The following is a 111,345-nucleotide window of genomic DNA, read 5'->3' as shown; positions in this document are numbered from 1 at the left end:
CATTGTCAGAGTTGAGAGAATGAATGATGGAAAACTATGGCTGTCCAGAGTTAGACCCCATGGATGAGGGCCTGTGTTGGCAATGGGGAAAGAACGGGGAGCAGAGTCCTTTGCTGGGGTCTCCCTCAGGGGTGCTAGGAGGAGACTCCCGGACTGGGGGCTTTGTGCGTGAGCAAATGTGGTTCACCAGCCTGTGGGCTCCTGTGGGGGAAGGGGCTGGGAAAGGGTCCCAGGAACACCAGCTGGGGGACAGAGGGAACTCGACCATTGAAATGGCTCCCCCCTCCCATCTCTCCTCCCTGCAGCTGCTGGCTGAGGAGATTGGTAGGCTCGAGCTTGATTATGTCCTGGGGAGGGTGCAGTCACCCAGGTGGCCCACGTGGGTGGGTACATATTTTCCTCTGTGGGGCAAGGCTGTGAATAGAACCTCCACTGTGAGTGGCATAGTGAGCTCCAAGGAGTTGGCTGGAGGCTGGTCTCTCTCTGCCCTTCTCCCTCTCTCTCTGTGTCTATTTGTCTGTCTCTCTTTGTTACACTCTCTCTCTTTTGCCACATCATGACATTAATTAAGCTGTTGTTTAATAGTTTTAATATTTCACAAAAACAAATTCAAACACCAAAAATGCTTGGAGGGCGTAGTCTCAGACCAAAAGACAGCCTTTCGCATAAAATAAATTTGGCCTCATAAGATTCCCTACCTTCTCTGACTTCACTGCACACTGACGGAAACGTTGCACAGGTCCCTGGATCAATGTCTGGGAACCTCTGTTCCCGTCTTACCCTCCCATGCCCCGCCTTGTTTTATAGAAGAGGAAACAGAGGGTCCGAGTCAGTGGCATCACTGGGGCTGGTGTCACTCAGTGCGGTAACTCATGGCTTCATCCCTCACGGACTTCCTCTCGTACCAGACCATACAGAATCCTTGGTAATGTTTTTTGTACTAACGTTACTCATAAATTGTAATTCCTGTAAATCATTCCTTCTTTTCATTTAATTACTGCTTCATTCTTGAAAAATTTATTAATATAGGTTCACAGATATGACAGATTATAGCTAAAACACCAGAAAATTTGACAAAATCAGGGACTATAAAAATACCGGCAGCAATCAGAACAACAGCACGTGCTTGTGGCATGTGCAGGCGAGACAACATGATCAAAGCATCCTTGTAATTGGCTAATAATGACCACTCTGACCTGAGAGCATCAGAAGGTTCAAAAAGTAAATTAATCAAGAGTTTTAGCCTTGTAGGTACAGTATGTTGATACATGTCAACTGGGCTTACAAAAATGTTTTTGTTGTTGTAACTAACTACAGTGATATTTTTATAAAAAATGAATTTCTGCTGAAACACTGCACTAAATTTTTATAGACAGTCCTTTTGGTGTCATCCCCTCTGACCCTGTCACTAGGTGCAGTCCACACCCCCTTCCTCCCCTAGTGACGCCACTGGTCTGAGTGATTAAAAGCCACGCCTCTTTTCAATGCTCTGACTGTAGCAAGTGGACAGACAAAATAAACTCTGGCCGCTTTTAGCCGGATTCATGCAAAACTTGCCAGGCAAAGAGGAGACAAGCTGGAGTCTCAAAAGAAGCTAGAAATATCAGAGAAGATTAAAATTGGGCCATTAGTCTAAAAATAGGCAGCATTTCAGGGCTAATTTCACAGAAGGCATCACCCTGCTGTCTCACTCTGTCGTGTCTAAAACCCTTTGGCTCAGATTGTCTAAGTGCATGGCCACTGCTAGTCTGTTAGTGTGTAGGTCATTTGGTTTTCAGGCCAATGCTCATTCAAACACCAACAGAGAGTGCCAATGCCTGGGGCAGCATGGAGGCAACTCGGGATCCTCCAGCTTAGGCCCCCAGAGGGACCACTCAGTGGGCTGCAGGGGCTTCTGGTCAAGACCAGGGGCACAGCTAGGCCATCCTGTCCCAAACAGTCTCTGGGCAGCCCATTGCCCTGCAGGACTGAGCCTGAAGCAAAGCTTTGCTTGTCACTTCCTGTGGTTGCAAGTTCCAGGGCTCCAAATCCAAACTTCACTGCCAGGGAAGAGCAAATACACCACACCTTTCTGGAACACTCCAATGACCGACCTCTCTCAGGAAAGTTTGAGGAGGAGGTGAGCTGAGGATGTCCACCTAAGCTCGTGGTCCACATGTGATCACCTAGAAGGCTCCCCATGCCTGCATACACCTGTGTACATCTTCAAAGCCAGGTGTCATGGCAAAGGGTGTGCCATCACTCCATTCTGACCCAATCTCTGCTCAAGCGGCAGGCACCTTCTCCTCGGCCCTCCAGTCTCCCACCCGCAGGGCGTGGCCTAGCACCAGGCCTGTCTCAGGGTAGACGCTGCACCTTTTCCCCTGCATCCCAGGGCCCAGGTGCTGGAGCCCGTGGGATTTCCACTGCACCACCAAGTGGGCCCAGGAAGCTAAAGATGGCTAGTTTTGGTGGACACAGGCAGGCCCATGGCCATGACCCCACAGGAGCAGACACAGTTACCCAGTGACCCCCAAAGTGGCTTCCAGCCCAGCCCGGCCCCTGACAAGGTCCCACCCATCAGGGTCCTTCTGGCATGAGACAAATCAAAAACATCCTTGGAGCAGCCAGGTGAATGGCAGAGACTTGCACCCAGGTGTGAGAGAGCAGGTACATCTCTATTCTCCACCAGATTCACCTGGAGCTCTGGATACACCAGGCAGGGCCTAACATATCACACTGTGGAGCGAGGAGCCTCAGAGGGCATCTTACCCCAAATCCTGGTTTTGCCATGAGGAGATGGAGGCCCAAGGAGGACAAGCAGCAACCCCACAGCCCCACGCTGAACGGAACTAGATCCAGAGCCAGCCGAGCAGCCACCCGAGGCCATGCAGCCAGTGCCACGGGGCCAAGGGCCTGAGTTCACGCTAGGTAAGGGAGGTCTGTGGACAGAGGCAGCCTGGTAATGGCCTTCAGAGAGCTGTCTGCTCCATTATCTGCCTACGACTGATTAAATAAGGCTCTTGTTAAAAACACTCATTAGATTGTTAACCTCTCCAAGCCATTTTTCTTACAACTCTTTAGCATGGCTTAGAGTCAGTTGAATATGCCAGGTTTGGCAGGCAAAGGCAGAGCTCACATGGACCCAGATGGCAAGAGAGGGTCAAGGTTAGCACACCCCAGGGTGTGAGGGGGCAGTGTGTTGAGGCCTCAGGAGGGGCCACTTCCAGGTGTGCAGCTGAGAACCAGGCTCCAGGCCCGAGAGTCAGCACCCTCTGCTCCAGCTCACCCCTCCACCCCACTCTCCTCTCCTCCTGTGTGTGTGTAACATGGAATTCACCATTTTAACAGTGTTCTGTGTTGATCCATAGGGTTTTCACTGGCTAATTTTCAGAAGTAGAATCACCAGGCATTTCTACCTGGTCTGTCTTAGTTTGAAAGCTCTGCTGAAGCCTGTCCACCAGGGGTGTCCCTCAGTGAGACGGACTGACACAATGGCCTCAACGACGGACTCACACATACCAAGGATCATGAAGCTGATACAGGACTGGGCAACTTTTCAATCTGTTGTGCATGGGGTTGCCACGAGTTAGAGATGACTCGACAGCAGTTAACAACAACAGCATAGTTATTTACGTGTAGATTTTGTCTCCTGTATCAGAGGGAAGACTCCTGTGGACAAAACCGGCACTGTATTTGTCATTACCAAGCCATAGGCCTGGTACTTCATTACAGTTGGAGAATGAATGAGATGTTCACAGGGCACTTGGGAAAAGAAGTTGGTCAAGTACTCTGAGCTCTGTATGCAGAAGACATGAAACGAGGAGTATTCTACCCAGTCTTTCAAAACACAGTGTTCTCGAGAGACCTCGCTGTTCCAGCTATGATTTTTTTTAAGCCACGGTGTTTAAGCATCACAAGTGAAGTGCTTTTTTTCCCCTCCCTGGAATCTGCTATGAAAAGCAAGCTAAATGGGCATTTGGGAGGAGATGACATTCATTATTTCATAAAGCTGCACAAACATAAATCATTTCAGCCACAATAAGCAAGATGAAAGAGCTTATAAACTTTCGGTTCAGAGATAATTCATGCGAATGTGAAATGGAATGCTGTGCTCAGCAGAGGATCCAGCCCCGAGGAGTTGGATCCAGGGGAGGCAGCAGGAGTCACCTGCACACTCGCCATCGGCTGGGAGCACCTGTCCCCTGTCCGCGAGTGCTGTAGGGTGGGGATACCATCCCAGTGCACGCCTGGCACAGATAGTGCTGATAAATACTTCTGGACAAATGAATGAGTGAATGAATGAAGGAGTCCCACTTTGGGTCCTGCCTATGTCTGCTCCCCTTGGCATTGGGGTCGCCCAGATTGGCCCCAAATGGCACATTGGGATTTGGGAGGCTCCTCTTCCAGGCTCCCCATCTCCCACAGCCCCAATCCTTCTGCCTTGGGGGACAGCCCTGGCTTGGCCCCTGAGGCCATCTTCCCACCTGCTGCCCTTTCTCATCTGGGTGTGTGACCACTGGGTGTAGCCATCACCTCTGAGCAGGCGCGCGTCTGAATTCCCAGCATCTTCTGCTGCCAATCTTAACACTTCCCTTCTCTCTCCATCTTAATCCAGGGGCTTCCTCTGTCCCTCGATCCTGTCTCCCACCTCTGACCCCTCTCTGCCTCCCCTACAGCTGTTTGGCATTGCCTAAACTAGTTGCAGAAGGGCACTGGTGGTGCAGTGCTTAAGTGGTTGGCTACTAACCAAAAGGTCGGCAGATCTAACCCACCAGTTGCTCCACGGGAGAAAGATGTGGCAGCCTGCTCCCATAGAGATTTGAAAACTCTATGGGGCAGGTCTACTCTGTCCTATAGGGTCACCATGGGTCAAAATCGACACAACATCAGTGGATTTGGTTTTTGGTTGGAAATCAGTGACCATTGAATTGACTCTGACTCATGGCTCCCCAAATGTGTCAGAGTAGAACTGTGCTCCATAGGGTTTTCAAAGGCTGATTTTTCAGAAAGAGATTGCCAGGCCTTTCTTCTGAGGTGCCTCTGTGTGGGTTTGAAACTCCAACCTGAGTGTGCTAAGAGGCCACATTTTCTTAGCTTCATCAAGACTGGCCACAGACCCCTGGTGGAGGCCTCAGGGGCCACATTATTCACACCCAAAGACATCTACGCCCCTGAAACCTGTGAAGGTGACCTTATTTGGGAAAAGGGTCTCTGGATATAGGATTAAGTGAAGGATTCAGATGGGGAGATGATCCTGGTGGATTGCCAGGGTGGGCCCTAAATGCCATCACGTGCGTCCTTATGAGAGGGAGGCAGAGGAAGATTTGACACAACGGAGAAGGCATGTGAAGACAGAGCAGACATTGGAATGATGCAGCCACAATCCAAGGGATGCCTGGAGCCACAGAAGCTGGAAGAGATGAGGAAGTATCCTTCACTGGAGCCGCCGGAGGGAGTGCAGCGCTTCTGACACCTTGATTTCAGAATTCTGGGCTCCAGAACTGCAAGAGGATAACCCTCTGTTGTTTGAGCCACCCAGTCTGTGGTCTCGTTACAGCAGCCATGAGAAGCTTACCACTCACACATTCTCCCCTAGAGATAACCCCCAGCCCCAGCAGTAGGACAGACCAGCAGCTCAGGGGGCTTGGTCTGAACGCCGATGTGATTCTAACGCTTTACCCTGGAGCCGGAAGTGCTCTGCTGTGACCGCGGCTGTGGTTGAGCAACCACCCCAGCCCCTCTCCACCTCCATCTCAGGGGCCAGCTCTAGGGTCACTGTACATTCCCCTTCAGGGCCAGGTGGGGGTAAGGGCAGGTGGTAGGGCTCATCCTTGCTTAAGAGAACGAGGAGCCCTGATGATATTCCAGAATTACAGGAATCACCCCCAGGTGCTTGGTTGCCATGGAGACAGAGCAGTGCAGAGAAGCCTCTGGAGCACCCAGGGGCCCGGGAAGACCTTGCTGTAAGTGCCCCATGCTCCACAGGAGTCAGGACAACCTAGGGGGCAGGGGAGAAACAGCAGCAGTCACTGAGTGACCTTGGGTAAGTCCCTTCCCTTCCTTGGGCCCCAGTTCCGCTGGCTATAAATTCAGGATCTGTTCTGTCTTGGTGGTTCCCAACCTATGAGAGTAGGCTCTGGGAGTCTGGATGTCCAGCCTCAGTCCACACCTGCCTGACAGTCATGAGCTGTCTACTTCTGTGCCCTGTTGTCCATCTGTCTGTCTGCACTGCAGTAGAGTTGCAAGACGTAGACACATGTTAAGCGTTCCAGGTATCAGAGCAGGTCTTAGTCATTACAAGTTGTTATGGATTGAATTGTGTCCCCAGAAATACATGTTGAAGTCCTAACACCTGTGCCTGTGAATGTGACCCTGTTTGGAAATAGGGTTTTCTTTTGTTATGTTAATAAGGTCACACCAGAGTAGGGTGGGTCCTAAACCTAATCCCTTCTGAGTGACCTTATAAAAAGCAGAGTAGACACAGACATGGCGCCTGTACATAGATCAAGAGGCAGTTGTTCAAACAGAACAAGGGGATACTGCATGGTTTAAAGTCAGGAAAGCTGTGCGTCAGGGTTGTATCCTTCCACCAGACCTATTCAATCTGTATGCTGAACAAATAATCCGACAAGCTGGACTATATGAAGAAGAATGGGGTATCAGAATTAGAGGAAGACTCACAACCTTGCTTGTTAAAAGTGAAGAGGACTTGAAGCACTTACTGATGAAGATCAAAGACCATGGCCTTTAGTATGAATTACATCTCAACGTAAAGAAAACGAAAACTGGACCAATAAGCAACATCATGTTAAATGGAGAAAAGATTGAAGTTGTCAAAGATTTCATTTTACTTGGATCCACAATCAACACCCATGGAAGCAGCAGTCAAGAAATCAAAAGACTCATTGCATTGGGCAAATCTGCCGCAAAAGACCTCTTTAAAGTGTTGAAAAGCAAAGATGTCACCTTGAAGACTAAGGTCTGCCTGGCCCAAGCCTTGGTGTTTTCAATTGCCTCCTATGCATGTGAAAGCTGGAAAATGAATAAAGAAGACGGAAGAAGAACTGATGCCTTTGAATTGTGATGTTGGTGAAGAAGATTGGCTACACCATGGACTACCAAAAAATAAATCTGTCTTGAAAGAAGTATAACGGGAATGCTCCTTAGAAGCAAGGATGGTGAGACTCCGTCTCACATACTTTGGATGTGTTGTCAGGAGGGATCAGTCCCTGGAAAAGGACATCATGCTTGGTAAAGCAGAGGGTCAGTGAAAAAGAGAAAGACCCTCAAGGAGATGGATTGACACAGTGGCTGCAACAATGGGCTTAAACATAACAATGATTGTGAGGATGGCGCAGGACCAGGCAGTGTTTTGTTCTGTTGTGCATAGGGTCACTATGAGTCGGAACTGACTTGATGGCACCAAACAACAGACACACACATACATACAGGGGGAAGATGGACACCAAGGAACACCCAGGGTACTGACAAGGAAGGACCCTCCCCACGAGCCAACACCCTGGATTCTGACTCCTGGCCTCCAAGTTGTCAGGACAACAACTTCCTGTTCTACAAAGCCCCACACATGTGGTGTTTCTTTTACCGCAGCACTAGGTGACTAAGACACGGCTGTTTCCACTCAACAAATACTCACTTCCCAAATGAACTCACCCCTAAGCTAACCCCTGCTCCCCACCCCTGCCCCGGCCTCTAGGGAACCCAGACTCAGGCAGTGCCATGTGCATCCCTTCAGACACTTTCACTTTCACCCCCCTGCTTCTGTGCAGAACTGCACCAGGCATGTCCCTGATGCAATGCCTTCCACTGCCGGCACGCATCCAATGTCCCCATGCGTTCCCTGGTGCTCCCAGCCAGTCTTCTGCCTGCAGGATCCCATTCACGCTCCCTGAGTCAACTCCTGACTCCCAGGGCAGGATGAGCCAGAGCACCGTCAGAGAACACATAACACACTGGCCAGGCTGTCACGGTTTTCAGATGTCCTTGAACTTCATGCATATTTAATCAGCCTCTTTTTCTGCCCTGGGCTGGGGGCCCTCCCTGCTCTGGTATATAGTTTGGCAAAAGCTAGCATGTCACCATCTTTGAGTGGTTCTCAAGACAGCCTGGGTGGCAGATTCTAGTTTTCCAAAATTCTGCTTTTAACTTGAGAGCTCAAATTTTAATTTTGGTATCAAATCCTGACTGTTGTTTTCCTCTGGCCCAGTTAGTGGTGACAGATACTAACAAAGACCAAGCATTCATCCCTGTAATGCCCACCAGGACTTTTTTCCCCTGAAAAAAATGCTTAAAATGATCATTAACAATGTCTGGGCGAAGGCCATGGTTTTACAACAATCGAGGCTGGGCGTCCTCGAAGCTCTTCTTCCTGTCTCTCACCTCCACCTCCTCTCCAGGGAGTAGGGAGAACCACCCAGGTGGAGTCCAGACTAGAAGTCCAACCCCTGAGGCCTGGGACATTCGAACGTCCTAGTTCATGGGAAGGAAGACCACAGAGAACCTGGATGCTGAGCCATTGGCACAGGGGCGTCTGTCCTCCCCTGGCCCTGCTGTCCACCGTGGACAGGGCAGATCCCGCAGTACCCCGCCTGTGCACAAATGCAGGCAGGGAGACCGGAAGGGTGGGTGCAGGAGGTGGTCACCCTCAGACCAGACTACAGTGTGGCTCCCACTGCTGGGGAGGGGTCCGGCAGCCTGGGGGTCCACGGCCTCACTCTCGCTGTTGGGTGCGTTCTCCAGCTAGTGGAGCCCACTCTTGGGCCCACTGCAGCTGGGGGTGAGCTGCCAGGAAAGGCCAGGCCACGAAGGAGTTGATTAGCACCAGGGAGCTGTAGGGCACCCACAGGACAGCAAAAAGCACCACCACTACCACCAGCGTCCGGGTGACCTGCAGAGAGGGCAGTGGGAGCCCCCAGAGCCCGGCTTGCGGGCAGCAGGTGGTGCAGCGAGTGCTGCAGGTAGGGGGAGCTATGCCCACCATGCTAGTGGTTGCTGAGTAAGAATATTCACAGAAGAATAGCTCCTACTACTGCATACTCACCTGTGCCTGGTCTTCATGTGCGCTAAGGCAGGTGCGACATGCCCGTTTGATAATGTAATGAAATATTTCTACAGCAGATGGTAGGCAGTCACTGCTCTGACCCCTCTAAGTGCACGTGGTCCCTTCAAAGCCTCTCAAATTCCTACCAAGCAAAGAATTGGTGCCTGGGGCCAAGGCCTCAGGACCCTGTTCCAGCACCCACCCAGGTTGGGTATAAAAGAAACCAAAACCATGGAGCTTTGCTGTGGGGTTGACACCAACTCATGGCAACCCCATGTGGTTCAAAGCAGAACTGTACTCCATAAGGCTTTCAATGGCTGGTTTTTCGGAAGTAGATTTCCAGGCCTTTCTTCCAAGGCACCCCCGGGTAGGTTTCTACGACCAACCTTAGAGTTAGTAGCCAAGTTGCTGTCGAGTCAATTCCAACTCTGGTGACCCCACGTGTGCAGAGTAGAGCTGCTCCATAGGGTTTTCAAGGCTGTGACCTTTTGCAAGCAGGTCATCAGGCCTTTCTTCCAAGGTACCTCTGGGTGGGCTCAAATCACCGGCCTTTCAGCTAGTAGTCAAACACTTAAACATTTGTGCCACCCAGGGACTCTGTCTGGCACATTCGTGTTACCCGTTGCCATTGAGTTGATTCCAACTCGTAGCAACCCCATAGGACAGAGTAGAACTGCCCCATAGGGTTTCCAAGGAATGGCTCGTGGATTCAAACTGCCCACCTTTTGGTTATCAGCCAAATTCTTAGTAAATGCTTAACAGACATTTGTTGACTTAATGAGTGAATGAATGAATGGATGAATATTGAACTTGCATCTTTTCTCTGTGTTCTCCATGTATGCCTTTGGGTCTCTCCTTGCCTCTTTGCATCCTGACACCTAACCCTAACCTGCCATCCCCCATCCTGCCCCAGAAGAGGCCTGGCTTACCCACTTCCTGGAAGACAGGAAGCCTTTGGGCCAGGGGCAACTGCTGGCCGCACCCTCACTCTGTGCCTGGGGCTCCCCCTCCTTGCTGCCCACCTCCTGCCTGGCCTTGCTGCCCCCAGGGTGGGGCAGATGGGACAGGGAGTTCTGGATCAAGAGTCTCCCAATGTGCCCATAGAGGACTGCAGCCACCAGCAGGGGCGTAACGAAGAAGACTGCAAAGTCCAGAAGTTAGATGGGCAGGTAGAGGCTACGTGACACCTTGCAGCCACATTCCGTGGCATGGCTCTCACCAATGTGGAGGTCCACCAGGAAGAGCCAGAGCAGGCAGTAGATGGCTGTGACCCCCCAGATGCCCACAATGATGCACTTGGCCCGGGCGACAGTGCACACAGCTTGTGCCCAAACTGGGTGGCAGCTGGCAATGTACCTACAGGCAGCAGAGACCTCTACGTTGCCCTGGGGCTGAGAGGTCATGCGACCCACCCGACTCATGTCTGATTGGATCATAGGTGGACACCTGACCAAGCCTGGCCAATCAGATACTCTCTCTGGGTACACTGGAATGGAGGATACAGTGGTTGGACCCTTGTTGTGTGGAGCAGAACTCAAAGGACATGAGGATTCAGGCAGCAAGGTGGCCTTTGTTTGTTTGTTTTTCAATAATTTATTTTACTTTTTTATTGTTGAAAGTATACACTGCAGAACATGCAATAATTCAACAGTTTCTATGTACAATTTAGGGACACTGATTACATTCTTCAAGTTGTGCAACCATTCTTACCCTCCTTTTCTGTGTTGTTCCTCTCCCATTAAGACGAACTCACTGTCCCCTAAGGTTCCTATCCAACCTTTCAAGTTGCCGTTGTCAGTTTGATTCCATACAGATAGTTCTTAAAAAGCACAATATTCAAGGCAGGCATGAGACAGCCCCATAGGCAGAGCTCAGCAAGTAAGGCTTGACAGAGGCTGGCAGGAGGGTCAGGGGAGGGCGAATAGGCACGGGCAGCCTCTAGATGACTTCTCATCCTTAAGCTCGGCCACCCCTCTGCCCAGAGTCCCAGGGCATCCCAGTGACCTTCCAGACCTTCATCCTTGGTGCAAGTCCTGGTGGGTTTTCTGCCATCTACCACCATAGTTCGCTGGCTAAGGCAGCTAATGGCCAGGGCTTCACACCAGTTCTAAACAGTTCAGCCATGGCCGACAGAAACAAAGGCAGGGTATGAGCTGCATAACCACCAAATCTCTTGTGCGTCACCTTTTGACTTGAATAGGAAACAGGCAGCAGTACCCCACTCAAAGATGGTAGCCAACTGTACTGCTTTTAATGTGTGTCGCTCTCCACAGGATTGTCAATAATCCAATCTCCACCCGCCCCCGTCCCCATCAGGTTCCTGAAAATTTCCTGATGGTGGAGATTGGATTATTAGCTCCTGAAAGTTTCCTTATGGGCCAGATTGCTCAAGGCCCCACAGCTAGTAAGTGACAGAGATGGGATCTAAACCCAGGTGGCAGCTTCAGGATCCACAGGCTTAACCACTGTGCTGTATTTCCTTGGATTAAAATCCAAGCTGGGAGAGATCCAAAAGAATACCAGCTTTCCAGATGGGGAAACTAAGGTCCAGAGGAATGCAGGAATTGGCTTGACATCCCCCAGCCCATTAGCGGCAGAGTTGAGAACCCCACTTCCTGATGCCTAACCCCCAGTGTGAGCACCCTGCGGCCCCACCCCAGTCCCATTCTGGTACCTGGAGAACACAACTTCCTGCCCCACTGAGCCTCAGTTTACCCAGGACCACTGCTGGGAAGTCCTCACTACCCTGCTTCACACTGTGGGGCACCTACCTCTCCTTGGTGAAGGCCAGGATGGAGCAGGAGGAGACGTTAATGTCCAGGTACTGCAGGTAGGCGATGCCCAGGCAGCTGGTGTGCCATAGACCCATCAGCTAACCAGGCTTCCAGAGATGTTGGGCAGCCCCGCAGCTACCAGGACCATGAGGTCGGCCAGGGCCAGGCTGACCAGGTAGCAGTTTGTGGGCATGTGCATGTCCATTGTGGTCAGCACCACCAGGACCACCATGGCATTGTCCACGATGCCCACCACACACACCAGGAGCACTAGGAAGACTGAGATAGCCTTGTACTCAATGATGCCCAAGGCAGTGCCACTGGGTGCCAGAGAGACATCGCTGAGATTGTCTGTTCTGCTGCTGTTTTCCATGGTCAGTGACCAGGAGCTGGGGAAGGGGTGAGACTAGGAAACTCAGGGAGACACCAGCATTAGTGGGCCTCAGGGACTGACACTGTGCCAGGCCCTGGGACTAACCTGTGGGCCCTCCTGCTGGCCAGGCGAGGGTGTAACAGGGAAGGGCCTTCGTGTTTATATCACTCGTCAGGAGCCTCGGTTTCCTCATCTGCAAATACCAAGAATAACCATCCCAAATACATACGACTGTGGGAATCTTACGAGATGAAGTTTGTGTCAAGCTCTTTGCCTAGCACATCATGAGCACTCCGCTGCTGTTACAAAGTCACACAGTGTCACTGATTAGGAGTCTCGGCTGTGCCCAAGGCTGGGATGGGGACAGGTTCTCTGAGAGAGGACCGAGGGGCCAGTAGGCGAAGTCCCAGCTGCTCTGAGTCCAGGTTCACCGCGGCAGCCCCACAGTCGGGCTTCAAGCAACGTCTGACGTGAAAGGTATTGTATCGAGAGCTTGCAAAGCTGCAGAGCCACATCTGCTCAAGGAGAGGAATAAAAGCTAAGACCTGGCCAGACAGGTGGGATTCACTCAGGGATGTTCACACACACACACACACAGATACCACACATATACCACACACACACACACCACGTCACACCAGACAGGTGGGGGTTCGGGGATGTTCACACACACGCACACACCGCACACTACATATCTCACACACCACACTGTACACCATACCATAGATACACCACACACTACATCACACACACACCCACATATACACGCACCTCTACTCCTTAACCCCATTAGTGACCCAAAGGGCCCATGTCAGCATCCCTGAGAGCCCAGCTCAGCCCTGATGGCAGATGTGGGCAGAACTCAGCCATTGCAGCACCCCCTCCACCTTCCTCACCAGCTTGGTGACCCCACGACAACCTGGAAGGGGGTGCAGGCCAGGCAGGGCCCCCCAGGGTGCTCAAGAGGGAGAGCCACTCCCCTGCACCCAGAGCTGGCCCATGGCCTCTCGTGCCCTGCTGGACTGCCGATAGCCCCACTGCCCCATGGCAGCCCACGCTGGGCAAGACCACAATGGGAGAATCAGAGAGGCTGGGAGAGGAAGAGGGCTGCCCAGGGGGCTGCCACATACCTGTATGCACACACAGCTCACACTGCACACACATATCCAGACATGCACACACTCTGAGTACATTGTGTTCACACATGCACGAATGCTTACAGCCACACACATTCACACATACACATACATACAGACACCACACGCGTAAACAGGGCCCACAACGCTCCCCCCACGCACACCAATACACTGAGACACAGACACACACCAACATAAATGCACACAAAGTACTCAAGACCCAGGAATCCACCCCCAGCACACCCAACACACACACGACTGCATAAACACACACAGAGACACGACAGACCCACTTATACACACACAACATACACACATCTCACAGACACGCACTTACCTCATCTCCCCACACTACAGTCAGTATCCCAACACACATGACTCCGTATATAGAGACACAACAGAGCTATATACACATACACGTATACCCTACACACACATCCTTGCAGAAATGCACACACACGCTACACCCACTAGGTAGCGACTCGGACACACACACACACGTGAACATACAACACACGCTCACACACCCAGCCCACAGTACACAGACGCCACCATCGACCCACATGCCCACATGCATAAGTACACAGAAGCATACACTCCACGCCAGCATATGCCCTCACCCCCCACCCCAGCCTGCTGCTCTCCTGAGAAGGACCCCCCTTTCCAGAAGCCGGATGAGCACATGGACCCCAGGGCTTCCCTCTCTCCCAGCCAGTGGGGGCTGCCACTGGGGCCAGACCGAGTTGTCACCTGCAGCCCCTCCAGGCATTCAGCCCCTCCAGATGTGCAGCCCCTCCCCAGATGTGCAGGCCCCAGCTGGAAATGCAGCTCCCATCCCCTGCAACCACTGCATCTCAGTGGCCTCCTCCTCCCGCCCCCATCTCTCGCCTGCATTCTTAGCTTTATCTGCAGAACATCCCGCCAGGTGGGTGGCCTGGACCCCTCCTCTCTCAGACCCCGAGAGAAACTTCCAAGCACAGGGAACTTACCCAGTGGAAATCCTTAAAGCTCTTTCCTCCTCCTCCCAGACAGAGGGAGGGGAAAATTTGCAGCACTTCAATCATTCCATGGCAGGAGGCTTTCTGTTCTCTGGGCTGGGATGCCACATGCACGTATGTGTGCATGCGCACTAGCACAGACATGCACAGCCCTGAGCCCCACCAACTACTTGACTCCCCATGCCCCGTCCCTCCCCTACGACAGCCCAGTCAGCCTGTGCCCCTCATCATTGAGGCAGTGTCCCTGCAGGGAGCCATATGAGAAGAAAGCAAGTCCTCCCTTGGGAACAGCAGCACCTTTGGCCCCCTGCCTACGCCTGGGGATGCGCAGCCCCCCAAGAATTGCTTAGGCTATGAAGGACCTTGGAAAGCAGCATTCAGAGGGCCTGCCAGCCTGGAGAGCACCTGGCAGAGGGGAAGACAGAGGCCCAGAAGGGGAGGGTGCAGGTAAGCTCGAGGTGACATCCAGGGACCCGTGAGCCACCAAGCTGCTAATAAACCCCATGTACTAGAGTACAACTGCCCCATAGAGTCTCTCAGGCTATAATCTTTACGGGAGCAGATTGCCAGGTTTTTCTCCCACAGAGCCACTGGGTGGGTTTGAACCACCAACCTTTCAGTTAGCAGCCAAGTGCTTAATGCTTTGTGTCACCAGGGCGCCTGGAGATAAGGGTTAGCATGGGATTTCCGGTGGCATAGCCCTTGAGTTTGCATTTTAATAGCCCACCTCTGGAAGTTCTGAGGAGCCCCAGTATCTTTCTGGCTTTTAACATTTTTATGGTGAAATATAACACACATAGTGGAAAATGCACAAAACATAAATGAACAGCTTAATGAAAAAAGTCTGCCCTTGGACACTCTGACGGTTAAGGTTGCGTGTCAATTTGGCTGGGCCACGATTCTCTGTGATTTGGCAGTTATGTAGTTTGGCAGCTATGTAATCATACGATCTCCTCCATAATTAGATCTGATATAATGTAATTGCCTCCATGATGAGATCTGCTATGAGCAACCAATCAGTAGAAAGGGAGTTTCCTTGGGGGTGTGGCCTGCATCCAATATATGTGGACTTTCTGGCAAAGCTCACTGGATTTTGCTCGCTCTGGATCCTGCACCTGACCTCCAGTTCTAGGGACTTAAGCCAGCAGCTTACCTGCCAATCTTGGGATTCATCACACTCCACAGCGTAGGAGCCAGCAGCTTGCTGTCTGGCCTGTTGATCTGGGTTCGCCAGCTCCTGCAGGTATATGGGTCAGGAGAAGCCACCAGCCTGACCCACAGACTTGAGACTTTCCAGCCTCTACAACCACATGAAAGATATAAATCTCTATATATACGTATATGTGTACACACCCACACGGTTCACTAGTTTTGAGCTTCTCTAGAGAACCCAGCCTAAGACAGGTACCCACCTCCCAGGGTGAGAAATGAAGGATTTCCCACAGCCCTCCTCCACCACAGTCAGCCACTGTCCCAACGAGCAGGACAGCACCCCACCTCCTTCCTTCCTTTCTTTCAACCTTCTGTCCTTTCTGCCATCCATCTGTCCTTCCTTCCATCCTTCCTCAGTGTTCTTAGAGCTTTACTCCCCCTATATCAGAGCTCAGCATTTCTCAAGCTGAAGGAAAAATTCAAGCCTCAAGTTGCAATACTGAATGATTCTACAGGGAAAATATTAAATGACGCACAAAGCATCAAAAGAAGATAGAAGGAATACATGGAGTCACTATACCCAAAAGAATTGGTCAACGTTCAACCATTTCAGGAGGTAACATAATGATCAAGAACTGATGGTACTGAAGGAAGAAGTCCAAGCTGCACTGAAGGTACTGGCAAAAAACAAGGCTTCGGGAATTCACAGAGAGTACCAATTGAGATGTTTCAACAAACGGATGCAGCACTGGAAGTGCTCATTCATCTATGCCAAGAAATTTGGAAGACAGCTACCTGGCCAACCGACTGGAAGAGATCCATATTTATGCCTATTCCTAAGAAAGGTGATCCAACCAAATGTGGAAGTTATCGAACAATATCATTAAAATCACACACAAGCAAAATTTTGCTGAAGATCATTCAAAAGTGTCTGCAGCAGTATTTCAACAAGAAACTGCCAGAAATTCAAGCCAGATTTAGAAGGGGACGTGGAACCAGGGATACCATTACTGATGTCAGATGGATCCTGGCTGAAAGCAGAGAATACCAGAAAGGTGTTTATCTGTGTTTTAATGACTATGCAAAGACATTCAACTGCGTGGATCATAACAAATTATGGGTAACATTGCAGAGAATGGGAATTCTGGAACACTTAATTGTGCTCATGAGGAACCTGTACATGGATCAAGAGGCAGTCCTTTGAACAGAACAAGGAGATACTGCATGGTTTAAAGTCAGGAAAGGTGTATGTCAGGGTTGTATCCATTCACCATACCTATTCAATCTGTATGCTGGGCAAATAATCCAACACGCTGGACTATATGAAGAAGAACGGGGCGTCAGGATTGGAGGAAGACTCATTAACCACCTGTGTTATGCAGATGACACAACCTTGCTTGCTAAAAGTAAAGAGGACTTGAAGCACTTACTGATGAAGATTAAAGACTACAGCCTTCAGTATGGACTACACCTCAACATAAAACAAAAATTCTCACAACTGGACCAATAAGCAACATCATGATAAACGGGGAAAAGATTGAAGTTGTCAAAGATTTCATTTTATTTGAATCCACAATCAACACCCATGGAAGCTGAAGTTGAGAAATCAAAAGACACATTGCATTGGGCAAATCGGCTGCAAGAGATCACTTTAAAGCGTTCAAAAGCAAAGATGTCACCCTGAGGACAAAGGTTTGCCTGACCCAAGCCATGGTGTTTTCAATCATCCCATATGCATGTGAAAAAAAAAATGCATGTGAAAGCTGGACAATAAATAAGGAAGACCAAAGAAGAATTAATGCCTTTGAGTTGTGGTGTTGATGAAGCATATTGAATATACCATAGACTGCCAAAAGAACAAACAAATCTGTCTTGGAAGAAGTACAACCAGAATGCTCCTTAGAAGCATGCATAGTGAGACTATGTCTCACATACTTTGGACATGTTATCAGGAGGGATCAGTCCCTGGAGAAGGACATCATGCTTGGCAGAGTACAGGGTCAGCGGAAAAGAGGAAGATCTTCAACGAGATGGACTGACACAGTGGCTGTAATGATGGGCTCAAGCATAACAACAATTGTGAGGATGGCGCAGGACTGGGCAGTTTTTTGTTCTGTTAGGCACAGGGTCGCTACGATTTGGAACCGACTCGATGGCACCTAACAACAACAACACTATCAGAGCTCAGTTTGCCTTCTTGTGAGCTTTATAGAAACACAATCACAGAGCATTGTTTGTCTTGCTTGTTTCACTCAACATAATTATGTGTGAGAGATTCATACATGCTATTTGTCATGGCCATTCACCCATTTTCAATGCTGTATAATGTTCCATTGTGTGACTGCATTCAATCATTTATCCACACGCCTGTTGGTGGACTTTTGGGCTGTTTCCGGTTTGGGGATATTATAAGAATGCTGCTATGAACATTCTGGCTGACTGGCATTTTCATCAGCTTGGTCCCCAAAAATGTGATTTCCAGGACCTGGCTTGTGTCAGGACTGCAGAGGTGGGTGGAGAAGGCAGAGAAAAAAGCCACATGCAGCAGCTGCAGTTCCTAGTGCCCCAGACACAGCACCCCAAGTCGCCCCTGGGCTGCCGGACACGCTCCCAGCTGTGACTCCACAAGCATTCTGGTTCAGAAGACTCGGCGTGCCTGGTGGACACAGGCTGTCTGGAGTGACTCTGACTCCATCTCTCCCATCTCCTCCTACCACCACCAGCCCACGTCACTCTCCTGCCTCCTTCACCGCTGCCATCCCTGCGGGTTCAGATGTCAACCTCCATGGACAGCACCCAGACTGCTGTCCTCCCTGCTGGTGCTGAAAACTGCCTGACTGCTCTTATCACGCACCCTTCTAGAAGAAGCTGCGGGGATGGGATGAACTTGGAAGAGACCTGGAACAGTGTGGCTTGGTTTGGAGCCGCAGGGCCCTCTACCCCAAGCCTTCATCACAAGGAAGTGAGCACTAAGGTCCATAGAGGGAAAGCAGCTTGCCCGAGACGTCCAGCTAGCAGCAGGGATGAATGAAGTCAGCAATGATAGCTAAGATTCACTGAGCACTTTCTACATCCTGAGTCCCTCGGTGGTGCAAACAGTTAATATGCTCAGCTGCTAACTGAAAAACTGGCAATTTGAGTCTACCCAGAGGCTCCCGGGAAGAAAGACCTGGTGAGCTACTTCTAAAAACTAAAAAAAAAAAAACTAGCCACTGACAATTCCAGTTTGACACAAATGGGGTCACCAGGAGTCAGGGTTGACTCAGTGGCAACCGGTAACTGGTTTCCTACATCCCAGGCACAGCACTGAAGGTTTTTGCATGGACACTCTCAGTCAGCCCACACATCACACTTAAGAGTTGGACAGGAGAAAACTCAGCCGTAAGCAGTAGCACCAGGATTAGAACCTATGCTTTTAGTCTCACTCCGGGGTCTTTCCTTTCCACCACTCCCCTTCCTCTGATCTTGGTGGGTCCTCCTTATTCTCCAGGACAGGGAGGAAACAGAGTAGCAGTAATAACCCTACCACCACCACCAATGCAGAGAGTGTTTTCATCACTGCGGGCAGAAGTTCTCACTCCCACTAGGTCAGTTGTGGACAGACCACAGCTTCACCCATTTTCTCGTGCTGCCACCCTCTCTGTGCCCTAGGAGTCCTGCAGCCAACAGTCCCCCCCTCCACCACCACCACCAGCAAAGAAACACTTGGCAGTATTTCCCAGGGGCCAGTGCAGTTACATAGCTTTTGTTCATAATCAAGAAAACTCGCTGACAACTTCATCTTCCATTCAAAGTGTTTAAAGACTTGATGCTCCGTCCCCACAGCGGACTATCTGGCTGTTAAAACTGATGCCATAGATAAGTATGTATTGGCATAAAAAGATGTTCATAGTAGATTAAGCGAGAAGGCAGGCTATAAGTAATAGGTGGGATATTCTCTCCTGTTTGTAGAACTTACACATATTTAATAGCAGCCATTTATCAAGAGCCTCTTACGCGCCGAGCACTGGGCAGAGCGGTGGGCATCTTGTATGGCATCACCATCCCCTCCATGCTGTCAGTGCCTTTGATATCACTGCCATTTTCCCAAGGAGAAAACAAGAGTCTCAGAGAGGCGAGGAGACTCGCCCAAGGCCACACAGCTCAGGCAGAGGTCGAACTCAAGCCCAAATCACTTCTCCAAAGCCAGCATTACCAACCACAGGGCTGGGTGACCTCTCCTGCTCCCCCCAACTCTGGGAAGGCCTAAAGGAGGGACCCAAGCCCAAGGTTCTCTGGGGGAGGGGGCTGATTTTCTTTATCTGCATTTATAAATTTGGATTTTGTAACTAGAAAAAATGATAAAGAGTCATTGTTCAAGGGCTTGCCTGCTTAATGATGTCCTCCCTGTGCTTAGCCTCAGTACCAGGTGAGGGGCTGGGCAGGAGGGGCTGCGCAGGAGGGGCTGGCTCTGCTGTGCTCATGGGAGGAGGGGTGGGCACAGTGTAAGAGCTTTCCTCATGGCCAGGACAGGGAGTGCTAGCTGGATCACACTTCTGACACCCGGGTCTTCATGGTCTGTCCGCGGCCAAAGCAGAGCCACACAGATGGGCAGGCCTTCCTCAAGGGGCACCCAGAGCTGTTCTGAAGAAGGGAGTATTCCAAGTGCAGCAAAAAAACTGGAAAAAAACGTGTGCACCATTAATTTTTCAATATCATTGTAAAGCGAGCTTCCGGTGAATGAAAGCGTGTGTTTGTGTGTGTGCATGTCCACACAGGTGTGCATGCCTTAATGTGTGTACATGTGTGCATGTGCATGCGTGCACCTGACTGCATATGTATGCATGCACGTGTGTACATGACAACATAGGTTGGCCTGTGGTCATGCCTGATGTCCCTCTTGGTTAATTCTGAACAAGCAGCAGGGACTGACACATTTGAGTGTCTAGGTCCCTGACGCCCACCCAGGCCTTCCGGAGTCATCTGTGTAATAACCGAGAAGGAGAAGCTGACAAAGCCCCCGGACGCTGGGACAATGTAGCTCACTCCACGTGCCCCTGCCCTGCCGCCCTCTGTGCATAGCGGCCCCGCCGGCCTGCCTGAGAACTGCCGTGGGCGGGGCTGGCGCGCCCTCTGGTGGCCTGTGAGAAAAGAGCAAACGCAGTCCTTGTCATCCCGTGGCATGCAGACCGGTGAGGACCACTGGGCTCTCTCCTGGTCATTTCGTCCATCATAAATGTCTTCCTAAAACGTAGCTTTCAAACTGAGTCTTTTGTATCAAACCAACCCCACACCACTCTGCTAAAGACAACTATAAAAACTGGGCAAATACATGCAAACGCCAAAACATTGGGGAGCACCCGCATGACAGGAATCGGGGCAGCACTGATTTGGAAATGGGGTCTTTGCAGATGGAACTGGTTAAGGTAATAATAGGTCATACTAGAGTAGGGTTCGCCCATAATCCAATATAAGTGGTGTCCTTATAAAAAGAGGAAAAGAGACACAGAGGGAAGAGAGACACATAGGGAAGAACACCATGTGAGGACAGAACAGAGATTGAAGTGACGGGGCCACAAGCCAAGGAATGCCTGGGGCCACCAGGAGCTGGAAGAGACAGGAAGGATCCTCCCCTAGAGCCTCCAGAGGGAGCGAGGCCCTGCCCACACCCTAAATTCTGACTTCTAACCTTTAGAACTATGAGAGAAGATTTTCTGTTGTTTTATGCCCCCCACTTTATAGTTCTTTGTAACAGCAGCCCGAGGAAACAACTACAGTTAATCAAAGTTACACATTTATTTTTAGTCAGCGTTGGAGCCAAGAGTCAAATCCTGGCCTCCGTGACTAAGAGCCTGGATCCTAAAGGAGGTGGTTGGTGACTGAAAGTGCCTAACTCTCAGCAGGCTCTCAGGAATGGTAGCTGCCATCAATTTCTTTTTCTTCCTTTTTAAAATATATTGTCTAAAAATCTAAGGCTTAAAACAGCAACAACAAAACACAACAGTTTGTCCAACTACTGGCACACACATCGTGGATGAATCTCAAAAACATTGTGCTGAGTGGCAGAAGCCAGATACACACTACATGCATTTATGTGACACTGGGAAAGACAACTCAAAACTGTCATGGCAGAATACAGGGTTGGGGAATGACAGCAAGGGGTACCAGTGGACTTTCTATGTAGAGGAAATGTCCTCTCTCGATTGCAGTGGTGACTGCACAGGTATAGACCTTTGCAAAAAACTCATCGATGTGTGTTTTACCAAAAGTGGAGTATACCTCAATGGGGCTGATTTTTTTAAAAAGTCCCTTTTCATGCTGTCTCATTAGGGGGAGATCAATTACGAGTATACAGCAAAGTGTACATAAGTTTTTGTATGAGAGTCTGACTTGATTTGTAAACATTCACTTAAAACACTATAAAAATAAAATCTTTTAAATGTCCCTTTTCACCCCCATTTCTCATTCCCAAGGGGCAACTGTTTCAACTCTTTGAGTTCTGTCCTCTGGCCTTTTCCTCATTTCTAATAAAATATTCATACGGTTATTTCTTGACATTTTGAGTTTTGAAAACGTGTATCGACCTTTTCCCCCGGAAAAGGAAGATTCTGCTGTCTCCCACACCACCCCTCCCACACCCATCCTCCAAATACTTTTAAGTTCAAGTAAATTTTTACTAAATATTTAAAAGCCTGCTTTCTAGATCCCATCATTCCTCCTTCCCCTCAAAATGCCCTCATCCATGTCATAGCATACATCAAGGCATCATTCCTTTTTACAGCCGAATAATATCCTATCGTGTGGATATATCACGTTGTGTGTATCCATCCATCTATTGATGGACGCCCAGGTTGTTTCCACTTTATGGCTACTGTGAATGGTGCTGCTACGAACATTCACGTACAAGTCTTTGCATGGACGTGTGTTTTCAATTCTCGCAGGTAGATACCTAGGAGTGGAATTGCTGCGTTGTCATACTGTAACTCTGTATTTAATGTCTTCATTTATTCCCTCACACATTCATTCAGGGAACATGAGGCAAACATCTATGAGTACACTTAACGTCACTATGGCCAGACATATACATGTGTGGAACGAATGGCGGTGGGCTCACAAGAACCCCAATGAAGAGTCCTTCCACTGGAGGAGGAAGATGGGGTGAGGAGAGGCCTGCTCTGCTCCACACCTCAAAACCCTTAGTCAACCCCAGGACTGGTTACATAGTTTACAGGATCTGGTGTAAAACTGAAATGGAGGGCACCTTGTTCACAAACTAAGAATGTTAAGATGGTGGCATCAGGCACTAAACCAAGCATAGCCCCTTCTAAGCACAGGGCCGTGGTTACCCCAGATTGTCGCTCCCAGAGCAAGCAGAGCAGATTTCCAACTTTGTCCAGTCTCTCTCCCTGATCACCCTCCCCATTCAACTCCAACTCTTCTGAAGACCCTTGTTGAGCCCTGCCAAAGCCATTCCCTTCTGTCTGGAATGCTCCCCCTTCCTACTCCAACCAGTCACCCTCTTCATCCTTCAAGAGGCAACTGAAATGTTCATTTTTTAAAAGACTTCACTGCCATGTTTGAGCACTACTAATTAAGGGTTTCCCAGGTGGAGCCACGGGTTTGCTCAGGAGGAGCCAGGGAAAGAGCTCTTTAAAGAAGCACTACCTCTGCCCCCTCCCTTTTCTGCCAGCCTCCTCTCAGGTCTCACTCTCCTGCTTCCATTTTGCCTTTTTTTTTTTTTTTAAACACCTGCATTGAGTCAACAGAAGACCTCAAATAATAGTTAAGAAGGCACCATTTTTTAAAAATTGTACTTTAAATGAAGGTTTACAGGACAAACTAGCTTCTCATTAAACACTTCGTACACATTGTTTTATGATACTGGTTAACAGCCCCACCACACATCAACACTCTCCCCTCTCAACCTTGGGTTCCCTATTACCAGCTTTCCTGTCTCCTCTGGCCTTCTAGTCCTTGCCCCTGGGCTAGTATGCCCCTTTAGTCTTGTTTTATCTTAGGGGTCTGTCTAATCTTCGCCTTAAGAGTGAACCTCAGGAGCAGCTTCATTACTGAGCTAAAACGGTGTCAGGGGGCCACACACTCAGGTTTCTCCAGTCTCTGTCAAGCCAGTAAGTCTGGTCTTTTTTGTGAGTTAGAATTTTGTTCTACATTTTTCTCCATCTCTGTCAAGGACCCTCTGTTGTGGTCCCTGTCAGAGCAGTCAGCGGCGGTAGCCCAGCACCATCTAGTTGTACCGGACTCCGTCTGGTGGAGGCCACGGTAGTTGCAGTCCCTTAGTCCTTTGGACTAATCTTTCTGAGAAGGCACCACTTTTGAAGAAGGTGTGAGTTGGGACTGGGGGGCTCATTCATCCTGCCTTCCCCTTATCCGCACTCATCCACAACCACATTCTTAATATCCCCAATTTACCGATAAGAAAACGGAGGCTAGATACGCTGAGTGACTGTCTCAAGGCCACACTGCAGTACATGGGGGAACTGCAACTCCGACATACACGCCCCCGAAGCTGCGCTGCCTGCCTGGCGCTCCCTCCCTGGGCTGGGGCATCGCGGCGGCGTCTGCAGGACGGTAACTGGATGCAGGATGGTGACCGGTGCGCAGGCACTGTCTGCTCAGTTCTCAATTAGCTTCTGGGCGGGCGGGGCTGCTCCAAGCCTCAGGTTACTCATCTTTGAAATGGACATCTTGCCCGCCTGGCTGTTCTGCAGATGGCAGTGATGATGGTCAACCCTGAGAGTCTGTGAAAAGTTCGTCATCAGTAAAAAATGCCCTGAGTCTCCATTCAACGTCTTCTGACCGGCAAAAGGTGAAATGTTAAAGCTGGTTATATTTGATAAGGCGAGAAAATATTTCATCCGAGGAAGATAGATTAACGTGTTTCCGCTTTGATATTTAGAATAAGATGTTTTCTTCCGAAGGCGTCAGTCAGCAAAACCGCGAGGCGGCGAACCGGGGATTGCCTGCTTCCCCCGGAGAGCCACGGCGCACTCGTCACGTGACAGGGCGCGTCACATGACCGCGCTCGCGGGAGCGTTAAACCCTATACGCAGGCGTTCTCAGGCGGCCCCGTCAAGAGCGCGGGCTCAGGGCCCCGCCCCGGGGGGCGGGGCGTCTTGACGGCGCCTGCGCCGCGACGGTGATCGGGTGGGCGCGGGCCGGGGGGCGGGGCCGCGCGGAGGCCGGAAGGAAGAGGGAGCAGGGAAGAACAAGCGAGGGAAGCCCGCCTGCCCCAGGACGACCGTCGCGGCCTGATGACGTCGTACAATGGCCGGCCCCCGCGGGTAGTGGAGCCCGTTTGTTCCGCCCGCGTCGCGCTTGAAGCCGGAGCGTCTGAGGAGCGGAAGGGCAGAGGGACGTCTACTCCGCGCCGTCCCAACTCCAGCGGAGCAGTGGCCCGCTCTCGGCGCTCGCGCTGAGGTGAGCGAGGCCCGACCGGGCGGCTAGGAGGCCGGGCTGGCGGCGCCGGCGGGGGGAGGAGGAGGCCGCCTCGGCGGCGGCGGCGGCAGGCAGGAGCGTGGCGGCGGTGGCGGGAGCCGAGGCCAGGGAACCCTTCGCCGCCGTCGCTTCCGTGGAGCGCCCCAGGCTGCGCGCTCCGGCCGTGGGGGCAGCTGACTGAAGCGTGGCTTCTGGGCCCCCGGGAAGGGGGATACTGAGACAGGCACGATTCCGCGTTCCGTCCGCGGCGAGTCCCGGCCCGCGGGAGCCCTGGAACCCCTCAGAGTCTGGACTCCTCGCGAGCTGCCCTCGCGCTCCGGGTGGAGTTTATTTTCCTGAAGCTGTCAGTTCTCATCCGGGCATTCGCGTGGCACATGTTTGCCGTCCACAAAGGGAGGGTGAGAGGCATGCGAATTTGTCCTCCGGACTAGGCCGGCCCCAAGTGTTGATGGCTCTTTGGGGGATCTTTGAGCTCTTTGGAGCCACCTGGAACTTGCTCCCTCGCCTCGAAAGTGTGCACAGGTTGGACGTATTTGCTGTGCCCCGAGATGCTCTCCAGCCTCTTAGAAATAGTAATGTACTTGTCTCTTTGATTTAGGACCCCAAAGGATTCTGGGCCCCTAGAATAAACTAACTGCAACTATGATGCTGGAAGAACCTAAGACTTTAAGACTTAACTAGTCTTGCTCCTGCGAAAACCTTAAGTTTTCCTGGTTACTTTGTGACAGCTGAGTTTGCTGGGCAGAATGGTTGATTATGTTAAGTGAACTTTTTTTTTAACAAACTCATTTGCAAGACTAAACCAGTCCTCAGCTCCACTTGAGGGAAATGGAAGAAGGGACTATGACATCTGAACTTCAGTTTGGGGTGTATCAATGGTTCCTCATTCCTCCTTTAGGACTCACCTCTGTCATACTGCCTGTGGAATGGTCCCTTCCTGAGGCAGTGGTCGGGATTCCCAGGTGAGCCTGGACTGAGGGAGATTCCAACTTCACGCCCTGGGAGGGGAGTCTCTGCCTGATTACATTACAGTCTGAGCGTTTGAGTAGAGTCCAACCAGGCCCCAAAAGCTGAAACTACTTTCCAGTGTTAGGGGAAATGCTCAGACAGCCGAAGAAAGCTTTGTGGAGTCATTCCAGAGAGCATACAGGTAAGTTCTGGCTGTGCTCGTGTTGGAAGGGGTTTTGACTTATCACAGCTACAAATGATATCAAGGTGTTTCCTTATTTTTTCTTCTGGTGGTCAAATTTAGTAAATTTGGGTGATGCTATCAATTGTCAACTATAGAGGAGTCAGTCTTTCGTTTTGGTGTTATAAGTCTGTAAAATTATGAACCTGAATTTTATCTAGACAAACCAGAACTTAAGTATCCAGGTAGACACTGAGTTGTTAAAAACAGTTGTCCCAAAAGGTTATGTTTCTGTTTCATTGATGTTTCTTTGCCAGTACGTCTTTAGCACTCCTGTTACGGTAATGAATATGTAAGCCATGTGAGAAAATCAGTCATATTTAATAGTCATACTACATGTTTGACCAAAACTTGTCTTACCTGGCTTGGTAACTCACCTCATTCTCCAGACCAGGCTCTGAATGACTTCTGACTATTTCTGAAACTAACCCACCTTGAGGAGGAAAATTTGCTGCTACCAGAGAGAGCCAGGAGAGCGATCTGCAGGTCTGAAGATCACTCTGAAAGAGAAGTTCCCGCGTGCTCTGTGCTTTAGCAGCGCCGTAGGAAGCAGTGTGTGGCCTTCCAGGGCGACTGCTTGGAAAGGAGACCACTCCCTTTCTGTGACTGATTTTTGGTGTATTCTTTTCAAAATTAGGCAACTCTTTAAATTTTTTTTTCCCTGATGCGCAACAGGTACTTTCTTAAGTAACGAGATTTTGTCATTTATGCATTTATTCACCAAACATTCATCCAGCGCTGCCTGCCGAATGGAGACACTATAGGGTGGCACATGTCACCTGCTCTCTGGGCAGGTTCACAATCTTGTGGATCAAAAGTCTGAAGGTTTAGCTGGTTCCCGGCTACAACCAATGACTGTCCTGACAGGGAACACAATGGAACCCCTGAGGGAGCAGGAGAGCAGTGGGATGCAGACGCCAAATTCTCATAAAAAGACCAGACTTAATGGTCTGACTGAGACTAGAAGGACCCCGGTGGTCATGGCCCCCAGACCTTTTGTTGGCCCAGGACAGGGAACCATTCCCAAAACCAACTCTTCGGACAGGGATTGGACTGGACAATGGGATGGAGAGGTTTGCTGATGAGGAGTGAGCTTCTTGGATCAGGTGAACACTTGAGACTGTGTTGGCATCACCTGTCTGGAGGGGAGATGAGAGGGTGGAGGGGGTTAGAAGCTGGCAGAATGGACATGAAAAGAGAGTGGAGGGAGGGAGCGGGCTCTCTCACTGGGAGGAGCAATTGGGAGTATGTAGCAAGGTGTATATAAGTTTTTGTGTGAGAGACTGACTTGATTTGTAAACTTTCACTTAAAGCACAATAAAGATTAAAAAAAAAAAGAAGAAGAAGGTTTAGCTCCAAACCATGCCGTGAGCCCACAATTCACGGTGGTTGTGTCAGAAGAGCAAACTAAGCAGAAATTGTGATTGTGGGAGTTAGGTAACACTTGTCCAAAGGACCCCATTTCATTGACTGCACCTAATAGGCCGCATATTTCACTTTCTTGCACCCCTACATATCGGTTAAGACTTGTTCGGATAACCCCATTTCATCAGGCACGCTTAATGGGCTCTGCATTTGTCTTCCTAGCACCCCAACATATCAGTTAAGACTTGTCCAGGGGGCCCCATCTCATAAGCCACATTAATAGGCAGTGTATTTCTCTTCCCAACACCCCAACCTAGAGTCTGCACTGAGCTATTTGCCAAATTAAATTAATCTCAAAACAGGACATTGACACCCAGAGAGACAGTTAACCTGCCCAGAGCAGGACTTGGAACTCAAGACATCTTCTCATTCCCAGGGACATTCCTTCTCATCTGTTCCACATGGGTAACCCAGGTTGCTTATGATAAACAGGTAGATTTGTTGGCATCTGAAAGGTGTTCAGCAGTATGTAGCCTCAAGTTTTGAAGTCCAGTTGGTTTCCTAGGGAAAGACAACACTCTTTTCTTTGGTAAACTTTTCAGGGTCTCCTAAGGGGTGACTATGTGCCAATGTGCAAAGGACAGCCCCTCTTTACACCTGTAGTAATTGTTGATACTGTTCCCTTTCAGTCTCAAAATATCCTGTTTACACAATAAATTACATGGTAGCTCTGCTACTAAGTGCCAGTGCCTTTGCTAGGCTCAGGGAACACGGAGGGGAGTCAGAGTCCTCCCACTCAGCCACTTCACGGAGGGGGATGTGGGGGCAAACAAGCAGTGGCATTACAGTGTGTTAAGTATGGATACTTAATGGAATAATAAACAATATACTTAGGGCAAGAGTTCTTAACCTGGGAACCAAGGGTAGACCTCAGGAGGTTTTCGAACTCCAAAAGTGTGAGGTAAAATGGTGTGTGTCCAGGTTTTTTAGGAAGACGAACCATACCCTTTACAGGATTGTCAGGGATCTGTGATCCCCAAAAGATTAAGTATCAAGACGTGAAGAACGAGGCTGCCCTCTGAGGGGTTCTTTCGAGACCCTTTTGCTCTGGTGCCGTGAGCACTGGAAAACGCTCTTGAGGGTTGGGGAAGCTAACCGCATCCTCGGCGTGGGTGTGTTGGAATCGTTTCCATGATCAGACTGTGCAGAGTGTGTGGCCCCGTCAGCCCTTCTCACAGTTAACTTTACATTCCACAGGGCACCCGCCTCGGCACTTCCTGTGGTTTTAGTGGACGTCTAAAGATGGGCTCTTTTGGGAGTCTCTTTTATTGAATTCATGTTTGATTTAGGGGCCCACGTTTCAGACTTCTGACGAGTTTAAAATAAAAAGCATATGACCATCCCTATTATTTGCCTGGTAGTCTGTCCAGAGCATGTGGTGGCTTTTCCATCTAGATGAAAGTGTGCATGTTTGGGTCCTGTAGAGCTGAGGTAGGAGTATAGATGGAGCAGCGCAAAACTTGGCAAGGAAAGAAAAACGGGCAAAATCTACTAGCTTAATAGAAGATGGCCCTCACTTATGCATAGGCTCTCTTCCCAAAAAGAACTTAGAAGGTGAGTTTGGAGCTTGGGTCACATCTTTTTCTGAAAACACTGGTTTAAAGTGGGGATTTGGCTACTTCGGCATACTTACTGTGGGCACCATGGCTGAGTCTTAGCTTTCGGAGCAGTGCTCTGTGCCATCCCAGCATGTCCACTCCCTTGCTTTGTGGCCTTGGTTTCCTGATCTATGAAATGAGAACAACATATGATGTGAGGATTACAAATGAGGTGAGGGGATAAGTCACGTGCCTGGCACAGAATAGTGTCTCGGCAAACCATGACAGCTGGTGGTTGTGTTACAGAAATGGTTTTAATAATAGGGTCTTGCATTACATAGGTTCTCGAGTATTCGTCGAATGAAACCGTGAATGAATTTCTCCTTAGTCCTCCCGGAGACTTGCACTGAATTCCACGGGAGTGTGGTTATTATAAGTTGGTTACCATTATTCACCTTTACATTTCTTCATTTAAATGAGAACATGGGGAGCACTGATATGCCAACTCCATTATCAGAGGCTCACCTCATCTCATCGTAACCACCTCATGAGATAGATAATGTCGTCCTCACATTTCAGATGAAGACACTGAGGTCTGTGAGGTTACATAACCTGTCCAAGATCCTAAAGCTAGGAAGCAGTAGACTAAGTTCTAGCTCACAAGCCCAAGCTGTCTGCCCTGTCCTATGGGTCCTATAAAGAAAGCAGCTTGTTTGCAGATAAACTTCCCACTGTCTGCTTCCCTGCTTCCTGCCTTAGTTCAGATATTTGAAGTTGAATACTCTTTTGTTTTTTATTAAGGTTTAGTTTCAAGTTTCCAAAATATAAAAAGGAATTTGGCCGGACCCAGTCATGACTCAGAAACCAAAGTACACCCCAGTTTGCCCTGGGCCCCAGAAAAGCCTGTCATGAGACTATGGAGTTTGTGCAGAGCCTGCTCTGATCAGAGGACAGTATGTTGCAGGCTTGACAGGTGCTTTCTGCAGAGTATCAAGGATGTGATTTACAACTAGCTAGGACACATTGAATTTGCATAGCATTTTATTGATTTGAGAGGTAACTTCGTTTCCCAGGTTGCCATTAGACTATAAAATGTGAGAATCAGAATTTGTTAGGTTTTGAGTAAGAGTATAAAAGGCTGTAACCAGTTAGCATTTGCTGCCTGCCTTCTGGGTACCTGCCTGGCCTGCCTCCTGGGACTGGACTGAGCTAGTCCTAGGGAGATGAAAAGGCCCTTGCCCTCTGATGGGGAAGAAATTATATATACAATGTAGCAAAAACTTTATGGCAAAGATGAGTATAGGATGTTGTGTGCAAAGTTTTATGTGTTACTCTTACTGATATTAATAAGTAAGGATGGGAGGAAAAAGATTGCCAGTTTTTCACTAGCCTCAGACTTAACCGTTGTAACCAACCCACACACACTTTCAGGCCTGAACAGTTAAAGGATGCAGGGGCTTGAGCAAGAGGACCCTGTCCTTAGCTTTTGTCATCCTTGCTCGCGTGCATTAGGCTTTTGGGAACAGTGTGTACGGTGAGGGGCCGGGCAGCGCCTGTGAAAGTCAGGGTGCGCTAGTAACTCCTTCCCCTGGGAGGGGCTGGATTGTGTCTTTAGAAGGCCGGAAAGGGAGTCATTTTCAAACCTAACCATTTTTAACTGACCGAGAATGGATTGGTTGGCTTGTAAATTTCTACTGTTGCTAATCATTTAGTTTTTTTTTTTTTTTTATTGTGCTTTAAGTGAAAGTTTACAAATCAAGTCAGTCTCTCACACAAAATCCCATATACACCTTGCTACACACTCCTGATTACTCTCGCCACTAATCATTTAGTTTTTATAAAGTGATTTGCTCAACTGTAATCTCCATTAACAGCAAAAAAAAAATTTTTTTTTAACGGTAGGTTCAGATGCCAATTCTGGGTACTTTGCATCTTTGAACATAGGTTCTCCTTTAAAAAGCATGACTTAAGATGTATATGTATAGATATGATTGGCTCTCTGTAGACCCATCCTAATCTGGGGTGAATAACCTTTTCCCAGTACTGCTGCGATGCCAGACAGCATGACTGGAAGGGCATTATTTTAAATAACAATCGCAAACAGTGCCTCACAGAATGAAGACCCAGGCGCACGTTGGCCCCTGCACTGTTCTGTGATCACACACTACCTCGGTAGCACGAGCTGCCTTGCTCTGTGGTGGGGGTTGTACATTCTCATCCCATCTTATCCATCTACGTTTAAAACATGGAGCGCGTACATGGGAAAGCCAAAGGATACTCACTTTGGGATTAAATCAAGATGAGTCAGAATAGAAACGGAGTCTTCTATAACAACACCCTTGGTCTAATTCATAAGCACACCACTTGAGCAATGTACAGCTTTTGGCCAGAGCTCCTTTGCACGTCAGATTGGACATTGGCCCTTGTGTTGAGGTGCATGGACACCCATAAGCACTGTTGGAGCCTCAGGTGCAGCTGTGCCATGGTGAGGCCTAGAAATCTTGTTCTTAGGGAGCACCTGGTGGTTTTGATGGAGGCAATCAAGCCAGGCTCTGAGACCTGCGTTCAGTACAGGGAAATGCCCCACAGCCCAGGTCTCGGCCTTAGACTCCTCAGGATGATTCTAGAAAAATGGTCCGATGCACACCTTCAGTTGTGGTACCCCATTGGATAATGCACATTTTCTTGAGTTTCAGAAATAATTTGCTCTAAGAATTCAAGCAGCTGTCCTTTGCTCACTTTTCTGTTGGCTGTTCAGGTTGCATTTGTGATGAGAAGGGGTCGCTGGGCCACGCTACTGCCAGGTGGCACTCATGCACACTTAGCTGAGTAGAGCTCAGTCTTTGGGTGCTAGTGTGGGTTTAACTGCCTGTCTTTCTCTCCAGTGGCACAGCCAGCAGCAGGTCTGCAGCACAGGGTCCGGAGCTGGGAGGTGCTGCACAGGGCCAAGCAGAGTGGAGGTCCTGATTCTCCCTGTCAGGTCAGGAGCATGCGCCAGGAGGGGGTGGGCTGGCCTTCTACTTTGCTGACTGCTGAGCTTCTCTGACCCCTCTCTTGTAGAGCCGTGGGTACCGATGGATGTGGCCGAGAGCCCTGAACGGGGTCCATGCTCTCCAGAAGATGAAGAGGAGCAGCAGCGGGGGCTCTCGGACGATGACATTTTGAAGGAGAGCGGATCAGAGCAGGATTTGGACGGAGCTGGGGGGAGGGCATCTGACTTGGAGGATGAGGACCACACAGCCCGGGGACTGAGCCAGGGGGAGGAAGACCACTCCGACGAGGAGGGCCCAGCAAGCGAGCCCCAGTCTCAGGATCCAGACTCTGAGGCCAACGAGTTGAGCAGGGGCCCCGCGAGCCCCCCGTGTGAGGAGGAGGGGGGTGTGGGGGAGGAGGACCGGACCAGTGACCTCAGGGACGAGGCATCCTCCGTCACTAGGGAGCTGGACGAGCATGAACTCGATTATGACGAGGAGGTCCCCGAGGAACCTGTCCCTGCTGCCCAGGACGATGAGGCCGAGAAGGCAGGGGCCGAGGGCGATGAGGAGAAGGGGGAAGGTGCCCCAGAGACAGAGGAGAAGGCAGGAGCTAAGAATGTCGAAGGGAAAGAGCCTATGGAGACCGTGAAGGAGAAAAAAAAAGAGGATGATGATGGGGAAATTGACGACGGGGAGATTGACGTAAGTACACCTGGGGTGAGGTGGGAGGGAATGGCTGCCTGGTGCGGCCACCCACTGCACACCAGAAAACAGCGGGCCCTCCTTGGGGCTAATTTTGTGATTCCCTCTTCAGTAGAAGCAAGGAGGTGGGATAAAGGAGGAAAATTATTGCTTCTGGGGGGGCGTCACCACAGTAATTAGAAAGCAAATGTTGAAAACCAAGAATGAAAAATGAGCTAGCTTCAGAAATGTTCTGTCTGCCACTTGGTAGCTGGAAAAGTGTCCAAGGGCCTGTTTCTCACTCCCTGTTACTGGTTGGGTTTGTTTTGATGCGGCCTTCACGTTGACTAGAAAATATCACTAGTGATACTACACACGGGTAACTCCTCTCATCCTCTGTGGGTCTCATTTTTGGAGTATTTACCCCTGTCCCCACCACATACTCGCTCCTGTGTCTTCTTCCTCGGAAGCCACCGTCAGCGTGCTGTGCTGTGCCCCGCTCCCCCTGGTTCTGAGTGCGAGCTCCCTCAGAAGCCACCGTCAGCGTGCTGTACTGTGCCCCGCTCCCCCTGGTTCTGAGTGTGAGCCGGAAGTATGCACATCGGGTTTGTCAGCAGCAGCCTGGGCTCGGACCTGCTTCTGGGCAGCCTTGGCCTAGCTCCCTTAGTGGGAATTCCTGGAAAGTAGTTTCTGGTTTTTAGTGGAAAGTACGCATTCCAGAAAACTTTTTCCCCTATTGCTTTCCAGCGCAGCTCTGTTATCAGAGGTGATCTACCTGGTATGTTTTTATGAGGAAGAAGCTTACAGTTTGGCTTACAAGTCAGAGAATGGACATGGGCCGAGGCCTTGGGGAGTCAGTTCCCAGCAGGACTCTCACTGGTGGCGAGCAGAGAGGCTGCCCAGCCCACGGGGCCCTTCCCGCATCATCTTGCATGTCCCCTTCCTTTGGCTTCCCGGCTCCTGTGAATTACCAGGTGTGACCAGGGAAAAGTCTAGAAAACTGTTTGCTTCATCATCCTTATAATTTAGTAGCACTTGCTCTTGTCAAGTGGCCTTGTCCTGCCTTTTTCGGTTTTGGGTCCAGTGAAGTGATGGGGCTGTCCCCACCGTCCCCAACTTCTCTGTCCCCTCAGTACTGTTTTCTTGATGGTGACATCAATTTGTATTATAGACCTTGAAATCATTTTGTCTAGACCACAAAATGTGTGATCCAGGCCTTGAATTACCTTTACATGTTTTTGGTGTGCTGCCAAAACATCCCTCAGACAGAGATGCCTTTCCAGAAGGGCCTTTTCCCTGCTTTGCACCCAACTAGGGCCAGCTTCTCACAGCGCTGGGCTGCCTTGTGGCGTGGAGCCAAGGGCTCCACTGATGGTCAAGCTTTGTGTGCATCTATTTAGAGGCTTCTCACCTGTCCAGGATGTCACACAGAGAACCAGATTCCCCTGGGCTTTTGTTTCTACCTGTACCATCTCTCAGGAGAGTAGACAGAACTTGCCAGAATTGGACTACCTGCTGTGTGGCGGTCCTTCCTTCTCCTTCGCCTCTGGTTAGTCTCTCACATGGCCATTCCCCCCCGCCCCGCCCCCACCCCGGGGCTTGGGGAGCGGTTTGATTGCTCCCTGATATACTTGGGTCTGCTCTGGGATTGGCCTTCACAGAAGACCGTCCGCCTCACTGGTTGCGCAGCATCTCCTTTGCCCCTGACTCGGTCCTGGTTTTTATGTCTCCCTTATCGTGTGGTTAAAAGAACCCAAGACAGTCCCTGGGTCCCCCAGCCTTTGATAGGCCTGCATGTCCTTTTGATCCTGCTGTTACTGGTGACATCTCCCATCTGTTGGGCAGACTTCCAGAGGCAGTGGCACAGTGGGCGCAGAGCTCTGTAAGTTGTCCTAGGCCCCCTTGGCCACCATTGGTAGCTCACTGCCCACCTCCTACAAAACAGTTTGAAGCATTTTCTTCGTATGTGGCATTTTTTAGTTGCTCATGTTGAATTTCACCTGTTCCTTTTGTGCCTGGATTCAGCCTAGGAGATCTCCCTCAGCCTGTCCTTAGGGTGCTGAGTTTTCTCTCTGAAAGGGCTGTGCTCTTGCCTAACTGACTGCTACTTGTGCACTCCCTCCATGTCACTTTTGAGGTGCAGGGCCACAGCAGCCCACCCTGACACTCAGGAGAGAAAAAGCGCAAGTGTTACAAACTTTAGGATCGTCACTCCTTTCACACCTGTCACCTGTGTGGGTCTTGAACCACAAGAGTCCATGTAGGTGTAAGATCCAGGAAACCTGAGAACTCATCTAGCGGCAGACCTGAGCTAAACTGACACAGGGTTGTCTGTGACCTTGTCTTTATCCTACTCAGTGTGAACAGGCACACATTCCCTTGCAGAAATAGTGCTGTCAGTTACAGGATGTCGTTTCTACTCCACTGTATTGCCTTTCTAAAATCAAAACGTTTCTAAATTCCAAAAACACATCTGGCTGCAAGGGCTTTGGAAAAGCGGCACCAGACCTCTATTTTTATCCCCATTTTACAGACGAGGGAGCTTGTGATTGTCCCAGATGGCAAGACCAGGGCTCCACCCAGGCTTCTCCCCAGCTTATTCTCTGTGTGCTGTGTCCATTTCCTTTGACATGGCAGTGGCACGTGGTGACTCAGTTTTCTTATCTGCGTTTGTTACTGAGGCTTCAGTTTTTGAAAGAATTTTTTTTTTTTTTTGCAGTTATATAAGTAATGCACATCCATTGTTTTTTAAAAAGGAAAATAAAAACCTGCACAGGAAAATACAAATTATCTATTACATTATTGCTCAGAATTAATTGTATTTTGCTGCATTATTTCTAAGGGCCTTTTCTGTTACAATAAGTTTTCGTTTTCAGACCACTTCCTGCTTTTGTGTTACGTGAGGCACTGTGCGTGAGTACTCTGCAGGCAGCATTTCAGTTAAGCTCCACAGCAGTCCTGCGTGGAAGGTGTGCTCCATTCTGCAGAGAAGAAACTAAGGTGCAGAGGTGGAGCAGGCCTCCACATCACCATGGCCAGGATGGAGCAGAGGTGGAGTGAGGATGGATGTCACAACGCAGCCCGGATGGACCAGAGCCACAATAGGAACCCAGCCTTGCTCCCCCCGTGCACACTCGTTTGTATGAAGGCTCTTAAAACTGAAATAGACCTGGGCGCCTCTGATCTGCGTGCATATTTACCCCAGGCAGCGCTAGCAAAGGTGTACCAACAGGGCATGGTTGCTGTAGCTCTACATCAAGCAATGTAGGGTCTGATGGTGCTTTGTTGCCCACTCTGGGCACTCCCCCATGCTAGGTGTTGCTTTTGTTCTCGCCCGTCCTGAGTGGCATCTGCATAGAGTTCCTCAGCTCTATCCTTCCTGTAGGCCCAGCAGTGTGCCTCTGACCTGCCCATTTGGCCTCTCCTGTGTTCTGACATCTGCTATTTCCAATCCGGGTCCAGTGGCCAGAAGGCCATCCGTGTGTGAGGAGCAGGGAGGCCCCAAAAAATTCCCATCATCACAAACTAGATGTGACAGTCCTCAATGACAGAGAATGTGTGCTTGGCTGTAGAAGTCCCTTCCTGGAGTTGTATTTGCATGAAACTCCCTATAAGATTTAAGAGATTATTTTAATCATCCATCGTTTAAAAGGCCATCATGCCAAACGAATGTAATTGAAAACTCGGGATACTGTGTTCTATCATTAGCATTATTATTTTAATTAAAAGGGAAGCCCTAAATTTAGTGCAGTGTGTTCCCTCTGTCTCCTGGATGGCAAGTGAACTGGATGACTGAGACCAGTAGGTAGCTGCTGTTTGTGTTCTTTGGGGTCACCGTTAATCTCGTGTGCTTCTCCAGGCATCGCTGTGGTCTGTTTAGTACTGATTTCTAGTAGCTACTTGGTGGCGTAGTGGTTAAGTGCTACGGCTGCTAACCAAAGGGTCAGCAGTTCGAATCCATCAGGCGCTTCTTGGAAACTCTATGGGGCAGTTCTTTTCCGTCCCGTAGGGTCACTATGAGTCGGAATCGACTCGACGGCACTGGGTTTGGTTTTTGGTTTTACACGGTATTGCCGTGTATGGTAATATGGCTGCTCACCAGTCTGTAGATGGGGAGCACCAACAATCACCTCTTTGCAGAAACACTTCTTTAAATCTGACCCAGTGCACTGAAGAGGAAGCCGGATTTCTGAAAACGACTTTCCATACTCCTGGCCTTGTGCATAAATTCTCAAGTGGAACAGGGAGACTTAAATAAGCTCAGACCTCTGAAGAGTTTATTTTGCTTTTTCTTATGGAAACGAAGAAAATTTGCTCTCAACTTAGATTTGAGCTTTTATAAACCACCACATTAAGGCTTTCATGAAGTGATTACTGCCGTGAGGATAGTAGGAAAAAGCGAGCACAGGTTCACGGCCAGGCCAGAGGAGGGCGGCGTTTCCTTACTCTCAGCACTCAGGCAGCACGTGTGCTTTGACATTCAGAGAGATGCGCCTTCTGGATAGACCTCTTAGGAGCCTGTTCCTTTCATTATAAACTGTTTCTTCTTAACCTAGTAATTTGAACGCGGAAGTCATGCAAATATTTAAGCTTTAAAATTTTAAGCCATCATAAATCCAGGGTTTGATTTCAGCATCTATTCATTCAACAAGCAATTGCTGACTGCCCCATGTGAGGCCAACACTGCTCTCCCTTGCGCTGAGTGAGGAGACACATTCCCTGTCTCGTGGAGCACACTGTCCAGTTGGGCCAACAGTGGCCATATGTCATCATTGCGAGGATGTCCATGTGCAGCCATGACACATGCTACAGAGGGGGAGGGCCGGTCAGGAAGGCTGCCTCAGGAATGGGTGGGGCTGTGGTCTAGAACGAGATGAGCGGAGTGATGGGGAAGAGGAGAGGGAAGGGAATGGCCAGGTGTGGGGTTCGAAAAGGTTACTTTGCTCTGTAGAGGGCAAATTGGAGCATTTAGGGGCAGTGTGAGGAGACCAGGCTTCACCACCAGGGAGGCTGGGTGGGCACTTGGACCAGGGTGGTCATGCTGGAGATGGAGAGAGGCCGGAAGGACACCTGGCTGGCAGATTATGCTGGGGCCATGTGGAAGGGCAGATGTTGGGGGAGAGGAGTGTGTCCACCCTGGACATGGGGAGCTCGGTGTGTCCTCAGAACATGCCAGAGATGTTGGGGGGCAGGGGGCGGTGGTACCGCTTGGCTGGAGGTGGTCCAAAGAGAGGTGTCCACTGCAGGGTCCACATGACATTGTCTGCTGCCGGTCGGGTCCTGAGGCCCTGGGTGAGCGTGGCTTGAGGAGCGCAGAGCAGTGTTTCTGGATCTTGGCCCGGAAATCACCCCTCACCTCTTAAATCAGAATCCCTGGGGGTGAGAACCAGGCTTATTCTAAAGTGTGCACAGCCGAGGCTGGGAACTCTGCGAGAGAAGAGGCCACCTGGAGCTGGCTGCAGGGAGTGGAATCCTTGGCCTTGGTGGCTAAACTTCCCTCCTCCTGCCTACCAGACTTTTAAATGAGAGGAAGTGATGCGTTTAATTTTAAGGGACTTAAAATCTTTTGCTCAGTGATTTTGTTTAAGTGTACAAAAATAGTTTTAAAATCCTGAGATATAAGCATTTCTTGCCAAAACTGGCTAATTAAGAGAAATACACTTAAGTCCAGCTTGTGAAGTGCCTCATGTCCTTCACAGACTGCTGTTCCTTAGTTTCCTCTGTTTAATGCCTCAGTCTGTGAGGAAGCTTTGGGATCACCCCCCCTTTTTTTTTTTTTTGGTTTTTACTACCCTTACACTTTTTTTTTTTAATAATTTTTATTGAGCTTTAAGTATTTTTTTTTTAAGTGAACGTTTACAAATCAAGTCAGTCACATATAAGTTTATATACACCTTACTCCATACTCCGACTCACTCTCCCCCTAATGAGTCAGCCCTTCCAGTCTCTCCTTTCGTGACAATTTTGCCAGTTTCTAACCCTCTACCCTCCCATCTCCCCTCCAGACAGGAGATGCCAACACAGTCTCAAGTGTCCACCTGATACAAGTAGCTCACTCTTCATCAGCCTCTCTCTCCTACCCATTGTCCAGTCCCTTCCATGTCTGATGAGTTGTCTTCAGGAATGGTTCCTGTCCTGGGCCAACAGAAGGTTTGGGGACCATGACTGCCGGGATTCCTCTAGTCTCAGTCAGACCATTAAGTCTGGTCTTTTTATGAGAATTTGGGGTCTGCATCCCACTGATCTCCTGCTCTCTCAGGGGTTCTCCGTTGCGCTCCCTGTCAGGGCAGTCATTGGTTGTGGCCGGGCACCATCTAGTTCTTCTGGTCCCAGGATGATGTAAGTCTCTGGTTCCTGTGGCCCTTTCTGTCTTTTGGGCTCATAGTTATCGTGTGACCTTGGTGTTCTTCATTCTCCTTTGATCCAGGTGAGTCGAGACCAATTGATGCGTCTTAGATGGCTGCTTGTTAGCATTTAAGACCCGAGACGCCACATTTCAGAGTGGGATGCAGAATGTTTTCATAATAGAATTATTTTGCCAATTGACTTAGGAGTCCCCTTAAGCCATAGTCCCCAAACCCCCGCCCTTACTCCGCTGACCTTTGAAACATTCAGTTTATCCCGGAAACTTCTTTGCTTTTGGTCCAGTCCAGTTGAGCTGACCCTCCGGGATCACCCCATTTTGTGGGTGAAGAATCTAAGGTTCGGGAAATGTATGTACATGGATAGGTGCTGAGACCTGATGTTGTGGGGCATCTCAGCCTTCACCGGGTTTGTCTGTCTTGCCTGTTTGGTCAGACCAGTACCGGTTGGTAGACCTCCCCCCGCCCCGCCCAGTGCTTCCTCTGGGTGGCGCTTCTTGTGGTCCAATGATCCCTCTCACAATCTCCTCATCTGTTTCAGGATGATGACCTGGAAGAAGGCGAGGTCAAGGACCCCAGTGACAGGAAGGTGAGGCCTCGTCCCACCTGCCGCTTCTTCATGAAAGGTAACTGTCTGGGGCGGGGCCCGCAGCAGCCCTGTGTCTGGGTTTCCCGGCCGTGTGGTGGTAGTCCAGCCTGCGAACACCTGGAGTAGGCCTACAGGGCGGCATGTGCTGATGGTGGTGATGGTATGGAGGCTGCACATTAGATCCTCTTACCAGTCCTATCATCACTTTAAAGAATAACCCAGAAAGGCACCAACTCTAGCCTGCCCACCTGCAGCAGACTCTGGTTTAAATATCGGGCATGTTTATAAGGCCAAATGCCATAGGCACCAGCTTTGACATTTTTCCATCTCTGTAAGGAAAATTACCACTTTTCTGCAAGATATGTCAGAATGCATCCTGCCTTTGGAGTGGATATCTAAATGGCCCAGGGGAGGCCTGTGCGAGCAGAAGGCTCTCCCTCTCCTGTAGCTTGAACACTGTGTGCTAAGCAGCTGCAACAGGTGGCAGTGTGATAAAACCTTATTCAGCGGTCAGGACTAACAACATTTTTAAATGTATCGTAACCCTGTAGCGTTAGGTACTATGGCTTCTGTTTTGTTATGTAAATCTCAGGCAATTGGAAATAGAAATGAGCATTTTCCCGTCTGTAAGGGTGTCTTAGAGGTGCAGAATTAGTTTCAGCATGTGTCTTGTAATTGGCATTTCCCTTGGTCAGGTAGGAAGATGTTTCCGCCTTCTCTGCATCTTACTGGCCCAGCCGGCACCACCCCTAATGCTCACACCTCCCTGTGTACTTCTCTTCCAGATGTTGTGCCACCATTATCCACTCTTCCACCACTATCAAATTCCATACCATTCAGAGGCCAGGTTAAAGGTACAAAAATATGCTCTGTTCACTCTTTAGCCCCTTAAATTCCCACTGCTCCAGAGGTTGACCTTCCTTCTCCGGATTCAGAGCCTAGCTGTGAAGCCGAAGGACAGGGTGCGCCCTGGGCCAGGGAGCTGTGTAGACCTCCATGCTTGGAGGGGGCACTGGAGCAGGCGAGGGCTGCCAAGTGAGGCTGCAGTGGGGGGGCATGCGGGGGGCACGGGCAGCCCAGGGAGGGCAGGTGGTGGGGCGCAGTGGGTTCCGCACCTGAAACAGCCCTGTCACTGGTACAGAGAGGTGACCCCTGCTGCCCCTCTGGGCGTGTCCTCGAGGGGAGGCTGTGTTCCTGGGGAGGGAGCGGCTGCCCTGCTTCCACGATGGTTGCCGTTTTTGCCAGGAGAAGGCAGCGGACACACAATAAATGTGCGCACGGTGGACCTCTGCTGTGCCACAGCCTATGCCCTGCGCCCTGCACCAGGAGGGACCACACCGTGCGGAGCTCGCAGTGGGCGTGGACACCCAGTGACATGGTCCTGTGCTGTAAAGAAAGCACGGTGACCGGCACGGCCACCGAGGAGCGCAGCTGAACATGTAACACGTTTTAGAGAGTAAATTGTTATCAGTCTTTAAAAGCTCTGGTATTTGAAGTGTCCGCATTCAGAAATGCTAAACTTAAGCAGGAGACATTTTTCCATAATGATGTGGGGATAAATGGCATCAGCCATCTTTCAAATTTCTAAAGTAATGAGGGGAAAAAAAATACATGCATATTTGTATGTGCCGCATCTCTGTCTTCCTGTCCTTGTTTGAGTTAGCACTGTCTGCAGGCGGCCCATGGGCTGCATCTGGTCTGTTGGTGGCAGTATGGCTCCAAGTGTAGCTGGGTCCCTCAGGACTGGCTGGCAGTTCCCACAGCAGGAGGCAGTGGTGTCCACCATCTGGGCCATGGAGCCCTGGTGCAGGTGTTCAGGAATGCCAATTGCCGAACTTGTTGCCAGGGTTTACGAACAGAAGCAAACAAACAGATGAAGTGAAACCATTACTGGAAACTGCAAATGCCCATCACTGGGCAAGGCCTTGGTGAACGAGCAATGAGAGGCGGCTCCACAGAATCAGAGTGGAGACTCAGCAGGCCTGTGGGTGCCAGTCCTCTAGGAAGTGGAACCTTCAGGGCTACACTGAGTGCTGAGCCGCGGTTTCCAACAGTCAGACCCTGTGTGGAAATGTCTACAGCAGAGAATCTGAAGGAAGCTAGTGGCGAGCTGGCTTTTTCACAGGTTAATCGGGCATTATCTGAGCTTTTGTCTCAGGAATACTGCTTTATGTATTTGGATGCATAAAGACAAAGAAGATTAGAGGTTGCCAGGGGCTGGGAGGAGAAGCAAGGGGCAATAATTGCTAATGGGTTTCTTTTTGGGATGATAAAGTTCTAGATAGTGGTGATGGTTGCACAGCTGTGGGAATATATTATAAACTATTGACTTTTGCACTTTAAATGGGTGGATTTTATGGTGTGTGAATTATGAAATTAATTCCGTTACGTTTTGTGATTTGTAGCTTAATCATATAATTGCCCAAATGAACTCATTAATATTTGCAGTCATTGACAGCAAAATATGTTAGGAGCATAACTGGGAAACATTTTAAAGCCCTGATACTTTGTTTATGGTGTATTTTTTCCTCACATATGTTTGTGTTGAACAATCAAGACACAAATTATTTCCACAAATGAATCGCGTTTTCCATAAACATGTGCTGCGGTAGGGTTCTGATCTACCCTAGTTGTGGTCCACACCAGGCTTGTGCATATGCCAGACCTCTTCCTTTCTGTTCCTTCATTCTTTCTTTTTAAAGCAGTTCTCAAAATGTGGTCTGTGGACCCCCGGGGATTCTTGATACCCTCCCAGGGTCCCTGAGGTGAAAATTATTTTCATAATGATCTTAAGACTGCTAGTGGTCATGTGTCCACCCCTGTGCGTTCATTTAGTAGGACCAGCTTCACGGAATGATGTCCTTGATAAAACAGTAAGAATTATGATTTTCTTAAATAATCTGTTTTTGTTGTTGAGAATATACAGAGTAGAACATCAGTTTAACAGCTTCTACATGTGTAATTCAGTGACATTGATGATGCTCTTCGAGTTGTGCGACCATTCTTACCCATGTTCTCTGAGTTGTTCCTCCCCCTGTTAACATTAACTCACTGCCCCCTAAGCTTCCTGTCTTTCAAGTTGTTTTCAGTTTGATCTCATATAGATAGATCTTAAAGGAGCACAGTGCTCAAGGCAGACATTCTTTACTAGTTAAGCTAATCTTTTATTTGGCTTTAAGAAGACTTCAGGGGATATTTTTGGTTTAAGGTTTGAAGAGTATCTCAGGGCGATAGTTTTTTCAGGGGTTCGTCAGCCTTCTTGGCTCCAGAAAATCTGGATTCCATGAGAACGTGAAATTCTCTTCTACATTTTCCCCCTTTTGGTCAGGAAGGAATTATGATTTAGTTAAATCTCAACATTTGAGTATAGGTTTAAAAAAAAAAACAACTATATTGATGTATTATTAGTGTGCCCTAAGACTTACCCATTGCAAGCATACAATTCAATGATTTTTAGTAAATTTACCAAGTTGTGCAACCATCACCACAGTTTAGTTTCAGATCCTCTCCATCGCCCCAATAAGATCCCTCCCGCAGTACACATCTTTTCAACATTCGATACGAGGAATGCTGTAGTGCAATGAAAGCCATTTGGAGGAGAAGCCTGTTGTGGTTATTTGATCAGTGAGCTGAGCTAGCTCCCCTTTCTGTGGAACACCATGCTTATTCAGGCTTGGGTACTTTGCAGATATTTTCTCAAGAGTAAGTGAAGCAGGCTTGCCCCTTCAAGGAAAATAACTGGCAATATTTGTGGCTCATGGTAAAATTCACACTCTCAAACTTACATCCACCACCATGAGCTTGACAGCTTCCTAATACTTAGTATTTTCCACTTGACTATTGCATGATGCTACAAGATCATCCCTGGATAAAAGAGCCACTGAACGTTCAGGGTAGACCAATGGATTTCAGTGCAATAGAGCTTTGAAAAGTTCAATGAAAGGATTACAGATTCCGTATTGCAGCTAACCTTGTAGAAGCCCTTATTTGTCGAGGCTGGTCCCAGAGTATCTGGAAATGCTGTTAACATACTCTCCCCTTTTCCACCCGCATGCTTGCGTGCGCCCAGGTTTCCTCACTGACTTCAGCAAAACCAGCCCTCACTACTGGTTGTTTCAGAGCAGATAGGCCATAACACCCTTCTCCCCAACTTTTTAAAAAGTTATTTTTTTGGCATACTTATGTTAACATATATTGGATTTATTATTGTTTTGAAATAATAAAATATCCTTTAAATTTCTCAGTTTTAATCCTAGTACAGTGAATATCAGTAGAGATAGCCCGTATAGACAAAGGCGCTTTGGGTCCTGGTCTAAAAAGTTAGAGAACCAGCAGTTTCAAGTACATGTTACTAACAAAGAAGCAGCCAAGAAATTATCTGAATTCCATCAGCTACCATGATGCATGTATTCTTTAAGGAAGTTAAAATGGAATATGAAATGTGACGGTGGTTTTCGTCTGCCATAGCTCTATGAGGTGGAAAAGGAAATTACTCGGGAGTGCTGTGTTGTTGTGTCATTAATGCCATAATGTGCTGCGTGGGGTTCATTGGGGTCTTGTGCCTATTAGAGTAATGTTTGTCCCTCAGATTTTATTATTAGATTTGTTATATATTCTGCCTACGTTTGCTCAAGTATTTTTTGTTTAATGATGAAGCACTTTAAAATTCTTCGACATTCCCTGTATTATCTCTTCTGAGTTATTTGGGTTAGCGGGAAAGGGGGTCAAAGGTTATTTAAATAAGACTAAGACTACTTTGTCAGAAGCATTCTTCATTTAAAATTTCAGTGTGAAGCAAGGGCTTTTTGCGGAAAGTAGAGAGATGCTTTGAAATGATTTCAGCTGTCCTGACAGGATGCCCTGCAGATACAGTGAGAGTACAGCTGCACATATACTGCCAGCACTCTACTGATAACCTAACACATGCACCAAATTGTTCAAATTCTGACAGTGTTTCTGGACTTAACACACACGTGTGTGAGCGTGCTCACAGCCTAATACACACACGCAGACCAAGTACAGCCCACAGCCCAGGGTGGTTTCTTTCCTGAGGTGCTCACACACTGGAGCAGAGTCAGCTCTGCTTGAGCTGGGTGGACGTGGAGCCGATGCCAGGGGTGCTGCCATGTAAAATCGAGCCTTCTGCTGCTGTGCCTCTAGTCTCCTTGGTTTCTGCTGAGGGGCCTCCTGAATCAGTTTCAGAAATGAGGTTTGAGTTTTGTTGCTGTTAAGCATACAGGTTCCTTTCTCCTAGATATATTATTTAGTGAGAAAAAAGCCAGGCTCAGCACGAGTGTATAATACACCCAGGGAAAAATGGGGGTGGCTATGTTGATTGGTTGATCTCCAGTGAATTGGTGGCTGCCTCTGGTGGCCGTCTCTGGAAATGGGAATAGGAGGAAGACTTTTCACTGTGTACCTTCTACTATAACACTTATGCAAGGTATAAAGAGTAATAAGGCAACTGCTGATGTGCCCCCCATCCAGGTGAGAAGTAGAAGGCATTTGAAGCCTTGTGTTCCCCCAGAAGTCACTCAGAAGTTTCAGAAGTGAAGAAACGTTGGCCCCACCCTGCCAGGACTGTCCATTTCTCCAGGTTCCCTTGTACAGCGTGGACCCCTCCCCGGCCACACACACATAGACAAAGACACAGAGCCCTGACATCATTGTAAGCCTGCTTCTTTACACAGAATTGAAATCCACATAACCTGTCTCTCAAAGTTTCACCTAGAAGCAAAGAATTTTGCTTTTTTTTCCCTTTTTTGAACCTAGAAGGTCTTAATTTTTGCTTTTGTTTCCCGAAGAATCTTCTGTTTCTCTTTTTTTTAACAATTTTTTATTTTTTTTTTAGATTGTGAAAGTAATATGTGCTGACAGAGAGTAAAGAAAATGCAATGTCAAAGTCTTTCTCCAGTCTTGACAGTTCGTTCCTACACAGATAAATATTCACTTTTAAAAACATAAGTGGGGTGGCAGTAATCCTGTTCTCTTTGTGTCCAACGTGTACCGGATGACTGTCCTTGCCAGGATATGGGAACCAACCACACTTTGTCCTGGACAAGCCTCCTTTCCCATGGTGGCCTGGACCTGAGGCATGTGCTCGGCAGAGAGCGGACTGCCCACCAGCCAGGACTCCAGGACGCACCAGCTCTTGCCCTCTGCCTTCTTCCTCCGAGGCTCCATCCGTGGTTGTTCCCCGCTGACCTTGTTCCCCCAACAGTGAGAATGATAACCAATTTCTTTTGACAGTGGGATCCTAGGTGATATTTTTATTTTGTTTTGAAATTTTTTTTAATACAGAAAAGACCAGAGAATAACAAGCACCCACATGTCCACCACCCAATGCATGACTGTTTTAAATGACTTTGAGGCTCTGGAGTTTTGAGCCTCTGTGAAGCAACACTCCCCAGCCTCATTTGACTTATATGTGATCTCTCAAACCCTCTTAGGCATTTTAGAAGTTACTTTGTCATTTTTACAATCCCAGAGAAGGAATTTTAAGCATACTTTATGTAGTGTTTAACTTAGACCAATGTGTTATATTGTATTAAAAGTTAATTTTAATATAAGTTTTAAAAAAGTACAACAAACCGATTGCCATCAAGTTGATTCCGACACATAGCAACCCTATAGGACAGAGTAGAACTGCATCATAGGGTTTCCAAGCTGCAGCTGGTGGATTCGAACTGCTGACCTTTTTGGTTAGCAGCTAAGTTCTTAACCACTATGCCACCAGGGCTTAAGTATACATAATATTTAAAGGTAAAATTTGGCTTTTTCCTAAATGGGAAATGAATATTTTTGTTTATTTTATTCCCTGGTGAATTCAAATTGCCAACCTTTTGGTTAGCTGTTGTAGTTCACTGTAGCTCTTAGCCACTGTACCAGCAGGGCTCCAGTATATTAAAATGTGGCATAAAATCTAACTACATGTTAACACATTGAAAATGTCTTTTTTTTTTTAAAAACTGCTTAGTCACTATATACTTTATTTTTCAACTGCGTGAGCATGTTACCCATTTCAGAAAAAGGTGGCATGCTCACTAGTTAAATTAAAAGCCTAATTCTTACATTCTGTGCTGAAAAGTCGTGTGGTTTCCTTTAATAATTCCGTTGTTCTGTTGCCAGGTGATGCTAGAAGACAGGTTTTGATTCTTATTTGCTATTTGTAAGCAAAGTTTAGAAGCCAAATATATTATCGTTGCTAACGTGTTTTTTCTTTAACATACATCTTTTAAGTACTAGAGATATCCTCAAGTGGTTTGTGAAAATTTGGAGAAATGGAGATGTACAAAGCTGGTAAAGATTACCCTGGGACAAATGTGCAGAATTCTGATATTTTTATGCCGCTGATTAATTTCTACTTTGGTGTTGGTGTTTTTTGAGCCAGAGTAAAAAGTATGCCGGTGTGTGCCTGTGAGACCCAGCATGGCAGCCAGCAGTGTCCCCTGAGCAGGGACCCCTAAGCAGGGGACTTGAGGGGACCACGTGCCCCCCAGCTTCCGACCCTGGCGCTGCTCAGAGCCGGGGGGCACTCAGACCTTCCTGTCCAGGAGGGAAAGTGCCTGTTTTCAGAGCTGGAGTGTGTTGGCACTTTGGAAAGAGGCTTTGAAATGGGCCATTTCACCTTTAAAATGTGAGCCCAGTCCCCTCCAGGAGCCCTGGAGAACTGACAGCCTTTTAGGACGTGCTGTTTTCTGGGAAGGTCCCTGACCAAGGATGTTACACAGGGCCTCCTTGCTGTGGGCTCCCCGTGCGCACGAGGCCCAGGTGCAGTGACCTAAGCCCAGGCCCTGCCTGCCCGGCAGTATGGCTTGGGCCCCCAGGCTCAGCTCCCCCACCTTACTGGGCTGTGAGGGCCCATTCAACAACATGTGGAAGCATCTAGCATGCAGCATGCACGTCAGAGGTCCTCAGTCACTGCTGGCTGCTGCTGTGACCCACGGCATGATAGCGCCCCCTGGTGCGTGCACTGGGTGCTGAGGACACTTTCTGACCAACTTCTGTCTCCACAGGGAACTGCACCTGGGGGATGAACTGTAGGTTCATCCACCCTGGCGTGAACGACAAGGGCAACTACTCCCTGATCACCAAAGCTGAGCCCTTCCCACCAAATGGCGCCCCGCCTCTCGGACCGCACCCACTGATGCCCGCCAACCCTTGGGTGCGTGAGCTTCTCCTCTCTGATTGTGGCCAAGTCAGGACTCCGGGCCGTTTGTGCATTTTAAGCTTATAACAAATTAATAGGCCTCGTGTAAAGGGTGTTGTGACTACGGAGTCATGAAGCTGCCCCTGTAGAAGCTTCTTTTGCTCTGAGGAGGTCACCCCAGACCTGGGGAGGCCATGTCCAGGGCTGCTGAGGCTCGGGTGAGAGCAGCAGTACTTGGCCGGCTGGTGTGTCTGCAGATGGTTTTGCTCCCGTGTTTCATTATTGATTCTAACGTTTTCTTTTTGTCTCATCGTTTCCCTTCTCGTTTTTTTAATAGGGTGGGCCAGTAGTCGATGAAATTTTGCCACCACCCCCTCCAGAGCCCCCTACAGAGAGTGCCTGGGAGCGAGGACTCCGGCACGCCAAGGAGGTAACACCTGAGAAGGAAAGACGGGGTGGTCCTTGCACAGAGCACACTGATCCATAGAGTGATGGGAGACTCAGCAGAGCCTCAGCACTGAGGCTGCATTGCTGTGGTCTCTTTCAAGACTTGTGAGAATGAGCTGTGAGGCCTGGCTTTCTCTTAGGCAAGCTAGGTCATACGCAGGCCCCTCCCTGCAGACCCAGTGCAGCTCCTGCCACATGGAGCACTGCCCAGAGAGAGCTTGGTGTAATAGTGGCACACAAAGGCAGCACGAGGCTGCCTCTGCTCTTCTCACCCATCATGGCCAATTGTACTTCTCTGCTTAGACCCCCATGTTCATGCCAGGCCCCCCCGCCCCACTCCCCTCCCTGCATGCTCACTCTGAGCCTGATACCCAGGCATGCAGCCCTGTAACAAGAGTCATATAAAGGATCTGTCCTTCTTGGCTCTCCAAGTCAGTGTCTCCCCAGCGAGATGACAGAAACAGCCCTTTTCTTCCTTATGCTCAGCCCACACTCAGCCACATTCTCCTCTCTTGGATTTTACAGGCTTCCTGTAGTGAACCGCCCTTACCCCTTGCTGCACCCTCTCATCATCCCAGGGCTTGGCACTGAGTGGTCCTAGTGGCTGGAGTCCAAGGCTGGCTATAGGAAGTGACAAGACCTAGACCCCTGAGTGCACAAAGCCCACGGCTCAAGTGGGAGTGCCTGAGGGGCAGGGCCAGATCTGGGCTGCAGGCATAGGACAGACACAGGACTGTGTTCCGGGCTCCTGCTGTCCCCCGGGCCTCCGAGTGTCTGTGTCGGCCTCCAACCTACCCCTCCTGAATGGTTGCCTACCCAGGCCAGGGGCTCTCAGGCCACATGAGGAGCTGCGCACCACTTTGTTGTCTTCATAGTGACTGTTGTGCTTGTCTCCATGTTGATTTCTCTCTCCTCACTGTGACAGGTTTTAAAAAAAGCCACCATTCGGAAAGAACAGGAGCCTGACTTTGAGGAGAAACGGTTTACGGTGACTATTGGCGAGGATGAACGGGAGTTTGATAAAGAAAACGAGGTTTTCCGAGACTGGAACTACCGGATCACGAGGGATGTCCGAGACACAGCGTAAGGCCCATTCTCTGCACCCCCTCCTTTAGAGAGGGGCTCAGAGCCTGCAGCGAGGCCATGTTCAGGACAGCGGCCTAGAGAGACAGCCCTGAATGACCCAGACATCCTCTGCGATGAGCCGTGCTCTGGTTTTGCTTCTGTACAGGGAATGTGTGACCCTGTGCAGGGGCACGTGGGCTGGAGAGACTCCCCTATCGGGGTTCCTCCAGGTCTTCAGGAGGCCTGTTTTGAGCCCCAGGTCTGGCCTGTCTCTCCCCTCACCTCTCTGCACGTTCCTCAGGACCAGAAAAGCCCATGAAACCTGTCACTGACATCCAGACGCATGGCAGAGAAGGCCCTTTTTATCACAGGTGCTGTCTATTGTTTCTCCTCCCCAGACATTTCATTACTGAACTTCTAAAAATAATCACAGAAGAAGTCCATGCTGGCTGAGATATACCCGTCAAACTTTAGGAGTTGTGTAACATAGAAAGTCAGCTCTCTTCTCCACCACTCGTGCCCTTGAGGCAACCAAGGCTTCTCAGAAATCACCTTTGCAGGTATAGAAATAGACGCTGTTTCTGCCTGGGGGACTCTCGGTGTGGCTGAGGCGATTCGGTGGCCCAGGCTGGTTTCCACAGGCTCTAGTTTTGTAACAGCCTCCACGTGTGTGTGCTGTTAGAGAGTCATCCCTGCTGTGGCTCAGAGCTTACATGACAGTAAAGGGCATGCTGATTGGGTCCACAGGGCTGTCTCGGACTCTAGGTGTCCATACCTGTCAGCAGGTAACAGCTTAGAGGTTAAAGCATAGAGACCTTAAAATGTAGTTCAAACCTACATTTTCTAATCAAATCCTGGTGTGTGGAGACGTCAGATCCCAGGAGGAGCATCTGGGTCAGAGCCAAGCCTGGATTCTTTGTTGGGTGGCATCGGGAGTGACACCTTTAGGCCTCAGAGGTTCCTTGTGTGAAATCGGAGTACAGACCTTGTCCTTCCTGGAGGGCTGCGTGGGCTTGCAGGAGCCTGTGTGTGCATAATTTGACAAGCCTGTGGTTATTTAGTGTGAAAGGAGGAGCTTAGAGCCTTGGTTTATTCTCTTTCCTGTTCCTCTCTCCCCCGGGGAGAGGGGAGGAGCAGAAGCCTTACTTGTGTGCCTGATTGGAGGCAGGAGAGGGGACCGCATGGTTTGAGGGGGCGCCCGCAGTGAGTGCGGTTTGGACATCTGCCTCTGTACAAGCACGTGTGCTGTTGGCTTGGCCCCAGTGACGTGGTGCTGGGTAAGAGGGTGCATTAGAGTACAGGGGGCTCCTGACTCTGTCCTCTGCCAGAGCAGGTGTCTGCTGCAGACACCAGCCCTCCAAAGATGAGGCCAGGCCTTCCCCTATATCCTGAAGCCAGGCTCGTTGGTGGTTTGGTTTGGTTTGTTTTGCTAACATCCGCTGGCATCTGCGTTAACTTGGAGGCTTTTGCAAAGTGTTTATGCCAGGCCCACCTAGGCTGGGTCAGAGCCTTGGGTTTGGGCCTGGCGCACTGTGCTGGAGCGAAGAAGCCCAGATGTGGTGCTGGAGGAAGCAGGCTTAGGAAAAGCTACCGTTCTGTCCCTGTGTGCCTCTCTGCATCGAACCTGCAGCCCAGAGGTCTTTTGAATCTGTTTAACCAGCTTCCCAGAAACCTGCAGGCCACATACTCTCTTCTCACAGAACACCACCCTCGTCCTGGGAAAGGCCGAGGTGTGTAGTGACGGGTGTAGGACAGTGTTTGTTTCTCTGAGGTCAAAGAAGGTCTCATTTCTCCTGTTCCTCCGTGCCATGCGGGGCTGCCCACAGACCTCCCCAACAACCGCTGACCATTGTAATTGAATAGTGTTTGGGGAGTGGGGAGGGTCAGATCACTTGAAAGATGGCTGGCTATTTGGAATGAAAAGAGCCACATCTCAGCAAAGCCAGCCAGGGTGGTCTCCTTGCCAGGGTACATCTGGACTTTTGAGGGGAAGCTTTTCAGAGAGCTGCCTGTCTGCAGGTCACACAGATGAGCAAAGGGACCTCCAGTGAGGGCGGCACCTGGCATAGGATTCCAACAGCTTCCCCAAAGCTAGGCCCCCTTCAGGCTGGGGGTGCAGGCATGGGTGCCCCACATCAGGGCATGCCCTTTCCTCCGCCCCTTCTGCAAGAGTTCCCAGCCAACTCCCACCATTGTCTGTCCTGTTTAGAGTTTATTCTTGTGTGAAGTAGGGTCTGATCTTACCATCCTCCTGGGGCTTGGTTCACTGTCCCATCACCGTTTATTAAAAAAAAACAAAAAAGCAAGCCCATCTCTGCCCCAGAGAGATCCCGCCTGCATCACCTATGCTGGGTCTGTTTCTGGACTTGGTGTTTCTTCCCTGGCCATTTGTTCCTTCTTCACCAGCTTGGCCCTACTAAGTGGAGAGGTTTTCTAGAACGCTGTTACATCAGGAGGGCTGGTCTTGTCTTTTTCCATTTTTACTTGCCTCTCTCACATACTTGTTTTTCTATGTGACCTTTGGTATTGCTGGGTCTGGCCCCATCAAGAAGCTACTAGAATAAGTTACTGGGCTTGTTATTGGGATTGCCTTGAATTTATCAGTCAGCTAGAGAGAACCGATGGCTTTGTGGTATTGAGGCTGCCCGCCCGAGGGTGAGACTATCTTCTCGTTTAGTTCTGTCTACCTCTGCATCTTTCAGAAGGGCTGTAAAGTTTTCCTCAGATAGCTTTTGCACATTTCTCATTGAAACTATTTTTTTATATATAAATTTTTTGTTTTTTTGTTTTTACCTCTGCATCTTTCAGAAGGGCTGTAAAGTTTTCCTCAGATAGCTTTTGCACATTTCTCTTTGAAACTTTTTTTGTGTGTATAAACTTCTGTATGAGAAATTAACTTGAGCTGTAAATTTTTACCTAAGGCACAATAAAAAAAGAATACGAAAAAAGAAGTATTTTTTCTTCCTTCTTCCAGTTGTAAATGAGGTTTTCTCTACCCTCTATCTCCTAACAGGTTATACGTGAAGATTGCTGGTTTCTATGTGTTACTTTTTTATCCCCTGCCTTACTGAATTGTTTTGGTTTGCGCTCGCTTCATTATGGACAGTCTCTGTGTTTCAGGGATAGCGTCACGTGATGTGCAGATCATGGGTGTGTCACCCCTTTTCCCAGTCCTTTCCCCTCTCCCTGCTCCCTCTATCTATGTCTCTGACCCTGGTGCGTGGTCAGGGCCAACCTGAGTGGAAACGCTACTCCTGCTTTCCTGTCTGCTGCCAGCTCTCGTCCTGACCTCATAAACCTATTTTTATCCTATAAAGAAAATGTCATCTTCTATCTCCTTGAGTATTTTCATCAGGAATGGGTGTTCAGTTTTTGTCAAAGACAGTTTCGTCATCTACTGGTTATAAGTCTATTATGTTCTCTCTGTTGGTCTACTGTTGGTTATAGTATGTGAATAGATTTCCTAGTGTTGACTTGATCTTGCATTCCTGGGACAGAGGAGCCCCATGAGCCATGGTGTGTCGTTGTCTTCGTGGGATGTGGAGTTCTGTTTACTAACCTTTTATGTAAAGTTTTTGCGTTAGTATTTCTAGGTGATGAGATTTGCTTTTTATTGCCTTTTTTTGCAGACTTGAGCCTTACGCAGACCCTTACTATGACTATGAAGTGGAGCGGTTCTGGCGTGGTGGCCAGTATGAGAACTTCAGGGTCCAGTATACGGAAACAGAACCGTATCATAACTACCGGGTGAGTATGGGAGAATACACGTGTCTGGGCTTCACAGGAAATCGTTCCTGAGAGTCACCCGCTCTGTTTTGTATACAACGTCTATGGGCTGAAATCCGTCAGCACCAGGCACTCATCTCAAACCTAAATTGTTTGTTTTTGGAGAGTTCATTCAGATTGACGGATTAAAGTTGTGGCGATTTGCACAGGACTTCCTGAGTTTACCTATGCTCTTGGTGTGGTATTTTAAAATTGGGCTTGCTCATTGGGTTATTGACACCACAGGTTTGCAGGTGGGTGTGTTTCACCCTCCTGAGCTTGCTGCTTTCGAGCTCATTAGTAATAAATTCGTGATTGTAGTGCCGATTCACCTTCACAGTGGTAACCTTGTTCAGGATGGTGCTGGGCCTCTCCTGGCCCGTACCTAGGTGTCTCTTGGAAGACGGCCTTCGTGGTGTCTCTCCTGCGTCAGTCTGAGCCTGAGAGTTTGCTTTGTTTATCAATATACGTGCTTCAAACTGGGAGTTCTAGACTTCAGAGCTTTTAGGGTGATGGGAAAAAGCCGCCTGCAGGGAAAGATGGGTTAGGAGCAGTCGTTACACGTGGACATGTGGGGCAGAGAAGGGTGGCTGCCCAGGGTCCCTCGGGTGAGCCTGTAGAGAGCAGAGGCCTGGGTGCAGAAAGACTCTGGCTGGTATCCCGTGTCCCTCTGAGCAGTCCCCTGGCTGGGGTGGCAGAGGGGCCTCCTGGGGCTGCTTCTCACCATGGTCCTCTGCTCGTCCCTAAGGTAGGTTGGGACGAAGGGCATGGACACGTGCCATACATGCCCAGAGGTGGGTGAAGCCCAAAGCTTTTCACATGTGCTGTGAGCATGTATAACTTGAGTAGTACAGCAGATGGAAAAATAGCAGAGTTATAGTCGAAGCAGGTGTTTGAGGATTGTATTAGGAAAAAACAAGAGCAACCTTTTGGGGGTACTCACCCCGTTCCAGACCTGAGGCAAAGTGCGCTGTGAGCATCATGCCGTTTTAGCCTGCCTGACCCTGCACACGGCCGTGCTCCTCCATGTTACCGGGGAGCCGCTGCCCAGAGCTCTGAGCACATGGCCAGACCGCACTGCTGGAGATCGGGCAGCGCCGGTCCAGCCGGCGGGTAGTCGGTAGTCGCGGCAGGGCTCCGGACCCAGCTCGGTCAGGGGCTGCCAGGCCGGGTGGAATTAGTGCTCAGAACAACTTCGGCTTAGGCGGAGTTTGACTCTAATGTGGTATCTACTCTCTTTCTCTACACTGGGTTTTAAGGAGAGACTTTGAGATAAAATCACCACTTGAGATTGTTACTTTGATCTCTTCCTTTTACTTGCTCTTCTTTTTACTCTGCATTTCACCATCAGATGTTTAAATGGTAGTTTGTGTGTTTGGCTTTTTAACCAAGGAAAGGGAAAGGGAGCGAGAGAGAGAGAACAGACAGCGAGAGCGAGACCGGGAACGGGAGCGAGACCGCGAGCGGGAGCGCCGGCAGAGAGAGCGGGAGCGGGAGCGTGAGCGGGAGCGCGACAAGGAGCGGCAGCAGCGGAGGAAAGAGGAGTGGGAGCGTGAGCGCGCCAAGCGGGATGAGAAGGACAGACAGCACAGAGACCGGGACAGAGAGAAAGAGCGGGAGAAGGAGAAAGAGAAGCCAAAGCCCCGGTCCCCGCAGCCACCAAGGTAGGCAGCCCACCCTGGGTGTCCGGATGCGTGAGGTGGGGGGCTGTAGGAGGAAGGATGGCTGCATGCTTGCAGCCAACACATCTTGGCCCCATCGGTCAGCAGTTCCCTGCTCTGCGTCCCACAGCTCAGGGCCCAGAGAGCAGGCCAGGTGAGCTGTTCCATGGCAGCTGCCCCATTTTACAGTCCCAGCAGCAGGACGAGGGCTCCGGTGCCTCCACGCCTTCGCCAACACTGGTGGTCATCCATCTTTTTTGTCACCGCCATCCTCTTGGGTTTCAAGTGGAATCTCGTTGCTGTTTTGGTTTGCATTTCTCTGATGACGGATGATATCGAGCATCATTGTGCGTGCTTGTTGGCCGTTTGTGTATCTTCTTTAGAGAAATGTGTTTTCAAGTCATTAGTCCATTTTCTAATGGACTGTCTTTTTGCTGTCGAATTGTGAGAGTTCTGTCTAAATAGAGATATCAGATAGCTGATGGCAAGTATGCTCTCACCTTCTGTAGATTGTCTTTTTGCTTTCTTAATAGTGTCTTTTGAAACACAGAAGTTTTTCATTTTGATCAAGTCAGTTTCTCATTGTTTTTCTTATATGGATTGTGCTTTTTGTGTCATCTGAGAATCCACTGTCTAGCCCAAGGTCACGAAGATCAATGCAGCAGATTGCAGTGAGGAGCCAACCTCGGAGTACTGGGCTTCACACCAGCAGGTTGTGAAGTTAGGGAAAGGGGTCGGTACAGATTCAGATGCTCTCTGGTCTGAGCTAGGCTCATGGGCCTTGGTTCAGGAGACGGTGGACTCGCTTAGTGTTCCCAAAATTGGGCCACTGTCCCCCTGATTTCTTGTTCTTCTGTTGGGCTAGTGTCCCGTTTCTTTTCCTCCTAAAACACCCCTTGTGCGGTGGCTGAATCACCTAGTGCTGTGAGTCTTTGGCTCCCTGGTCCTGATTGGCTTCTGCTGCCTGAACAGCCAGGGTTTCACCAGACCAGAATTTCCAACACTGTGCTCTGTTCCCTCTCCCTTTGAGCAGCCCGAGCCAGTGTGGCCACTTTTCAGGAGGCGGCTGGTTTCCCTTGCAGTGATACATACATCTGATCTCTTTTTAGGAATAAGTAGCCTGTGACAAGCTAGGAATTTTCGATCAGCTGGAGGGAAGGAACTTTTCTCACCTGAAATAGGAAATGACATTCTTAGGTCTGGAGAGCCACGTGGGAGAATTCTGTTTTCAGCCACTGAGGTGACTGAGGCGGGGTTCTGTGGGGCCGGGGCGGGGGCGTGGAGGTCTGCACAGGCGTTGTCTTCAGGGTCCTGTTGACATTTGTAGTAGGAGCAGGCAACAGTAAATGCTAACAATGCCCAGTTACTCTCCTGGTTGGTCTGCAGTCAAGCACTCAATGACTCTAACCCCAGGAGATGAAGACACAGGCCAGTGGTAGCAAGGACCAAGAGGTGGTTAGGCCTGGGCCACTGTGTGCTGTCCTCCCTGCAGCCTTAAGTGAGGAAACCAGCAGAATGCATGGCACCAGCCCAGACTACATCTCTGCCAGCTGCTGGGCTCTGTCTCTCTTGTCTGGGGACCCCTTTCTCTCTTCCCACCAGCCTGCCTGGAGTTATTCCTTACTGGCCTAGCCTGTCTGCTCTGAGTCAGGTCATTTCCAGTCCTACTGGAGAGAGTTGCCTTGGGAACTCCTGCCGGCTTCTCTCCAGACCTTCTGATTGATAGAGCCACTTTGGCCCGTTCTCTGTCAAAGCTTTCCTCTTGTGATTACAGCTTTTGAGACCTTTGCTCATTCCCACATCTGGGCTGTTTTTAGACTAGAACAAAACCTTTCAGCCAATTCTATAAAACGCATCTATGTGAATAGGGGAAGTCCCTCCTGAGACACCTACTTCTAATCTTTATAGCCATGCTAGTGGGCGAGGTTACCTTGGTGAGGCTGAGGCCAGATAATTACGATGTTCCTAGGGATAGGCAAATTCCATTTATTCTAGATATAAACAGTAATTGGAACCTTCCAGTTAGAGGTGCCTAAACTGCCATCTTTAAAGTGATTTCCTTAAACTTTGAGGTTTACCTTTGAGGCTTTTCCCACCCCTGCAGGGGTGGAAATCAGAGGTTATCCTGCATATGGGGCACCTCTTTGCCCTGGCAAGGTGGTGCTGGCCAGTAGTCCTTCACCTCCAGGCCTGTCTCCTGGTAATTAAGGCCCTTGTTGTTTTCCTGAGCCTTCCAGGTCATCCAAGTGTGGAAACGACTTCTCTGAAAGAGCCTTCGCTTGTCGCAGGGCCTCACCTGCCCACGTGGCATTTGTGAGCGCCTACAGGTCGGGTGCTCTTCAAGCTCCTACTTCACCCAGAGAGCTCCTGGCCAGGTCTCTGGCCCAGGCTGTTGGCCGCTTTGAAGCCCCCAGGGTTCAGGAACCCTGACGCTTAGTACAGAGCCTCACATATTGGGACATGGCTTTCAGGGCTCGCACATGTCTCTCTCATCCTTCAGAGTGGTCTTTGTCTTCCTCAGAAAGGTTCAGAACCACTGTCAGGCTAGCTTTCTGGGTCAGGGGTATTAATTTCTGGTTTAGTTTACTGCAGGCTTCACTGCTGCCCTTGGCATCTGTCTCTGGACTGAGACTTGCTCCTCGCAGGTCTGGGTGAACCCATGCGACCCTTTGCCCAGGTTACGAGAAGGGCTGATGGGCAGCTCCAGATGGGCAGCTCCAGCTTTGGCTGGTCATTTGGACTCCTGTCTTTTTTGCCCCAAAACATTGTTGCATTTCCTTTGGTTTGCTCTCTGCTTTTAGTACTTCAGCCCTCTCTGATTTCTTGAGAGAAGCAGTCTCCCATTTTAGCCCTGCCTGACGTTGGTGCTGGGCTGGGCAGTGGTTCATCGCAGCCTCGTCAGTGCCGTCCATTGACAAGCAGGTCATCTACCAGCAGAGGCGTCCATCTCATGGGGTCCAAACGTCAGGACTAACACCTCCGCTGCTGTCCCACTGTTGTGGGGCTGTCCCACTGTTGTGGGGCTGTCCCACTGTTGTGGGGCTGTCCCACTGTTGCGGGGCAGCATACTTTTTCTGATCTTAAGTTTTTGTCCTCGGGTATAAGATGTGTGATGAGTTGGGCCAGGGCCCTTTTTAGTTTGTGCTGACATCTACTTTGTCTCTTGGTGTATTTACACTGGTAAAGGCATATTCCAGGGCAGCTGTAAGCAGGTTGCAGATGTGCGTGACACGGGCCAGGCCGCCCTGTCCTGAACCCCAGCGCGCTGAGCAGGTTGGCCAGGCCTCCCACTCCATTCCCCACTGACATCACTCTTTCCATGGTCTCTGATGACATGAGGTTGCTCAAAGCTAGATTCCCCGGTGCTGAAAGGTCTGCTCTTAACACAGTTGCTGATCTTTTTGTTGTTGCAAAGGGAACTCTCCTGAGAGTCTAAATAAACCGTCTTCTACCTTTCTAATCTCTCATTCTCATCTGTTACTTAAGTGCTTGGCTCTAGAAAAGTCAAATGTGCCAGGTGCATTTTCGAGGAAAATGTATACTCTTTTTTTTTTTTAATTTCTTGACAGCTTACCCAGTGAATTGCTCCCAAAGTCACCTGTTTGACGAGATGAATAAACGGATAAGCAGTGGTCTCTCATGTATTAGAATCTAATTATAGATGTCTCGTGTCTATAAATCTTAGATAAATACAGTTGTGTACAAGTATAATCACGAGTTAGAAACAAGTATGTGGATCCTATTTGAATCATTACTCTGTCTAAAGTTGCAGCTCTTTATTTATTGTAGAGTATGGCCAGCCCACTGAGGGCGGGCAGGAGTGGAGAGGTGATACAAGAACCAAGGTGGTGTAAACAGGTTTGCAAAAGTCAGAAAGTCGGCCTTAGCGGCAAGCCCTCACCATCTAAAACAGTACAAATGATTTTTTTCTTATTCAACCAGAAATTAAAATGTAAGTACGTGGGAATGTGTGTATCATGATTGCTAGCAGTTCGGTTTTTCTCCAACTGACTTGCTGATGATTAAATTCAAACAGGTTTTCATAGTCTGTGGGTCAGAAGGTCGGGACTGTGATCCTCCAGGTGTCCTTGCTCTCTCCCTCCCACTGAGTAGCGAACGCCAGCCTTGCCTGCCTTCTCCCTCCGTTGGAAGGCCGGTGACTTGCAGCCCTGCCTAGTGCACCACACATGGGTCATTGGGCCCTTGATTGGCCTCTGGAGTGGTCTGGAATTCTCACTGAGTGTGTGGATGGGTGGGATTTTGACTCGGCTACATTTGGCATGTCTCATAGGCCCTCTGCAAGGTCCCATCTGGAACACAAAGTGGAGACATGGTAGTAGGAGTTACAAGTCATATCTTGTTCTGTGTCTTTGTCATTTGTGCCCAGGTCCCTAAGAGAGGGCCAAGCAGTGTAGCCAGGTAAGGCACTGTGTCCAGCAAAAAGTAGCGGTGGTCTTCCAGCCTCAGGAGCAGCAAGATCTCCACATGGTGGGCTTTACCGAGGGGGTCGAGGGGCTGGGGTTTATTCAGATGCTCCTGTGAAGAGCGCAACAGGGAAAGAGCCGGCACAGCTTGTCCCTCTGGCTTTTGAGCAGGAAAGGCTGCGATTAAAGCTGTGCTTTTCAGAGGTGACAGTGACCCTTATGGAGGCCAGGCAGGAGGGGCTGTCCCAGAAGCCCACAGAGGAGGTACAACGGTCCTGAGCTAGGACGGGACATGGGGTGACACTCGGGGACTGTGGGCCCTGGTTTTTCTTCATTTCTCAGGGAGGCACGCAGCATGCCTGGCCCTTTGTTTGTCTCCATGAGGTCTCACAGGATGGCAGATGGGAGAAAAACTGCTAGGAAGGTCCTCCTAAATCTTTCCAGAAACGGGTATAGGCAGCTTCAGTGAGGGGAAAAAAAATCAAATTCCCTTTTCCTATCTCCTTATAATCTATAATTTTTGGGGGGTGGGGGGAGCGTAATAGTTAAGAGCTTGGCTGCTAACCGAAAGGTCAGCAGTTTGAATTCACCAGGAGCTCCTTGGAAACTCTGGGCAGTTCTACTCAGTGCTATACGGTCACTATAATCAGAATCAACTCAGTGGCAATGGGTTTGGTTTTTTTGGTTTATATTTTTATTAGAGGTTTAACCCTTGGGATTTTAGAAGAGAACCTTAGTCTATCTTTATCCTTCTTTAATCATTGACCCCACTTGGCAGCTGTCCTGGTGGAGTTTCCAGCCATGCTTGGTGCTTGGCTGCTTTGCATGACTTGCGCCCATGCTCTTGTGTGTGGTGACATCACCGAGGTGTGTTAGGAGTGGATCCAGGGCCCTTTGTGTTTTGCTCTAACGTTTGCTTTGCTTCTAGATGTATTGACATCCGTAGTAAAGATGAACTTTACCCCTTGGAGAGTCTGTCTCCTGTGGCCTTGAACAAAAGACCTGGAAGATAAGCTCATGCAAGATGTACATAAGGAAAAGCCACTTCTAGTGTGAGATTAACTGGGGGCGGGGGGAGGGGGGCAAGGCTGTACTTCTTAGAAGAGTTTGCTTGAATCCTGCCAGCGTGGACCCCACCAGCTTTCTCTCCTCACACCGGTTTCTCCCGCCCAAGTCCTCAAAATGTTCCGTGGTGAGCATGCACACGTGTAGCAGAGTGGTGTGCCGCGGGGTGCACATGTGGGGGGCTGAGCTGTTTTTTGTTTTGGTTCAGTTGTTTCCTTTTCTCCCTGGTGTTTCCAGGTTTGGTTAGGATCTGTGTTGGGGATGGTTGTCATTCAGTCGTGAGTAGTTGTCTTCCAGAGGGGCTTCTGCTCCCGTTTCTTCTGGCTGTCTTAGAGGCCCCCATCAGTCAGAGGTTCCCACTGACGGGTCCCTCTTTTGAGAGCTCTCAGGATCGAACCCAGGAGCAAACCAGCCTGAGCTCAGTGCCCTGGATGCCGCCTCCATCATGAGTACAGGGGCGCGTTGGCCCACAGCCCACCCTCCAGGCCTTGTTCCTGCATTAACTGTGCCGTGTCTGATTTACTGATGTCCACACAAGTGTTTCCCTTGCTCCCCTGAGGGTGGTGGAGCTTGGAGGTGGGCTGTGGATGACGTCGCCTGCTACTGTAGTCACTGCTCACCCCTCAAGTTTGAAGGCCTCAGGGCTGTAAATAGCCGTCCTCACTCCCTGAGCTCCCTGGTCAGAGGAGAACGCCGCTGGGCACATGTTATTAATGAGTTCCTCAGAGTGGGTGGTAGTCAGCAGTACTGAAAGGTGTCCAGATGTATGAGACAAATCATATTGGAGGTGTTTCCTGAGATAAGTGTAAAACACTGTGATTTTAGAACATTTGGGAAGCTTTCTGGAGAATGAAGGGGAGGAAGGATTCCTGGAGACAACTGCTGGTGGAGCCCTGTGGTTTGCCCCCTCTGAGATGTCTCCATACTTGGTGGTGGTGGTGGTTAGATAGAGTTGTGATCATACCCAGTCTTGCCTCTCTGGCCCCCACTCATACTATATGAACATTTTTCCCAAATGGAACTTTTCAAATGAGCTCTTCATTGATTGCTCACTCAGTTAATCTTCCTAAAACCCCTGCCCTTAACTCGATGATCCAGGTCAGAGCCTACTTTTCCAGAGAGTCTCGGAGGGAAATGAAGAGGGGCTTGGCTCGGTCATATCTGACCATGTTGTCTACAGAAGTGACCTGTTACGTGGGGATCCCCAGATTACTTCACACCCGTGCCCTGTGTGATTTTTCTCTATTCAGTACCTCTAATAGAATTTATTTACTTAAATTTTTATAATAGTTTCACTTTTTAAACTTGGATATATTTTAAAAGGACATTTTCATCATTGCTATGGGCCAGGTCTGCACAGGGCGTGCTTGGGGGCGCAGGGGGAAGTATCCAGGACTGCCCACAGCACCAGCCACACCTGTTAGGCATCATTCTGCCCAGGTAAAGGAGCTAGTGAACAGAACCTCCCAGTGAGACAGCTGACTAAGACTGTGGAGGACCTGGGCTGGCCAGCCTTCCCAAGGCCAGAAACATTGGATTTTCCACACTGAGATCTGGGCACAAGCTAGAGCCCTTTTCCTCCTTCCCCATGACTTCAGTAAAAAAAAAAAAAAGGTGGGTAAATACTGGCGCGGCTCCATCCTCACTAGGCACTGCCGCTGACCACCCATGGACTTCCGTCCACGCCCCTCCCGTGTTAGAAGGCTTCAGGTTAACAGGGTTGGGTCATTCTGATGACTCATGAGAACCTGAGAACTAGGTATTGGGTTTCCTGCTGAGTTTCAGGAGAATAACACAGGAAGTATAAAGGTGAAAGCAAGTACGGAATGGCCTGGGATTGTCAAATAGTTTTCACTTCCTTCCTGGATTGCTTTTCCAGGAGGATGTGTTCATGTGGCTGTTGCTCTTGGGGACTTTGGCTGAGATAACAGGGACTTAAAGCCTTGATCCCAGTTTGTTAAAAATCTTGTCCTGTAATACAACGAGATGCTCCTTCGCAGAGAGCCATTTACAAAGCCGGATGGTGGTGGTGAACAGTCCTGTTCGCAGCAACACAGTAACTAAACATCTGAGAAAAAGCAGGGACTTTGATGAAGAAAACCGTGAACCTTTGCTGACGCCCATAAAGTAGACCTGAGATACTGCATTTATTAAAATGCTTAGTATTGAAAAGATACTTATTCTTTTCAAGGTTAATAAGTTCAACGAAAAGCCTGTAGGTACTTGTGTAAGTGCACATGGGCAAGATACCCCGTGGAACCTTGAAAACAGCGTATAGGTGGATTATATACATATGTGCCTGTGTGCAGATGCCAATTTAGGGTGAAAGTAGGCAGGTTTGTGGGCACCCATCCCAGCAGTCCCCAGAGGAAGGGAGGGTGTGCACACTGAGGGTGGCGTCCCAGTCACACGGGGGAGAAAAACTGCTGGGTGCTGGATAGCTGGTGGGGAGGAGTTTAGAGTCCCCTCCTATTCCATATGCTTAAGCTGACAGATTGCAGATAGACTGAAGAGTAGCATTTAAAAAAAAGGAAACTTTAAATCAGTCACATTTTTAGAAGAAAAATATGAGTATGACAGGAATGGAGAAGGACTTTCTAAGCTAAAAGCAAATGAAAGAAGCTTCACAAGGGGAGGAGAACCCATTGATTTGACTGTATAAAAACCTGAAACTCCTGAATGTCCAATACCATCTCAAAACAAAATGAAAAGTCAATAACCCAGGAAAAACACGGAACAGTAAAAGGCTTACAGTCCTTAATATACAAAGAGCTTATTAGAAAATGATCAGAGAACTAAAAAAAAATGCAAGTGGCTAATAATCACCGAAAAGCATAAGCGTTGCCAGTCATCAGAGAGGCAGTCAGAACAGACACGAGGCCTTTTTCTGTTTGGTTGGTGGTGGTTGGTGTCCTGTGATGGCTGGGTTCCTGTGTTGTCTGATGGTCTTCAGGGTTCGTCGATTGAGTACAGGAGCCCAGCAATGCTGAGAACGAGGTGAAATGGGCATCTGCTCACCCTGGTCAATATGACCAGCTTAACCTGCAGGGAAAATAGTTGACAACTTACCAAGAACCTGTAAGTTCATTTCCTCTGACCCACTAACTCCACTTCTTCGAAATTTGCCTTAAGAATATCAGACATCCATAAAGATGCCTGGAGCACTGGTGGCGCAGTGATTAAGAGCTACAGCTGCTAACCAAGACGTTGGCACTTGGAATCCACCAGCTGCTCCTTGGTAACCCTATGGGACCGTTTACCCTATCCTATAGGGTTGCTATGAGTCAAAATCAACTCAACAGCAACGGGTTTGGGTTTTTTTTGTTTGTTTGTTTGAAGATGTCTATATAGAAGTGTCAGTTTAAAAAGTTAAAAACTACAAAGAGTATAGAAACGTTCAGACATCCAGCATCTAGCAGCGAATTAGCACACAATCAGTAAAGGTCACAGTTCAACAAATGCTGACATGAAAGAGGTCAAGCAGCCCACCAAAGGGTGTGATCCCAGGTGTGTTTAAAATGTGTGCATGTACACGTGCGCGCAAGCTGTGTGTGCACGCACAGACGGACAGGCTCTCTGTGTGTGCCTGCCTCTGCGCATCATAGAGAATAGAACAAGGCCTGAGAGGCAATGCACAAAGGTGCTAAGCATTGGCCATCCCTGGAGAGTAGGATGTCAGTGGTCTTTGTTTCCTTATTTTTACTTTTCTGTGTTTCCCAAAACTCCTTAAGTAAACTTACATAATTTTTAACTACTAAAAATATATATTCCAGGATCCACAGATACCTTTCCGTTAGGCTTTCATATTTTCTGCTTGTCTCTTTTTGGTAATGATTGCAATTAAACTACTTTGTTGTTATCCAGGGCCCTGTGTCCATTCTGAGTAGGTAGGTTTGGGGGCTTGTGTCCGAGCCAGTGCATTACAGGGCCTCCTTCTGGTGTTCCTGAGCCTGCTTGGCTCCCGTCCTTGCCGCCGTGAACTCTGGGGGTGGGGGGAGGGGTTACCAGCTGACCCCCAGCCCTTTCTGCCCCCCCTTAGCCACCCCCACCCCTGAGTGGGGGTCCTGGTCAAGTTTCCTCTGCAGCCCACGGACCAGCCCGGCATCCAGATGGTGGGCTGGAAGTGGCACACGTGAGCCATGCGACAGGGCATCTGAGACTTTCTCTTGGTGACTCTCTCATCTCTCTCCTGGGGTGCAGTCAGGAGGTTTGTGGGGTACAGTTAAACATAAATCAGGGGAACAGAGAGTCTGTGGCCTGGGCATCTGCTGGCTCTTGTACAGGACCTTTACTTTCAGGTTTGCCCTAAGTACGAAGCCTGCCAGGACCTGGTGATGTAGTGACCCCGTGGTCACCGTCACATCTGCTCTGTCTTGTAGTCGGCAAGCCGAGCCACCAAAGAAGGAGGCCACGTCTGCAGGCCCACAGGTGAAGCGGGCGGATGAGTGGAAGGACCCTTGGCGCCGATCCAAGTCTCCCAAGAAGAAACTTGGGGTATCGGTCTCCCCTAGCCGGGCACGAAGGCGTCGAAAAACATCAGCCTCGTCAGCCTCTGCCTCCAACTCCTCCAGGTAAGGAGGCCCCACAGGGGCTGTGCCTGGTCGGCCTGCAGTCAGCCTCTGCTGTGAGAGGCTGATGGTGTGCGGCTGTGGCCTGAGAAAGGGGTCTGAGCTTACCCAGCAGAGGTTTACTGGGTAACTGTGGGGTGCTAGAGCGTCAAGGCCAAATAAGAGTGCTGCTGAGAACCAGGGCAAGGGGGTCACATACCCTAAAGCCAGTGATTAAATCTGGCCAGGATGTGGGGAGATCAGAGTGGGCTGTAGACACACGAGGGGTCCCACAGCCACCCAGAGGGAGCAAGAAGGGAGAGGGTACGTTAGAGACAGTGTCTTGACCAGATACCATGAGGCTGAAGACCAGAAGAACTGCATATATATCCTGTTGTTGAATTAGAAATGCACCTCTCTGGAAGTTCATTGGCACTTCTGAACCTGTGCGCCTGCACGTTGGGTCTGAAAAACAAGGCCATGTGTTGTGAACTGGGAGAGCCAGGTCTCACTGCCAAGGAGTTAGAGATGGGGAGGGTAGGGTGGGCCCTGCGGTGTCGGATTGAACTTGCAGTGTTGGTGTGAATTCAGGGTTTTCAATTTAGATGCGGGTGGGTAGACACAAAAATTCACGCCTGATCTCCTGACTCTGTCCGCTGAGAGGGCCTGGAGCAGTGGCTTGGCAGCTCCCAGGGCTCCAGGGTGAGGAACCAGAGCTCCCTGGAGAAGGGGCTGCTGCCAGAATATGGGCTTCAGGGTGAGCCTAGGACGGACCTCGGGGGTTCCCTGAAAGTCAGGAAGGTAAAGCGATGGGCATGTTGGAGGCGCGCTGGCGCCAGCTCAGGGGCTCCCTGCAGTAAGCGCTGCGGCACTTTCAGCGCAAGATAATTCATGATAAAATAGGATGTTATCCTGTAGAACAAAATAACTAATGATAAAACCAGGTGTTATCCTGTAGAATGAAACAAGTAATGAGAAAATCGGGTATTATCCCACAGAATAAAATAAACATCCAGAATCCATGGGGATATAAGTAAATCAGTGAATAAATGAATGGTTAGGAGGCTAGGCTCTTCTCCTCCCAGCAGAATTCTAGCTGGTAAACATCAAGGGGAGAGAGCCAGTAGCCCAGCATTAGGACCCATGGTGGTGCTGAGTCAGAGCAGTGGGTGCAGTGAGAAGCAGCGTGTAGCACAGCCTGCAGTGACCCCCACAAGGTGCTGACCAAGGCCACGCACTGAGGAAAACAGTGCAGGACTCAGGCTCTCCCTCAGGGTGCCAAGACCCTGAGTCCCAGGAAACGTAGAGAATGAGGCAGATGGGAGGAGCCTGAGGAGAAGGCTGTTGATGCAAGGTCTGAGAGCACCCCAGAGCAGCAGGCCTCGTGGAAACCTGTGGAGCAGTGGGTCTGCACACCGGTGAGCAGGCTGCACCGGCACTCATTTCCTGTGCTCGGCCATGATACGCTGTTAACAACAGGGAGCTGGGCTAAAGGTAAGGCCGAATTATTTCAAAATAAAACATAAAATATCAAAAATGGAAAAGACAAAACGTAGTCCCCATCCTTAAGGACCTCAGAATCTTCTGGATTTCCCCAAATGCCAAAAACACCCTGCAACCTGTGTGTTCTTGTTGGAGTGATGTAGAAAGGCCTGGCCTGTTGCTCCTGTTTCTGTGTCTGCAGCTGTCAGAGCAGTTGGAGCTGCTCTCCCACTGGTCAGGGCACAGTGGCACCACTGCAGCTTGCTTTGGAAATAATCGTCTGTATTTGGGGGCAGCAGGGGAATAGTGCCCAGTGGTGTGTCTGTGTGTGCCTGTGTGCGTGTGCGCGCACACTGTTTGAGTTGGGACTGAAGAGCAAGGTCTGACTAAATGCTCAGCAGTGGGGGCCTAACCTGCCCACCCTCCTTAAACACAGGTCGTCCTCACGGTCGTCATCCTACTCTGGCTCTGGCTCGTCTCGGTCCCGTTCCAGGTCTTCATCTTACAGCTCCTACTCCAGCCGGTCTTCCAGACACAGCTCCTTCTCAGGCAGCCAGTCCAGGTGCGTCCCCAGGGGGCGGGCATGCATGAGGTGGGGCCGGTGGACCTGTAGACGGCTTCCATTCCATAGACCTGACTAGTCAGGGGCCTCTTTTGTGCTGGACCTGACAGAAGCAATGAAGTTCGGTCCATCTGGACGCAGTGGTACCATCAGGTTTGCCTGCCTGTTCTGGGTGTGGTTTTCAGGACAGCGTCACCACATTAGGTGTCTAGTGCTGAACTCTGAAGGGCTTACCTCTCTCTCAGTCCCATCATCCCTACCAGGTGCAGGCACACCATAGGTACTGCACAGCACCTCCAGTGATGCCATGGGTGTGGGTGGCATTCTGACCCCAACTTCCCAGTCTCTGAGCAGTGAGGAGTCCACACACACATGTGCTCATGCACAGGCTTATGCATACATACACCCCATTCCTTCTGGAAGCCTTATCACCATATGTCATCCTTGGCGTGAAGCCCTCACTGCTTTTCACCGATGCGTCTCACTGCGGTTTGTTGTTGCACACAGATGGTGCCCTTCCTAGCAGGCATCGTTTTTCTCTGGACATGTTGTAGAGGGTTAGGGAGCAGTAGCTGGAGATCCTGAGACTGCTATTGGAACTGACAGTCAAGTGTACTCTTTTAGTGGGGGTGGAGCAGATGGGTAGATTATATGGAATCTGCTTCCCAGGAGCATTGACTCTCGTGCAGAGGAGCAGACATCTGTGAGAAGAAAAAAAAAAGCCCCTTTTCCGAGGCTATCTCTAGAGGGTTGGTGATGGACACAATTGCAGGCCCTCTACTGGGTCTCACATGTCACCACCGGAGTGTGAGCCGTGCCTGAGGGGGCAGGGAAGGGTGGGTGAGGCAGTCAGGGAGCACTTCCTGGAGGAGGGGAGCTGGGAGACAGAAAGGACGTGTCCCAGCATCAGAGACGGAAGAAAGAGAAGGCCTGCGGCTCGTTTTAGACAGGACTGATGAGATGTCAGGAGAGAAGCCTTGAGGCCAAGCTGAGAATTTGGAGATTTTAGAAATATGAAGTCATAGTGATATAAAGATAACTAATGTCAGAGGCGCCTGTGTGTGCCTGGTTTCAAAGAAGAGCTTGGAAGGAAAGCCCTGTGGTCATACAAGCCTGCAGCCATGATGAGGCACAAGGTAAAGGAGCAGAGCGAAGGGCTGCAGGCTCGGGGCTCAGTGCAGGGTGGCCCCTTGCCATGCGTGAAGTAGAGGCTTCTCTAGCTGTCACACCTGAGGGAGGCCCAAGGGGAAACCAGCAGAGGAGACTGATCCAGAAGGTCCGTCTGAGCTAGCGCTCAGTTACCGCCACTCTTGGTACCAGTTTATAGTGACATCTGAGATTGCAGGGAACACTGAGCTTTCTCTTCTCTTGGTTCTGCATATGTTTCACTCAGACCTGGCCCTGTGTTCCAGAACCAGCATCTCTCATAAGTGTCCTAAGATTCTCACAATCTGAACCTAAATTCCTTAGCCATTTTCCCAGAATTAGGTACAACTTCTTGGTGACAGCCTTTCCCTCAGGTGGAAAATGGGTGACTGTTGAACGGGACCTTCTGCCCACTCCCTGCCTCCATCAGAGGGGGATGCTACTTGTTTAGACCTGTGTCGTTGCTGACAACTAGCAAGGTCAGCGCCCTCACGAGCAGGGACCAGTCTTTGGAGTCAAGACAAGGAGGGTGAGGACCCTGTGGGGAGGGGCCGTCTCCTCAACCCTTTACCCAGGCACTGGCTCCTTGGCTGTTGTGTCTGAAGCTGCAGGCTGTGTCCTTCTGAGGACTGGGTGCCCAGCGGAAGAGTCGCGGATCAGGAGGAGCCAGGACGCTACCACACGGTCTCATAGAAGCTTCTAGTCAGAAGCTTGAGTGTTCTTTCCTTTCTTCCCATGGGGCAACCCAACATCAGTGAAGGGAATTCCTTCTGTGTAGTTTTTTTTTTTTTTTTTTTAAATGTGGCAGCTCATAAAACTGCATGATGCTAACCTTTTAATCTTCTTTTTATCTCAGTTTAGCTGGAAGTGTTGAGACCTGACTGGAAGGCACTATCAGGTCAGCCCGTGAGCATTAGCGCTGGCCTCATGGGTCACGTCACCACATGAATCACTGGGCTGTTCCACTTGTCAGAGCTGCTCACTCACATGGGCTCTCCTGGCAAGCCAGCCGAAGCCGTGCCACAAGGCACATGCTGTGTTCACCTGCTGACACCTGAAACTTGTGTTGAAATTGAGCTCCCCATCATCCTGTCCCAGGTGTCCCTCCCCGTCCCAGGCCAGCCTTCACCTTGTCTGCTACCTCCTCTGATCTCCAGGGCCTGAGCTGGCGGCCAGGGTGTAGTCTCATGACATTCCCTCCAAAAAGGGGCTCCTCCCTTCCAGCTGCTGGGTCTCTTGCATACCCCCTTTGACCCAGTGCATTGTCCACTGGCTTCTCCCTTTGGCTCTGTCCAGGCACCCCAAGGTCAGCAGCAGGTTTTCTGTCTGCTTACTGGTATCTGTAGGCATGTACGGCTTTTGGGCCCACTTCAGAGTAGAGCCATTGTCCCTTGGGTCCCTTCCAGTCCCATACTCATAGACACACACCCCTGAAACTCTCAGAGCCTATGAGGTCCCTTTTGGTTACTGACTGTCCCTTTCAGCAATCTCTTTCCTATTCATGGGGTGTGATTTTAGGAAAGGACCGAAAGAACCATCTGGAAACCACAGCAGGTCTCAGGGAAACAGAAGCTGTGCGGTGTGGTCTCTGTGAGCCTGAGCACATCCTCGGTGTGGCCAGCCCAGCGGGAGCCATGCTCAGCACCGCTGCTTCATGCCTCACGCACATCTCTGCTTGTTCCCAGGTCTCGGTCCTTCTCCTCATCGCCGTCTCCATCTCCAACGCCTTCCCCTCACAGATCTTCCATCAGAACCAAGGGGGACCTGGCCCCACCACCTGGGAAAACAGGGTAAGTCCTGGGCCTTCAGAGGGCTGCCGGCCTTTCGCTCTAACTAACTCTCATATGATGTTCACAGCCGAAGAGGCAGGCAGTGTCCTGGACACTGCAGATGGGATCCTTGGGCAGTGGCAGGGACCACGGTGGGGAGCCGGGCTGGGCCACCCCTCCCCGGCTGTGCACACCCGGCCAGCCACCCGCCCTCTGAGCTCCAGCCCCTCGGGGGTGTTACAGAATGGAGTATGACCACGGTGGTTTCCATGGGACCGCCCCAGGGGCTGGGTCTTCTTTGTCTTTGTATTTGTTACTCATGTCACAGACAGCAGTGAAGCACCAGCTGTGTGGCCAGTGTTGGATGCTCCACGCTTCAGGTGTTTCATGCCCAAGAGGGTCAATAACAAAAAACTCTAGACAGCCCTAAGCAGCTATTTAAGAACTCATCATACGGTGTCATTTCTCTGTGATACACTGTGTCTGTGTAAGTTAGCGTTCAGTGAGTGTTAACACGTATATGCACCTCTGAAGCCACCACCACCATCAGGACACAGGGTTGTCCCTGTGTCCCAGTTGGCACTGCCAATGGGCATGTGTGTCTGGAGTCGACGTGAACAGTCATGGAGTGCACGTCTCTGGCTCACTCGCTCTCAGCTCTGAGTTTGAAGGCCAGCCAGGATGCTGAGCCAAACCACTTACTTTGCCTGAGACTTTCTCTGGTTCCTGCAAATGTCAACATTGGTGACAGGGTCCCCAAAGAAAGCTTGCAGAGCCAATGATTTTCGCACTGCAGAGATCAGAGTCTCCGGAGGGCTGGCTGCGGCACAGATCTCAGCCCACCCACATTTGATTCTGCAGGGCTGGGTGGGCACAAGAGTCCGCACCCTAACACGGTGCTGCTGCTGCTGATCCAGGAGCACCTCTTAGTGCACAGTGTTCAGCGGGAATGTGCCAGCTGTCAGTGGGCGCATAGGCCTCCACAGAGACCGCTCTCCTTGCGTCCCTGTGGAAAGGGGATGCTGGGTATCTCATTGGCATCCTGCAAGTCCAGGCAGTGCTGAACCTGCAGGAAACAGTCTGGCACCTGGGGAGGTGCTGGAGGCCGAGCAGCTCACAGGCCTGTGTGCTGTGCCTGAGTCCCTCTGTCTCACAGGGAGAAGTCGGTGAAGAAGCCTGCCCCGCCACCTACCCTGCCTCAGTCCACCAAAACCACTGCTCCTGCCCCCGAGCCCGCCAAGCCAGGGGACACTCGGGAAGCCAGGAGGAAGGAGCGGCAGGCCAGGACCCCCCCCAGGAGGTGAGTGCGCCAGCTTCAGTGGCCACATGATCAGATCGGAGAGATGCTAGGAGCTGGGCTGGGAGCAGGAGACCTGACTAAACCAAGTTTTGCCCACTGGCCTATGTGGCTGTGCCAGTCACATCTCGCAGAGCCTTGGTTTCCCCACAAGCACTGTGGAAGGGGTGGGGTGATTGGTGAGCTGCAGTGACAGGGTGCGGGGTTCTCCCAGCTCTCAGTCCCCGCCATCCCTGCTGTGGGCCCGTGGTGGAAGGGCTGGTCTCTAGCTTCATGCTGGTGCAAGTGTCCGCCTGAGGTTTGGCGTTTTCACAGACGACGTGAGGCGTGTCTGACAGCCCTGCTTGTGTTGCAGGCGGACGCTCAGTGGCAGCGGCAGTGGCAGCGGAAGCAGTTCCAGCGGTTCCAGCTCTAGATCCAGGTCATTGTTGGGATCCCCTCAGGGCCCCGACCCTCCCGGTCAGGATCTTTTCCCAGATCCAGACCATTGTCGGGGTCCCCTCCAGGCCCTGCCCCTCCCAGTCAGGGTCTTTATGGGAAGCTTACCAGGCAGGTGCCACCCTCTGGCAGCCTGTGAGTTTGAAAGTCACCTGAGGTTGGCCCTGCCACTGAAGGCAGCCATCAATGTCCTACCTGTGAAGAGTAACCCACACACACCCAACAAGGAGACACGTGGCAGGAGAGGTGCTCAGACGTCAGAAGGGGGCCTTCACCTTCCTGACAGGGCCCAGGTACCCTCTGCTCCCCATAAGAGCCCCAAAATGTGGTAGAGGCAGCTGAGGGGCTGCCCTGAGACCCGTCTCGGGCAGCAGGTACAGGATGGTTGGGCTGGGCCGGCTAAAGGCCTGTCCTGCTTCAGCAGGGGAAGCCAGCCCTGGAAACCAACCAGGAGGGGACAGAGTGGGGCTTGGGGGCACAGGACGCCAGCAGCCCCAAGGAGTCCAGGAGGGGTAGCAACTTGGAATTCAGTCCTCTTTTAGGAGTTCCCAGGTGGAAAGGAGAAAATTCTCAAAGCAAGGCCTTAAATTTTTTAAAACAAAAAATAAATCTGGAGAAAAGAATAAATACTATTTAGTAGTTGTTTAAAAATAAGACAGCGTCAAAAATCAATCCTTAAATTGAATAAAAAAATTTATTTTAATTTCCAGGTAACAAGATGGTTTATACATTTGCCCAAGTCTTTCGTAATAGGTCTAGAGTGTTTAAAGACATAACCTTTAGGAAAAAATAAAAAAAAACCTCCCTGTCCCAGTGCCTGAAGTAGATACGCAGGGCTGCTCCAGAACGTGGATTGTGCAGTTCAGGACAAACCAAGCAGCCGCTCCTGCAGCCTGGTTTCATGTCCATCCGTAATGAAAACTGGTAAAACCGAAGGGCATATTAAATCCGGTGTCGTTGCCCAAGTTTTAATAAGTCATACTCTGAGTTAAAATGAAGTCTGTAATCTAGTGTTTAATTTTTTGTAGGTGAATGTCATTGTCTCTTGTTTTGCATATTTAACCAGGATCTTCCGATTAAATTCTATTTAGTCATGTTTAGTCATATTTCCCTTCCCAGCAACCAGTGTGTCCCTTAATTAGGGAAGCAGGATCCTCACCATGGTGACCTGGGTCCTGCACTGAACTAAGAGGCACCTTTGCCCTCCCACATCCCCACTGAACCAAGGGTTCGGTGGACCCTGAACAGCCCCCATCCCCAGCAGCCCTTCGGTCGCACATGCAGCACTCTGTGCTTCATGCAGGTCCCTGAGCGTGAGCAGCGTCTCCTCGGTGTCCAGCGCCACGTCGAGCAGCAGCTCGGTGCACAGCGTGGACTCAGAGGACATGTATGCAGACCTGGCCAGCCCGGTCTCCTCAGCCAGCTCACGCTCCCCCACCCCTGCCCAGACCAAGAAGGAGAAAGGTACGTGCCGGCCCTGGGCTTTTGCAGCGGCAGGGGAGGGGCCTGCCCTTGGCAGAGAAGCCTTTCCTAGCTCAGTTGTGGGCAGGAACTCAAGAGCCACAGACCCTGCAGGCAGGACAGTGTTGGCAGACAGGTGGGGACTCAACGGCACTTGGGCTCTGTTGAAAGTGGCACACAGCAGACTTCACTGCAGGCAGTGACTGAGGGTCTGTCTTAGCAGGAAAATCTAAAAAAGAGGATGGCATTAAAGAGGAGAAGCGGAAAAGGGACTCGTCCACACAGCCTCCCAAGTCCACCAAGCCTTCAGCAGGCAGCAGATCTTCACAGCAGCCCTCAACCCCTCAGCAGGCACCGCCGGGGCAGCCCCCGCAGGCTGCCTTTGTCGCCCACAAGGAGATCAAGCTGACGCTGCTAAATAAGGTGAGCCCGAAGGGCCCTCAGCTGCACTCTCCGATGTTCAGGCCTACAGGGCATCTGGGCCCACGGGGCATCTGGGCCTGCAGAGCCTGTGTTGGAGGCTGTGCTGCTGAGTGGGCAGTCATCCAGCATGCAGGGAGCAAGGTGTGCCGGTTACAGACTGAACGTACAGCTGTCACTGGAAGTCCAAACATCCCAGGGCCGTGGGGACGCTCCTGTCCTGGAGAACTTGCTTCCCTCTGCCCATCCCCCATTGTGCCTGAGGCAGGTGCAGGGCTTGGGGTGGGGTGTGGCATCTTCACATCATTCACCTCTGAGTGGGCAGTCTCCAAGGATGTCCCCAGGCCCCCGAGGTGCGGGCCTGCCATCTGCCATCTCTGAGCCACACCCAAGTCTGCAGTGTGGTTGTGAGGGCACAAGGCCTGGGATGCCTTGACCCCACATCCGAAGGTCATTTATAAAGGAAACGAGGATGTCCCCCCAAGGGCTTGTCCCACCAAAGGCTCCCTCCCCGCAGCCAGCACTACCCTCCCAGCTCTGCTCACAAGGCAGACGTCTATGAAATGCACACTCGGAGGCCACACAGGGGTGCGGGGCTGCTGCTTGCATGTGGTGGGGGCTTGTGGAGGTGGTCCTGCAAGCCTAGGGGCAGAGGGTGAGGACAGGGCCTGCCCACCCCAGGGTGAGGCCTGCCCCCCTGCACTCTGTCTCCTGCCTACCTCCGCCCAGGCCCTGGCTCCTCACCGTGCCACCGTCACTGTTTCAGGCCACCGATAAAACTAGCAGGAAGCGCTACGAGCCGTCAGACAAGGACAGGCAAAGTCCTCCTCCAGCCAAGCGGGCCAACCTCTCCCCAGACCGAGGTGAGCTGTCCCGGCCTGCTCAGGGTCAACCTGTCGTGCCCAGACTGGCTGGGCTCGGAATCCCATTTTCTCTTAAAAAACTGAGGCCCCCAGAGACTTTTTGTATAACCATGTTCTCCAAAGCAGATAACCCTGGCAGGAAGAGTAGCACCAGTTTTTCCTTTTTCACAAATCTCTTTGATACCTGGCTTCCTGTAAGCTGTAGGCCTCTGCCATCTGTTGTGTATCTCATGTCGCATAGCCTCTCACGCCCCACTATGTGCTTACGGGAAAGGGAAGGCGGGAGGTCGACAGGGCTGTAGTGTTTCTAGGGAGGTGACCTTTTATGATCCGCTGGCTCAAATTGAAAGACAGGGCAAGTGCCTCCTGGCGGGCTTTGATGAGTAAAGCAGAAGGCCTGATTTTGCCAAACCACCATGCCTTCCTAAAGGGGAAGGACAGGGCAGGCCCTCAGAAGGTTGGCCTAGGCTGGCTGCAGGTCCCTGGCCTATCAGGAGCAGGAAAGGTACACAGGTCCACCTGCGCTCCTAGAATTTGCTCTCCCACTGCCTGTGCCATGCCCTGGCACTGTGGAGTAGGACCACAGTACTGGGCTCTCAGTTCTGTTTTCCAGCTGCCATGCCCCTCGTATCTGAAGACTCACGTGGTAAAGGCCCCAGAGCTGGAGGTAGGGTCTGTCCTCTTGTCAGCAGTGAGGGCTTGGGGCTCACAGCGTGTCTCAGCCACGGGAGCGCCCCCAGGTTATGCTTGCTGGTGCTTCCTGCTCACGGCTCCTTTTCTGTTTGCTGGGCTCTGCCCTTCGTATCTGCTTCTCTCTAAAGGTTAAGAAGGCATATCGCACAGCCTCTGGCTCCCGGGTAGGCCCTTGCCATCCACTTGCTAGGGGCCCCAGGGTGAGCGGGCAGTCATCTTACATGTGCGTGGGAAACACCACTCCTTTGTCCACTTGTCCACATTGCAGGTTCCCGGGACCGGAAGTCAGGAGGGAGGCCCGGTTCTCCAAAGCCCGAGCGGCAGAGAGGTCAGAATCCCAAAGCCCCTGCAACACAGCCCGACAGGTGAGTGCTGCTGTGTGCTATGGAGGGAGGGGACAGGTGGGAGTGGGTGGGTTGGCAGCCCTGCTTTGGGGCTAAGGGCAGGCCGATGCTCAGAGCAGAAGTCATGAGGCAGCCAGGCCCATGGGGTAGAGTCCCATCCTCACTTCCTGCCTGGGCAGGCCCTCAGACAGGTGCCCTCCTGCACTTCCTGTCAGAGAAGATGAGTGCACGGCAAGAGGGGCAAGTTTCCCCCCGCCACCCCCCATGTGGGGCCTCTGGGCTTCACTGGGCAGGGTGGAGGGGTGGGACTCGGCCAGAGCGGCATGTTTTTGGAATCACCAAAGGAGAACAAGAAGGAGGGGTCACACGGAATTTCCCCCCACATAGCCACTCTCACCCCGCGGTCACAGTGTTGCTTGGGACTGGAGCTCGGCCTGCCTGGGAGCTCCCTCCGCAGAGAAGGGGAGGAACGGGCCATTGACCAAGCATAACTGCTGCTGTTTGGGGGCCAGCCCGGCAGAGCTTCCTTTTCTCACTCAGCAGCACTGGTGTCAGGCTGGGTCCCCCACCAGGCCGGAGGGACCAAAGAGCAAAACAGGGTACCCACCCCCATGGGGATATCCTTGATCCCCCATAAGAGCAGTTCCCAGGGGGGCTCCTGCCTCTGTGTTGCTCCTTCCACCTGCCCTGATGATGCCTGCCCTCCCCACCGGGATACCAAAGAGGGGACATCAGTGGTCCCCTGAGCCAAGTCTCTCATCCACACTTGTGGGAGGCTCGGGGTCAAAGATGGAGCTGCTGCGTGGACAGAAGCCCCTGCCTTCCCTGATGGTGTTCCCCACCCCTGCAGGAAGCGCCAGCTGTCACCCCAGTCCAAGGGCTCCAGCAAAGTCACAAGTGTGCCTGGCAAGGCCACAGATGCCAGTGCCACCAGCACCGCCCCCAGCGCCAAGTCTGGGAAGGCCAGCACGCTGTCACGGCGCGAGGAGCTGCTGAAGCAGCTCAAGGCTGTGGAGGATGCCATCGCCCGCAAGCGGGCCAAGATCCCCGGCAAGGTCTAGTAGCCGCGGGTCTCCCCCAGAGCAGAGACTCACAGCGTTTTATAAATAGATGAGTGCAGCCATTTTGGATTTTGCAGTGAATGTCTTATTTTGGCTGCGATTCTTTTTAAAAATTAAAAAAGGAAAAAAAAAAGTTTCTCAGCTGGAAAAGAAGCCACATACCGAATGAAGATGATGCTGAATCCCAGCTGCCTCCCCACGAGACTGAATCTAGTCCCTTCCCAGAGCAGAAGTCCTGCAGGCAGACAGACGGATGACAGCTCAGCACTGAGGCGGCACACACAGCACCATTTTTTATGTAAATTATAAGTCAGACAGGCACCCATGTCCACCCTGCTGGGTACATTTTTTTCCACTTCTCTTTCTCTCTCTCTCTCTTCACTCTCGCTCTCGCTCTCTCACCTTCTTTGCCACCTGCCGCCACCCCCACCCCTCTGCTAGTCAGGCGTGTCCTCGTCAGCCTTGCTGTGTGTCCCATGTCCTCATGACACCGTTCTCACCGTGTAGCAAGAAAACCGGAAACTTCGTGAACTACTGCAGCCTCTCCCATTCCTTGCCCGTCCCCAGGATCAGAAAAATATATATATATTCTTGACTAAAGTCTGATTGGGAAATATTTCCTGTCTTTTATTTTAAGCATAAAATTGTTTTAGTTGATATAAAAAGAAAAAAAATAATACAGAAAACACCAAAAAAAAGTAAGGCCAAGGGTATTGTTGGGGCATCTGTCTAATGTGGAGGGTCTTTTTTTGAGGAGCTCCTAAATAAAATATTTTGATAAGCAGTTGTTCTGGTCCTCTTGGTGAATGCTCCCTGTTACCCCACGGTGGACACCTGGCAGTCAGGAGCCTGATAGAGTGTGCAGGCAGCCGAGCTGAGCTCTCCAGCCTGTGTGGGAGCTTCCCTGCATTGCCTAGCCCTAGGGGTAGCCAGCAGCCCCTCACCTGCCTGGGCAGGAGCTTCACCCTCTAGGTCAGCTCCCCACAGTGTGTGGACATGAATAGAGCCAGCAGTGCTGGCCACAGAGACAGGAGGCTGGCAAGAACACCCCTCAGACGTCCCCTGGGCTCAGGCCTGCCTCCCCACATGAAGCCTGCTCCAGGCCCGATCCTCACCAGACATGTGTCAGTGTGAAGCCTGGGTCCAGAGCAGACCCACCACTCTCCTAACAGCTGCCACGACACAGTGGGGAGTGAGACCTAGGGAGGCTGCGGACTCGGGGACTCAGCCCCATCTCCTGCACGACCTCAGCATTCTGTAGGGCAAAACAGGGATATCAATCTACTGTCTGAGCTCAGTATGCGATGGCCACACTCAGCAAGGCCAGGCTGTGTCAAGCGGCCGTGTTTGTGCCTGCTTCTCCCTGAAACCGGGTGTGGAAGGTGAATCCACCACATAGCCACTCCCCTCTGTGGTCAGTGGGAGGCCAGCACACTGAGGCCAACTGGGTCCTGGCCTTAGAAGTCTGGATTGAGACAATGGCCCTAAGTTAGTGTTGGGGAGGCCATCGTTGTCACGCACTGGGGTGGGCCAGGTGCCCATGGGCCTCTCCAGAGGTTTGAACTCTACTCAGAGGTATCTGTCCTGGGAGAATGGCTGGCCACACCCCAGCAGGTCTAGTGAAAAAAACATTCCCATCCAGGCCTTTGGGAAAAGGAAGGCCCGTGGTTTAAGGTGGGAAGTCTTGGGGCATGACTGTCCTCCAGGGAGTATGGGGTGGGCTGAGATGTTTATGGGTGTTTAGCATGCAAATTGTGGGGACAACTGAATCAAGGCCACTTCTGCCTGGAAGGCTGCTCCCCAGAGGCTTCCCATCTCCCCTGGGGCCCCAGCCTCCAGTCCCTATTTCTCAACAGCTACAGCAGCTCATGACCCTCACAGCCCCACCCTCTGGCTATCTCTCCACATCTCTACACCAACCTCACCCACGTGCCCCCTCTGCCAGTGCTGTCCCTTCCCCCTTCTTACCACCTCAGAGCCTTTGCACATGCCATGTCCTGTTCCTGGAACTCTGCCGGTCACCTCTTCACCCCCCGCCCTGAAAACCCACCCTGACCCTTTGGGCCACCGTCACCACTCCTAGCCCCAAGGCTATCCTCAGCAAGTGGTCCCCTCTGCCTGTGATTCATGTGTGCAGCCTGAGCTTCTTTGCTCAAGCGTAAACCCTTGAAGCCCAGTGCAGGCACGGGGTGTCAGTGTCAGGGACAGAAGGTCGTCGTGGTGGGAATGAGTCCGGGAGGATGCGTGTCCCAGCAGAAGGCCGGACCTGGACAGCTCCAGAAGGGTCTGATCTTGATCCCCACCACCCAGCCTTCAGGCAGGGCCTAGTGTGGAAGCAGCAGGAGAGGCCAGGTGAAGGGAAAGCCCCCCAAGAGACATCCTCAGGCGCAGGGTCAGGCCTGTCCTCCACTGTGCACACCCCAACTCATGGAAGAGGTCTTTCCACCGGGCAAGGACCTCCGCAGACGCCCTCCCTCCTGCTCAACCTTGCTGGGGTGCTGATGGTACGATCACCCATTTCCCAGGTAAGGGACTCAGGTCGATGGGCCTGCCCAGGGAGGGAGGCGCCAAGGCAGAACCAGATCCCAGGATGGAGGGAAGAGCCTGGTGCAAGCCACTCCTGTAGACCACCTCTCTCTGTCCAAATAGGGCTGCAGGGCTGCGAGCCAAAGGCTGGGCCCCCCAGGACGCGCCGGCTGTCCCTGTTTCTGTGTGTCTGTTTCTGTTTTTCTGTCTTCCTGCCTTTCTTTCTGGCCCTCTCCCCCTGCCTTTTGCCCCGCCAGTCTCTGTGTCCCTGCACTTGTTTCTGGTCCCTTCTGTCTACATAAGTCAGAATCGACCCCGCAGCAACGGGTTTGGTGTTTTGGTTTTGGTCTGTCTGCAGCTCTCCTTTCTCTCCGCCCCTGGGGGGCGGGGCCTGGGTAGGCGGGCGGGGCCTGGGTGGGCGGGGTGGGCCGGAGAGTGCTCTGTGGGCGTGGTCTGGAGAGAGGAGGGGCCTATCCGGACGCCCTCCTGCCTTCTCCCGCGGCCGCCTTTCCAGTCTTGCCCAACCCGGGACTTCTGGCCTCGCCTCAGCCGCCCGCAAGAATGAGGGAATGAGGCGCTTCCGCAGCCCCCGCCCTGCGTCCTTCCGGCTCCCCTGCCCGAGGCCCCGGCATCCCCCCATAGGCCGGCAGGTCCCCTCGGTCCCATTCGTCCCCTCGGGCAGTTTCTCCCCCTCCAGCCGCGGCCCCTGCAAACCGGCCATCACAACCCCGCGTACCAGCGACAGTGACAGGCCGGTTCGCGTGGCCTCTGCTGCTGCAGTGCGGGGTGGCCCAGGGGTGACGAGAGCCTGGGAGGACCTTCCATTGGGGTGTCCTTTCTACTTCCTTGCCCCGGCACTGATTCCCCCCCGCCCGCCCAGTATGCCGTCGTTTAGACGGTTTCAACTCATTTGCTTCGTCATTCACTGGGCCAGTGGTTCCTACCGTAGTCCTGCCTCTAGGGGCCACGGCCCAGCCAGGGAGACTGCCTGTGCTGTGACCGACGCGTGGCAGTGAGCAGTGCTGGGGAGAACGGGAACCCAGGAAGGGGACGGGAGCTGATGGGCCATCTCCCCTCCTGTCCTTGTCCACCACCCCATCCCGCTCCTCCTCTCATGCCTCTCCGCCCACCTCCCTTCCTCTCCTCCCATGAAAGCGGGGCAGAGTGGAGCAAGTTGCGCACTGTAGGAGGCTCTTAGCCAAGGGGCAAGTGGGGGTTGGGGAGGGAGCTGAGGTCCAGCTTGCGCCCCCCCACACACACCCCCTCCATGCTGGCGCCCCAAGGGAGCCCTCTTTCTAATTCTGCACAAAGGATGCCCCTCTGCCCCCTCAAGTCAGCCCCCTCCCTTCCCTAGTGGCTTCCTTCTTCCCCTTCAGTTTTCCCCTTTCCCTTCAGCGCTGCAGGTGTGTACCTCCTGACTCACAGATCCAGAATGTGGGCGCAGGAAGGCCCTGAGGGTTCGCACGCACCTGAGGACCAAGAAAGGCCACCCCTGCTCCTGGCACTGGAGTCCTGTCAAGGTCTGGGGCCAGAGTGGGGGCAAGGCCAGGCCTTGCCAGGTACCCCCTTGGGGTTCACACACAGCCCCCTCGGGCCCCAGCTGCAGGCCCCTCAGCCATTGCAGAAGGGGCTTCCTGGGCCACTCGTCCCGGTAGAAGAGCCCCAGGGCTGCTTGGAAGGTGTAAGCCACGGGAGGGATTGGTGGGAGGGAGGAGGAATGGCTTTGGGAACTCTGGAGAAAAGACAAGTGACACCGCTGGCACAGCCATGATAGTCACTGTCATCATCACTGTCCTCAAAATGGTGGGCCCCACTGACTGCCCCTTACAAGAGCCGGCAGGTGGTGTGGGGTCACCCCTCGGTGCGGCCTGTGAGGTGAGCTGCTATCGTCCCCACTTCACCAATGGAGAAACTGAGGCTGGCTCCTCCACCCCTCATTCCTTGACAGGGACTGGGCTTCTACCACCCACATGCCGAACATAGGCGTGGACACCACAGACCAGCCCCATCTCAGGGACTGACACTGCTTTTGTGGGGGTGGAGGGCTAGAGAAGGAGGAGCTGGAGTTTTTCTAGGAGACCCCTGGGTGCCCCTGCAGGGGGCAGAGCTCAGCCTAAGGAGGGCCTTTCCTGAGGCTGGAGCTAACCCAAAGGGGGCTGAAAGGTGGCCCCAAAAAGTGTCCATGTCCTAACCCTGGAGCCTGTGAGTGCACATTATTTGGAACAAGGGTCTTTGCAGATGTCATCCGTAGAAGAGCTCAATATGAGATCACCCTGGATTAGGGTGGGCCCTAAACCCACTAACAGGCAACCTTGGAAGAGAAGAAAAAGGCAGGGAGAGATCAGAGACACAGAGAGATGGGGGAGAGGCCATGTGGGCCAGAGATTGGAGTGATGCTTCTACAAGCCAAGGATTGGTGGCAGCCACCAGAAGCCAGAAGTGGCATGAAAACGGATGCTGCCTCAGAGCCTCCAGAGGGAACCCACCCTGTGACACCTTGATTTCAGGATAGTGTCCTCCAGAACCATGGAAGAATATAACGCCTGTTGTTTTCAGCCACCCCGTTTGTGGTCCTTTGTTACAGCAGCCCTTGGAAGCCAATACTTACAGGTGGTGAGCTCCCCATTGCAGGAGGTATGCCAGCAGAGGGTGGATGGCCCCCTGGGTGGAGGCACTGTGGGGAGGAGCAGCCCTGGGTACTCTGAAGTGCCGGGAAGCAGTGGAGAAAACCATCGTGAGGCAGCCCCCACTAAGAAAGCATTTTCTCATCTGCACCCCATGAGCGGGGGCAGGGGGGGCCTTGTCTCCAATTACAGGTGCAGATGCTGAGGCCCAGAAAGGGGAGGTCACTTGCCTGAAGTCACACAACTGCTAAGTGATGTCCCCACACTTCTGCAGCCCCCCACCTCCCTCACCGTGATCGAGGGCTTACACTTAGAGACGCTTAAGTTGTCCTTTCTGGCACCTGCCAATGGGTGACAGGACTGGAGGCAGGTGGGCCCCTCACTACTCAGCTGGAAATGCTAGACTGATTTCAGAAGACCAGGACAGACAGGCCTCGGGTGGGAATGCCAGGTGGGCCCACTGCAGGTGATGTCTAAAACCCAGCATTAAAAACTTCACAAATACTGTCTGACCCCACTTACATGAAATACCTAGAAATACAGAGATGGAAAGTAGATGAAAGATTATGGGCGAGAGTCACTGCTAATGGGTACAGGGCTTCTGTTTGAGGTGATGAAAAAGTTCTGGAAATAGTGGTGATGGCTGCACAATACGGTGAAAGTAATTGTTACTGAACTGTACACTGAAAACTGGTTAGAATGGAAAATCGGATGTACCACAATGAATTTTTAAAAATTTGTTTTCACACACACGCAGAATCTGGCTCCAAACTATCTCCTTTTAGGGATGACAAAGGTACTGCCAAGCCAGCTGCACTGAGGGGGTGGGGGGACCTCCTTAAATAAAGCTTCTTACGGTGATGGTGGATGGTACAGGCACTTTACAGTTTCCAGGACCTTCGTGCACCCTCCATAGTGCCTGCATCTCAGATGGAGAACCAGGAAACATGAAGACCCTCACACCTGAAGCTGGAGCAGAGCTATGCGGAGAGGACGTCACTGGGTGGCTGAAAACAACAGATGTTATATTCTTTCAGGGACCCACATAAAGGCTGGTGCAGCCCCAGTTCTGGCACCCCTCCCCCCACCCAGAGGGACCCCTACCTCAGGTTTACTATTCTACCTGCATACGGCACCATAAATTGTGCCTGCTTTGTCCGATGCTCTAGAATCTTCTGTGAAAGAGGTTTCAGTCCCAGTACCCTTCTCAACTTGCTCCTGTATTTACTGATTTCGTGTTTGCTCTGTGGCCCTGTGGCAAGGTCCCTGGTGTTCATTTCTGCAGCAGGCTGAGGGGATGGAGTGGGGGTGGGCATCTGACCTCCTGGGGAGGGGACAGTCAGGAGAGGAAGCCTGTGGCTGGGCACTTCCCCAGGAGGAAGCAGTGCAGCACCAGGATTTTCCCCAGGTGTGGCCCTAGGTATAAAGGGCGCCGCACACCGAAGCCACCAGGTCCGCCACCAGGTGTGCTTGCTCCAAGCCCAGCTGCCGCTGCTGCTGCTGCCACCACCACCTCCATATCACAGGCACTGGAGCCACTATGATGGTGAGCTCGCGCTGGCACCTGGCTCCCACCTAGGCAGTGCACACCTGGCCCTAAAGGGCTGGAGGTTTGCTGATCCAGGGCTGAGGATTTGGGATGGGGGCCAGGAAGCCCACCAAATCTTTGGGAGGTGGGGAGCCAGCCCCCAACCCAGGAGCTAGGATCTCCAGTGCACTGAGTGCCTTGGGGAGAGGGGCTGACCCCTCTGGGCCTCATTCTCCCCATCTGTCAGAGGAGGGGCTGGAGCCCATCATTCCAGGGGCAAACTGGGGTGGGAGTGACGTGGCCCTGACTGGGCGCACCTGACAGCAGCCATCTGCTCCACCAGTACCTCCCAGGCCTCCTGCTTCTGTTCTGGATACCTGCCAGCCTGGCCCGCCACGGTGCCCCACTCTGGAGGGGCCCCAACACCCATGAGACCACGCACTGTTACTCAGCTGATGAGCTGCCCCTGGGCCAGCCACCCCGACACCTGCTGCCTCGTGGAGCCAAGTGGGAGCAGGCTTTACCTGTGACCCTGGTGTCCAGCCTGGAGGTGGCAAGCCGCAGAAGGCGGCACGGAAGGTCCTTGGCCGACACCCAGTGCCCAGTGCTTCAACCTGAGCAGGTGTTAGAAGCGGAGATCCACCAGCGCTCCATCTCACCCTGGAGATACCGGTAAGCGGTGGCCCTGCCTCTTTCTGGGTACTGGCTTCCTGAAGGTTCTCTGAGCCTCAGTGTTCTCACCTGTAAAATGGGGTAATAATCTTGAACCCCCCACCACCACCCACCCAGCCCAACTGCCCGGGGAAACCCGGGCCCGGCTGGCTGAGGCCACCTTTCCTCTGCCTCCCTCCTACTTGCCATCCCCCTTATCTCAGCCTAGGGTCCTTGGGGAAAACTCTGGGTGCCCCGTTTGAGCCCCTGTGGAGACCAGAGGGGGCCTGGTGGGGCAGGAGGGGAGGCTCCTGAAAGCCCCCTGCCCTGCTTCTGTGCTCTGGAAGGGCAGCGGGAAGACCTGGGTAACCAGGGCCATTTATGGGGCACCAACTCTATGCCAGCCCCTGCACTAAGGAAACCCTTCCCTTAGCCCACATCCTTGGCGCAGTCCCCTCCTTGGCTCCTGATTCATTGGTGCTCGGGGGCAAACGGGGACCCCACGGGCAGCGGTAGAGGGAGGGTGTGTGTGCCCGGTGCCGGAGCGCAGACTCACACCTGCAGTTTCTCTGCCCGCAGCATCGACACGGACGAGAACCGCTATCCGCAGAAGCTGGCCTTCGCGGAGTGCCTGTGTCGGGGCTGCATCAGCGCGCGCACTGGTCGCGAGACGCCGGCGCTCAACTCCGTGCAGCTGCTCCAGAGCCTGCTGGTGCTGAAGCGCCGCCCGTGCGTCCCCGACGGCGCAGGCGCCCCCCAGCCCGGGGCCGTCACCTTCCACGCAGAGTTCATCCGTGTGCCAGTCGGCTGCACCTGCGTGCTGCCCAGGTCGACGCGGTGAGCGCCTTGGCTGTGCGTGTCCAAGCGATGTGCTGAGTCCCTCCCCGCACTGGACACTGGACTCCCTCTCCCAGCCCCTCCCTCCTATTTATGCATATTTATTGGTTATTTATATGCGCCTGAGGCGTGTCCCACCGCCCGCCCCTTGGGGACCCCCAGCTCTTGTCCGAGGTCTACAGTGATGGAGGTGGGGAAAGACCTGCGTCGGGTACCTCTGCTTGTGACCCTTGTGTCACTCCATCTCCAGCCTCAGTTTACTCTTTTGTAAAAGTAGACAAGTGGGCTGGAAGGGCCTTATTTCCTCTTCTAGACGGTCTTCAAACAAAAAGTGTTAGGATGGGGCCCCATCTCGGGGTCTCTGACTCCCTCCTCTCAGCCCCCCCAAGAGTAAAGGCATCCCTGTATTTCTTAATAAACTATTTTTATTTATTTTAAATTTAAGCATGTGATTGAATTCATAAACATCCCCAGAGGGCATTTAATGGCACAGAATGACATTTGCTGAAGAAAGCACCTCTCTCATCCCGTCCCCTAACCCTTGCCACCACCCTCCCAGATTCCAGCTGTGCTTCTGGAAAGTTCTGTGCATCAAGGGGCAAACGCATTCACAGTGGGGGATGGGTGGGAGCATGCGCCCCATCTAATCGCACCTAGGAGATGCTGTCCTCTGGTGCAAACAGCTGTGCTCTGCTAGCCAGTCCACGCGGCCCTCCACTGATGAGACTGAGTCTCTGCCCCAAGGACTGCCTGCTGGGAGGATGGATGCCTGGGTTCGCCAAGCCCCCCTCAGAAGGCGTCTCAGCCCTGCTCTCAAGGCAATGGGGGCCAGGGAGTCCCTTGGCCAGCCGCTCAAGAGCTCCTGCCCTTTGTAGGGACCTGCCAGGTCTGGGCTGCCTTACCTGCGGCCAGGACTACACCCACTAGGACACACCAGTGGGCGTGATTACAGGGAGGGGAGGTCCCTTAGTTAAAGGCCTAGGAGTGAGTGGTCTGACAGTGGTGGGAGGGGACCTAGCCAGGGAGCCTCAGTGTCCTTGATGCAGCAGTGCTCAGGCCCTGCCAGCTCCCCTGCTGCCCACCAATTCCACATGCTGTATGGACAGACACCGGGAGGGCAGCCCAAATGAGCTGGGAGAGTTATTAGTTTCTGCAGATATGGATTGAGTGCCTGGACCTGCTCTCAGCTCTGGGAACAGGGAGTGAGTAAATCAGGCCAAACCCACCCATCCCAGAGGTGGCTGACAGTGAAAGGAGACCTGGAAAGGGCTTGATCTGGTGATAAGTACAGGGAGGCCCAGTGGAGTGCAGGAGGGGCTGCCAGTCCAAATAGCTGGGGTGGCGGGGGGGCTCACTGGGGACATGGGAGCAGAGGCTTGCGAGGAGGGTGCCATGTGGTGACCAGACACAGCTCCAGGCTGAGGCAACAGCTCTTGCAGAGGCTCTGGGTGGCAGTGGCAGTGAGCAGGGTGGGAAAGGCTGGGGGCAGGGTGGTGGGCACCTGGGCACGGAGCACTTCTGTCCTGGGGCCCTTGGGGGCTGGAGGGAGTCGAGCATTTTTGGTTCTGGACAGAGAGACACAGGCTCGCCTGGCACAGGACTGGGCCCGATGGAACAGGAGCACTGCCAAGGTCCAGGCAGAGGGTGGGCCAAGAGGAGGGGGAAGCGGAGGAGGAGGGAACAGGTAAGAAGGGGGAGCCAGGGATCCCAGGCTCCTGCTGGTCTTCTGGAAGGATGGAGTCTCTGTGAGAGGGACAGGGCTGGACTTAGACCTTAGTACAGTGGGGAGCTGAGGCTGGTGGGGTCAAGGTCCCTCCCCACCCCCATCCATGAGAAGGTCCTCTAGTTCTGAGAGTGTGATTTCCAAGACCAGGTGAGGCAGACAGGAGGTAAGGGGCTTAAGGAATGTCCCAGACTGTGAAGAGGGGCCACAGGAGGGCCTGTGGAGGAGGAAAGGGCACCCCAGACTGAGTGGGGAGGAGCGAGCTGAAGACAAACACTCTGGGTGTATATGGGGTATCTAAGGAGAGGCTTCGGCTGGAGGAGGGCAAGCTAGACCCCGGGGGGACCCAGACATGGCTAAGGAGGACTTTTTTTTTTTTTTTTTTTGGTAGCCTGAGGAGAGAGTGGGAGGAGGGGCGGCCAGAGCCTCCAACTACTTAGATTGATGCTGGTGGGCTCTGAGGTGCAGCCTCCACCAAGCCTCACCGGGTACCTCTGCAGAAGAGACACAGGGTGGAAGGCCACCTGTGCTGCTCCTAGACTCGCCTGCTTTGTCCACATTCCTCTTCCACTCTGCCACTTCACTCAGCCCCTGGAAAATTTTGGAACCCAGGTCTCTTGGGTGGTGGCAGAGATGCCCTGGGAAGGTGTGTCCTGACCGGGTCTGTGGAGCTGGGTAGCAAAGCTCACTCCTCCCAAGCCAGGAAGTAAATTTGGAGTAGAAATTCAAACACTTGCAATCCCGGATACCGTATTTCATAGACTATATATGGTGCCTGTAATTTTATGTGCCATTGAGAAAGAAAAGGCTGCTGCTCATGAAAACGAAACACTGCGTGTGGTTCTGCTAAGGAAGAAAAGGCGGGGGGGCGACACTGCAGGACCTCGGTGGACAATCCCAGGTGCGCGCCCACCGGGCCCCCATGAAGACGCCCAGGCCCGCCATGCCTTTATTCCATTTACTGCCAGATGGTGCGGGCGCCACCTGGTGGCCGCGCGGGGAAGTCACACGACCTCGTCGGTCACGGGGATGGGGTTAGTCTGGGTGCCGCCCGGGGAGCCTCCAATCGCCGCGTCCTCCCCTTGCTCCTCGCTCGGCTTCTTGCGGGCTTCGGCCGGGGGCCGGGGCGGGGGGTTGCTGGGAGGCTGCTTGATGGTCGCGCCGACCTGCGGTCGCTCCTTGGGTTTCTGCTCAATGGGGATCCACTTCTCGCCGCGAATGGCGGCCTGTGGGGGAGGGTCACACTGGGAGCCGCCCCTTACCCACACTCGCTGGTCACCCGCCCACCGTCACCTGCACTTGGGTGCACTAGAGATGGAGGACCTGAGGCTCAGAAAGCTTGAATGACGTGCCCAAGGCCACACAGCCGGACTAGGTCTCCTGACACCACAGCCAGACTATTTCACATGGGGGCGGGGAGGGGGTAAGGCAGGTGGGAATGGGGGGGGGGCGGTTCCGGAACAGCCCTGTAGGCCACTTCCTGGTGCAAATTTCCAGGCCTAAGGGGTTCCCAGGTCTTGTCACCGAGGACTATGGTCGGAGCCACAGGGAGGCCAGGCCCAGTTTTCACAAATGCCGGCCAGCTCGAAGGGCACGATGGGGGTGGGGAATCCAGGGAGCGCAGGGCCCCATTCTGCCCTGATGAGCGACTCCCACTCACCCTGTACCAGCCCTTACCTAGACCCAGCGGATGCCCCGGCACTTCTGCATAAGACTCTCAGTGCCTGTCTTCAGGGGGCAGGAAAGAGAGTACCCGAGTGATTCTACTTTGGGTCGGGTGGGGGGGTGTTGGGGAGACACTAAAAATGCAAACTCCTGGGCCACATACCCAGGTGCTCCAACTCAACAGGCTGGGGACCTGGGAATGGGTATTTTAAATGTGTATCCATAATATTTGATAGAGACAAAAATACATATTATATAGGCTATAAGGAACTGTGGTGGTGCAGTGGTTAAGCGCTCTGCCGCTAACTCTAAGGTCACAGTTCAAACCCACCAGCTGCTTGGAAAGATATGACAGTCTGCTTCCATAAAGATGACAGTCTTAGAAGCCCTATGGGACAGTTCTACTCTGTTGTATGGGTCACTGTGAGTCGGAATCGACTGAACCGCAATGGGTTTGGTTTTTCAGGTTTTTATACACGCTACGGGCTGTGATTGGAAACCCTGGTGGCCTAGTGGTTAAGTGCTACGGCTGCTAACTAAAAGGTCAGCAGTTCAAATCCACCAGATGCTCCTTGGAAACTCTATGGGGCAGTTCTACTATGACCTATAGAGTCACTGTGAGTCGGAATTGACTCAACGGCAACAGGTTAGGTTTTTTTTTTTTTTAATGGGCTGTGATAATAAAGTGAATATCTGTGACTCCACTACCTAAGAGCTAGAACACTCTATCTTAGATGAAGTTGACAGAAGAAAATGTAGCAACATATCTTTATGACCTAGGGGCAGGAAAAGGCTTTTTTAAAAAGCACAAACCATAAAGCAAATAAAGAAACAAACTTCTGTACTTCTGTTGAAGGAAGACCTTCATGGACACAGTTAGCCAACCCTTAACAGAAAGGGAGAAGAGACAATGTCTAAATCCCACAAGGGATTAATAGCTAAAATGTACATAGAATTCCTGCCAGCCAACAAAAGAAAGGCAGTAAGGTGCATAGAAAGATGGGCCAAGACTAAGAGCAGGCAACTTCGAGAAGAATACATATATTACACATATTATGGAACACAAAGAATACATATATTACAGAACACGAAGCAGTGGACACGCTTATAACTCATCAGAGAATGTAAGTCAAAATCACCCGCCCTGTCAGCCTTACGCCTGGTAAACTGCCAAAGCTGTGGAGAGCTTGGGAAGGCCGAGTGGGAGATGGACCTGCGCGTGGGGCCTGGCGCACCAGACGACATCACACAACAGAGGCTGCAGGGCCTAAGCCCACCCAGCAGTTCCGCTCTGAGCTTAACTCAAGGACATTCACACTCAGGTCTGTGAGGGGATGGGCTGCATGTGGCCACGGAGAGCTGGAGGCAACTGGGTGGTCCTGGGAGGGTGCAGAGGTGAGGTGTGGGGGGCTCCACAGATGCTAGAATAACAGCAGTGCACATAGCAACAGTAAGGAATTGGAAAGCGGAGAGACACGTGCAGAAGTCATCAAGACTGGAAACACGACTCCATTTATATAAACACAAAGAGTGCACAAACCACACTACACATTTCGTAAGAACACAGAGAAAGAAAACATGCATGCCAGACACACAAGAACAGCTTCCTCTGGAGTAGGGGTGAAGGGTGGGCTCTGAGGATAAAAGAAGACAAATCGACTCACAATGGAGGGTCTCTGACATCCCTCTCTGCCCCGGCATCCTAGGGAAACCCCAAGGCTTCGCCCCGAGGCGGGAACTGCTGTGCTTCCCCAGCCCATGTCGTCCGACCTCATCCAGAGGTGATCACAGTCACTCATCCAGCCTTATCCTCTTAGGAAAATGGCTTTATCACATGGGTTTTCTCATAACTTGAAGTCATTTCCGTAAGTCTCAGGCAAACTCAACTGTCTGCATCTGTGTTGCTAACAAGTTCCCCCAGGAGGTCCTGACCCCTGCCCCCAACATTGGAGAAAAAATGGTCTAGATGAGGAAAGAGCCTGATAAAAGGGATCCAAACCCAGGCTGGGCCCCTGGCTGGCTGTGTGACCCTGGGCAAGCCTCGTGCCTCCCTGAGCTTCCATATCTTCATCTGTACAGTGGGGGCTCAGCACCCGCCCTGCAGGTGCCTACTGAATAAGAAAACATGGGGAAGGGTCCAGCACACCTTAGATGTCCTCACCAGGACAGGAGCCAACATGCAGGACCCTGTTGGCTACAGCAAGGACCTCAAGAGCTTCTGGTGGGCCTAAGCTCAGCCTGCAGAGCAGCTGAGAGGTTGAGGTTGTCAAGGGCCAGGGGTGGGGTGGCTGGGGGCCTGGCTAGAGAGGACACCACTCACCAGCAGGTAGATACCACTCGCGATGGCCAAGCAGGCAGTCCCGAGAATGGTGGCAAGCAGGAAGCCTGCAGGTACGGACAGCCTGGGGCAGGGGACATCAGGAAGGGCAATCAGAAAGGGGTCAGAAGACCCAGTCTTGGGGCAGAGGCCAAGAGATCTTGGGACAAAATGAACTAGAAATGTGTGGTCCCATGGGACCCCAGACTAAGGGAACGTCCAGCCCTGCCAAAGTCTGGCCCCTCAGTTTTGGCCCCTTGAGCTGTTTTCTGCCTTGACTTGTACCTTGCAAGACACTAACTCTTGGAACCCAGCCACTACATTGGGAGGAAGCCCAAGTAGCTGTGAAGAGGCCCCATGTGGGCGTTTGGGCCTCAGACCAGCATTAACCACCAGGCATGTGAGTGACAAAGCCTTCAAGGCTGCAACCACATGACAGCCAGCCCACCAGCAAAAACTGCTCAGCTGAACCCAGCCATCCCCAGAACCAAGAACTGTCCTGCTGAGTCCAACCAAGCTCAGAAATGAGAACTACCCAGCTGAGCCCAGCCAACCCCAGAACCTTGACTGTTAGTGTTTTTAGCCACTGAGTTTGGGTGAAGTGTTACACAGCAATAGATAATTGACAAGAGATTTCGGGAACCTCTCCCAGAGCTTGAGCTCTGCGTTTTTGTTCAGAAAAACATCCAGGCAGGGAGGGGGTCTGACTTGGCCCAAGGTCTCCTGCCCAGGCCATTAAGCCAGTGAGGGGGGCCTACTCCAAGACCTCCTAGAGCAAGGCAGGGAGCACAGGTGGGGACTTACACAAGGTGCAGGAAGGCCCGGAAGTAGTAATTTCTGGTGAAGGGCCCAAACATCTTCACCACAGACGTCATATACTTCTGTCCACTATGCAGGGGGGAGGGCCAGGAGGACAGACAGTGGGGTCAGTACCTGTCCCACCCAGGACACCCCCGGCCCTACCCCAGCCTCTTTATCCCAGGAACCACAGGGCAGAAGCTGGGCAGGCATCCAGCCTCAGTTTGCCCAGAAGGAAGAATGGGTTGGTGCCTGGAGCCCCAAAGGGAAGGGAGCGGGCTCCTGAAGGCGCTACTGGCCAATTGCCCTGCCCCGGTGACTTCTGCCTGGGCTCTGCATCCCTGGTATGGACCCAGGACCCCCAGAATGAACCCCAACAACCCCAAATGGACCCCAGGACCCCCAGTGGACCCAAGGACCCCAGAACGGATCCACAGGACCCCAAGATGGACCCCCAGGATGGACCCTGGAACCCCTGGATGGATCCCAGGACCCCTGGTGGAGTCCCGATGTACCCGCCACAGGAGGGAGACTCACCAGCGCTCCATGGTGGAGCCTTTCTTCCTCTTCCCCCGGGGGTACTCCAGCAGGCAGACGAGGACTCCTGCTGCACTAAGCACTTGGTTAAGGAACAGCCTGGCCCTGGGGGCATGATGAGCCCCATTTGCCCATGGAGACCTAAGAGGCTCAGAGACGTACAGCCACTGCCCGAGGTCACACAGCCAGAACACAGGTTTGACCTTCACCCCTCGTCCTGAGCCCTCTGGCCCCTTAGCCTGTTTCTGGCTTCTAGTGGTGGGTGCACAGGGGCTATAACGGCTGGGCCCGGCAGGGTGGAGGAGGACAGGGCCCAGTCCCGGTGCCTGCCCTCGGAGGCGATAACACTGCCACCCATTCCCTGGGCATGGGGGAAGGCTTTGCTAACCCTATGTGAATGCAGGCAGGTCCCTTCGCTGCTCTGGGCCCCACTTCCCACGCTGCAAAGTGGGCCCTGCTTCCCCCGAGCTGTGACTCTAAGCAGAACAGGCATGAAAAGCACTCTGCAAACTATTAAGTGCCATGCCCACGGGGGCAATAGCATCACCTGCCAAAGCCCACTGCCTGTGCCCTTGCCAGAGCCCAGCTTCCACTGCCCCCTACCAGCTCCCACCCACCCTGTCCGCCCATGCTGGCGGTGGCAGCTGCAGACAAGGATACATGGAGTATACCCCAAAGTACCACAGGGTGAACTGGCCGGCAGTAGCCACAATGCCTCCAGTGATAAGGACTGCGGGCAGAGAAGAAGCAGGTTAGCAGGCAGCCCCTGAGGGAGGGGCTGGAGTGCACAGTGCCCTCCTCCCGCCTCGGGGCCACGGGTTCACCACAGAGCTGCCCTTTAATCCGCCTACATGCTTGCTGACCTCTGGCCAGGAAGAGGGACCCAGGAGGGTGCAGACGTTTTTGTAGATAATGGTGAAAAGCTTGAGTTAAGGAGGTCAGGGATGTCTTCCCCCAGGAGGTGACATTTCAGCTGACAGCTGAGGATTGAGCCACTATTCACTGGTGAAGGAGGGAGGCAGCTGAGAGGACAGGCGACCAGGTAAGGAGAGGGGTTGGGGCTCAGAGCTGCTAGCCTAGGTTCCACACCGCACAGTCTGCGTCTTTGCTTTGGACGCTTTATGCATCCAAAGACTATCGTTAACGGTTGGTTTCTGTCTCTTCCCAGTGGATTGCTCCTTTTTATTACATGGCATTGCTGTTTCTTCTTATCAACGTTTTCACCTTCACCAAAATTTTACCTGCTACTGATATTTCTGAAGGTCCCTGGGTGGTACAAACAGTTAAGCACTTGACTACTAGCCAAGAGGTTGGCAGTTTGAACCCACTCATAGGCCGATCTGCTTCCAAAAGGTCAGAGCCTTGAAAACCCTATGAAGTTTTATTCTGCACACACGGATTGCCAAGAGTCAGAATCAACTCAACGACAACTAACAGTAACACTGATATTTCTACAGTCTGGTGGCGCAGTGTTAAGTGCTATGGCTGCTAACCAAAAGGTCGGCAGTTCGAATCCACCAGGTGCTCCTTGGAAACCCTATGGGGCAGTTCTACTCTGTCCTATAGAGTCGCTATGAGTTGGAATCGACCCAATGGCGATGAGTTTGGTTTTTAGGTTCGTATTTGTTAGATCCTCCATCCCTTTTTTTCCAACTCTGTGTGCTCTTGCTTCATGTGTGCCTCTTGTAAGCACTTATCGCTACATCCCCCCCAGTCACTTCCTGAAGTACAATCATGCACAGTCAAATATACACGCGTAAGCTTGATGACTTTCCACATGTGTACACCCCTGTGCTCTCTAACCAACCCAGGACGTCCCCTCATGTCCCCTTCCTCTCAGTGCTGGAAGACTCCTCTGGCTTCCTTCCTTCTGCTTTGATGCTGCTGTGGGCCAGCTCATCCTTTTATTTATTGAGTTGCACTCTGTTGTATGAACAGACCACAATTTAAAGGAGTCCCTGGGTGCTGCAAATGGTTCATGCGCTCGTCTGCTAGCCGAAAGGTTGTCGGTTCAAGTCCACCTAGAGGTGTCTCAGAAGACAGGCCTGCTGATCTACATCTGAAAAACCAGCCATTGAAAACCCTGTGGAGCACTGTTCTGCCCTGACACACAGGGGGCGCCATGAGTCGGAGTCAACTCTATGACAACTCGTTTGGTTTTTTTGGACTTTTTAAAACATCTTGTGCACCAGCTCACGTTTAGATTTGTCTGCTGTTTCTCCAGGTGTCGTTTACCTTGTCCCTCCTAACCTGTGTGGTAGAAGCCTCCATATGTGTCTCTGCTGGGGCCCTGTGGCTTCTCTGGTCCTGAGTCTGGTTTATCTCAGTGTCTTGGTCAGGAGTCCTTGTACAAGGGCAGGACAAATTCGGCACTCACACCATGCACAGCACAGGCCTGAGTTTCTAGGGTTGTTGTCTTGTGACTTTTTCCCGCCTAGAGCCTCAATGGCAGAGAACACTCGTCTCTGCTGATTCTAGGGGCTGGGGGAGGTTTGTCTAGTCTGTTCCATGTAGCAGTGGCCCTTCTGGCCTCCTGCATGAAGCCCAGCTCAGCCCCCTTCCCACCAGAGGCCCTGACACCCACAGGGTCCAGTCCAGGCCCTCTGTGGCCGATTCCCAGGGGGCCCCGACTTCAGCCCTGCTCACCATCCTAAAGCCTCACTTGGTTCCATTCCCTGCAGACTTCTTATTCTTGTTTTGAGCTCGCCTACACATTAACTTGTTCCATCTGTCTATCAGCATTTCTGTGTGTTGGAAAGGAAAGGACGGTTTCTTCATGCATTCAGTCAACATGTTGTTGACTGTCACCTTTGGGGGTGTCATGTCCTAAGCCTCAGTTTTGCTACTGCCACCAGCAGGGGTCAGGGAGGGGAGGGCAACACCATGACTGACTTCACAGGGAGGCATGAGGACTCAGTCTGGCCTCCAGCGAACATTAGGGAGCACCTATGACACACAGACAGTCTTCTAGGGGCTGGGGACTCGGCAGTGGGCCAGGCGGAAGAGGCCTGTGCCTTCAGGGGGCTTACCGTCTGGTACGGGGAAAGAAATCAACCTCAGAGAGTAGTGAGCGGGGACAGGGGACATGGCAGAAAGGGGGCAGGGGCTCAGAAAGATTTGTCGGAGCAGCCAGTGCTGAGCTGAGAAGGGACTGTAAAGGACAGCCAGGATGCTCCAGACAGGGAGAGCGTCTGCAAAGGCCCTGGGGCACAGAGAAGCTCGGGAGAGCCAGGGGCAGAGGAGGCCAGTGTGGCTGGGGAGGCTGGGAAGGCAGGCGGGGGCTTGAGTGGTCAGAAGCTGACTCTTACTCTACGCGATGGGAAGTCGCAGGAAGGTTTTAAGCAGGGAAGTGACAGGATCTGATATAATGGCATTTTCTAGGATAAAAAGAAGGTGGTTTAATGGAGTTGCGAATAACGGGGCTCCATCGGGCCTGAGTGGTGCTGTGTGGCTACAATTCACACAGAGAGTGAAGAGGAGTCAGCAAGAGGCTGGAGCGCAGAGCTGGCTGGAAGGGCCCTGGGAGACTGACCTGCAGCCAACCGAGACAGAGGTTACAACTTCCCTAGGCCTCGGCGTCCCTGTCTGCCAGTGGACTTGAGACTAGTACCACCTTACAGTCCAGAGGACGTCGAGGAGGCAAAGAACAGAAACTACCTGGTGCACAGTAAGGGCGCACTAAATGGGGCCACTGTGACCATCATATTATCACTAAATGAGGCTGCTGTGACCATTGTATTTGCACTAAATGGGTGGCTATGACCATCACATTCACACTAACAGGACTAGAACCCAGGTCTCTCTGTCACCACCTGCTTCCTGGAGGTGCTTGGTGAGTTGTGGCAGGAAGGAGGACATAGCTGGCTTGGAGGGCAACAGACCTCACAGTCTGTGGCCCGGGGTGACACTCCCCAGGGGAGCAGTATCATCTGAACTGACGCATAGAATCCCAGCCACTCCAAACTTCAAAAGGGAGAAGACCACTGGAAACAGAGCAGACTGCTGGGCCCCCCACCCCAAAGTTATCATAAAGTGCTGGCTGCCAGGAGAGGGTACTGCACTGCCCCTGGTGACAGGGACTCAGGGCAGAGTCTCAGGTGAGTAGCGAGTGGTGAGGGGTTGGGACCCTCCCTACCACCAACCCTTCCGAAGTTCCTCCTGCACACCCCGTCCCAGGGGTGCAGGTGAAGGGCAGCAGGTCCTTGGGGAGTAGCTTGATGGGTGGCGGGAAGGAGCATCCCCAGAGGCAGGAGGCGCTTCAAGAAGTTTTCTCTTGCCTCAGACCAAAGTCCCAACCACCCCTCCTGGGCCACCTCTGTCCCTGCTGACAGCCCCCAGAAGCACAACCTCCAGTCAGTGAGTGAGCTGGGCCGGGGGGCCCCTGGAACTACAAGATGCCCCACAAGGCCAGAGGCCTCTCTCCCTACTGCACTGACTCCGAGGGAGGGTGCCTTTCTCGACCCCAGGCCGCAGCCCCCCGCTGGGGTTGGGGGTCTCAGGGATGGGTCATCAGGCTGGGTTTTCCCAACCCAGGCTGGGTGGTGACTCCCCGGAAACCACAAGAGCAGAAACGCCTCCTCCCCCGACTGCAACTTCCTCTCCTGGGACCGAGGTCCGAACGGGGCAGAGCCGTGGAGGGGGCAGACTGACCAGCAGGGGAGATGCTGCGGCGCATCCTGGGGTCCCTGAAGCCCTCCCTCCCCGGCCTCAGCCCGAGGTTTCTGACGTCCCAGCTCCAGCCCCATTTCGCCAGCCGCAGCCTGGGATCTCCAGCCCCGACTTGCACGGCACGCAGCCCGAGGTTTCTGGACTCCCCAACGCCCTGGCTCCCCATCCCCAGCTCCAGTCACCACCCCGGGGATTGGGGCCCACTTCCTCGGCCAGCAGCGGGAGCCTCTGACTCCCCTCAGCCCGGACTCACCCTGGCTCCGCCTCCAGCCCCCTTCCCTGGGCCGCAGCCCGGGGTCTCTGCCTCCCCTTACCCAGCCCCCGTTCCAGGGTCTCGGCCCAGGCCCGCCCGCACCCCGCAGCCCCCCGCGCTCACTCAGGCCGGACGCCAGCGCCTGCTCGTTGGCCCACATAGCCCACTCGATCTGCCCCATGGCGGCGGCGGCTTCGCTCTGCGCCCCGCGGTTCCACGCCCCGGGATCCCACCCTCGCCCCGCCCCGCTGCTCTGCGCTCTGCTCCGCCCCGCCCCCCGACACAACGCACGCTCCCATTGGTCAAGTAGGGAAACTGAGGCCGACGGCGGGCCTGGCGCGAGTCTCTGGCGCTGTCACGGCCCAAGAAGCCCTGCTCCCCACTCCCTCCTCCTCAGGCCCGGAGCAGGAAGACTGAGGGCTGCCTGTGTGTGGGGCCCGTGGGCGCCCTGCGCGGGGTCCTGTGCTCGCCAGAGCCCTGTACTGTGAGGAGCCCTGCACAGACAGGAGCGCACAGCCGCCGGGAGCCCTCAATGCCCCCAGCTTCGCTCAGGCCTCCACGCCCCGGACAGGCCAGGCCAGCTCCCTGCGCTCAGGTCTCCTCCCGGTGAGGCCCCACTTCCTCCTTCAGCTCCTCGTCCACCACTTGCTCTGCGCTGGGCCCTGGCCTCGTTAACCCGGACTACGAAGCTTCCGACTGCTCAAGGATCACCAGCTGCGGTGACAAAAGAGGCTGTTGGCAGCCCCGACTCTGCGTTTTCACCAGTGGCGGTGTCAGACCAGGGTGTGTGTGTGTTAGGACTGAGAGCGCCACACGGAGGATCCCGCAGGCATCTCGCTGAAGACCCAGCAGTGTCAGGGCTTTTAAGGAGTTTACTCGGCTGCCTGACTACAGGCCTTTCTCACAGGGCCGGTGCAAGCAGCCACACCAGGCCACCCACAGCCCTTCCTTGCTGCTGGGCTAATGGGTCCCCTTCCCCACGTCTGTTATTAACAGCAGCAGCTGCTGGGGACGCCTGGCAGCTGGGACCAGAGGTTCCACCAGGGTGACCCCCACTTCCTCCCAGTCTAGTGCAGTGCGGGGGCCTGGGTCCTAGACTGTAGCGCTTTGTTCTGCAACTCAGGGAGGCGGCTTAAGACAGTCACATGGGAGTGTGTCAAAATGGGAAAACCCTGTCACCTCCTCCCCCACCCCTGTTCACGGTCACAGCCTTGGGCAGGCTCCCAGATCTGAGCTGCAGGGGGTAGGCACAGTGACAAGGACATGGGGACAGGAGTGCCTACTGTCTGGGGGAAAGTGACCCCACCTCTCCCATGGCTGATATCAGAAACAGAAGCAGCAAGTAGGAGTCCAGTGGGCAGAGGCCCAATCGAAAACCTGATGGTGGAAATAAGAGGGTCTCAGAAGCCATTAGCAGCACCCCAGTGACTGACCCTGGGAAAGGAGGGCAATTGGATTTGAGGTCCCCACAAGCTCTGGCCATGGAAAACCCAAGCCTGTCCTGTGTGCAGAGACTGGGAATTCTGACACATCCCCACCCTCATCCCCTTGCCTGTCAGCACTGGTACCTGCAGGCATCAGCACTGGGCATGGCCTGCCAGTGGTGGGGGCCTCTGAGAATCTCCTGGTCCTGTCGGTGGACAGCCAGGCAGCTGGGCCTCCCAAGGTGGGGTGTGGCTGTGCAGTCCAGGGTTCAGCATCGCTTCCATTTAAACCTTCAGCTCACTGTATATAGGTAGGTGGTTTGAACAGCGAGGTCTTTATCCACCTATCTTCCATGCTGAGAAAGAAGGCCGTTTCTTCTGGAACAAAGCATGTGTTACAACTGGCCCTCCTCCAGGGATGAAGGAACCCTTGCCCCAGTGCCCCGGGAGAGTTGTAGCCTTTCCAGCTCTGTGACCCTCAGGCAAATCCCATGACTCCGAAGCCAATGAAGAGAGCTGAGGCCAGGGGTTGGTGACACTGAGTTTATTCTCGTCGACAGGCCATATGGCGGTTGTGGCTCTTACATACGTGTTGGCATCTATCTTGCCACTCCCGTGGTTCAGCAGCCACCTTCCCCTCCATGGGGGGGCTGCCACCCACATCTCCTAGCAGGGGAACCCCTCTAGGCCACAGGGCTCCTCCTTGTGGGCCTAAGCTCAGGGCCCCAAGCCTCAGCAGGGAGCCTGTCAGCCTCAAAAGGGGCCCTGGAGGTTTCCTGAGACCCTGGGCAGATCCCTGAACCACACTGGTCATCCACTGCTGGGAAACTCAGGTCCGGCCATGTCAGTGCTACAGGCTGGCTGCGTCCGGAGCTGCACGTGGGCCCCAGCACAGGGTCAGCAAACTCTCCACATGAGGCTGCGGTCATACCAGGCTGGGCTTACTCCCCACCACCAGGTCTCTGCACCCCAATCCCAACTCCCATCTTGGCACCCAGTAGTGAGGGACTTGTGCCAGGAGCCTGCACAGCTGCGGGTGGTCACTCACTGCCTCGAGCAGAGCTGCTGTCCCAACAGGCTCCCTGGCTTCCAGAGCCAAGTGGCCACCCAGAAGCCCACAGGCCCGCTCAGACACTGGCGGCTCCCAGCTCCAGACAACAGCCCATCGACAAGGTGGTCAGGCGGCGAACTTTGGCAGACCATGAGAACCCAGGAGGTGAAGGTGAGGGTCGTCCAGGATTTGAGGTCCAGGCCCCGCCTGGGGGCAGAGAAATCAATGTCAGGTTGGGGTGACAGCAGCACCCCCATCCCACCTGCTCCAGCTGTCTTTTGGGGGCTGGGAGGTTGTTAAGGAGCAGGTTACAGACCTGTCAGAGCAACATAAGAGCCCCGCCCCCTCCAGCTGCCCCTCCCCCAATAAGTCCTGGTAGGAAGCTAGGCAGAGAGGAGGGGCCCCCCCACCTGGATGGTGAGCCCTGCCCTCAGCTTCCTCTGGGCAGAGCTGCGCCCCTTCCCTGCTGGGAGCTCCTGGGGTGGCACTAGTCACCCGCCTCCCTCACCCAGACCCAGGGATGGAGGACAAGTCACAGGGGGCCCCAAGGGTGGCTCCCAGCCCCGTCCTGGAAACTACTCATTCCAGCGAGCTGCCCCCTTGTCTGCTGTCCCTGAGTTTGTCCCTCCCCAAGGCCACGGCCATGTTGCGTTCTCATCACACCCCTCCCTCCCAGCACCTGAGATTATCTGTCGCCCCTCGAGGTGGGTCTGAGCAGGGGAGCAAACACACCACATCCTATCTGGCACTCTGAAAGCGAAAAAGCAGAACTACCGCCGCCCTGGTCGGCAGGAAAGCGGAACTACTGCTGCTTCTGCACTGCTGCTCTTGCTGCCACTGGTGTCATATGCAGTGTGATCCTCCTCCCAGCCGGCCAGTCCCAAAGCACCTCCCCGTTGGAGGGGAGCCCCACGGAGCCTGAGCCTCGGACACCGGCCTCCCTAGCCTGGACTTACCTTCGTGGCAATGATGTATCTAACACCGCCGGGAGTCGGGTCCAGGGCCAGTGTGGTCTTCAGCTCGTCCGACAGTGGGACTGGCCTCACTGGCAGCCCCTTCAGGAACCTGGGTAGAGACAGGTGGGTCACCGAGGGCCTCCCCCTCGAGAGGTTCTGGGCACCCTGGCCCATGGCTGTGTCAGGCCCTGTGGGCTAACACGGCATGAGAGAAAGAGCCTCTCACCCGTGGTCATCATTGCACTCCTCAAAAGAGGGAGACCCGCAAACGTCAGGGCAATGGTGCAGGAGACCGATATTCTCAGCCACCCACCCTACAAGGCAGCACTGCCCCAATTATCAGACAGAAGGCACCCCCACCCCTGTCCCCACACTGCCAGGCAGGAAGCAGATTCAAGGTTCCTGCAAGCTCTGTCCTTCCTGAGGACAAGGGACCACTGAGACAGCGGGAAGGCATGAAACCAGTCACTGGTGTCACATTGCTGTGCCTGGGATGCTGGGTGGGGCCCAATGGAACACACCTACACACGGGAGGTGGCAGCACTGGGGAGCTTGCCCAGGTCTGGCTCTCATGGTGAGCAGGAAACCCAGGGGCTGCAGGACACTTTTCATTAAGTGGCCAGGCGTGTGGGCTCCCTTCGTAAAGGAACAGTGGGATAAAATCAGCCACTCGGGGCGGGGGCAGGTGTGTGGGCTTCCAGGCTACTGGACCCATGGTGTCCACGTGGACCCTTGGTAACTGCGCACAGTGGCACGTCCTCCCTATGGGACCCTGAGACATATCACAGTCACCAGGAGGCATACCCGCCACATCCAACCACCTGCAGCCCCCCTACCTGGCTCAGAACCCTGGCCTGTGGATGCCACCCACTCCCCATTCTTGGCAGGGGACCCCGCTCTGCCAAAAAGGGAGGACAGGGCTGTCACTCACTTGTCTCCATTCGACTCCGGGGGGAAGCAGTGGCTCACGGCCGCCACAAATTCTGCCACAGTGTCATCCAGAGTGAAGACCACAGCATTAGGGCCCGCGTCAAACGTGTACGCCACCTGGAACGCGCTGGTCAGCCTGGCCGTCTACATGGCACCCACCTGCTCTGCCCGACTGAGCTGCCCCCGGGCCTCTGAACCAAGCAGAGGGGGCAGCACTGCTTCTGTGTCATGGGACCCCTGCCCGGTAACGCGTGAGAGGAAGAAACCTTCTACCCTGCGCCCAAACTGTGCTGCAGCCCTACCGGGTCACGCAACCAATGTGTCTGTTAGGACGCCATTTACGCGAAACAAAACAGGATCAAGTAGAAACACCAGCGTGCTTTGTGCACTGTGAGGGTGGGGTGTGTTCTGTAAGCCTCCGGTTTCCGGCCTGCTGTGTTTGCAGCTACAGCACACTCTTTACTGGGTATGCAGCTGGACAGTGAGCAGCACTGTGGTGGGTTTCGGGCCTGGTGGAGCCAGAAGATGGGGCCCTTGGTGCCCCCCATGTGGTGACCCAACCACGTTACCTTGGTCTGCCCATGGTGCGCGTTGAAGCGGTGCACCAGGTCCATGATGTGCCTGGAGGTGTCATTGAGGTAGGAGATGGGGGGGAAAGTGTCCAGGCAGGTGGCGTGGAACTGGTTGCTGTCCTTCATGGTCAACTGCCCAAAGCCAGGGAAGTCCCGCTCGCGGATGCATTGAATCATCTCAGCCATGCGTGCTGGCACCACTGATGTGGCCCGAAACTGCAGGACAACAGGCATGTTCCAGCAAGGTGTGTGTTTCCTAACAGAGGGCTTGAGCCTACTCTACCCTTTAGGCAGCAACTGTACTGGCTCCTCTCTGCCAGACACACCACCCGGCCCTCCCGCCACTGCCGCCTCACCTGGAGCAGAGCGCTGGTCTCCACGCTGGTCTGCATGCCCGCTGTGCTGCCAGTTAGCTTTTTCTCTGTGCTCACCTGCAGGGGAGAGGTGGTCCCTATGCCCTGTGTCCATGCCCCGAAGGGCCCTGAACTTGCCCCCCACCATGGCTCCAGAGGAGCTAAGTCTCAGCAGAGAAGACACCAGGTCTTCAGGCTCCAGGGCTGGAACACAGAACCCCCAGCCCCCTGTGTAACCCCGAGTCGGCCAAGGCCAGGAAGCGAGGTGCACACCCACAGTTTGCTGCTCAGGACTGGCCCTCCATACACGTGCACCTGGCCAAGGCAGTAGGAGGAAGCAGAGGCTGTGCTCTTGCGGACAGCTGGGCCTTGGGGCTTGAGGGGAGGCCTGGTGGGGGCTCTGCACATGTGGGCAGGAGGAGGTCTCCCCTCGGCTGGGGTGAATATAGCAGGTATGGGCTGTGCTGACCAGGTGGCAACCCGCGCCAGCACCTCCTGGTTCTCACCAGGGAGCAGTGCCCTGGGGCCTGGGATCAGCTCTGAGGCTTTTCAAGGGGGTCTCTCTTCACTAGTGGTCTTGCAGCCGGTGCAGCTGTGATAACCGCCTGCCTCCCAGACAACAGATAGAGCCTGTCTCTGAGCGCTCGCCCAGGCTCACTCACCACGAGGATGAGGATGCGCAGCTCTGGCCAGTGTGACTCAGGGGCCACCTGCTGGGCGATGCTATCCTTGCCGTCGGCCCGCTCCCCCATGTGCCACTCCACGAAGCCGCCGTACAGGCTCCGACAGGCGCTACCTGAGCCGCGGCGGGCCACCTCCGAGAGCTCACCCTCCACCCCGTAGACTCGCGCCAGGGTGTAGGCTGTAGGCACAGGAGGGTAGGGGGACTCAGAGATGGCCAAGGAGGTTGAGGCCATGCGGGCAGCACAACCAAGGATAGGTCCAGATGTTTGGACCTAGACACCCCCCAACGCCCTGCAGGTGACCTACAAATGCTGAGACCACTGAGCTGCCTGGCCATCAGCTTTAGGAGTTGACCAGTCATCTACTCACCTGCTCACTCATCTGTCATCCACCCACCCTCCAGCCATCATCCATCTACCTATCTGCCATCCATACATCCATCCATCTGTCCATCCATCCACCCCTCCACCCCGCCATCATCCACCAAGTGCCTGCTCTGGACTACAAAGTGGAGCAAAGCACAGCCCCAGGTCTTCAGGGCTCACTGTCTTAGGAGTCTCAAACCCTTGGGGGACTCAAGGGAGGCAGCTGTAAAGGGGCTGGAGGGAGTTTTTCTGAGGAGGGGACACCTGAGCTGGGTTTGAGGGAGAGGAGGGAGTCTGGAAAATCATCAGGGGCAGGGACAAGGCACAGAGGGAGCTTACTATGGGGCAGCACTGGGGGCCTGGGGAACGCAGGTGCACAATGCCTGCTCTCTGCTGGCACCACCTCCCCACTCCCTCTCAGTCCACATGCCCCCAGAGGGGCTGAGCCCACCCTGAGGTCTGCTCACCCAGGACAGTCATGTGATGCAAACTATGCCAATAATTCCCATCCTGGGATTTTTGCTGGGACTACAGGGTGAGAGGTGCCCCTCTCCACCAGTCTCATGCTGCTGGTGACCAGCTCTGCCATCACATGGGAGGAGGGGGCCCTGCTGGACAGTTAGCCCAAAGCAGAGAAAGCAGAGCTCAGATGTACAGAGAGAGATTGCTCACGATGTTGCTAGGACCCTAGACCTAGCTGTGGCTGAAGCCAGCCGCACCCTTTGGACTTCATGGTGGTTTCATGAGCCAAGAAACTGCACCTGTTTTAGCTTAAAGGGGTCTCTGTTCCATACAACTCAGCAAGCCTTGGCATACGCACTACCAAAAGACTTCAACATTCAGACATGTGCTTTGAGGAGAGACCGGCAAACTGAGAGAGGGGACAGGGCCTGGAGGGAATGGCTCTCGGCTGGCCGGGCTCCCTGGACACAGAGCATTCTCTGCTGCTGCACAGTTGCGTGAATCTCTGTGGTACCCACCCAGGCAGGCGTAGCCTGCAGCAGAAGACGCCAGGCCTGCAGCCGTGGGGAAGTTGTTCTCTGACGCGATGTGCACTTTGTAGCTGAGGCTGAGGGGTGGCGTGTCCCCATCATCTGTGCTTCTGTGCTTCCGGGCCAGGCGGCGGACTGTAGGCCGAGACAGGGACACTGTCAGCACCCGGTGATGGGTGGAGCCAGCATACCCTCAGGCCAGGAGGAGGCACGGGTCCAGCTGACCCACTCACCTCTGCCCCCAGATTTTCACACAAGCCTGCTACGGAAAAGCCCCAGGTCCCAGACCCTCCCAGTGATAACAAGGCTCCTCAGTCAGCCCGAAGCTCCAGGAAGTCCGGTGAGAGAGGAAACTGAGGATAAACTGCTACCACTGGGTCAGGGCACTGGACCTTCGCCCAGAACGAGGGCGGGAAGAAGGGGAGCCACAACCGTGCAGACTCACTCTCCCCAAGGCAAGACTGTAGGCGCGGCTGCCCCACATCCACCTCTGTGCCATTCAGCCAGATCCGGTCCTCCTTGAAGTCCTTGCTGATGGCAGCAGTCGTTGTGGTTTTTAGCTGGAAAGGAAGCAGGGTCACCTCTGGGGCTGAAGGGGAGTCCAGCCCAGCATCCCCTCTCTGCTGGGAAGGACTTTCCTCCCCACAGCCCCTCAGGTCAGCCTCAGGGGCAGTTACGGCCCTGGTTGGAGGATGGGGGTGGGGTGGGGTGGGTTCTGATAGCCACAGCAGAGCCATGTTCTACACAGAAGGCCAGGAGTTCCCAGGGGACCCTGGGGGGCGCGTGTGTGTGTGTGTATTGGTGTGCACGTGGGCGTTGTGTGTATGCGATGAGACTCCCAAGGCAAGTGTGTATATGTATAATGGTGCATATGTACGTGTCTGTGTTTATTGCTATGTACATGTGTGTATTGTGTTGTGAGATGACACCCTGGGGCATGTGTGTATAGTATAATGGTGTGTATGTGTGTGTATCCGTTAGCGTGAACATACTGTATGTGTGAGATGAGACCCTGGGGCATGTACGTGTATAATGGTGTCTACGTGTGAGTGCTATGAGTCAGAATCCACTCGATGGCAGTGGGTTTTTTTGTTTTTATGTGCGAGTGTGTGATAAGACCTGAGACCCTGGGGTGTGCAAGTGTGTGCATGTGGAACGTTGCTACAGAGACAGGACAACACTGTGGTTGGCTGGGACAGTTTTCACTGCTGAGCCCGTCACCCCACCAGCTGCTGAGAGCAGTTTTGCACATGTCCATATGGCGCCATCCCTGCCCACACTCACCTGGTCCTGGTGCAGGGTGACACTCAGGGAGGAGTTAAGGGGCAGGACCAGCTCCTCATCACGCTTTCCCCCTGGAGCGGATGACCAAAAGCAGAGCCCGTCAGTCTCCCAGCCCAGCAGCACCTCACTCCCCATAGCCAGCCCCCTCCCTCCTCACACTGACATCTAAGTTCTCCTTCTGGGGCAGGCAGGTCACATTTTGCCCTTATGATGCTTGGTGACCTCATGTGTGTTACAGAATAGAATTGCCCCGTACGGTTTTCTTGGCTGTAATCTTTATGGAAGCAGGTCACCAGGCCTTTCTTCCGCAGTGCTGCTGGGTGGGTTTGAACCACCAACCTTTCAGTTAGTAGTCAAGTGGAAACTGTTTGCACACCCAGGGACCTTAGTGATGCTTGTGGTGATAAACTGTTCTGTATCTTGGCTGTATCAATGCCACTATCTCAGTTGCCACGTTGTACTATAGTTTTAGTTCAAATCCACCAGCTGCTTCTTGGAAACCCTATGGGACAGTTCTACCCTGTCTTATAAGGTCACTAAGAGTCAGAATCGACTCAATGGCAACAGATTTGGTTTTCTGATTTTCCCACTGAGGGAAACTCAGTGAAGGGTACAAAGGACTATTTCTTACAACTGCATGTGAATTTCAATTATGCTGAAATAAAATCCCGAAAAAAAAAAAAAAAGGCCAGGGGCCCACGGTGATAGCTCAGCTGTTTTGGGCAGCTTGCCAGTGGGAGCAGGTGGTGTTGAGCAAGATCCACCCCAACCTGTCCTCCTGGAATAAGGACTGGCCCAGCTGGGCAGAGAAAGAGGGAAAGTCAGCCCTGGAGCTGTCTAAGGACCCTGCTCAGAGAAGGAAACAGGCTGTTGATCTGGCATGTCCAAAACTGATTTCCCAACCTCCCTGCCTTCCAACAGTGGAGCGGTGGGACAGGCCGGGCTTGACGCCTGGCACCACCACCTCTGGCTGGATGCCGGATCAGGTGACTAGACTGCTCTGATCCTCAGTTTCCTCATCTGTAAATGGGAGGTTAATAGGACCTGACTTACAGGGTTTCTGTGAAGTTAAAGAAGATGATGGTGTGAAAAGTAATATTCCATCTAGCTCGCAAAAGGCCATCCACAAATAGCAACGGTTGTTATGACTACTCACAGTAATAGTACATGGCACCACCAGCCTCCAGGCCACAGCACTCCCACACTCGATTTCCCACGCATCTCTGTGCAGCCCACACTGTTCTGGCCGAGCCCCCACTCCCCCGCAGGGTGAGTGAATATACAGGCTGACCTCAGCCCCCACACACTCGGCTGTCACCCACTTGGCCCCCACCAACTTGCACGGTGAGTGAATGGACAGGCTGACCCATGTTCTCGCCCACCCAGCCCTCACCCACTCCCTGACTCCCACCCACGCGGCCCCCACCCACCTGCAGCGCGAACGAATGGACAGGCTGACCCCGGCTCCCACCCACCCAGCCATCACCCTCCTGTCCCCCACCCACCTGCGCGGTGACGCACACGGCCGACCCCCAGTGAGGGGGCGCCGGGGAGGCTCGGGGCCCGGATCGCTCCCTGCCGCCTCGTCTGGGCACCCCGGCCTCCGCCAGGCGTCTACATAGCCCCGCTACTTACAGTACTTGATGACGGCGATGTTGACAGGCGCGGTGCAGGTGACGATCGTGAGCGGATTCTCAGACGCCATGACTGCACACCAGGCGTCTGAGCCCGCAGCAGCGGGGTGCCCCGGGCCCCAGGCGCCTCGCCTCACGCGCCGTTCCGCGATTGGGCCATGGGCCGCAGCTGCCCGCGCGCTGTCCAATCAGCGGCGGGCCCGGCCCACACTACACCTCTCAACCAATGGGCCGCATCGGACGATGAGCCGCCGACTCTGGGCCCGCCCTTCGCCGACTGGCGCACTGGGTCTGCGCAGGCGCAGGGTTTGCGCGCAGGATGAACTTCCGGTGGACACGGTTCAGACCCTCGGTGGTTCCGCAGCGCGAGTTACCGGGTGTCGTGGTGTGTGCGGCTCCGAGTGAAGCGGGACTGGGTGCTTGGGCTCTCGGGCCTCGCACCCAGGGGTCCTCCCGGCTGCATGAGGCCTCCCTGGCGCATTTAACCTGGGGTCCCCCGGCACCCCAGGTCCCCCCGCGCCCACCTGGGCCAACAACCAGTGCTGGCTGGGGCTCCCCTGCTAATGAATTACACGCATCGGAGATAGACTTTTTCAGCCCCGCCCCTTTTGTAAATTTATTTTTAGCTTTACAGTGAATCGGATTTCAGAAGAAGATTATGCGGTGTGAAGGCTTCCACCCTGGGCGGTCACCCAGTTATCTTCCCCAGAAGCGATCATTGTTACCGATTTTTTGTGTATCTTTTCATCAACATTTTATGCATAATACCAGCAAATTGGTGCTTCCTACTTTGCTTTTTCCACTTAAGTGTTTCTTAGAGACCATCCGATTCAGTGGAGAAAAGTGCTCCCTCGTTTTGTCATCTGGGAACACCACGTCTTACTCAACCTGTTCCTTATGATAGATAATTAGGTTATTACCAAGGTTTTGATATTATAAACATGCTTTTCCACACATTTTGTGCAAATGTGGGTATTTCTGTAGGAAAATTTCCTGAAAGTGGAATTGCTGGGCCACGTCGTACGTGCATTCAGCGATATCGGTAGTGGTGGAAAGTTGCCTTCTGTGGACAGAATCAATTGTTACACTCCCATCACCCAGGTGGAGGTGCAGACCCGCAGCTTACCGATGGATTATCAGTCTTTAGGGGAGAAATGGTCTTTTACTGTTGCTTAGATTTGTATCTCAGATGGTGGGTATTTTTAATTTTTCTTGCTATCAGTTTTCTGTCGCATACAACATCACTTCTTTTGAAGACTCTGGAGGATTGCTTTAGACAACAGTCTCAGGAGGAAAGGATTGAACTACAGGTAACGGTGAATCTAGGTAATTTATATCCTGCAGTGGCAGTGATGAAAAGGAGCACACAAACTATTTCTGTGTTGTACCAGGCACTGTGCTAGGTGCTTCACCTATATTAGCTAGGTGACTTTTATCATTACCTATGATCAAAGCAGGAAACCCTGATGGCGTAGTGGTTAAGAGCTATAGCTGCTAACCAAAAGGTTGGTAGTTTGAATCTACCAGCACTCCTTGGAAACCCTATGGGGTAGTTCTACTCTGTCCTATAGGGTCGCTGTGAGTTGGAATCAGCTTGATCGCAGTGGGTTTTTTTGGTTTTATGATCAAAGCAAGGAGCCCTAGTGGCAAAATGGTTAAGAGCTCAGCTGGTAACTGAAGGGCTAGTGGTTTGAACTCAGCCAGTAGCTCTTCCAGAGAAAGAGCTGGTGATCTGTAAAGATTAAAAAAAAAAAAAAAAATGGAGCCATTCTACTCTGTTCTGTGGCATTGATATGAGTCAGAATCGACTGGTCTGGACCCTGCCCAACAACACAAAGTATCACATCTACATGGTTACAAAAAGGCAATTAGCAGCCCTCTACCCTACCCCCATCCCCAGTTTTCTGCTCAGCTAAGGCAGCTGCTTTCAAATCCTTTCTTTTTCTCCATGTTTCTGCAGAACATGCTTATGTTATTTCGTTTTTGTCCACTTCAGAGGTCATCTAATGATGACCTACTCAGCAGAAATAAGAAATTCACCTCCACCTCCCAACCATCTGCTTAGCTCCCATCCTCCGTATCCAATTAAATCGGTATTCACTGTTTTCGTTATTGTACTGTGTCAGTCATATTCACAGCTGAGTCTGTGGCAGGAGTGTGTCTGACGGCGTGTGTATGGGCAGCAGAAAGCTTATTTAGTAGTGAGCCTTGGATGACAAGCCCCCATAATGAGGGCTGGCTGAAGATCCCCATGTCCACACCTGGGGCCCAGCTCTCCTGGACTGCCAACCCTCATGTATGAAAGGAACTGTTCCTGTGCCCTCTCTGTTAACTAACAATGTGGAATAAACATTCTTTCCTATCTCCAGATTTCTATCAAGTGGGTTGTGGGGGTTAGTGCCTACTGGGTTGCCCACCTGAAGGTGGTGGTGGCAAACCAGAGGATAGAAACTTTAAACTACACCCCCCACATTATTCTCACGTGTTCAGTTATAACGTGTTTCAAAGGTGGGAGGTACCAGGAAGACGGGAAGCCAAGTTTGCAGTTTCAGGATTAAATAGTAAGAACGGATATCCAGGAGACCCTCCTGCTCCAGGCATGAAATCTCTCCCATAATCCTGCCTCTGGAGATGGGAGAAAGCGTGGGATGGTGATTCTCAAATCTTCATATGACCGTGAGTCACCAGGGGTCTTGCTAAAGTATAGGCTCTGATTCAGCAGGTCTGGGGTGGGGCCTGAGAGTCTGCATTTTAGCAAGCTCCTGGGGATGCTGTTGGGGAACCTGCCCATCTGAAGACCCCACTGAGTTGTAAAGACGATAATGGAAAGCGCATGGGCTCTGTGTGTAAATAAGTTTCTTAACTGCCTAAGCCTCAGCTCACTGGTCTGTAAAATGGGAGTAACACCACCTACAGTGGTAATAAAAGTACCAAAGCAGATTTTCATACGTTTCCTAGTGCAGGGTCAGGGCATAGAAGCACGTAATCAGTGAAGGTTTTATCAGCAGCTGATACGCACCTGAGAACTTGATGCTCTAGACAGAAATGAGGGTCATTGTGTGTCCTTATCAGGCACCAAACCAAATCAGGGACCGGAGGCAAGGGTGACCCCGGGCCTGAGGTCACCTGTGCCTGACTCGTGCCTCAAGCTTGGAAGAATTTGAGGGAACCTACATTCACTCAGTAAACATTTATCAGGTGTTGCCTCGTGGTGGAACGTTGCTGAGTATGGGTACATTTGTGTGAAGAACCAAGGAGGCAGGGTCTCTGGGGAAGATCTGGGGGCCCTGGTCTAGTTTGGGATCCGTGACCTGATGGTGGGGGCCCTGGTCAGGGCAGGGGCCCTGGCCCAGTGCGGGTGTCTGGGCGGACTAGCTCAGCGGTGGTCAGCTCTCCTCACCCTCTGTGTTGGCCTTCGCAGCCCTGGCTGTCTGCAGACAGGTCAGCAGGGGGCACCGGAGTGCACGGTCCCAGGTCCTGCTTTACAGTCCCCGAGGGCTTACTGCTGCTGCCTGGTTCTTCATCCAGGCATCTGAGATTAAAGAGAGGAGTGGAGAGGCAAAAGCCTACAGAAACTCTACAGCCATTCCCATTCGTTCTTTGTTCAGAGAGGAAGGAGCTGGGGTGGGGCAGGCCTAGAACAGGTGACAGTTAACAGGTTCCCCGTAAGCTCTCACTGGACCCCACTGATCCTCAGGAAAGGCCATTTGCTGAGACAGGGAGATGGCACCTGTTCTTTCTGGACCAAGTTCCCAGAAATCGCCACCAATTAACATTCACCACCCCATTTCTTCTTCATATTTCATTCTTCCTCGAGCCACCATTGCCGCTTCTGAAGAATTTCCCTGTTCATTAAGAAATGTGTCATGCATGTAGAAGAATGCAGGTTATGTATTAACTCGAGGCGTAATAGAACGAACTCACAGCTACCACCAAAGTTAAGTAACCAAACACTGCCGTTCTTGGAAAGCCCCCTGAGCGCCCCCTCTGTGGCCTCCTTCCCAGTCTTCCCTCTCTTGAATTAGAGTTTATTGATCAGGACTGACTATCCTTCCAAGTCGTACAACGGGGACTGCTCTCTTCTTTACAGGAAGAATTCAATGTCATAGAGATCCGGGGCAAAGGAAAAGACAGCACATTGGCTGGGGCGAGGATTTTCAGCTGTGAGGCACCTGCCAGAACCTGGGAGAGGTAGGGAATCACAGGGTAGGGGGTTTAGTCACGGGAATGGGGAGACACGGAGGGTCGTGGCTGGTGATGACCTAGGCCTGAGTGAGGTTGGTCCTGTGCTTCGTACTGGTGAACTTTTCAAAGTTCTTTCTTCTTCTCTTTCATGAGGGGAAGATCTGTATAACTTTTTTACATAATCACAGAACAGAAGGCTGTCCAGCTTTCTGCTGTCTTGTAAACATTACAGAAGTTATCATTGCTCCTCTGTGCTTATTTGCAAGCATTTTCGGAATCCCCGTCTCCAAGGTGGGTACGAGGCAGGCAGGGTTCTGCCCTCGGGGGTTGTCTGCCCAGTCATGGAGATGAGACACCTTGTAAAAGGTGAGTAATGACACAGCCCGTGGCAGTGACCCAGAGATGCTCCAGGCACAGGAGTTAGTCACCAGAAGGTGATGTAAATCCTGTGATGGGAAGCAG

At 52.3% G+C, this 111,345-nt stretch overlaps 4 protein-coding genes and 1 long non-coding RNA gene across 15 annotated transcripts; 2 read left to right on the top strand and 3 right to left on the bottom strand.

The window, feature by feature from the left end:
- Positions 1–24,719: 24,719 nt before the first annotated feature.
- ZC3H18 (zinc finger CCCH-type containing 18) lies at positions 24,720–77,110 on the top strand. 8 transcript variants are annotated; one of them, XM_023558078.2, is made up of 22 exons: positions 24,720–24,890; positions 25,807–25,870; positions 26,487–26,583; positions 31,946–32,040; positions 32,121–32,737; positions 39,620–39,704; positions 40,453–40,521; positions 47,683–47,831; positions 48,154–48,246; positions 49,189–49,346; positions 52,958–53,075; positions 54,486–54,757; positions 64,623–64,814; positions 66,709–66,834; positions 69,666–69,770; positions 70,906–71,049; positions 71,402–71,467; positions 72,788–72,948; positions 73,166–73,368; positions 74,132–74,228; positions 75,190–75,286; positions 76,116–77,110. In XM_023558078.2, the coding sequence occupies exons 5-22, from the start codon at positions 32,135–32,137 to the stop codon at positions 76,324–76,326; spliced, it is 2,949 nt and encodes a 982-aa protein (XP_023413846.1). In that variant the 5' UTR covers positions 24,720–24,890; positions 25,807–25,870; positions 26,487–26,583; positions 31,946–32,040; positions 32,121–32,134; the 3' UTR covers positions 76,327–77,110. The 8 variants fall into 8 exon arrangements, with proteins under 8 accessions (XP_023413846.1, XP_023413843.1, XP_023413845.1 ...); XM_023558075.2 differs by lacking the exon at positions 26,487–26,583; XM_023558076.2 differs by lacking the exon at positions 24,720–24,890 and having other exon boundaries at positions 25,031–26,058.
- LOC111752820 (uncharacterized) lies at positions 74,224–79,702 on the bottom strand. The gene is made up of 4 exons (XR_002787715.2): positions 79,589–79,702; positions 76,489–76,561; positions 75,143–75,267; positions 74,224–75,043 (listed from the first exon to the last, which is right to left on the bottom strand). It is a non-coding gene; the product is annotated as an uncharacterized LOC111752820 (long non-coding RNA).
- A 917-nt stretch (positions 79,703–80,619) lies between these two features.
- Positions 80,620–86,593, top strand: IL17C (interleukin 17C). Its single transcript, XM_064273493.1, has 4 exons — positions 80,620–80,713; positions 82,897–83,086; positions 83,329–83,676; positions 84,235–86,593. Exons 1-4 carry the CDS (start codon positions 80,620–80,622, stop codon positions 84,494–84,496), a joined length of 894 nt encoding a protein of 297 aa, XP_064129563.1. The 3' UTR covers positions 84,497–86,593.
- A 458-nt stretch (positions 86,594–87,051) lies between these two features.
- On the bottom strand, positions 87,052–96,678 carry LOC100666572 (cytochrome b-245 light chain). Of its 3 annotated transcripts, none has more exons than XM_064273669.1 (6): positions 96,577–96,678; positions 92,193–92,262; positions 91,533–91,607; positions 91,002–91,085; positions 90,201–90,282; positions 87,052–87,441 (listed from the first exon to the last, which is right to left on the bottom strand). In XM_064273669.1, the coding sequence occupies exons 1-6, from the start codon at positions 96,632–96,634 to the stop codon at positions 87,220–87,222; spliced, it is 591 nt and encodes a 196-aa protein (XP_064129739.1). In that variant the 5' UTR covers positions 96,635–96,678; the 3' UTR covers positions 87,052–87,219. The 3 variants fall into 3 exon arrangements, with proteins under 3 accessions (XP_064129739.1, XP_064129741.1, XP_064129740.1); XM_064273671.1 differs by lacking the exon at positions 96,577–96,678 and adding an exon at positions 92,396–92,500; XM_064273670.1 differs by lacking the exon at positions 91,002–91,085.
- Positions 96,679–98,406: 1,728 nt separating this feature from the next.
- MVD (mevalonate diphosphate decarboxylase) lies at positions 98,407–106,832 on the bottom strand. Of its 2 annotated transcripts, none has more exons than XR_010318821.1 (10): positions 106,700–106,832; positions 105,065–105,135; positions 104,226–104,340; positions 103,769–103,915; positions 102,402–102,601; positions 101,743–101,817; positions 101,384–101,602; positions 100,816–100,931; positions 99,608–99,993; positions 98,407–99,135 (listed from the first exon to the last, which is right to left on the bottom strand). XR_010318821.1 is itself a non-coding variant. In XM_064273667.1 (10 exons), the coding sequence occupies exons 1-10, from the start codon at positions 106,767–106,769 to the stop codon at positions 99,055–99,057; spliced, it is 1,203 nt and encodes a 400-aa protein (XP_064129737.1). In that variant the 5' UTR covers positions 106,770–106,832; the 3' UTR covers positions 98,407–99,054. The 2 variants fall into 2 exon arrangements, 1 of the variants encoding a protein (XP_064129737.1); XM_064273667.1 differs by having other exon boundaries at positions 99,885–99,993.
- Positions 106,833–111,345: the final 4,513 nt, after the last annotated feature.

Source organism: Loxodonta africana, chromosome 21 (genome assembly GCF_030014295.1).
Source record: "Loxodonta africana isolate mLoxAfr1 chromosome 21, mLoxAfr1.hap2, whole genome shotgun sequence".
In the NCBI taxonomy this organism is placed as follows: domain Eukaryota; kingdom Metazoa; phylum Chordata; class Mammalia; order Proboscidea; family Elephantidae; genus Loxodonta; species Loxodonta africana.
The sequence above is the reverse complement of the archived record's forward strand: the minus strand, read 5'-3'. Positions and strand labels throughout refer to the sequence as shown.

Bases quoted from the DNA above. Each gene is read 5' to 3' on its own strand.
- ZC3H18 (XM_023558077.2), top strand. From the start codon at position 32,135: ATGGATGTGGCCGAGAGCCCTGAACGGGGTCCATGCTCTCCAGAAGAT. The intron at 64,815-66,708 runs GTAAGGAGGCCC...CCTTAAACACAG, and splicing joins TCTGCCTCCAACTCCTCCAG to GTCGTCCTCACGGTCGTCAT. The intron at 71,468-72,787 runs GTCATTGTTGGG...TGCTTCATGCAG, and splicing joins GGTTCCAGCTCTAGATCCAG to GTCCCTGAGCGTGAGCAGCG.
- LOC100666572 (XM_064273669.1), bottom strand. From the start codon at position 96,634: ATGGGGCAGATCGAGTGGGCTATGTGGGCCAACGAGCAGGCGCTGGCG. The intron at 91,608-92,192 runs GTATCCTTGTCT...CCAAGTGCTTAG, and splicing joins TACTTTGGGGTATACTCCAT to TGCAGCAGGAGTCCTCGTCT. The intron at 91,086-91,532 runs GTGAGTCTCCCT...CCCCCTGCATAG, and splicing joins GGCTCCACCATGGAGCGCTG to TGGACAGAAGTATATGACGT.
- MVD (XM_064273667.1), bottom strand. From the start codon at position 106,769: ATGGCGTCTGAGAATCCGCTCACGATCGTCACCTGCACCGCGCCTGTC. The intron at 100,932-101,383 runs GTAACGTGGTTG...AGCGCGTTCCAG, and splicing joins CGCACCATGGGCAGACCAAG to GTGGCGTACACGTTTGACGC. The intron at 99,136-99,884 runs GTAAGTCCAGGC...CTCTGCCCCCAG, and splicing joins GATACATCATTGCCACGAAG to GCGGGGCCTGGACCTCAAAT.
- IL17C (XM_064273493.1), top strand. From the start codon at position 80,620: ATGATAGTCACTGTCATCATCACTGTCCTCAAAATGGTGGGCCCCACT. The intron at 83,087-83,328 runs GTTTGCTGATCC...CGCACCTGACAG, and splicing joins CTGGCCCTAAAGGGCTGGAG to CAGCCATCTGCTCCACCAGT. The intron at 83,677-84,234 runs GTAAGCGGTGGC...CTCTGCCCGCAG, and splicing joins ATCTCACCCTGGAGATACCG to CATCGACACGGACGAGAACC.